General features: G+C 49.6%; 1 protein-coding gene and 1 long non-coding RNA gene across 3 annotated transcripts; both read right to left on the bottom strand.

Moving 5' to 3' along the window:
* Positions 1–29,803: 29,803 nt before the first annotated feature.
* Positions 29,804–104,643, bottom strand: ACTL8 (actin like 8). 2 transcript variants are annotated; one of them, XM_032760983.2, is made up of 3 exons: positions 104,472–104,643; positions 33,524–33,895; positions 29,804–31,102 (listed from the first exon to the last, which is right to left on the bottom strand). In XM_032760983.2, the coding sequence occupies exons 2-3, from the start codon at positions 33,869–33,871 to the stop codon at positions 30,350–30,352; spliced, it is 1,101 nt and encodes a 366-aa protein (XP_032616874.1). In that variant the 5' UTR covers positions 33,872–33,895; positions 104,472–104,643; the 3' UTR covers positions 29,804–30,349. The 2 variants fall into 2 exon arrangements, with proteins under 2 accessions (XP_032616874.1, XP_058300510.1); XM_058444527.1 differs by lacking the exon at positions 104,472–104,643 and adding an exon at positions 100,482–100,512 and having other exon boundaries at positions 30,275–31,102.
* Positions 104,644–138,168: 33,525 nt separating this feature from the next.
* Positions 138,169–141,796, bottom strand: LOC131384155 (uncharacterized). Its single transcript, XR_009214729.1, has 3 exons — positions 141,434–141,796; positions 141,266–141,324; positions 138,169–138,259 (listed from the first exon to the last, which is right to left on the bottom strand). It is a non-coding gene; the product is annotated as an uncharacterized LOC131384155 (long non-coding RNA).
* Between the last annotated feature and the right edge of the window lie 2,383 nt (positions 141,797–144,179).

Genomic DNA, 144,179 nt, shown 5'->3' with positions numbered 1-144,179 from the left:
GCAGACAAGACAGCAGCACCCCACATTTTTCCCAGTGCCCCCAAATACGTGTGTATATGTTTGTATATATTTATAGGTGTGGATGGAGATTGTTGACATCTGGGAAGAGGCACTGGCAGAACAGGAAATGGAAGAAAGGTAATAAAGGTTATTAATATTTTATATACTTCGGAATTATTTAAATCACTTTAATGAGCATATGTTTTAAAAATAAAGAAATGGTTGGCGGGGCATAGTGGTTCACACCTGTAATCTCAGCACTTTGGGAGGCTGAGGCAGATGGATCACCTGAGGTCAGGAGTTCAAGACCAGCCTGGCCAACATAGTGAAACCCCGTTTCTACTAAAAATACAAAAATTAGCCAGGCATGGTAGCAAGTGCCTGTAGTCCCAGCTACTCAGGAGGCTGAGGCAGGAGAATTGACTGAACCCGGGAGGCAGAGGTTGCAATGAGCCGAGATCACACCACTGCACTCCAGCCTGGGCAACAGGGTGAGACTCTGTCTCAAAAAAATAAAATAAAGAAATGGCAATTTTTAAAACTTCCATCTCTGTCACTGATTTACAATGGGATTTGGGCATGTCACTGCATGTGCCTCAGTCTTCCCACCTGTAAAATGGGAATAGCAATGTCTGTCTCGTAGATGCACTGTGAGGATTAAGAGATTATGGCATCCAGTACATAGGAGGGCAGAGGGCAGAAGGGGAGGCTACACCGCTGCAGCCAGAGGCCCATCTCTTTTGGGGCATTCGCTTGGACTGACATGGGGAAGATACCGCTTTCATTCCCCTCCACAAATGCCACCCCACCCTCCCTGCCTTCCCTAGCCACTGAGAATGCTAAGCCAGCCTTGTCACTTTGCTGCCAAATGACCTTGACAAATGTCCATCCCTCTCTGAGTCCCAGTCTCCCCTCCTGGAGAAAGGCAGGTGTCCCCTCCCGGCCTCCTGTGTGTGTCCAGGGTACCCGGCTTCCTCATGCAGCTCAGCACAATTCCAGGCCTGGGCAGCCTCTCCAGCAGAGCCTCTAGATGGTGGATGAGTAGAGAGGCAGAGCTCTTGGGTAAACACGGCTTCTTATGCAAAAGCTCAGAGCTCTGCCCCCGAAAAGCTCACCTGAGATGTCTGAAACCAGCCAATGAATCCCGAAGCGCTTTGCAAACACAACTTGAGCAGGCTGCTGCCCCTCGGGCATGGGGCTTAAATTCTAGGCTTCTGCACTGAAGAGCAGAGAGATTTGCTACATTCTACCAGGGAGGGGAAGGAGGCGCAGGGAGGGAAGGAGGAAGAGGGGGAAGGGGAAAGGGATTGGGGAAAAGAAAGAAGAGGAAGGAGGAGGAAGAGGAGGAGAGCACCCTCTTCCCTGTCTTACTCCTCAAGAGACAGAAATGAGGCACAAACCTAATTCCTGGAGACCAGCTAGGAAGGTAGATGGCTCCAGGAAGGAGTGACCCCACTGAGGGGCCAGGCTGGGCACGGCCCACCCAGCAGAAGCTCTCGTGGACAGAAGCTGAGGACGAGGCACCGGGCACTGCCTGCAGATGCCACCAGAGCCCTGGAACTCAGATGGCATCCCGAGCAGCAGGAATGGAGGGAAGTCCCAGATCAACTGAGCTTAAACCTGAAATGACTGAGTTTACCTGGAATTGTCTGAGATTACATTTTCTGCCCTCGGGCAGAAAGGTAACTTGGACGTAAATTCAGTTCCGTGATAGAAAAATAAAGTTACAGTTTTTGCACACCAGAGTACGTGGCTTGAAAATTCATACTCACTCTCTAGATAGCCCTTAAATTTAAAAATAATAAAAAGAGTAGCTAGGGAGCGGAGGACCCCAGACCCCACCCACTCAGCTCCCGCTCTTGGCTCATAGGGAGGCTCTGGAAACATAGTTTGAAAAGTTCTGCCCCAGGCCAAAGGTGGATGGGGTAGGAGAAGGGATGGCTGCAGGCGGCCTGCCCCTATAGCACTGGGGCTGTCTGTCTTCTCTGAAGCTGAGCTGTTACCTCAGATTAGAGCAGATTTGGGATCCCGGGTCCTGTCCCAGGAGCAGGGCTGGGCAAATGCACATCCACATAGAGCCTCATGACATCCCCTGGACTTGCAGAGCAGCGCTACCCACCCCTGCAGCTTTGGGCCCCCAGAGTAGGGCTTCTCAACCTCTGCATTATTGAAAGTGGGGCTGTTGGCAGGTGCGGTAGCTCACGCTTGTAATCCCAGCACTTTGGGAGGCCGAGGAGAAGGATCACTTGAACTCAGGAGTTTGAGACCAGCCTGGGAAACCTAGCGAGACCTTGTCTTTACTAAAATTCAAAAAACAATTAGTCAGGTGTGGTGGCACACGCCTGTAGTCCCAGCTGCTTGGGGTGGGGGAGGCCAAGGTGGGAGGATCGCTTGAGCCTGGGAGGTGGGGCTACAGTGAGCCCTGATCGTGCCACTGCACTCCAGCCTGGGTGACAGAGCAAGACTCTGCCTCAAAAAAAATAAAAATAGAGACAGAAAAAAAAAAGTGGGGCCATCTTGTGTACTTTACGGTGTTTAGCAGCATCCCTGGCCTCTACCCACCAGATTTCAGTAGCACTCCCACCCCTAACTGTAACAACCAAAAATGGTTCCAGGCATTGCCAACTGTCCCCTAGGGAGCAAAATCTACTCTCCCGCCCTTCCCCACTCTCTTATTTGGAATCTCTGCTCTGAAGAGTTTTCTAGGCCTCTTGTTGTGTTTTGAAGTTTCTCCAGGCCCTGGGCTGCCAATGGGGCTCCCTTGAGCTCCGCTCAAAGATTTGGTGCCAGCCACTTGAGGGGCCTTTCAGCAGGTGCTAGGCCTGGGTCTTTGCCAGCTCCTGTGAATGGGAAGGGAACCTGTCCATCTGAGCCTGGCTGTCAGTCCTGGCAAGTTGCTCCATGAAACTGTAGTATCAAACGCAGCATGGGCAGGAGCAACAGAGCAGCTCTGGACTCACACAGGACACAGATGCAAAAGCAGCGCTCTGACCCTGGAGGGCGGGGGTGATGGAAAGAGCCTCAAGATCTCTTGGGGAAGGTCTTCTCCTAACACCCTCTGACCCAGCCCCTGGGCCCAGGGTGACTATGCATCTCAGCCTCAGCCAGGAACCAGGCCCTGCTCTATGAGCTCAGGCCCTGGGCAGCCACTCCATGAGACACACTGAGCTGCTCCAGGGGCCAGGCCTGGTGTCCCTGGGCTGGGAAAGGAGCAGGCAGCTGTCAGTTTGGGAAGAACAGCATATGGGGTGAAGACGCTGGTCCCAGCCACACTCCTGGGCACACCATCAGGATATGCTCTACAGCTCCAAGCTCCCCTCTGCGTGCTGCATTTCCCATTGCACCCACCTCAGAGCAGCCTGCAGCACCAGACCCAAGACCCGGAGCTCAGTGGACCCCTCCGTGTACATCCCCAGGGCACCGCCATGGGCCAAGCTGCATGCTCAGCATTGGGTGACTGGAGGTGGCACAGACACAAGGCATGGGAATGACACGAGGTGTCGGGGAGACAGGCACATGTGGTCTGATAAGAGCTAACAGGGGGCCGTGGGGCATGAGGGCTCTCCAGCCCTAGCATCTCCTTCAGCTACCTACATGCCCTTCAGCATCTCAAGCTCAACACATCCCAAAACACCTCCTTGCTCTGCCTCAAACCTGCCCCTGCTATGGTTTCCCCATCTCAGGTTCTGGGCCCACCCTGGGTCATCCACCCTGGGCCCAAGACAGGAACACAGGCGAAGACAGGAATCTGCATGCAGGTGGCTTCCTTTTCTCTCACTGTCCATCCAAGCAGGTGCCAAGTCCAATTCTCAAGCACCCCTCATGTCTCATTCTGTCCTGCATCCATTCCTGCCCTTCTCTTCTCTGGGCCCCTGGCCTCCACAGAGATTAAGAAACTGCATGTGTGCAAAATCCAGCATCATTGTGACCTATTAGTTGTGTGATATGGAGTGAGTTTTCCAACCTTTCTCAATTTTATCTTCAAAATTAGCATAATAATAGTATGTACCTGATAGGGTTGTTGTGAGGATTAAATAAGCTAACACGTGTGCTGTATTGGAGCTGTGCCCAGAACATAATAAATGAGCAATAACTAACAGCTATTTTTAATTCCCCAACGCGTCCTCTATGCTGTAAAGAGTGATCTTCCTAACCCACAAATCTGACCTTCAGCTCACACTTAAAGGGCTCCCATGAGACCCTTCACAGGTTAGTAGCTCTGCTAACTACTTGTATTAGTTATCAACTGCTGTGTGACAAATTGCCCCAAAATGTAGTGGCTTAAAACAACAAGAAACAGTGTCTCCCCCCGGTTCTGTGGGTTAAGACATCAAAGCAGCTGGCTGGGTGGTGCTGGCTCTGGCCCTCATGCGGTTGTAGTCAGTGCGTCACCTGGGCTACAGCCATCCACACACGATTGACTGGGGCTGGAGGACCCACTCCTTAGATGGCTGACTCTCACAGCCACTGGCTGAGACTTATTCCCTGCTGGTGGTTGTCAGAAGGCCTCTGTCTCTTGCTACAAGGGCCTCGCCATAGGGTTGCTTGACATGACAGCTGGCTTCCCCCAGAGCAACTGATCCCAAAGTAAGACAGCAAGGAGGACGCCAGAGTGCCTTTGAGGAATGAGGCTTGAGAGTGACATTCCATTCCCTCTACTAGGTCTCAACACAGACCAGCCCCAGTACAGCATGGGAGGGGATGACACGAGGCAGGACACCACTGGGAGGCTGCTTCCACACCTCCCCAAGCTGCATCTTTCCCCGCTCCACAATGTTCAGGCGACACTCCTGGAACCCAGAACTACTGCAGTTCACATCATGAGCAGTGCCTCTGGGCCGTGGCACATGCTGTTCCCTCTGCCTGAGATGCTCTTCCTTTGCATCTCAACCTAGCCAAGGTCTACCCATGTTTAAAGACTCAGCTAAGAATCTCTTCTCCAGAAAAGCTTCTCTGACCCTAATAGGCCAGGTTAGGTATCTTCCCCTTGCTTATGGCTGTCACAGCAATTATTAATAAATGGCCACAATGATAATGATATAAACGAACATTTATTGAGCACTTACTATGTTGCAGGCACTACACTATTAATAAATGCTTGACATATGTATTAGTCCATTATCACACTGCTGAAGACATACCTGAGACAGGGTAATTTATAAAGAAAGAGAGGTTTAATGAACTCACAGTTCCATGTGGCAGGGGAGGCCTCACAATCATGGCAGAAGGTGAAAGGCAAGTCTTACATGGCGGCAAGCAAGAGACAATGAGAGAACCAAGCAAAGGGGGTCTCCCCTTATAAAACCATCGGATCTCATGAGACTTATTTACTACCACAAGAACAGTATGGGAGAAACCAGCCCCATGATTCAATTATCTCCCACAGAGTCCCTCCCACAACACATGGGACTTATGGGAGCTACAATTCAAGATGAGATTTGGGTGGGGACACAGCCAAATCGTATTAACACGTAATAACTCATTTTTCCCTCAACAGCCCCATGAGGGAGGTACCACGTTACAGATGGGGGAACTGAGGCTCCGAGGAAGCAAGCAGTTTTCTGAAGGTCACACACTTGGTAAGAAGTAGAGTCCAAAGCTGAAACTCAGCCCTCTGACTCTTATGCATCAAGACGGTGCTAGGTCTCTCTCCTTGACCTTGAACTCTACAAAAGGACAGAATTTTGACTGATTTATCCCTGCACTTCCAGTGCCTAGGGCACGCCTAGCCTGCACCAAAGAAAGAAGGATAAAAGATTAAGAGACAGGAAGAAATAAAGAGAGGAAAGGAGGGTAGAGAGGAGGAGATAAGCCAAGAGCTGGGCCTGGACAGATGAGGCTCCAGGCAGAATTCTGAGCAGGCAGTCTGGGTCCAGCCTTCCAGTTCATCCTTCCTTCCGGAGAACTGCGAGATTCCCAAGGTCCCAGCCTGTGCATGGAGCCCCTCCCCACAGCTGGAGAGGGAAAGGCACCCAGCCGCACCACACCCCACTCCTGCAGACTTTTGGAGTACTAGTTCTTAATTTTTACGTCTGCTTAGCCACTTGTCCTGTCAAAAGAATAATTTCATTAATTCCAAGAAATGTAATTAATTTTAATTGTTCATAATTCATTGTTTAACACTCTATTAATAATTATAAAAAATCCTAGTGCCCAGTTACTGTCCTATAATAGGATAATTAAACACTTGTACAGGAGACACTTCATTTTCAAGTGCCTCCACATCACTTCGGTCTGCAGAGCAGAGCTTCCTCAGCTTAACCTTCGACGCACTCACAGGGAGGCTCCCAAAGATTGTGATTTCATTTGATCCTTTTTTTTTTTTTTTTGAGACAGAGTCTCACTCTGTCACCCAGGCTGGAGTGCAGTGGCGAGATCTTGGCTCACTGCAAGCTCCACCTCCTGGGTTCACACCATTCTCCTGCCTCGGCCTCCCGAGTGGCTGGGACTACAGGCACCCACCACTGCGCCCAGCTAATGTTTGGTATTTTTAGTAGAGACGGGGTTTCACCATGTTAGCCAGGATGGTCTCGATCTCCTGACCTTGTAATCCGTCTGCCTCAGCCTTCCAAAGTGCTGGGATTACAGACGTGAGCCACCATGCCTGGCCCATTTGATTCTTTAAATTTATTTTGCTTTGGAGAAGGAAGCAGAGGGGTAGGGGGTGGGAGGGGGCAGAAGCTGGCAAAGAGCTCTAGAGTGGGCAGAAGAGACAGGGTGCTGCTGCATCAGAGGTGGGAGAAGTCGCCGGGGAGGTGCCCCGTGCACTCACCTAAGCCAGGCTGGTACCTTGGACAAGCAGGTTAACTAGGCAGTTGGTTCACACACATTATTGACTATTTATCATATCCAGTGCCTACCATGATTCTTGATGCAGGGACTATGTTAGTGATCAAGACAAAGTAATGTCCTCATGGAGCCTAAATTCCAGAAGGGAGAGTTAGACCATGGATGGATGGATGGATGGATGGATGGATGGATGGATGGATGGATGATGGATGGATGGATGGATGGATGGATGGATGGATGGATGGATGGATGGATAGGTAGATGGATGGTGCCATGGACTGAATAATTGTGTACCTCCCAGAATTCTTATGTTGAAACCTAATCCCCAGCTTGACAGTGTGTGGAGGTGGGGCCTTTGGGAGGTCATTAGGTCACGAGGGTGGAGCCCTCATGAATGGGATTAGTGCCCCTATAAAAGAGACCCCAGGAGCTCCCTCATCCCTTTGCCACATGAGGAGGACAGACAGAAGGTGCCATCTATGAATTAGAAAGTGGGCCCTCACCAGACACTGAACCAGCCAACACTTGGATCTTGAACTTCCCAGCTTCCAGAATTGTAAAAAATAAATTTTTGTTGTTTATAAGCCACCTAGTCTAGGGTACTTTCTTAGAGCAGCCCAAACAGACTGAGACAGAGGGACAGATGGATAGATAGATGCATGAATAGATGGATGAGTAGATGTACAGATGGATGGATGGATGGACAGATGGATGAGTGGTTGGACAGTTGGATGGATGGACAGATGGATGAGTGCATGGATGAACAGATGGATGAACAGATGGATGGAAGGATGGATAGAGAGATGAATGGACAGATGGATGATAGATTCACAAACAAACAAATGAGTAAGTAAATTCAAAGAATGATAGTGCTCTGAAGAAAATAAAACAGGATCCAGCAAAGCAAGACTTGGGAAGGTGCTTTTTAGACAGACTGGTCAGAAAAGCCTTTTCAAGAAGATAACATCTGCCCTGAGATGTGCAGAATGACAGAGTCAGTCTTTTGAGGATCCAGGGGGACCGTATTCAAGGTAGAGGGAACAGCACATGCAATGTCCTGAGATAAGGCTGCACCTGGCATGTTCAGGAGACCTAAAGAAGGCCTGAGTAGCCCAGGCAGAGGCAGCAAGGAGGAGGGAGCGGGGTGGTGAGGTGTGGGGAAGGGGAGCAGGGATGGCTTACGCAGGAACCTGTAGATTAGGGGGCAGTAAACCACAGGCTGCAGTCCAAGTCTGGCCCACCACTTGTAAATCAAGTTTTATTGGAACACGGCCATGCCCACTCCCTTACAAATTGTCTGTGGCTGCTTTTGGGCTACAACAGCAGAACCAAATAATTGCAACAGAGACCATATGGCCCACTAAGTTGAAAGTATTTACTATCCGGTCCTTTACAGAAGAGGTTGCCAAGTCCTGATACAGGGCACTGAGTTTTATTCTAACTGTAATGGGAGCCCCTGGAGGGTTTGGAGCAGGGGGATGTCCTAATCTAATTTATATTTTTTTAATTATACTTTAGGTTTTAGGGTACATGTGCACAATGTGCAGGTTTGTTACATATGTATCCATGTGCCATGTTGTTTTGCTGCACCCATTAACTCGTCGTTTAGCATTAGGTATATCTCCTAATGCTGTCCCTCCCCCCTCCCCCCACCCCACAACAGTCCCCGGAGTGTGATGTTCCCCTTCCTGTGTCCATGTGTTCTCATTGTTCAATTCCCACCTGTGAGTGAGAACATGCAGTGTTTGGTTTTTTGTCTTTGCGATAGTTTACTGAGAATGATGGTTTCCAGTTTCATCCATGTCCCTACAAAGGACATGAACTCATCATTTTTTATGGCTGCATAGTATTCCATGGTGTATATGTGCCACATTTTCTTAATCCAGTCTATCGTTGTTGGACATGTGGGTTGGTTCCAACTCTTTGCTATTGTGAATAGTGCCGCAATAAACACACGTGTGCATGTGTCTTTATAGCAGCATGATTTATAGTCCTTTGGGTATATACCCAGTAATGGGATGGCTGGGTCAAATGGTATTTCTAGTTCTAGATCCCTGAGGAATCGCCCCACTGACTTCCACAATGGTTGAACTAGTTTACAGTCCCACCAACAGTGTAAAAGTGTTCCTATTTCTCCACATCCTCTCCAGCACCTGTTGTTTCCTGACTCTAATTTATATTTTTAAAATATCTCCCTGGTGGAGGAAAGACTGGGAGGTAGCAGGCAAGGCAAGGAGAGCAGTGACGAGGCAGGAGTCGACGCTGCTGCAGGGAGATACGGTGCTGCGGGAGAGGTGGTGAGAAGTGGGCAGAAGTGTGCAGGAGGCAGCGGACCTGGCGGGACAGACCTGAGGATGACTCGGACGTCACCTCCCTCCTCTGAGCCGCAGTTGCCTCCTTCCTAAGGCAAAGATGAGGATCAACTCCACTCCCTAAATTGAGGAAAGTTATGAAGTGGAGAAGTGGGGAACGCAGCGAACCAGAGAGGGAAGGCACCTCCGCCTGGGCAGCCCAGCAAGTGCTGGAGTTGAGGAGGGAACAAACTCGTCAAAGGCAGGGCCAGCTTTCCAAACATCCCTGAACTTAGTGAGTATTGAGTTGGGGGCAGAGCCCAGTGGGAGAGGCATCAAGTACATTCCACATCCTTGAGGAAATGAGAAATTCATGGAACCTGGCTAGTTTATTCACTCACTCACTCCTCAAACATGGACAGCACATGCAGCCACTTCCCAGGCACTGGGGAGAGAGTGGAGAACAAAAGCAGGGGAGGTTCGTGCTGTCAGAGTCCACAGGCTGGCAGGAAACCAGACATAAATCTCGTAGTCACACACATTAATGCAAAAGTGCACCCATGGCAATTGCCATAGGGTATGTGGGTTTTGAGAACCTCATATGGAGAAATCAGACCCTGTCAGGGAGGCTGGGTGGCTCAGATGATGCTGAAGCTGAGACTGGAAGGGATTTTTCTGAAGAAGAGAAAGAAGAGTGCTGCAGGTTGAGGACACAGCACATGGAAGGTCCCTGGGGTAGACGGAGTGTGGCAGCTATGGAAGGCTGAAAGCTGGCCAGTAAATATAGTGGAACATGGGGCCGGGCACGGTGGCTCACACCTGTAATCCCAGCACTTTGGAAGCCCAAGGCAGGTGGATCACCTGAGGTCAGGAGTTCGAGGTTTACAGAAGCAGCAGCAATTCTGCCTCAAGACTGCAACACAGAAATCCTGCCTGAGTTTCCAGCCTCCTGGCCTGCACTGTAACATCAGCTCTTACTTGAATTTCCAGCTTGCCAGCCTGCTCTCCAGACTTCAGCCAACTCTTTAAAATTTCTTTCTCTCTCTCTCCCTGTCTCCCCACTGCCTCCTTCCCCTTCTCTTCTTCTCCCTCCCTCCTTCTCCTCCTTATAGACCATCTTCGCCTAGCTGAAAAGCCCTCAGAAAGCATCTTGTCCAAACCTTCCCACTCCCAGTGTTCAGCTTGAAAAACCGAGGCCCAGACCCACCAATAAGGAAGTTTATCAGGATCCCAGGGGCAGAGCCAAAACTTGAACGTCAACCTCCTGTTGCCATAAATGTTCCTACACCTTCAGTCCGTGCCATCCAACATTTCCTCTGAGAGCCCGCAGTTCCCCAGTAGAGGGAAATCTGTGATCCTGGAACATTCCATGAGGAGGCAGTGAGTGCAGCCCCCAACCCCAAGCCTACCCGCCCCACCAAGGCTGCTGCCTCAGCCACAGAGAAGCAGCTCATCATTTATTCATGGGCAGTTAGCGCCTGCGCCAGGGCCCTGGCTGTGTAGAAATTACTCTATTTCCCAAGACCCTTCAGGGAGACCTCTTGGCACTGGAGACCACAGTGGGTAGAAGAGCCTCCTGATAAGCTGGTGCCCAGGCCTCCTGGTGCCCCCCAACCTCCCAGAAACACCACCCCACCCCATCGCTCCTGACCCAGCCTTCACAGGAGAGGGCAGGGATTTGGTGAGGGGACAGTGGGTGACCTGGATCTACCCAGCTCAGGTATGCCTGATCTCAAGGAGGCCAACCAAAGTTGTGCTTCTAGGGGGCTGGCCTGGCTGGAGCTCGGAGAGAAGAAGGCAGACAGGGACCCAGCTGAGGGCTTGTTTCTGAGGCAGCCAACTGCCCTGCAGTGTGTGCACACACACATACACACACACAACCAGGCACATAGGTCGGCACCTGGGGGGCACACAGTTCGAGAAGGACAGTGTCCTTAGAAACCCAGAGAGAGACCCAGAAACAGACGCCACCTGGACAAGGGCACTATAAGACAGACACACACACATACACACACACACACAGATACACACACCGACGTAGACACACAGAGGGATACACACAGTGACAGCAGCCAGCCGACGAGCTTCCCTGGAATTATCCTCTTCCCTATCTGTCCCTCCCAGGCTCTGGAAGAGAATGACATGTTTGCACCCTTGCAAGGGGACAAGAGTGGGTGGGTCTACAGAGCTCATCCCCACCCCTGAACCTGCCCTTTTTATAGCAGGCAGCAGGTTGGAGAAGGTGAGGCCACAGCTCCTCCCTCTGCACATGGGCTCCCACCTCTGCCACGTGCAGGTGGAGTGTAAACTGGGGGTGGGAGTTAGGGGGGTATAGATAGGGTGCAGAGACCAGAACCAGCTCCTAGAGGGACTAATCACTACTCCCTATGGTCCCCAAGGAACAAAATGTGGCCCACCCCCACCCTGACTCAGAGGCCACATGGAGGAAGCAGGACTGACAGAACCAAGGGGACAGAGGCCCTACCATCTGGTAGAAAGGTGGTCGGGAGAATGGGTGTGTTGTTTCTTTCATGGAGAAACACAAGTTCAGAGAGGTTAAGCAGCTTCTCCCAAATCACTCAGCCAGGAAGTGAGGAGCCTGGCTCAGAACCTGGGTCTGTGGGGTCCATGGGGACAAGAGAGGTCACACGGGGAGGGGGAAAGGTGCCAAGGGCCTGTCCCAGCAGTCTACAAGCACCACCTCCAGGAAACCTCCTCAAAGCCCCAAGGTAAGCACCATTCTCTCTACTCCACATACAAAGAGCTGGGGATAGCATGCCCCAAAAAGGCAGAGGCACTCGAACGGCAACCCGAGTCAAGGAGTCCTCACTATGCCCCTTCACCTATTGGATTTGGTCAGCTCATTTATTAAGCACCTGCTGTATACCTCACGAACAAACCAGATGGGGCCCCTGCCCTCTTGGGGTTCCACAAATGCCTAAAGATCCCACTGTTCCCTGCAGACTCAAGGCAGTGAGGGAGACCTGGCCCCGGAGGGAACTCAGGGAGGAGTTAGAGCACAAGCCCTTGAACCCACCACCCCAGCCTGGTCTTCTGGTATCAGGCGCCACCATCTCAAAGGAGGGTAAAGGGCAGACCCCGTCTTGCCTCAAAAGACAATATGGCAGGGAGGGGGGGGTGCCATCTGCCTGTCCTGCCTTTCCAAGCCTCTGGAGGGAGGAATGGGGGCCCCCGGCACATGGTTCTGTGCTCTTCCTCCCTCCTCCCTCCTCCTCCCAGCAGGAGCTCCAGATCCAACGGCCCAGCATCGTCCTAATTTCCACACAGAATCAAGTACCGCGGCTGCACCCCCATCCTAAGCACTCAAATATACAATTTACTCGCAGGAATTATACGCTGCCGGCTGCTTTTAAAATAGAGAAGACCCCCCGCAGAACTGGCTCCTTTCCTCCAGTGGCATCATCTTCTACAGAGAATCTGCCCAAGCCTCTAATTGCACCATCTGTGCCCGGCAGGGCTGGGGCTTGGGGTTGGATGACAGTCTCTTCCCCTCTGATTTTGTTGTTAATTTCATACCCCCACCCGCAGGGCCCCTGCTGAGCGGCCCTCCCACTCTGACCCCACCCACTGCCCTTGGACACAGCTGGACCAACCCCATCCCTTGAACTCTCCGGCCCCGCCCGTCACTATGCATGATGTTAACCCCTCAGCCCCTGCCCTGTGGGGTCCCCAAGCCCCAGACTCGAGTCAGCAGTCTCTTCTAAATTTTATCCCTTACAGAATCTTCTGGAAGCCAAGCTGAATGTGACCCCAAGATTGACCGTCCTTGGGGAGCACAAACTCTCACCTTTTGCTGCCCTATAAACAAGACCCCAGGAAGGCAACAACTCCAGAAATCCAGCTTCTCTTTCCCCCTCCCCACGTGACCTCTCTTGTCCCCATGGACCCAGGTTCTGAGCCAGGCTCCTCGCTTCCTGGCCGAGTGATTTGGGGGAAGCTGCGTAACCTCTCTGAACTTGTGTTTCTCCATGAAAGAAACAACACACCCATCTCCAGGCCACCTTTCTTATTTGGGTTCCCTCCAAAGCAGACAAGGATTGGAGTACAAGTCCGTTATTAAGGAGGTGACTGCAGGAAGCACGGCAAGGTGGGAAGTGAAAGGAGGAGGAAGGTGGCCAGTAAAGGGGAGCTCATGGGCAGTTACCGCCGCAGGCACTCAAGAGACCCTGTGAGCACGGCTCAGAACTGTCCCTCAAGGGATCGAGGATGAGGAACAGGCAAGGAAGCTGGGCTTCTGTCCACCAGCACCCCCACCTCTCCCCCAACCAATTCCACACTGAAGCACTGACTCCCAGGCATATCTGGTCTGTCCCAAGTGTGGCTGATCCTGAGCTCAGGCAGAGCTGTGCACAGTGAACACCTGCAGCCCACCCCAAGGAGGCACCTATTCCCACATCTGCTGCCCCTCCCTGCAAAGTGGTGGCCAGAACAGCACCTAGAACTTGGCAGGTGCTCAGTGAATATTTACAGAGCTTTCCTCTTTCCCAGCAGGTAAATGATCCCATTTAAACTCCTGATCTCATTATGATTAGGACGAAGAAAAGTGTCTGTGAGCTTCAGGTTGGGTATTAAGTGTAGCCCAGGCCACTGGGCCACTGTCCTCAGCATGGATTGAAGCCAAGTCAGCCAAAGAAAGCTGGGACCAGAACCCTGGCCCCAGAGAAACTGACTCTCAGGCCCCTTCTCCCCTGGCTAGACTGACTCTCTCTGCCTGACCTCCCTCCTGCCCCATGGGTCTGCCTATACCCAGTCCCTGCCATCCCCCACTCCCTGGTCTGATTAGCCCCTCCCACAGGCCAGCCTGCTTCAGGAAGCCTGCTTCTCCCTGGGGGGAAGCTCTGCTCCTTCCCACTCACAGCATGCCCTGCTCACAGCCGAGCCTCCTCTCACTTCTGGGCAATCTCAGGGACCTAGCATGGACCCCCTCTGGGCAAGGAGGCATTCAGCTTCCCATGGGCACCACCCACCAAGACATCTCCCTGCTTCTTCCTGTTTCGATATTCATACCCACCTCCCCTGGCCCTTGACTTCCACTTGGGGTCTGCACATCTGAGATCCAGCTCCTGACCCATCAGTGTAGGAGAGGACCCAGGGAAAGCTGGACAACGTGGCTCATGCCGTTGTGACCAGAGACACACATTTGCCACCTGCAGCAAACGGATGGGCAGAGAACTACTGTCCCTATTACCTCGGCCCCTTGAGATATCCTAATGGCTTGATCAAATCCCACATGCCAGGCTGTGGACTCCTTGCATGGACTGATTGGGGGATTGAGAAGATCACCCAAGGCATTCTAAGTGTCATCTTTGCACCAGGAACTTCCATCAACCCCGGGGCTACGGTGGTGAACAAAACAAATGAAGTCTTGCGGAGCTGATGGACTAGAAGCAACAGAGGAAGTAGTGGGGGCAGGGGGAGTGGGGACACACAATAAACAAGCTAACAAACAAATCATTCCAGGTCTCTACAATCGCTCTGCAGAAGAAAAGAGAGAAGGATGATTTGACAGCATGACTAGCTGGGGAGGGGTAAGTGCATGACAAGATGAAGTATCTGAGGTCATAGAATGAGGTCCCAGCCATGCAGGGAACTGGGGACAAGGCACTCAGGCAGAAGCAGCAGCCACAGCACATGCAAAGGTACTGAGGTGGAAATGCCTGAGCATGCCTGAGGGTAACTAGGTGTTGAAATGGAACCATTTTGGCCTCTGTTTTAGATGAGGCCCTAAGACAACAGATGTCAACCACATCCTCATTCCAAGGTGAGGTGTGAGACCACCCAAGCAGGATCTCAAAGGAGGTGGCCAAGAACTGGCCTTGCTGATCCTTCCTCTAGTTAAAAGAGGTTGGAGGACGGGTACGGTGGCTCACGCCTATAATCCCAACACTTTGGGAGGCTGAGATGGAGGGATCACTTGAGGCCAGGAGTTCGAGACCAGCCTGGCTAACAGGGTGAAACCCCATCTCTACTAAAAATACAAAAGTTAGCTGGGCATGGTGGTGGGCCCCTGTAATCCCAGCTACTCGGGAGGTTGAGGCAGGGGAATCGCTTGAACCTGGAGGTTGCAATGAGCCAAGATCATGCCACTGCACTCCAGCCTGGGCGACCGAGTGAGACACTGTCTCAAAAAAAAAAAAAAAAAAGAGGTTGGAGAGGCCAAGAAGGGGCTGGAGGAGATGAGGAGGGTTCTGGGGAGAGTGATGAGGGAGTGTCCCTCCAAAGAGAGAACGGTGGGTGCTCATCCTGACCCTGAGCCCAAGCAGATAGTCTTCAGCAAGGCTACTTGGACAGCTACATACGCCTCCCTTGGGTGCTTGAGTGGGGACACAACCATATGTGCCTCACCCAGGAAAAGTTAAGTTGATGTGGGGGAGGGGAGGAGGCACCTAAAACCTGGTGTTCGTCCAGGCAAAGCATCTCTCAGGGACAAGAGAAGGGCACAGGAGTGATCAGGAGGATCTCCAGGGAGCAAAGACACCTCAGCACCAGGCAGCTGGAGAGCCAGGACAGACGGCCAGCCAGAGGAGCTGCAGGTGAGGGGGCCCCGGAAAGGGGGCAGGGCTCCAAGGAACCCACCAAAGTCCCACATGAAGAAGCGTGGGATTTAAACATGAGCCAAGCCCAGAGTGCACTTGCCCTGGCTCACAAGTGCCACTCTGGTCCGCTTCTGCCTGTTTCCCCTCCTTGTCTCTTCCCACCTCTCCTAAACCTCTGACCCCAGAGAGCAGGACCCTCAGGAAACACAGCCATTGGGAGGAGGCAGGAAAAGCAAGGTGGGAAATCAAGACCCTACCACACCCCTGCTTCTTGCCCCCAGCTGACCTGGGCCCAGGGACTGGAAAGGCCTTGAGTTTAAATGAATGAATTTGCACGTTTTCACTATTCCATGAGACTGGACATTACAGAAGTAATCAGGGGAACTTTCACTGCCTAAGTGACCAGGAAAGCTGTGGGACTCGCTCTCAGTTTCATCTAGTAGCAAAGGATGACATCGCCCCACAGAGCAAGTTGGATCAGAACACAGAGGAGAAAGCACCACTGCGTTCCCTTCACCCTACAAGTCCCATCTGCCCAATGTGACAGTGAGCCTGGATCAGAAATCAGACCAGAACAAATGGAGAGGCGCGGAACATTCAGCCTCTGTACCCAAGTTATCCTCTCCCACAATGATCACAATCAGCCCTCAGGGTGGGCACCGCTGTCTGCACGTTACAGACAAGAAACCCACTTGGAGAAGTTACTCAGCGTTCATGGAATCACCCTGCTAGGAAGTGGTTGGTGGAGGTGGGATAGGGAGGCCAAGGCGGGCGGATCACGAGGTCAGGAGATCGAGACCATCCTGGCTAACACGGTGAAACCCTGTCTCTACTAAAAATACAAAAAAAAAAATTAGCCGGGCGTGGTGGCGGGCGCCTGTAGTCCAAGCTACTCAGGAGGCTAAGGCAGAAGAATGACATGAACCCGGGAGGCGGAGCTTGCAGTGAGCCGAGATTGCGCCACTGCACTCCAGCCTGGGCAACAGAGTGAGACTCTGTCTCAAAAAAAAAGAAAGAAAGAAAGAAAACATGCCTGATTCCTTCCATCCTCTCTAGTATAACTTCTGCAGGAGAGAAAGGAGGCTGAGAAATGGTGAGGGGATGACAAAAAGAGAATAAAAAGCAAAAGAATCTGAAGGTGTGGGGAGAGCACCGGGCAAGGGCCCTAAAGTCAACTGTCCGGAACCAGCTTGCCCTTCCCTGGGGCAGCCCTGCACCCCACCCCCATGGCAGGACCCCAGCCTGACCCGGGCCTGTCCTGAAGCCACCCATTCCCAAAACTGCAGCCAGGGACTCCAACAGGGGACCTGGACAACCCCAGTGGGGAGCTGAGACTGCCCTTTTAAGAGCTGTGCCCAGCTGGCACCTGCTGTATCTGCTGCTACAACCACCAACCAGCTACCACCAAGCCAAGCCTGCTGGCTGTTAATGGGCTGAAACGGGTCAGGCTTGTCCTGTAATGTGAAAGAGGCAGTGCAAATAAATAGACACACACACCCCTCCTCTTACACCTTCGTGGCCAGCCCAGGGAGACAGAAGCAGGAGTGGGGTCTCCAAAGCCAGGACCCTTATACCAGGCTGTCTTAGTCTGTTTAGGCTGTTGTAATGAAATAGCATGAACTGGGGAGATTATAAATAACAGAAATGTATTTCTCAGTCTGGATGTTGGGAAGTCTAAGATCAAGGAGCCTGCGGATTTGGCATCTGATGAGGGTGCTCTTTCTGGTTCACAGATGGCACCTTCTCACTGTGTCCTCACTTGGTAGCCAGGGAGAACTCCAGTCTCTTCAGTCCTTTTTGGGGCCCTGATCTCATTCGTGAGGGCTCTGCCTTCATGACCTTATAGCCTCCTGAAGGCCCCACCTCCTAATATCCCACTGGGGATTAGGTCTCAACATATGAATTTTGCAGAGGACAAACATTCAGTCCATTGCACCAGGGTATGTGACTTTTGGCCATCTGGCCATCTCTGGGCCTCCCTTCCACCAGAGTGCATTAATATATTCATAACAAGAACACACAGTCCATATAGTAATTCCAGGAGCTAAGCCAGGGAATACTAGCCCCATTCCACAGAGGAGCAGACCAAGGTCCTCAGAGAGGCAAAGTGACTTTACCCTGGACAACCAGCTGGTAAGAGGGGTTGCCAGAATTCTTGTTCAGTAAAGGGGACCAAGGCACGAAAGGACAACGTTCGCACAGGCTTCACTCCTTGCAAGGCGGAGTGTGGGGGGTCCAGTGCGCTGAGTCCTGATCCTGCTGGGCCACCCATTTGCTGTGTCCTTAGGCAAGCTGAAACTCCTCTGAGCTTTGCTTTTTCCATCTGCTAAGCTGGGAGGCGGGACTGGGAGAGGCAGGAATGGCTGCCCCATCTGGCCAGAACATTCTATGAATCTTCCCATCATAGAAGTCTCCCCAGGAGCTCAAGGGACAACCCCCTTCCTCCACCAATAATGTGTGAAGACCCATGTTATGGACTGATTTGTGTCCCCCCAAAATTCCGGAAGCCCTAAGCCCCAGGACCTCAGAATGTGACTGTATGTAGAGACAAGGCCTTTCAAGAGGTGATTAAGTTAAAATGAGGCCATTAGGGTGGACGGTAATCCAATCTAACTGGTATTCTTATATAAACACACAAAGAGATCCCAGGGATGTGTGTACACGGAGGATACAGCAGGAAGGCAGCCATCCAAAAACCAAGGACAGACTCCTCAGAGGAAACCAACTTGCTGACGCCATGACCTTGGACTTCTAGCCTCTAGAACTGTGAAAAAACACATTTATGCTGTATAAGCCACCCAACCTGTGGTGTTTGTTATGGAAGCCAGAGCAGACTAATGCACTCCACCAATCCTACCTAATCCAAGGAAGAAATAGGGGCAGAGTGGGGTTGGGCAGGGACAAACCTACTTAAACTCCACCCTGGCTTTGGTAAGGTTGTATGTCACAGGATAAGGCACAGAACTATGGAAGCTCCACCAGCTTCCAGATAAAGCCATGCTCCTCAACCAGGCATTCAAGGCCCCTGGCTCCAGCCCTGTCACTCACCCAGCCTCCCAGGTCACCTTTGCTCTTGATGGAAGCACCAGCCAGTCTTCTAACTGCTGGGCCCTCCTCTGCACCTTTGCACAGGCTATTCTGTCTTGAATGTCGTTCCTTGATTAACTTCTACCCATTCTCCAAATTTGGCTCAATGGCACCTCCTCCAGGAAGCCCTCCCAGGCTGGGTAGCTGCTGCCCCTCTCCTGCACATCCACGGGACTCTGGGCTGCTCTGATGTTGTGATCCGTTTCCTGGATGGTTTTCTACACTGAATTGAGAGATTCTAAAGAGCTGAGGTTGCCTGTGTCATAACCACCTCTTCTTTCCCAGCGTCTGACAAAGCACTTGGAACTTGGGTAAATGGAAGGATGACTAGAAGGAAGATTGGGAAACCCGGAGTTGTTTCCCCAAAATGCACACTCACTGCAGCTGAGCATTGTTGACCATCAGTGCTAGCCGGGACTCAGGAGACCACCTGCTCCAACCTCCTCATTCTACACAGGGGGAAGCCAGAGCCAGGAGAGGTGAAATTGCCCGCGCCCCCCCCCCCGCCGCCCCGCAAGGGCACAGAGATCAGAGACAGGCTAGAGTCCCAGGACACCTGATTCCCAGCCCAGTGTTCCTCACACATGCCATGTTTCACCACCCTTTCCCAGCCCCCTTGACAAGTGGAGTTTAATTATTTACGACGGCGCTTTATAGCTGCGGGTGAACCCACCGGAACATATTTTGTAAAAGTAATGAAGGCTCAGTAATGCGAGACCTCACTACAGCTCCCGTCTCTAAATCTTGGCCTATGAGTCGGCCAGACTGTGTAGGCATTTTTTTTCTCCTTTCCCTTCCCTCTTTTGGAGAATTACAGGGTTTACAGATTAGGGGTGATGGCAGCACAAGGCATATCTAAGACATTTTTTCTCATTTAGGGGGAAAAGCAGCAGCCTTCATGGAACCAGCATCTGCATCTCCCAAATGGGGATTTGAATGGCATGTCAGCTACAGTTCCCCCACAGATGCTCCCTTGGAGGTGCCACATTTGCAGCAGGCAGGACACTGTCACCAAACCCCCACTGTCTCCATCCTTGGGGGCGGGAGCGGGGACAGACCGCAATCAGTAACAGTGAAACTGAGGAGAGAGGGCAGTCCTAAAAGTCAGGGACCTGTTTCTCTGCTCTGCCTCTCTGGGCCTCAGTTTCCCCATCTGTAAATTAAGGAGCTGGAAGAGACCCTGCCTCTCCTAGTTCTACAACATTCCACCATTTTCCTAGCAATGACGCCAAGATAAAGGCTTTATTCTAAGAAGGCATGTGTGTTGTGGGCTTCCTGCAGGCTCTTGCTGAATCCTCCCTCCCCACAACCCCATCAGGCAGATATTAACTGCATCACACAGAAAAGCCAAGTCACAGTGCTGGAGAGTGACATTCCGGGTTGGCACCCAGGCCTTCTGGCTCCAGAGAGAACACCTTCAACCACAGCTCTGCAAACTTCTCGATGAATGGTTACAACAGGCCGGGCACTGCGATGGGCATCTCACATGCTAGGACTCTTCACATCCTCCCAATAATGACAAGGAATGTTTTCTCATCTTCATTTATAAATGAGAAAACTGAGGCTCACAGGGAACCAAGATTTTCAACTATATCTCCCATCTAAAAACAGAGGCTGAGGTTTCTCCACTCCAATTTACTGTTGCCCAAGGACTCTGAGATGAAGTTCCCTGGACTCCAGTAGCTGCGGTTGAGTTGAGAGAGATAAGGCTCAGCCTCCCCGAAATATCCAAGAAATAGAAATGATGCTCCAATTCATTATATGCAAGAGCCAGGACACAGGCTGAGCTGAGTACATCACAGCCTGTTGCATATCACAGCCTAGGGCACAGAACTCTGGAAGCTCCACCAGCTTCCAGATAAAGCCTTGCTCCTCAACCAGGCATTCAAGGCCCCCAGTTCCAGCCCTATCCCTTACCCACCCTCCCAGGTCACCTGTGCTCTTAATGGAAGCACCAAGACACCACAGTGTCTTGAGCCAGATGATGGTGTCTTGAGCCATGGTGTCTTCGAGTCAAGCTAAGGCCTTGGTCTGCTCATCTGTAAAATGGGGCTAATATTCCCTGGCTTAGATGATGAGCCAGATTCCTTAGCCAGATGATGGTGTTTTAAGCCAGATTGAAGAGAAAGGGAAAGAGGCAAGCCAGCAAAAAGTGCCAAGGTAGCAAGATAGTCAGGGAAGGAGGTGGGGAGTGTGCCCGGAACATTCCAGCATGAGGGAGAACAGGTGACAGAGCCTTAAATGATGGATGGATGGGAAGATCAGGTGGTGGGATCAAGGGTCTAGACCGAGAGCCCCTCAAGGGTAGGAGCCATTCATCTGTGTAGCTCCAGTACCTATGCCATAGTAGGTGCCTGATAAATGGAAGCGAGCACTGTTAAATAACATGACCTGACTTGGACCTTGATTCTGCTACTAAGCAGCCAACTTTGACTGCATCCTATCACCTCTCTCAGCTTCTTTTTCACTCTAATCAGACCCACCTTCCCACAACAGAAAGTTCTACCAGGCAGCTAACTAAACATACATCCCTGCAGATGAGAGGCTTTCGAACCTCCTAGAAAGTCATCTCCATCAATGTACTGACAAGACTATACCAATCTTTAGCTCAACGCCAGAAACTTTTACAAGCGGATCACCTCAATACCTCCTGCTGGATGCTGGAGCCACACGCCTTTGTTTGGTTCTCAGAAGAGAAGGAAGAGTTGGCTGCCCATCCTGTGTGTAGATTATAGACACACCCTCAGGGAAGGAAGATTCCATCACTAATTCATTCGATAAACATTTATTGAGCAACTACTATGTGTTGTCACTGTTCTAGGCACTGGTGATACAGCAGTGAATGAAACAAAGTCCCGCCTTCGTGGAGCTTACATTCTAATGGAGAGACAAATTAGAAAAAAAATTGAATAAATCAGGAAGAGGGAAGAGAGGAGCTGTGGGGACTTTTAATTTTTAATGGGAATGGGGGCAGTCAGGGATGTCCTCTCTAGTAAAGTGGCATTTGACCAAAGACTTGAAGAAGCAAGAGAATGCTGCTGTCTGGGGAAGGTGCTGCAGGCAGAAGGAACAGCAAGGGGAAAGGTCTGGTCAGAGCACACTTGGCAGGACCAGGGAGCAGTGGGGAGGCCGGTCTAGTTCCTGGGGGGCCTGAAGACTGAGGGAGGGAGAGGAGAGGCGGTCAGAGTGGACCAGAAGCCAGACCGAGCAGGCCCTTACAGGATGCAGTGGGGACTTGGGCTTTTTACTGTACATGACATGGGAGGCCTTTTAAGCAAAGGGGCTGAATGGCCTGACACGGCCTTTCACAGGTTCCCTGCAGAATGAGGGTGGAGACAAAGCTGAAGGCAGGGCAGGCTGGTAAGAGTTCCTTGCAGGAACCCAGGTGAGAGATGGTGGCCTGTGGAGTAGGCGAAGAGTGGCAGTTTATGGAGAGAGTCTGAAGTCAGAGACAACAGGGAAAGTATTTATTGTTACTCCGGCTTATCCAAGGTGAATCTGACTTTCAAGGTCATGGCCACCAGGTCAACAGTTTAGCCTAAAGGAGTCCTTGGCTGACACTGACATTCTCTTTTCTGACTCCAGTCCTCCAGAAGCTGGAGGAGAGGCAGCTTTTCACATTAAAACTCTTACCCAGCGCTTAGAAGACAGGCCGAGTCTGAGCCTGCTCTGACACGTGCCATGCGGCTCTCAGGGGTGTCAGGATGAGGGCGTCCATCTACATCTGGCAAGCTGCCGCTCCCTGCAGCAGAGTCACCAACTCACAACCTCCAGCCACAACTGATAACCCCAGACCAACTGTGTCTGTTAATGCCAAGGACCCCCTATGAAAGCAGCTGAAAAGATGAGTAAACATGATTGCAATCACGATAATAACAGCAGCAGCAGCCAACACTCTGCACATTCACTAAGTGCCAGGCCCCGCGCTAAGCTTTCTGCTTAAGGTAAGCTCAGATAATGCTTTATGAGTCATAGGGTAGATACTATGATTATCCCCATTTTAGAGATGAGGGGTTTGGAGCTCAGAGACACTAGGTAATCAGCCGAAGGTCACACAGCTAGACAGTGAAAGAGCCAGGGTGGAAATTCGGGCCTCTCCTCCTTTATCCTTCCAGACTGAGTGGCTCTTGGCTGAACGGACCCTCTCGAACGGACCCTCTCAAGGGCTCACCAGGCAGATCCACCTTGTTTCACCACCTCATCGCCTTGGCCCCAGCTCCACCATCCCCACCCTTCTCTTCCGAGACAGGGCCAGCCCTCGACATGTACCCCCTTTCCCTCCCCATGCACAGATGGTTCCACTGACTCACCAAGTCAAAGGCTCCATTTCCTACCTGGAGTGAGACCACATGAACTCCAGGTAGAGAGCCAGGTGGTTGGAACCAGGTGCTGCTTTTAGAGAGATGAAAGCCAAGTTGGTCTCTGCTTATTGCAGAGACAACAAACTCATACCTTAGCCAGGCCCTCAGGGACCATCTCTAATGACTATGTAATGACTATGGTGTTTGATAAAATAACACGACCACAGCAAGATTGTTTCCGCCACCTCCATGGCCTCCTGATGGGCCAGGCCATGTGCTAAGTACACAGCCACACATAACCCTCCTGCACAGTTGGGGCTGATGGCCAGTCTGTACCATTTTGCAGATGTGGAAACTGAGGCTCAGAAAAGCTATGTAACCTGCTCAGGGTTTTGCAGCTAGTGAGGGGTAGGGGACAGGGGGTGGGGGTGAAACAACAATTTGCAGTTTCACTGTCTACACGGCCCACTGTCTACTCGGCCCACTACACGGCTGGTCTACACGGCCAGCTAGGCGAGGGAATGCGTCCTGAATCATGTTCTCTTCAGCAGGTTAAACATCACACCTGCAATTTTGTTCTATTTACTTTCAACCAACCCATTCTTTGCTCCATAAATCAAGCAGCATCCTACCCTTGTCAAAATCATCAAAGGCCCAATTAACCCTGAATGCCATGGCCCCTTCTCTGCAAACTGCCCCCAAAACCATGGCATTTCAGGCTGGGAATATTACAAAGCTGGTGGAAAACCAGCCCAGCAGGCAAGCAAGCATTCACTCTATAGTGACCCTGTAGGGGGAAGGGAAAGCCCACATGCGTAAGAAAACCACCCACAGCAGCTAAATTCCGACCGCCAAGCCTTTACTAGTGGTGATAAAAGGCAGCAAAAACAGCACAGAGCTTTCCACTCCCAGGTGGGGGTGCAGTCCCAGGAATTAGTCATGTTTTGACTGGTAGAGTTATGGAATTTATAATGGAGGCCCTGGAGAAATTAAATCCGGATTACGGCCAACCCCTTCCCCCTGCCGAATGTCTCCAGCGGGAGCAACATGGCAAGGCCCTCAGTCCCTCCAGGAGACTGATGTGCTGGCTGGAAGAGCTGGGCGAAGATCATGACCCCACAAGCACAGGGTTACAGAGGAGATGGCTCTGGCCTGCCCCCCACCTCCCTGGGGGTACGTCCACTCCCATCAAACCCTAAGGAGTGGGAGTCAGGTCTGTCCTCTATGTCCCCAGCAGCCCCAGCCGGTGTTCGGCAAGGCTTGCCAAGATGAATCTGTGTCTTCAGTTCAGCAGTGTTGTCCTTCCTAGGTGAAAGCAATGTCCTCTCCCTGGAGGGAGGTAATTGTAGAGGGGACAACCACAGATCTAGGTAATCAGGAGAATGGCCTGAATTTGGGCGAGTGTCATTAACTCTGTATTAATTACAGAAGAAGAGTAGTCCCACCTCTCACACTCTGATTTTTAGTGCCTCTTAAAACTCTAAAGATTCCTAAGATGGTGGTATATCAAGATCCTAACACTTTAGTGGAAAAGTTAATCAAAAGGACAGGATGAAAAGGAACCTTTCCTAGTAGCATGAATGTGTGCTGGGGCCTGTGCATCATCGTGGAGTCTCCTGGTGTCCTTAGTCCTGGATTCTTGTTGCAGTGATTCAGGGAGAAAAATTACCTTTATTGAGCACCTACTACATGCCAGGCTCTGCTAAGCCACTTTATAAACATGCTTCAATTTAACAGAGCCTAGCAAAGGGCTTAGGGCACAGACAAAGTGCTTACTGAATTTCATTAAATGGATAAATGGCTTTAATTCCCATATCAGCCTTATGAGTTAGGTATTATTATCACCACTTTACAGATGAGGCCATGGAACCAGAGACAGGCAGTGCTTTGCCCAAAGCAACACAGCTTATAAGTGAGGAACAGAGATTCCGGCCTGCATCTGCCTGACTTTGACAACAGAGCTTGTCCTCTCTGCCAGGGTTCCTGCTTTCTCAGTAGGGACTGGCTTCTTGGAACCAGAGATCATGAATGAGAGGGGAGAGGCGGTGAGAAGCCCAGGGGAGCTGTCCAAGACTTGTAGTGCTGAAGGGAAGAGCTAATGGAACAAGCACAGATGTACGCAACTGACAAAGAGCTGGTCTTGCCCTCAATGCGAATTCATCTCATTCTTCCACCTTGAGATTACTCTTCCGAAGTCTTTCACTCCAGGCTGCCTTTCCTGCCATAACCCAGGCACCAAAATAGCTCCAAAACGGATAACCAATGGCAACCGTTGGCTGGAGGATAGGGAAGATCTGTTAGCCCCTCAAACTCACCATGACCCCAAGTATCACTGAAGCCAAATTCCCAACCTAAGACATCAGAGGGGAACAAGGTCCCAGGCGATATAGAATTGTTAGCCTAGAGTCTAGTGAAACAGCTATTTTATGGTGTATGTTACCACTCCTGTCTGATCCCTCTCTGAGCCCCTATATTCTCCGAGCTATACCCAGAGCCCTGTGTTCTCTGGTGATGTCATAATTCTGCTTACAAGTCTGTCCTTGGTGTGACCCCGGATGTCCTTCAAGAGCTGAGCCTGTCAACAACCACCTTCATCCTTCCCTACTCCTCCTCATTCCCCAGCCATTCCAAATGTTCCATCTATTTAACCCCCCATGCCAAAGTGTCAAAGGCAACCATGGGGGTGGCAGTGGGGACAAGCATTCCAAACAAAAGGAACAGCATCTGCAAAGTCCTGTTCCTCTGGCAAGAGCCACCTCAGGCATCACTTCCTACAGAAGACACCTCTGGCTGTCTACCTCTCCCTGGCGCCATGTACCCCCGACACCTGTGATACCTCCGTGTCCAGAATGTGATTCTACCCCATCACTCCATGTCTTAGTCTGTTCCTGCTGCCATAGTAAAATACCACAGACTGCATAATTTACAAAGATTAGAAATGTTTGGCTCACAGGTCTGGAGGTCAAGATCAAGGCACCCACAGATCTGGTGTCTGGTGAGGGTCCACTCTCTGATTCCAAGACCGTGCCTTATCACTGCACCCTCCAGAAGGGAGGAATGCTGTGCTCTCACATTGTGGAAGACTGGAGGGCCAGGCAGCCAAGGCCCTCTTCTATGGGGAATTAGTCCCATTCATGAGGGCAGAACCCTCATGACAATCACTTACTTCCGAAAAGGCCCCACCTTTTTACCTCACCACCACTATGGGGATGAAGTTTCAACATGAATTTTGTAGGGACACAAACATTCAGACCACAACATTCAGACAAGAAAAGAAATTACCCTGCAATGCCTTTCCCTGGGGAAACTAAGCCAGCACTTTATGTTTTAACCATGTTGTATCACTAGCATCTATCTGCCTGTGAGCAAGTAAATATAAAATGAGCCAGGTGTGTGCCTAGGGATTTGGCCGATAGAGGCTGGTGTGTACGAAATAATAGCTAACCTTCATGTGCCTGGCGTTCGCTTAGTGTTTTATGTATGTTAACTCATTAAAACTATATGGCAATCATCTAAGCCACCTTGAGGTGGGCAACTTTGTTATGCCCACTTTACAGAGAGGCAAAGTGAGGCATAGGGAGGTTAGCAGAGCCAGAAAGCAGCAGAGCGGGGACTGTAGTCCATGGAGTCTGGCTACAGAGCTCATGCCCTTGTCCATTTCACCATCTGTCTAAGAAAGGGCCCTGGAGGTGGGAGAGGCCACACGCTTCTCCTCTAGAGCCAGGAGGGTGTTCAGTGTCAATGTCGACTTGGTTCTCAGCATCAGCAGAACCTAAAGCTTCTGCCAGGGTTATCTTGGGGAACTCAGGCATCCAAACCCTGCCCATACCCAGATGCAAGGGTACTAAGCCCCACCCTTGGCAGCAGAAATTGGCAGGACTGTATCCTCAGAACTGGGGATGGGTCGCCTGGGGGCTCTTTCCCTTTGTCCCCTCTGCCAGCCCCACCCAGCCCCTGAACCAGCTGTCAAGACCCTGCCTCTGTCCCCTCTGCACCTGGCTGCCCCTGGCAGGCAGCCCCAGACCCCCCACAGAGGATGAGCCTCCTCGAGCTCTGAGCAGCTGCCAGGACTTGCTGGAGCCCAGCAGTCGTCTTCTGGGCACCACGTGCCACCCCGCCAGGCCAGGCATGCCAGCAGTTACACATTAGGTTGATGGCCCCGCACAGCCCATGGAGCTGCTATTTTTAATTTAATTGGAGAGTCAGAGGAGAGCGAGAGTACCCAACAAGGGAGTTTTAAAAGCTTTGGGAGTGAGGGATGGGGGAAAGTGAAGAAAAGTTCATAATTATACACTAGGCAGCCAGATTTGATGCTTGAACAGAAAGGTTAAATGTTACATTCAGAATGAAATGAGGAAAAGGGGTCTGATGACAGTTGCCCAGAGCTAAATAAGGAAAGAAAATGCCCCTTGCCCATCTCCTCTCCAGGCCTTCCTTTTCCTTGTCCTCATTTCTAAGTTTCCCCCACTTCTGCCTTTTAAGGCTCAGGTGTGTACAAATATAGGGGTTTCAAATGCAAAGATTTCTGCCCAGGGTGCCCACGCCTCGACTGCTATCCAAAAGCAGCTTTCACACAAGCCTGGAAAAAAATCACACATCTGCATCTCACGGCAAGGGAACCAAGAAGGCCCAGAAAGCTGAGAAGGCAGCCTGCCACTGTCGGTGATAACACAGGCTTCAGTATGGACAGATCTAGATTCAAAGTCCTCCTCTGCCAAGGAACAGACACTGTGGATCAGCTCGCTCAATACCTGTGTGTCACCTCTTTCAGCTACCTCCAAGTAATGAGCCAAACAGAAATCTGCTGGGTGACAACTTTCTAACAGCAAGTGACAGACCCAGATGAGACACTCCCTTCATGCTTCCTTTTCCTGCAGGAAATATGGGGGGTGATGCCCGGAGCTGCCACAGCCATTTTGTGACCACAACCCAACAAGCCTACACGCTGAAGGTGGAGAAATGGAAAGATGAAGAGAGACCTTGGTGATGTAGATTTGACACGGTTCCCCTGGAGTGTCTACTTGTTGCCTGAGACAAATCTGTTTCAGCCACTTTTGGCCTAGCGTTCTAGGAATGCTGAATCCATTCCTAACTCTGACAAATCATGATTAGCTTGAACTTGAGTGTGAACTTGAACAAGTGCTTAATGTCACTAATCTGTGGTTTTCTTATTTGTAAGTGGGGATAAACGTCACTCATTTCACAGTGTGCACATGAGGATTAAATATGATTCCATTTGTAAAGCTCTCACCACAATGCTTGGCAAGCGATGGTAGCTGCCATTGTTATTAACACTCATGTTTAATAGGCGAGTGACATCAATTTAAAAGCTTGAAAGTCATTTCTCTTACCTCAGTAGCACGTCATAGCTTCCAAGTGAGTTCTCAACCCCTATCTTAGCTCATCTTCAACTCCAAATCTCTGAGAGGAGGTGGTTATTACTTCCTATTTTATACTTGATAGACTCAAAGAGGTTAAATAACTTGCCCAAGGCAGCTCAGCTTGTGATAGGGCCAGCCTGAAACTCAATCTGACACCAAGTCTGGGGCTTGCACCAGGCTGGTTCTGAGTTGGTCTACGTAAGAATTGTTATTCCAGGCCCCCACTCCTTTCCCTGGAGACTGCTGATGCTTCAAGTGTGGGAGCAAACACATGAGAATATGGCTCTTGTGTTCAAAGACAAGGTGAGCTGGACTCTGCCCTCCAAATTCCTCTACTTACCCTGAGACATCTGGGTTCCTTGAGCTTCAGTCTTCCAAACTACACTTGTTACCTATTCCAGCTCTTAACATTAAGGAGCCAAGAATCCCTTTCAGAAACAGCTGGATAGCACTGTGGATGAGAGCCAAGGCTGGGTTCAAACCCCAGTTCTGGCACTTAACAGCAAATACATTTTATTAAATAAATAGTATATCGTGGCTCCTTTCTCTGTATTAGTCAGAGTAAGCAAAACAGTTGCTGTAACAAACATCCCCACACTCTCAGTGGCTGAACATAGATTCCTCATGCCACAGGCTAGTGTTGCTGGGGTTGGGCAGGGTTGGACAGCTCCACCTAGGCACTCAGGCTCCTTCCATCTGCAGCTCTTGCCATCCCCTAAAGCTTACACGTCCTCCCCATTGACCCATCCCACAGGCTGTGAAGGGGTACTTTTAAGGTCAGGTGCATGCCAACTGAGCCAGAACTCAGCCACCTGGCCCTATATAACTGCTGGAGACTTGGGAGCATTGCCTCACAGTGTGCCATGGAAGGAGAAGACACAGTTACTGATGGTCCCTAGCAACCTCATCGCAGCCCACTCCATTGAAAGTGGCCATCCTTCCACCTCTAGATCACATGACCATGTCACATTTGATTCATTTCATTCTTCATCATCAGAAAATATGTTTACTTATATACTGTCTACAATAGATCCCACAGGAGGCTGTAAGCTTGAAACCAGAAACCTTGTACATCTTTCTCAAGTCCCCAGGGTCCAGCACAGCTCCTAAAACATGCTAGGTACTTGAATATTCATCAGATATATACCAAACAAATACGAGTAAGAAGGGAAACTTTAAACAGAATATTGGGGCATCTGGGATGGATGGATAGAATGTGGCGGTGAAAGAACACGGGGTCCAGACCCTTGCCTATTCTGCTCGGTGGCAGCCACTGTTCATAGGCCCCAGACACCTCAGAGCCCGCCCTGGCCCCCACCTGGCTCTCTCACACTGACACTCCCTAAGTCTCCCCAAGAGGCTGCACACCCTACCCCCATCCATCACAGGAGCCAGCGTTGCTTCCAAACAAGCTATTTATTTGCAGATATAAAACAAGATCCAAACACGGGTGGCAAGGGCATCCCAGGCTCACCTGCAGCAATGCCTCCCTGGCCAGAAAGGGCCTGTAGGACCAGAAATGTCAACTGTCCCCCCATCCCCTAGTCAAAAACTAATTGAGACTCCTAGCAGGAGTGTTACCCCAGTTAAAACCTACTCAACCAAGAAGAATGAGACAAACCAGGGGAAATGCCGGTGAAAAACCAGTGGCTCTCAGGCATGGAGATGGCAGTCAGCCACTCATACCCCAATGATAGGCCACCCTGGAAAAACTGTCCCCTGCAGGGTTTCCAAGGATGACATCTTGTCTTCTCCCTTGGGTAGGTCCCATTCTTGCAACAAGATAAAACCTTAGAACCTAAAAAATACCCTCATTCCCCCAGAATTCCAAAGCCAGCTCACCCCACCCCACCTCATTCTACCCCCACCCAGAACATTTTGCTAAAATTAATCCACCCATGCCCATCTAACAGGAGCCCGTTCTCAGGAGTGAGCCAGTAGGGTCACATCCTCATATGCTCACCATACTCCTCTCGGGACATCCACTCAGACTGGTAGGTAGAAAGGTGAGCCACCACGGACGCTCCTAGCCAGACACTGAAGTTTCTATTGGAACCCCCCCAGACCGTGGCCTTGGTGGAGGAGACATGATCCCCCACCAGCTCCCTGAACAGGCGCTTTGTGAACCCGGGATAGAGGGTGTTGCCCCCGCAGGCCATCACGTGGGAGACCAGCAAGGGGCGCAGGGAGATCTCGCAGGACTCCACGGATTCCACGATGGCCCGTGGGATGCTGGGCCCTGGCTGCTCAAACACCTGCGGGCTAAAGAACATCTCAGGAGCCACCCGCTGCATGGGGGTCAGCTCCACGCGGGAGCCGTCTGGGAGCTGATAGGTGTTGCTCTCATCCAAGCCACTCTGCTGCCTCTCACGAAAGTCCAGGGCCTCCCCCAGATTCTGCGGCACGTAGCATTTGTTCATCTGAGTCACGGCGACTGTCTCCAGCTGAAACAGGCTGCGTCTATCGCAATCTTCCTTAAAGAGACTCTTGAGGAGATAGGCGGAGAGATCCTGGCCGGCGAACTCCAGCGTCTTGCCACTGGCGGGCAAAGGGCGGCCCTGGTGGAAAGGCTGCACGCGGGTCAGGCCATAGCCAGAATCAACCACCACTCCGGTCAGGAGGCCAGAGGCATACAGGGACATCTGCAGCTGGTCGGCCAGGAGGACCGATGGGACATGCAGCAACTCAAACAGGATCTGCAACAAGGGAGAATTCACTCAGTGCATTTCCCCCAGCCTGCTCAGCAGTCAAAGCTGAAGTCAGCACAGAGCCACGTCCTCGGGGGACTCTCAGGCTGCCCCAGGATGCTGCACCCAGGGCCCCTGGAGCTCATGCACTGAGGATAATGCAGCAGCTCTGGAGGATGAGAAGTGGAGCTGGGTTTGCCCTCAGGAGCTTGTCTGGTCGTGGCCATTCAGAAGACCACTTCGGTGAAGAGGTGAGAAGAGCTCTGTGGCTGCAAGAAATGGTTCTGGGACACTGGCTGCAGGAGCAACATGGCCACGGGTCACATGTGCAGCCTGAACCGCCTCTTTAGAAGAAGGAAGAACAGATTAGAAAAGAAACAAGTGTTGTATATTCACCACTGCCTCCAAACAGTGGAGGAAGACTAGAAAAGACAGACAGACAAGAAAGATAAGACAGGTAAGAAAAAAGACCCCAGAACAAAGGAAAAAGGAAAGGAAGGAAGAAGAGAAAAGAAAAAAGAAAAAAAGGGAAAAGATGCTCACGGCCTGGCAGGAAAAGCCTTATTTTTTCTTTTTTTTTAAATAAAAACCTTACAAACGTCAAGACAAACCTGGAATTCTGGTATTTAGGGTTTGCCAGAGTCCCTGGGCCGGTTTTCTTCCCCTGCCCCTCACCCCCTGAATCTTTACAAAGCCCCCCTGCCCCCCATTCCTCAGCTCTGGCAGCCTCCCCAAGGTTCTAATCCCATTGAAGCAGAAAGATCCTAACAGTCAATGCTTCAGGATGAAGTAAGTGGCCCCAGCCACTTACTCACCTCTTCAAGCCCCCACAAGCCCATCATCTCCCCTCAGCGGGAGGGAGCTCCCTGCATTACTACTCTCAGAAAATTGTCCCCCCACCAGCCATTTCTCAAAATAGCAGCCAAGGTCCTCTTTTTCAAATAGAAAATCAGATACGATTCCCTCATTTAAAACTCTCCATTTAAAACTCCCCAGGAACTTCCTATTCACTTAGAGCAGTGGCTGGCAAGCATTTTCTGTAAAGGGATAGACAGTAAGGGTTGCCAAATGCAGCAAATAAAACTACAGGATGCCCAGTTACATGTGAATGTCAGATCAATAATAAATAGTGTTGTAGTGTAAGTATGCCCCATGCAATATGAAACATACTTAAATACTAAGACATTATTTGTCATTTATCTGAAACTCAAGTCTAACTAGGCATCACGTATTTTATCTAGCAAACCTACAACAGTAAATATTTTAGCCTTTAACTTGATGTATGGTCTCAAACAGTCTCTGCTGCAACGACTTAACTCAGATGCTGTCGTATGAAAGCACACTCTGCCAAACCCTAAATATCAGAATTCCTGTTTTGTCTTCATGTTTGGGAAGTTTTTATTTAAAAAATAATAGTAGGGCTTTACCTACCAGGCAATGAACATATTTTCTTTTTTCTTTCCTCTCTCTTTCTGTCTCACATGACATAAAAATGAATGTGTGTGGCTATGTTCCAACAAAACTTTATTTACAAAATAGGTGGTGGGCCGGATTTGGCTCACTGGGTTGCCAATCCTTGATTTAAAGTAGAATCCAAGCACTCCCCACAGCCTACCAGGCCTACGAGGACCAGCCTCCGCCAACCTCACCATCCTACTTGCCTCTTGCCACTCTTGCTGCTGAAATCACCTCCGTCAGAGAAGCCCTTGCTGAGCACTCTCTTCAAACAGGTTCCCCACCCCCAACAGTCCACCATGATCCCATTTCATTATGGTTCTAGAACTCATCACTACCTGGAACTATTTGTTAACCCCTTCATGGAAGCTCTCTGAGGGCCAGAACATGGCCTATATCAGCAATTATGGAATCTATAAGCAAATATCCCATGTCTCCCTGGTAACCCCCTTTCCACCAAGCACGTTGATTGCTGCATGTCCGTCTGCAGGTGGGGCCTCCATGAGCTCCCTTGCTTAGCGGCACACCAGGCACTCACTGGGCTCTTGGGAAATGTTTATGGGGCAATTTGTTGCCTTCTTTTTTTTTTTTTTTTTTTTTTTTGAGACAGGGCCTTGCTCTGTCGCCCAGGCTAGCATGCAGTGGCGTGATTTCAGCTCACTCTATTCTCGACCTCCTGGGCTCAAGTGATCCTCCCACCTCAGCCTCCCAGGTAGCTGGGACCACGCCTGGCTAATTTTTGTATTTTTTTGTAGAGACAGGGGTCTCACTATATTGCCCAGGCTGGTCCTGAACTCCTGGGCTCAAGCAATCTGCCTGCCTGGGACTCCCAAAGTGTTGGGATTACAGGCATAAGCCACCACACCCGGCTGGCAATTTATCTTAAAAAGCAGAATTCCTGGTGCCCAATCAGTCCAGACATAGTGTCAGTCTGTTTCCCGCTCCCTAGTGGGAGCAGGCCCCGGCAGGCCTCACCTCCAGCATCTTCTTTCGGTCCGCAGGCTCCCTCAAGGGGGTCTCCGTGATGATCACAGGGGGGACCTCGTGCTCCCGTCTGTGGTTCTCCAACACAAATGACCAGAGGTACTGCACGCCCTCCCAGTTGAGGATGCGGCCCCGCTCGATAGGGTAGCTAAAGGTGTCAGGATGGCAAATGTCGATGCCCAGGCTCACACGCCTCCGGGCATAGCTGGGGCCAGGGTTCTCCCTGCACGGTAGGTAGTTCACGATGTTCGGGAAGACCATCTGAGGCTCATTCCAGCCGGCCGTGCCAGCCTTCAAAAAGCCAGATCCGTGGTCAATGATAACGGTTCTTGCAGCCATGGTGGAGGCAGAGGTGGGTGGGACCTGTGGACGCAAAGGATGGGGTTAGTTGTGCAGGCAGCCTAGGCCACCATAAGCAGCTTCCCCCTCCACCCAACAGTCAAACCTCAGAGCCCCCTGAAGCTTGTCCACTGCCCCTTCCAAGCCTTTACACAAGCCACTACCAGTGCCTGGAACACTCTCCCCATCCCAAATTCCCAACCATCCTACCAGGCTCCCTTAATGGGCCACATCCAGGAAGTGGCCCCCACCCCTCTTGCCCACTCAGCTTCTCCCGCTGCACTTTGCACACACATGTATCCTGCTAGGTGAGCACTTCTGCCCCACGATCCAACTCTGCAAAGGGTTGGATTACTCTTTGCAGACTCAGCAAGAAGCTTGCCACTTGGGAAGTCCTTGTAGACACTGGCTGCCTGATTAGAGGGCACAAGGAACATGAAACATCAGCCTCAGAGCCACCACCTTCAGTAATAACAATGTCAGAGCAACAGCAGCAGCAGGAGACATTGTATTAGTGAGCATGGCAGCAGCTACAGAGACCATTTCTGGAGAACATAGCCTTTCTCCAGTACTACAAGGAACACTTTGCGTGTTAGGTTGGACTAGGTAAAACTGCCATTTGTGTCTGTGAAAATGGTCAGAGATCAGCAATTTCACATGGTTTCACCTGATACATGGACTCATTTAATATTTGCCATGATGTATAAGGCAGGTGATGTCCACTTTACAGATGAAGAAACTGAGGCACAGAGGGGTAAGATTACTTTCCTAGGGGTATACAACTAACAAAAACAGAACTAAGAGTCAAACCCAAACCAGACTGCAAAGGCGATGTCCTGAGCATCAAGCATGCGAGGCATCAGGCATTAGGTGTTAAATATGAGCTAAGCATCTAACACTTGATGATAAGGGAGACTATCAGGAAGATTCCATGATTGTGGTTAGTTTCTTCATCTGTAAAGTGGGGAGAACAGCAGCCCCCCTGCTGAAAAGGTAGGTATGGTCACTACCTGATGTTCAGACTTACTAAAAAGCTACAGTAGCAAGACAATGTAGGCGGGTACTGGTAAAAGAATAGTCAAGGCCAGGCACGGTGGTTCACGCATGTAATCTCAGCACTTTGGGAGGCCGAGGCGGGCAGATCACCTGAGGTCAGGAGTTCAAGACCAGCCTGGCCAACATGATGAAACCCCACCTCTACTAAAAGTACAAAAATTAGCCGGCGTGGTGGTGCGCCTGTAATCCCAGCTACTCGGGAGGCTGAGGCACAAGAATCGCTTGAAACTGGGAGGTGGATGTTGCAGTGAGCCAAGATTGTGCCATTGCACTCCAGACTAGGCGACAGAGTGAGACTCCATCTCAAAAAAAAGGAATAGTCACAAACATAGATCCATGGAACAGAAAGTCCAGAAATAGACCCATACACACAAAAAAGTGTCATTTGCTCTTTGACAAGGTCCAAAAATAATTAAATGGAGAAAGGATAGTCTTTACAACAAATAGCAAAGAACAATTGGATGTCCATATACCAAAAAAAGAACCTTACTTAGCCCATACCTCACACCTTACAAAAAATTAACTTAAAATGGATCATAGAAATAAATGTAAAACCTGAAACTGTAACGCTTCTAAAAGAACACCTAGGAGAAACCACGAAGGCAAAGTTTCCTTAGAACATTAGAAGCCTGACCCACAAAACAACAAATTGATAAACTGGACTTCATCACATTTAGGAACTTTTGTCCTTTCAAAGACGCTATTTACTATAAAGAGAATGAAAAGACAAGCCATAGACTGGGAGAAAATACTTACAAATCATATATTTAATACAGAACTTTCAAAACCCAGTAATAGGAGAAACAAGCCATGGGCAAAAGCTTTGAAGAATCACTTCACCAAAGAAGATAGATGTATGGCAAACAAACACATGAAAAGGTATTCAGCATCATTACTCATTAGGAAAATGCCAGTTAAAATCACAAGATATTTCTATACACCTACCTATTAGAATGACTGAAATTAAGGACCAGCCTTACCAAGTGCTGACAAGGAAGTGGAGAAATTGGAAATCCCGTGCACAGCTGGTGGGAATGGCAAATGACACCAGCACTCTGGAAAATGGTGTGGCAGTTTCTTAAAAAGTTCAACATACTTTGGGAGGCCAAGACGGGCAGATCACCTGAGGTCGGGAGTTCAAGACCAGCCTGACCAACATGGAGAAACCCTGTCTCTACTAAAAATACAAAAACAAAAAAAATTAGCTGGGCGTGGTGACGCATGCCTGTAATCCCAGCTACTGGGGAGGCTGAGGCAGGAGATTCGCTTGAACCCAGGAGGTGGAGGTTGCAGTGAGCCAAGATCGCACCATTGCACTCCAGCCTGAGTGACAAGAGCAAAACTCCATTAAAAAAAAAAGTTCAACACACACCTACCATATGACCTGCGTTTCCACTCTTACGTATTTACTCAACGGAAATGAAAACGTACGTTCACACAAAAACCTTTATGCACATATGTATAGTAGCCAGACAGCCTTATTCCTAACTGCCAAAAACTAGAAACCAACCCAAAGTACTTCAGCTAGGGAATGAATACACAAATCTCCATTCAGTGGAATACTACCTGGCAATAAAACAGAATGAACAACCGATACACCCCATAACATGAATATGTGCATAAATCTCAAATGCCCGAGGCCGAAAGAAGCCAGACCCCAAAGACGACAAACCGTATGACTCAATTCCCATGACATTCTGGAAACGGTAAAACTGTAAGGACCAAAATCAGATCAGTGGCAACTGGCAGCCAGGTGGTGAGAGGGGATGACCAGAGGGGTCACGGCAGAATCTGGGGCCATGACAGAACTATGTTGTTTGTGGAGCTGGGCACACTTCTGTATGCATTTGTTAAATTCCCACGATTATATTATTTTTAGAGTAAACTTTTAGTAAAAACAAAGGTTTTTTTTTTGAGACAGGATCTCGCTCTTGCGCAGGCTGGAGGGCAGTGGCACGATCGCGTCTCACTTCAGCCTCAGTCTCCTGGGCTCAAGCAACCCTCCCACCTCAGCCTCCTGGGTAGCTGGGACTACAGGTGCAAGTCATGCACACCCAGCTAATTTTCCTAGGCAACAGCCTAGGCTGGTCTCAAACTCCCGGGCTCAAGCAATCTGCCCACCTAGGCCTCCCAAAGTGCTGGGATTACAGGTGTAAGCCACCACACCTGGCCCTAGTAAAAAAAAAAAAAAAAAAAAAAAAATTTAAGGGAAAAATCCAGCAGGTGTGGGAATATTCAATGAAAGGTGTATGAACTCATCTTGCAGAATACAAATTGTCAGACAGACAGCAGACTGGGTGCCTAGACTGTACGTGGGTGTTTCCTGTAAGACAGGCCTCCGGAAAGGCAGCTCAGCCCGAAGGCAGCATTCTGGGGCTGTCGCTCCCCCAGCTATCTGCTCGGCTTCCGTTTCTGGACAGCAGTTGCATCTACCCATCACTATTGAGCATGACAGCAGTGGCCTGGCCCTGGCCAGCGGCTCCCTGCTGTCACCGGCTGCGGGGCAGAGAACAGGCTTTTCTGCCTTTAATCAGTTCTGACATAGACCTGGGGAGAGCCAAGAAGGAGCGCGGAGATGGAGCTGTGGTGACCGGCCCTCCTGCCTCGCCTCCTGGCAGGCTGAGTGATAGATTCCTCACACTCAATCACCCAGAGTGACAGAGAACTGGCCGCCTGCGTGACATTCCGGGAAGCAGGCTCTGCTGCCGACAACGCCCTCCGCACCATGAGAGCAGGTGACTGATAAATGCTTCTCGGCCCTGGCATGTGGTGTCATAGGAGACACTGGCAGAGCGATCTCCACTGTGGCTGTGAAACAAGGTGCGCATGGCAAGGGTAGGGGATGGGAGAGGACTCCAGGTTGGTGGCCCAAGTGACCTGACCTGGGAGGAGGAGGGTGGGAGGCAGGGGCCATCCTTCCCCTGGCACATGACTGTAAAAGAAAGTTTGGATGGCTTCAAGGAGCCAGCTTTGAGGACAGAGATAAAATCTGTATATTCAGAAGCATTTTTACTGAGCCACCAATTCTACAAATCCACATAAGCATCTACCTAGGTATAAAACCTGTTCTAGGCTGGCATGATTTCTCCCCTTCTGGAGTTTACATTCTACTAAGAAAGAACGTCCATAAGCACGAAATCAAACACAGCATGTCAGTGAAGATCAGTACAGCAGAGAAAAAGAAAACCCGGTAAGGACAGAGAACTCAAGAGGCACAGAGGCACAATGTCATTTTAAGCAGCGCAGTCATCAAAGGCCTCTTTCTAGGGTGACATCTGAGCAGAAAACTGAATGAAGTGAGGGAATAAGGCACGTGAATACCTGGAAAAGCATTCCACCCCAAAGGAACAGCAAGTGCAAAGGCCCTGAGGAAAACAAGGTCAGATGAGTTCTAGGATCAGCCAGCAGGCCTGTGTAGCAGGGACACGGTGAGTGGAGGGAGGATACTGGAGGTCTGAGAAGGGCTTTGCAGGCCTCTGTATCATGCTTGCAGATGGGGGAGGCCGCTGGGGGCTTGGCCAGAGGAATGGCATGATCTGACTTCCCTTGTGAAAGGATCATTTCGGCCAATAGAAAGGATAGACTGCAGAGAGCAGAAGAAAGATTACAGGAGGTGAAAGGTGTGGGTAGCCTGCGCTAAAGTGGTGGCCAGGAAGAGGGTGCAAGGTGATCAGATTCTGGATATACCTAAGTAAGGCTGATAGATTGAAATATGAGACCAGGAGAAGAATGAAGGAAGACACCACAATTTTAGCCTGAAAAGCTAGAAGAATAAAGTATCCATTTACTATGATGGAAAAGACCATGGGGGAACAGTTTGGCATTTGGGAGGAAATTAGGAAATTTATTTGGGACATGTTAAGTTGGAGGTACCTATTAAATGTATGTAAAAATCTCTGACCTAGTGGTGTAATTGGGAGTTTCTGAATGGATGGAATTGAACATGGTTGAGGCCAGGCACGGTGGCTCACACCTGTAATCCCAGCACTTTGGAAGGCCAAGGCAGGTGGATCACCTGAGATCAGAAGTTTGAGACCAGCCTGGCCAACATGGCAAAACCCCGTCTCTACTGAAAAATACAAAAATTAGCTAGGAGTGGTCGCACGCACCTATAATCCCAGCTACTCAGGAGGCTGAGGCAGGAGAATTGCTTGAACCCAGGAGATGGAGGGTGCAGTGAGCCAAGATCATGCCACTGCACCCCAGCCTGGGTGACAGAGTGACTCCATCTCAAAAAGAAAGAAAGAAAAAAGAAAAGTGGTTGGGATGGAAGTGATCATGAAGAGATGTAGTGTAGACAAAGATTTGTGCCTGACGGCCTCTAAGGTCTAGTGGCCAGGCCTTGGCAAGGCACCAATAAAGGGGACTGAATGAGAATAGCCAGGGAGGAGGGCGAGAAACCCAGAGGGAACAGTGTCCCGGGGCCAAGCAGAGAAAGTATTTCAAGAAGGGAAGAATCGAATGGGGTGAGAAATTAGGAGGAAAACAAAGGACTATCCATTGGATTTAGCAACATGGAAGTTACCAGCAGCCTTGGCTCAAACATGTCCATTGAAGAGGTGAGAAAAAGCTTGAAAAGGTTGATTCAAGAAAGGGTGAGAGATTGAGAACAATTCTACCAAACTGGCCCAGGCTCTGCAAAAATATCACAGCATACACAACAATGAAACATTAAAGAAGTGTTCAAAATTGAAGGATATGGCAGCCAACATCATGCACATTTTCTGATCCCAGATCAGAAAAAAAAAAAAAAAATGGCATTAAGGTACATTACCACAGGCTTCTGATGCCCACCAGGATGGAGTAAGCCTCCTCCTTCAGCCCTCCTTCCTACTGAGTAGGACTAAAAACTGGACAAAATGAAAAAACAAACAAAAAATGAAAAACAAAACAAAAAACCCAACTACCTAAGGACAATGAGTGAAAAAAATAACAGGCAGACTGAAGAGAATCAAAACTCAGAGAAGCAACCTTCAGAGGGTGAGGTTCCTATTTGTTTTATTTTCCTGTTTTCTCTCAAACTTTGACCTGAGACAAGTTTCCAGCACAGCCAAGACTGAGCGAAATCCTGTCTCTCTGGACATAAGACCAAGAAAAGGAACATATGCAACTCAAAGAGTTGGGGAAGAATACTGAAGAAATGGGAGCCAGTCAGAGAAAGGATTCCCCAGATTCTATATATGAACGGGCACAGGTCCCAGCTCACCTGTGCATGGCTGGGACACACCCATGGCAGTAGAGCACAGGCCTTTGTACTGAACTCACAGCAGAATCACCACCCACAAAGGGCAAGACGGAAAACACAACCAAATAAACGTTCTCCATAGGATGTTAAAAGAACACAGAGTCTCACAGCATAATGCTCAAATATTTTTAGCCTGAAAAGCTATTAATATTTTAGGCTGGGCACAGAGGCTCACACCTGTAATACTAGCACTTTGGGAGGCCAAGGCGGGTGGATCGCTTGAGCTTGGGAGTTTGAGACCAGCCTGGGCAACATGGTAAAACCCCATCTCTCCCAAAAATACAAAAAAATTAGCCAGACGTGGTGGTGTGTGCCTGTGGTCCCAGCTACTCAGGAGGCGGAGGTGGGAAGATTGCTTGAGCCCAAGAGGCGGAGTTTGCAGACAGCTGAGATTGCACCACTGCACTTCAGCCTAGAGACAATGGGAGTAAAACCTTGTCTTAAAAAAAAAAAAAAAGCTATTAATATTTTGAGTTCTATTGTATAGCATGGTGAATATAGTTCATAACAGAGTATTGTACATTTCAAATTCACTGACAGTAAATTTTGAAAGCTCTCATCACAAATAATGTTAAGGATTAGAGGTAATGGATGTGTTAACCAGCTTGATTTACTTATTCCACCTTGTATTCATAAATTATAACATGTTGTACCCCATACATTTATACAACTGTAAATTTTCAATTTACAATAAAAAATAAAATAAAAACAAAGAAAATTTCTGCTCCATAGAATGTAGAGGACAGAGGAATGAGTAAGGGGATTTTCAAATATCAATAGAAATTATTCAATCTAAAAAACAGAGAGAAAAAAATTTACTAAGCAAAGCTTCAGAGACCTGTGGGGCAATATAAAGAGATCTAACATTCATGTCATTGAAGTTTCAAAGTGAAAGGAAAAAGATTGGCTCAGAAAAAGTTTTGAAGACATAATGGCTAAAAATTTCCCAAATTTGGTCAAAGACAAATCTACAAAGCCAAGAAGCTCAGCACACCCCATAGAAAATAAATTCAAAGAAAACCATGCAAACCATCCAGAAAACCACATTATAACCCAACTGCTGAATACCAAATATTTTTTTAAATCTTCAAAGAATCCAGAGAAAAATAAAACACTAAATATAAGTGAATATCACTTTGAATGACTGCAGACTTCCCACCAGGGAAAAAAAAATGGAGTCCAGAAGACAGTCAGGCATCTTTAAAGAACTGAAAGAAAAGAGGTATCAACTCAGAATTCTATACCCAGAAAAAAATCTTTCAGGAGTGAAGATAAGACATTCTTAGATGAAGGAAAACTAAGAAAATTACTAGCAGAACCGCTTTAAAAAGAAATGCTAATTAAAGCTCTTCAGGCTGAAGGAAAATAATGCTGAATCTAGCACTCAGGAATGAAGAAAGAGAAACAGAAACGGTAAATACTTAAAAAATTATAAAGTCTATTTTTCTCCTCTCAAAATATGTATGGCCATTGAAAGCAAAGGTATGGTATCGCCTACTACTTACCTAGGTTGTATGGTATAGCCATTTGCTCCTAAGCTACGAACTGGTACGGCTTGTTATTATACTGAATACCGTAGGCGACTGTAACATAATGGTATGTATTGTCTTGTTTTGTTGGTAGACATGGAGTCTTGCTATGCTACAAACAGGTACAGCATGTTATTGTACTGAATACTGTAGGCGATTGTAACATAATGGTACGTATTGCTGGTAGATATGGAGTCTTGCTGTGGTACAAACTGGTGCTGCATGTTATTGTACTAAATACTGTAGGCAGTTGTAACATAATGGTATGTATTGTCTTGTTTTGTTGGTAGATATGGAGTCTTGCTATGCTACAAGCCGGTACAGCATGTTATTGTACCGAATACTGTAGGCAATTGTAAAATAATTGTATGTATTGTTTTGTTGGAAGATATGGAGTCTTGCTATGCTACAAATGGGTATGGCGTGTTATTGTACTGAATACTGTAGGCAATTGTAACATAATGGTATGTATTGTCTTGTTTTGTTGGTAGATATGGAGTCTTGCTATGCTACAAACTGGTACAGCATGTTATTGTACTGAATACTGTAGGCAACTGTAACATAATTGTATGTATTGTTTTGTTTTGTTGGTAGATATGGAGTCTGCTATGTTGTCCGGGCTGGTTTTGAATGCCTGTCCTCAAGGGTTCTTCCTGCCTTGGCTTCTCAAAGGGTCAGGAATACAGGCATGAGCCACCATATCCAGCCAGTAAGTATTGGTGTATCTTAACATAGAAAAGGTAGAGTAGAACTACAGTATTATAATCTTATGGGACCACCATCATATATGCCATCTGTGGTTGATCAAAATGTCATGTGGTGAATGACTGTAATTGAAATTGAAAATGGAAAACAAATAGTGAAAAGTCAATAAAGCCAAAAGCTAAAAGCTAGTTCTTTGAAAAGATCAAAGACTAAGAAAAAAGAGAAAAGACACAAAAGACTGTGATCAGGAATGAGGTGGCATCACTTCAGACTCTACAGACATGAAAAGGATAACAAGAGAATATTAGGAACAACTTTCTACCTGACACTTTGACAATTTAGGTAAAATAGATAAATCCTTTAAAGACATAAAGTACCAAAGCTCAATCAAGAAGAAATATATATTTAAATAGCCATATAACTATTAGAAATAGACTTTTTAGTTATAAACCTTCAACAAAGAATACTCTAGGTCTAAATGGTTTCACTGGAGAATTTACCCAACATTTAAGGAAGAAATAATACTAACGGTACACAATCTCTCCCAGAAAGCAAAAAAAGAGGAGGCAACACACCCCAACTCAGTTTGTGGGGCCAGTATTACCTTGAACCAAAAGCAAAGATATTACAAAATAAAACAAAACTCAAACCAAAATCTTTCATGAAGATATATTATTCTTTAATAAGATTTTGGCAAGCCCAGTAATATATAAAAAGAATAACACACAATGACTAAATGGGGCTTCTCCCAGGAATGCAACACTGGTTCAATATTTTTAAATCAGTATGATTCAAACGAGTAACAGACCGAAAAAGAAAAACCACATGACCATCTCATCAGATGCAAAAAAATCAATGGATAGAATTCAACATGCATTTATCATAAAAATTTTTAACAACTAGGAACAGAGAGACTTTCCTTATCCTGAAAAAGAGAATATCCAAACACCTACAACTCACATAGGTAATAGTGAGAAACGGGGTGCTTTCTCCCTAAGACTGGGAACCAGGTAGAGATGTCAGTTCTCACCACGCATATTCAACATTGAACTGGAAGTCCTAAACCAGTGCAATATGGCAAGACTAAAGAAATAAGACACATGAATTGGAAAGAAATAAACTATCCCTATTTGCAGAAGACATAATTGTCTAAGTAGAAAATGCCAAAGAATCTACAAAAAAGATCCTAGAACTAATAAGTGAGTTTGACTAAGTCACAAGATACAAGTTAAATGTTTTAAAAACCAATCGTATTTTATATACTATCAACAAATAGCTGAAAAGTGTTTCTTTAAAAAAGTATCATTTACAATAACATCAAAAATTATGAGAAAGATACTTCGGTATAAATGTAACAAAACATTAAATATGCTTAAAACTACAAAAATACTGATGAAATAAATCAAAGAAAACCTAAATAGAGAGATGGCCAGGTGTGGTGGCTCAGGCCTGTAATCCCAGCCATTTGGGAGGCTGAGGCGGGTGGGTGGCCTGAGCTCAGGAGTTCATGACCAGTCCAGGCAACACAGTGAAACCCCATCTCTACTAAAATACAAAAAAAAAAAAATTGACAGGGCGTGGCAGCATACACCTGTAGTCCCAGCTTCTTGGGAGGCTGAGGCAGGAGAATTGCTTGAGCCCGGGAGGCGGAGGTTTCAGTGAGCTGAGATCGCGCCATTGCACTCCACCCTGGGCGACAGAGTAAGACTCAGTCTCAAAAAAAAAAAAAAAGGAAAAAAAATAGATATGTTATGTTCACAGATTAGACAATTCAATATCATTAAAATGTCATTTCTATCTAAGCTGCTTTATAGATTCAATCCTAATCAAAATTTCAGAAACCCAGCAGGATTACTGTTAGATATCAACAAGTTGATTCTAAAGTATATATAGTAAGGCAAAGGAATCAGAATAGCCAAAACAATTTTTAAAAGAACAAAGTTGGAAGACTCACACGATCTGATTTCAAGGCCCACTATAAGTTTATAGTAATCAAGATAGAGCTGGGTGTGGTAGCTCACACCTATAATCCCAGCACTTTGGGAGGCCAAGGCAGGCAGATTACTTGAGTTCAGGAGTTCGAGACCAGCCTGGGCAACATGATGAAACCCCATCTCTACTAAAAATACAAAAAAAAAAGAAAAGAATTAGCCAGGTTCAGTGGCATGCGCCTGTAGTCCCAGCTACTTGGGAGGCCAAGCCAGGAGGCAGAGGCTGCAGTGAGCTGGGATCAGATCATTGCACTCCACCTGGGCCACACAGCTAGACCCTATCTCAAAAAAAAAAAAAAAAAAAAAAAAAAAAAAAGAGAGAAAACCCAGTCATCAAGACAATGTGATATTGGTAAAAGCACAGTCACATGGATCAGTAGAAAAGAATACAGTGTCCAAGAATAGACTCATAGAAATCTAATCAACTGATTTTGACAAAGGTACAAGGACAATTCAGTGATGAAAAGATAGTCTTTTCAACAAATGGTGCTGGAAAAACTGTACCTCTCCATGTAAAAATAATAACCTCGACTCATTCCTCACTTATTTAAAAAAAAACATAATTAACTCAAAATGGATCTGTAAAATATAGATACAAAACAGAAAATTATAAAACTTCTGCAAAAAACATGAGAACATCTTTGTGACCTTAGATCTAAGAACATCTAAGTGTTCTTAGGTACAACATCAAAAGTACCACTCATAAAAGAAAAAGTTAATATTCTGGACTTCACCAAAATTTTAAAATTCTGCTCTTTGAAAGACACTATCAAGAGAATGAAAATGAAAAGCCAAAGACTGGGAGAAACTATTTGCAAGTCACGCATCACATGTCTGCTAAAGGACTTGTATCCAGAATATATAAAGACCTACTAATAATCAATAATAAGAAAGCAAACAACTCACTTCCAAAGATGGGCCAAAAATTTTCACACTTCATCAAATAAGCTACACAGATGGTAAATAAGCACACGGAAAGATGCTAAATGTCATTAGTCACTAGAGAAAAACAAATTAAAACCATAAAATTTTAAGGACAATACCAAGAGCTAACAAGGATATGGAGAAATTGGAACTCTCATACACTGCTAGTGGGAATATAAAAATGTACACTCTGGAAAACAGTTTAGGAGTTTCTTTTAAAGTTAAACATATACCTACCATACAAACCAGTAATCCTATTCCTATGTACTCCAGAGAAATAAGAACTTATGTTCACACAAAAACCCTTATACCAATGTTTACAGAGGCTTGATTCATAATCACTAAAAACTAGAAACAACCCAAATGTTCTTCAGCTGGTAAATGAATAAACTGTGGTACATCCATACAATGGAATACTACTTAGCAATGAAAAGGAACAAACTACTGATACACATGACAACATCCATGATTGTCAAAATCACTATGCTACATGAAAGAAACCAGACTTAACATACTGTATATTCCCAATTATATGATATTCTGGAAAAGGCAAAACTATAGTAACAAAACAGATCAGTCGTTTCTGGGGCGGTGAGAAGAGTTAACTACACAGGCCCAGAGGAATTTTTGGAGGTGATGGAACTGTCTCATATCTTGATTGCCAGAGTGGTTACGTGCCTGCATGCATTTATCAGAACTAAGAACTATACATTAAAAAAAGCGAGTCTCACCGCATGAAATTTTAAGGTGAAATTTTCTAAAGAACATTTTGGGGACAGATGGTAAAATTTGAATATGGGTTATATTTTCAATGTTAAATTTCCTGTGTTTGATCATTATGTTGTGGTTTTCAAAGAGAATATTCTTATTTTTAAGCAGATCCATAAAAAAGTATTTACAGGTAAAATATCATGAGGTTTACTTTCAAATAGATCAAGAAAATCCCAGCATGTGTCGATAGAAAAGGTGTCAAAGGAAATGGGGTCAAAAGATAGTAACTAGTGAATATATATGATGGATATTGGAGAGCGTATTGAACTATTCTTGGACCTTCTCTAAATGAAAAGCTTTTAGGAAAAGAAAGGATGGGGGGAGAGATATGGGAGACAGCGAGACAACTTTGAAGAGCTCTGCTCTGAAAGGAAGCAAAGAAAGACAACAGTAGATTGTGAAGAGAATTGGGGCCCCAGGAGGTTTTGGTTGTTTTGTTCAAGAGGAGAAATAATGTATTAAGGTTTTATGTTGATGGGAATAATCCAGTGGAAGAAAAAGTTGAATAAAATCAGAACAAACTACAATTAAATCTAGACACTGTATCAGCGGTCCCCAACCTTTTTGGCACCAGGGACTGGTTTTGTGGAAGATAATTTTTCCACAGACCTGGAGTAGGGGTTGCTTTACGGGATGATTCAAGCACATTACATTTCTTGTGTACTTTATTTCTATTACTATATTGCAATATATAATGAAATAATTATACAAATCACCATCATGTAGAATCAGTGGGAACCCCGAGCTTGTTTTCCTGCAACTAGATGGTCCCATCTGGGAGTGATGGGAGACACTGACAGATCATCGGGCATTAGATTCTCATAAGGAGCACGCAACCTAGATCCCTCACACGCGCAGTTCACAATAGGGTTCACGTTCCTATGAGAATCTAATGCCACCATTGATCTGACAGGAGGTGGAGCTCAGGCAGTAATGTGAGCAATGCGGAGCGGCTGTAAACACAGATGAAGCTTCACTGGCTCACCTGCCTGCTGCTCACCTCCTGTTGCCTAGTTCCTAACAGGCCACGGCCTTTCCTTTCTCTCTGGCCCTGGACCACAGCCTGCTTCTTCCTTTCTCAGCCCCTGTGTTTGCCTTACCATCTGTCTGGAACCCCTGGCTAGCCCTTCCAAAAACCAGCTCTCATCACTCTTGTTTAGCTGGAGCCTTTCCTGACCACTCAACTCCAAGCCAACATTGCATTGACTAGTTTTATTATTGTCATAGCACTTATTACCATACATAATTATGCTGTGTGTTTGCTGGCTGTTGTCTACCTCTCCCAAGCACCACCAGAACGTAGGCTCCAGGAAGACAAGTTCATATTTGTATTTTACTTCCCCATCTCTACCACGTAACTGGCATATTTTTGTTAAATCGGTTTGTGTTGAATGAATAAATTTTTAAAAATACATTGGTTTGCTGGCGGCATGATAGCTCCATATGGGCTGCACTCCCGTGTCCCTAAAACATGGGTTTCTTCTATAGGCTTCTGGTTACTTTCCTTCTCCAAACTCTTCAACAGCTCCCACTGCCAACAAGATGAAGCCTAAACTTAGCTTGACACACAAAGCCCGCCAGACTCTGGCCAACTTTCCCCATCTTCTCCATGCACCTGAAGCTAAAGCCACGCTGGAATGTTTGCTGCTGGAGAATCCTGTCCTTTCTACATCTCTTCTCTGCCTAAAATTCACTTCCATCACGCCTCTCAGTCCTTCAAGATCCACACCAAACCTCCACTCCATAAAGCTTCTAACATCAGACAACTTGCAAACAGGAATTCATTCCTCCACGGACCACCAGGAATGCAGAACCCTTGCTGAGCACACTTACTAAGAACCAGACACTGGGTATAGTACTTCTCACACAGTATCTCTCTTATTTACTCTGCACAAAAACCCAATGATGAGGGCATAATATCATTGCCAGTTTATAGATGAAGAAATGAGGCTTAGAGAAGTGACAGAGTTGTCCCCACGCCACCCACCTTTGAGTGTAGTCAAGATTCAAATCCGTACCTGTGGGTTCACAGCCCAAGCTCTTAACCACTGCCATGATTAATTATGTGGCCTGAGGTTAAGCAACTCTCTAAACCGTAGTCTTCAGATGAGAATAACTATCTTTCACAGATGAAAGGATTAACAATAACATTTGAAGGAAAAAGGGTACACGCCTTAGTATGTTCACTCACATTGGTCTGTTGAGCTCTTATTGCCATCTGCCTCCTGTTCACATGTATCTGGGGTCTTGTGTCCCTCAAGTCTGTGCAATGTTTGCACACACAAGCTCTCCAGAGTTTGTTCATCAAGACTCCACTGGCGACCCTTATGAATTGCTTTGTGATTGTAAACATCTTGCAAAGAACTTTCCATGTAGCACTTCTATCCACATTCTCAGTGAATCCTAGACAACCTCTTGAAGTAGGCAACATCATTCCAGTTTCCATCTCATTTTATGGGTATCAGCATTGCTACTGCTGCTAACACGGCATACTTTTATTATTATACTTTAGGTTCTGGGGTACATGTGCAGAACGTGCAATTTTGTTACACAGGTATACACATACCATGGTGGTTTGCTGCACCCATCAACCCGTCACCTACATTAGGTAATTCTCCTAATGTTATCCCTCCCCTAGCTCCCCACCCCCCACAGGCCCCGGTGTGTGATGTTCTCCTCCCTGTGTCCATGTGTTCTCATTCTTCAACTCCCACTTATGAGTAAGAACATGCGGTGTTTGGTTTTCTATTCTTGTGATAGTTTGCTGAGAATGACGGTTTCCAGCTTCATCCATGTCCCTGCAAAGGACATGAACTCATTCTTTTTTATGGCTGCATAGTATTCCATGGTGTAAATGTGCCACATTTTCTTAATCCAGTCTATCACTGATGGCTATTTGGGTTGGTTCCAAGTCTTTGCTATTGTGAATAGTGCTGCAATAAACATACATAACACGGCGTACTTGCTATGATCCAAACACCAGGCCAACTACTTCACTCCTCGTTTCCCCAGCACAACTCTAGGAGATCACTACTATCATCTGCCTCAGTTTCATAGATAAGGAAACTGAGGCACAGTTGGGAAACTTACCCATGTCCCTACAGCTATTGAGGAGCTGAGCAAGGACTGAACCCAGGGTATCAGGCTCCAGGGTCTGTGCCCCCAACCTGTCAGCCATCCTGTTTCTCATCCTGTCAATGCTGCAGTCTCCAAAGCACAAAGATTCTGATGCCCTAATCCATGGAAACCGTGACTATGTCAGATTACAAGACTAAGGGGAATGAAGGCTGCAGATGGAATTAAGATTACTGGTCATCTGACTTTGAGAAGGCAAAGATTATCCTGGATTATCCATGTGAGCCCACAGAAATCACAAAGGTCCTTTAAATGTGGAAGAGTATGGCCAGAGTCAGAGAAAGATGTGCAGATGCAGCAACGCTGCCAGCTCTGAAGATGGAAGAAGGGGCCATGAGCCAAGCAATGCAGGTGGCCTCCACAAACTGGAAATGGCAAAGACATGGATATTTCCCTAGAACCCCCAAAAGGAGGCAGCCCTGACAACACCTTGACTGTAGCCCGGTGGGACGCATCCCGTGCTTCTGACCTCCAGAACTTCAGGATAATGAATCTGTGCTGTGTTGGGCCACTGCATTTGGTAATTTGCTACAGTAATAACAGGAGATTCATGCAGATGCAAAAGCAGCTCCCACTTCTCTCCTGCTCAAAGTGCAGCAGGCCGCAGGGCTCTGCGGAAGAATCCAAAGGCAAAACCCCATCCCAAAACCTTCCCCTGCTCCCTGTGCGGACATCCTCCTGAGGCCCACCTGGGTTTTGTCTAGCTACAAGGTGTGACCCGACATTGTATCCTGAGGATGTGGCCCAACTTCCCTGCAAATCAGGAACCTCCACTACAGGCCCCTTCTGCTCCAAAGTCCCCTCCCTGGGGACCAAGTGCTAAGCAAGTCCCACTCCCAGCAGCAGCTGGACTGGGCCTCATTACCACAGAAGTCAGAGCCTCCAGGGACAGAGGGAGACTCATGCCTCTTAAAGAGCAACCGGGTTCAGGGAGGGCTGTACTGAGAAACAGGGGGAGTACCAGAAGAAAGAGGAGAAACAGAGAGAAAGACATCAAATTTGCATGAGGGGAGGACAGGGTTTTAATTATGCCTTTTCTTAACCTCATTGTACCTTGAGGTATCTTAACATTACTCTCCCTGGCAGGAAGGATTGATTGATCGTCTCTTGGCATTCAGAAACCCCCATTAATGTAAAACTAACCGGTCGTTCTGAACTCTGGAGAATTAATCACTTAAATGTGAGAATTACTCAATAAACCATTCAAACATGCAATAAACCAAGCCATTAAAAATTAATCGCTCGACATCCCGGCCGTGTAAACAGGGCTAATAAGATCCTGGCAGCCTAGAAAGAGGAGGAAAAGGAGGAAGCAGGAAGATGGTGCCTTTAATCAGCCACTCCCAAGGACCGGAGTAGATACACCAATGTCCAGGACACATATCACAAATCATCAGGGTAGGTGACATCTTGTCCCTACGGCCTCCCAGCCTGTCCCTAGGACAAGAGTGGACAGGTAGGTGAGAGAGAGGAGACCCTCAGTGCGCTGTTAGGAAGAGGCAGTGGGGTTAGAGTTACAGCTCTCGGCAAATACTTACTGAGCACCTTCTATGTATCAGACACTGCACAGGGCTCTGCAGATACAGCCATGAACAAGACAAGTGGCTGCCCTAAGGAAGCTGACATTGGAGTGGAGGGTGTGTATGCATGTCTGTATATCTGTTAGAAAATACATCTATTTTGGCCGGGCGCAGTGGCTCACGCCTGTAATCCCAGCACTTTGGGAGGCTGAGGCGGGCAGATCACGAGGTCAGGAGTTTGAGACCAGCCTGGCCAGTATGGTGAAACCCTGTCTCTACTAAAAATACAAAAATTAGCTGGGCGTGGTGGCGCACACCTGTAGTCCCAGCTACTCGGGAGGCTGAGGCAGAAGAATTGCTTGAACCTGGCAGAGGTTGCAGTGACCCGAGACCACACCCTTGCACTCCAGCCTCGGCAACAGAGGGAGACTCAATCTCAAAAAAAAAAAAAGAAAAAAGAAAATATATCTATTTTATAAAGCACTGGCTATAAAGAAAAATAAAGCTAAGACTTGTGAGAGGCAGAAGATGACAGAAGATGAAAGAGTTCCTGTTTTAGATTGAGGAGGTCCAGTTGGCCAAGACCCCAAAGTAGTGAGGGCAGGAAGCACACAGACATCTGGGGAAGAGAATTCCAGGCAGAGGTCTGGGCAAATGCAAAGGCCCTGAAGTGGGCGCATCCCCGTGTGGCTGGAAGGGAGCTGGTGGGAGAGGAAGTGAGGTCCTGGAGGCGTGAGGCACACAGAGCATCTAGGGCCTTGTTAGGAAATTGTAAAGAATATGGCTTTGGTCCCTAGGGAGATGGAAAGCCACTGAAGGTTTCTAAGGAGAGAGGAGGCAGGTCCCGTCTGTCCCATGTGTGGTCCCGTCTGTCCCATGTGTTAGGAGAATGACACTGCTGGGTTGAGGATAGAAGATGGGGACTGCCGGGCGCAGTGGCTCACACCTGTAATCCCAGCCCTTTGGGAGCCCAAGGTGGGTGGATCACCTGAAGTCAGGAGTTCGAGACCAGCCTGGCCAACATGGTGAAACCCCGTTTCTACTAAAAATACAAAAATTAGCTGGGCTTGGTGGTGTGTACCTATATCCCAGCTACTCAGGAGGCCGAGGCAGAAGAATCGCTTGAACCCAGGAGGCAGAGGCTGCAGTGAGCCGAGATCGCACCATTGCACTCCAGCCTGGGCAATAAAAGCAAAACTCCGTTTCAAAAAAAAACAAACAAAAAAAAAACGGGGACAAAGATGGAAGCAGGACGACCAGCTGAGAGGTGGCTGCAATGGTCAGGGGCAGCCATTTGCTGGGTCCCTGTGTCCTCGTTGCCTCCCCAGTCAACATCACCCAGGTCTTGCTTTGGACCTGCCCTTTCCCCATGTCAGCCTGTGGCCTAGATGGGATGTATTCACCCCACTCTCAGCTCAGGGGTGCAGACGAACCTTTTGACAAAGTGAAGGTTCAGGGAGGACCATGTGACCCAACTCAAGCCAATGAGAGGAGGAGACACTAACTAAGGGCTTCTGGGAAAGAGGCTTTCTCACTCCTCATCACACGAGGCCCCCAAAGACCCATTTGCTCGTGTTCAGCTGGTGGGTGTCAGCTCTGAGACCACCACAGCCTTTACTGTTTCCCACTATAGTCTGAGGAAGAGGCAGGCCTGTGGAGAAGGGCAGGGCCAAGAATGTCACAGAGAAATACGGCCAGGGCACATCACCGTGAACTTCTGGATCAAACTGCTCCTGAAGCATGAACTACCTTTGGGGCTTTAAATTCATTGAATCGATCAGTTTCCTTGTTTTCTTTGAGCCAGTTTGGGTAGGTTAGATTCCTGACAGAATTCTTAGGGTTCTTATGTGATGTCACTTAGGCCATATGAGGACCCTAGGAAGTAAGTGTATACCCAATTTTCCAACTTACAGATACAAAAACTGAGAATTAGAAAAATAAACTGTCCAGACGCATAGTGATGGAAATTGGCAAAGTTGACATATGAACTGAGTCCTGCTGGCTCAAAAGTCCTGCTCTGTTCTTAGACTCCCTATCACTCTCCCTCGCTCACTCAGTCTGCCTTTACAATCATAGGGACCTTCTGCTGAATTTGATGATTTAAGTTAGGAATGACCTATGCGGCACACACTCTCACTCCCCACTTATACCCTTGGCAGGTGTATTAGTCCGTTCTCATGCTGCTAAATAAGGACATACCCACGGGCCAGGCACGGTGGCTCACGCCCATAATCCTAGCACTTTAAGAGGCCGAGGTACATGGATCACCTGAGGTCAGTTGTTCGAGACAGGCCTAGCCAACATGGCGAAACCCCGTCTCTACTGAAAATACAAAAATTAGCCAGGCAAGGTGGCAGGCATCTGTAATCTCAGCTACTCGGGAAACTGAGGCAGGAGAATCACTTGAACCCAGGAGGTGGAGGTTGCAGTGAGCCGAGACTGTACTACTAATGCACTCCAGTCTGGGCAACATACCCAAGACTGGGTAATTTATAAAGGAAAGAGGTTTAATTGACTCACAGTTCCGCATGGCTGGGGAGGCCTCAGGAACCTACAATCATGGTGGAAGGGGAAGCGAACACATCCTTCTTCACATGGCAGCAGCAAGGAGAAGTGCCGAGCAAAAGGGGGGAAGGCCCCTTATAAAACCATCAGATCTTGTGAGAACTCACTCACTATTACAAGAATAGCATGGGGGTAACCACCTCCGTGATTCAATTACCTCCCACCAAGTCCCTCCCACAACATATGGGGATTATGGGAACTACAATTCAAGATGAGATTTGGATGGCCACACAGCTAAACCATAGCAGTAGATATCACTGTTTGTTATTTTATTTTTATTTTTATTTTTGAAACAATCTCACTCTATCACTCAGGCTGGAGTGCAATGGCACGATCTCGGCTCACTGCAACCTCTGCCTTCTGGGTTCAAGCGATTCTTCTGCCTCAGCCTCCTGAGTAGCTGGGATTACAGGTGCCCAACACCACGCCCAGCTAACTTTTCTGTATTTTTAGTAGAGATGGGGTTTCGCCATGTTGACCAGGCCAGTCTCACACTCCTGACCTCAAGTGATCTGCCTGCCTTGGCCTCCCAAAGTGCTGGGATTACAGGTATGAGCCACCATGCCCAGCCATCACTAACTGTTTGAAGATATCTTTTCTGCAAAATAAAGTATCAGCTAGCTAAGTCTAAGAGTTAAAGACAATATGATAGAGAAAGTTACATGATGTTATGATCGGGGATATGACTCGAATCAGGCAGCCTGAGGTCACACTCCAGCTCCGTTCCTTACCTGCGGTAGTAACTCCTTTCAGCCCAGGTAAGAGGGGATCCTGCCCTAAGCCCCATCATCTGATAAATATGTGCACCACTGCCCTCCAACACACACACACACACACACACACACACACACACACACTCATCCAGGGTCTGCTGTTCAGCGCCGGCACATTGCAACTCCTGACTCCACGTCCACCCTCATGACTAATAGCATTCAGGGCCCAGGGAAACACTGCCCAGCAGCCCCGGCTCAACTTCACAGAAACAAACAGCAGCCTGAATCCACACACCATGAAAGCTGGTTGTATGTAGTGCTGCCGACAGAAGGAGAGCACAGCTCTGAGGTGCAGGGAGGATTTGAGCTGCAAAAGCACTTCGGTAAGAGAAAAGACAAATTAACCAACTTATCAAATCTTCCCGTTAGCACTCCTACAATAGATTCCCACGAAATGAAGAATCATTTCCTAGAAACGCAGGGCATCCATTTTCTTGTTTCTCCTCATGCTCCGCATTGGGGTAGTAGAGGTATGCGAATTAGCTAAATTAGAACAGCGTTCACAACAGCTCTACACTGCAGCTTGGGAACATTTTGAAACCCTGAACAATTCACATGACCCTTCATATACCCATCTGTAGATATTATAAGGGTAAAAGCATGAGACCAATGATTTATGCTGGCAACTAGATGGACACCGAATGCTAACATTGTATTTTCAAAGCATGAATAAATTTCAGTTTTAAATACATTTAATTTTAAAATTCATACTGATTTGTATTTTGCTTCTTAATGTTTACAGATAATTCTCAATTTTAGATGAAAAACTTTTTGAAAGCTTCAGGAATTTTTTTTACACTTACTTTCACTTCTAGGTGGTAAAAGTTTAATTCTGTATGCTTTGAGCATAATTATGTTTTATTTTTAATCTTTTATATCACTACTATAATAGAACACAAACTACATGAAAATCTTGATTACATCAGAATTTATTTTATTGAAGGCAAGAAAAATTTTATGGAATACATAATTTATGAGTTATGTATGACTATTACTCATCCAACTATTTCAGACTTACAATGGAATGCCAAAATGTGCAATAATCATTAAATTTGGCCATCTTGGTATCTTATAGATTTTATCTTTATCAACATATATTTCTCAGATAAGAGGATAGATGTTTTATTTAACAGTTTGTTATATTGTTTTACAGCTTTAAATATCTAGAATTGGTATCTGTGTGTCCATTTATACTCTTCCCCAGTACTGCAAATGCTAGAGATGGGCCTGACCAGCTGTGTGACTTTTAGTAAATTAATTAACTTCTCTGTGTCTTGTCTCATCTGCAAGGAGGAGATAATAAATAGTGTCTAACTCTATAGAGCTGTCATAAGGATTAAGAAAGTAAATATTTACAAAGCACCTACAACACAGTCTGGCACACAGAGCTTTACAAGTACTTTTAGGCAGAACAGAGTTTAGCACAGAAGTGCAAGAATTATTTTAATAGATTGGCAAAAGCGTTTGACCAAATTTAACATGTATTTACTTTTAAAAACTCAAGGAATTGAAGAGAATTTCCTTGACTGGATGAACACAACATAGTAAAACCCACAGCAAATGCCGCCCTTAGCTGGGAATTTTCACCTTATTTCCCTTAAGATTGACACCAAGGTGGCCGGGCACAGTGGCTCATGCCTGTAATCCCAGTGCTTTGGGAGGCTGAGGCGGGTGGATCACGAGGTCAGGAGTTCGAGACCAGCCCGGCCAACATATCGAAACCCAGTCTCTACTAAAAATACAAAAATTAGCCAGGCATGGTGGCACACGCCTTTAGTCTTAGCTACTCGGGAGGCTGAAGCAGGAGAACTGATTGAACCCGGGGGTAGAGGGTGTGGTGAGCCAAGATCGCGTCACTGCACTCCAGCCCTGGCAACAACAGTGTGAGACTCGGTCTCAAAAAAAAAAAAAAAACCAAGATTGACACCAAGGCAAGGAAGTTTGCCCCTACTACAACAACTCAACATCAAACGAAGTCCCGGCAAGGGCCATAGGGCAAAGGAGAAACATCACGTAAGATAACTGGAAGAAGAGACAGAGAGACCACCATTGTTCAAGTTTAACATATCATTTATAGAAAAAAATCCAACAGAATCTGAACATGTTCAAAGTTACCAACTTAAAAATTAATAGCATTCTTTTGCCCTAGCAATAACCAACTAGAAGAAAACACAACAGAAAATGACACCCCACTCATATTATCAATGAAAACATATAAACTATTTTAGAATTGACTCAGATGCTCAAGACTTGTATGGAGAAAAGTTTTACATTATTAAAATGACCCAAAAAGGCAACCGTCAACATTGGTCACATGTTAACTCCCCAAAGTAGTGTAGACATTTTCATGTAATTTCAATAATAATTACAGAAGGGTTTTTAGAGAATATGGTCAATAAGTTCTAAAATTGTCTAGAAGAAGAAAAGGGTCTGCCAATTGCTTAATCATGAAAAAGAAGAGCAAAACTTCTGGCCTCTGAGGCATTAAGAGATGTCCCAGAGGTACAGCAATAGAAACGGCTAAGGCAGTCGTATGAAAACAGACAGACCAATGGAACAGGAGAGAGAGCTCAGAAATAGAACCTCCTGTGTGTGAAGAGCTGAATTCAGCACCATAAAGGTGGTTCCTGAAATCAGAGGAGAAAGGATGGATGTGGGTGGTGGGGGCGGGGGCAGAGCTCATTTACAGTACAGAGAAAAACGAGGTTGTGTGCTTATCAGACAGAGAACACAGGACAGAACCCAGATGGATTAAAGACCTAAATTTAAAAAGTAAAACTATAAAGCTAAGGGAAGAGATTGTGGGAGAATTTTTTTGGTCTTGGTAAAGGGAAAGACTTCTAAAAACAAGACAGAAGGCACACACACAATTTCTAAGGCCAGAGAAAAAGAGAGAGGAAGCAACAAAGAAATAGATTTCTGTTCAGTGAAAACACAGACACCTTTAAAAGAAACATATCAAAATGGGAGATGATACTAGCAACATCTAAAAATGACACGGAACGAACTTAGAAACCAACAAGAAAAAAAAAGGACAAAAAGATGAGGAAATGGACAAAGTGTATAAACGCATCCATTCAGAGACCAGCAATCCAAACAGCAAGCATATAAGGAGATGATGTTCAACCATACATTGATCAGCAACACACACAGTAAAGGGATGAGATGTTTTTACACATATCAGATTAGCAAAACTAGACGATCACCAAGAGGTGCTGGCGCAGACGTGGGGAAAAGGAAGCTCCCAACCCCGCTGGTGGGAGTGAGCCCAGTGGGACTGGCTGGAAAGGCATCTGGGAACACGGTGAATTTGATGTGCGTGTCCTGCTGACTCATCATTTCCCACACCTTGGCACACCCCCCAGAGAAACCACGTCCTCCAAGCTTGTGATAGGACTCTACAAGGACGTTCTCTACAGCATCATTAGTGAAGTGGAAAACCAGAGAGGGGACCAAAGTGGACATCGCTTAGGGAGAGGCTGAGCCAGGAATGCATCCATGGAGAGCTCGCTTGTAAGTGGACTTCACAGCAGCGCAGACACAGCTTTCAAACAGCGCGTGGGGTGGATATGGTAAAGATGTAAAACAAGGACTTAAATAGCACGAGACTAGTGATGTCGGTTAAGGCAAACGCCTGCTTATTTTACACGGATGCACACATATCTGAGGACAACACACACGTGGCTTCCCACCGGGAGGGTCCAGGAGCTGGAATGGAGAAGGAAAGACTTAAAAAGTGAAAACTAGAGAGGGTCCTTGGCCAGACAAATGGTAGAATGACATGAACTTGTTTTACCTGGGGGAACAAAAATAGATTTTTTTAAAAAGCAGTTTTGCTTTTGAAAAGCATGTTTGGAACAAATGCAAGTCAATCTCATGCATCTCAATCATCCTGGTAGAAATTAGGATGTGACTCAGACTAAAATCTTAAAACAGAGCTCCCAAGAAAACTCTTTGGTCCTTTTGAATGCCCCCCTCCACCAACTCCCTCTCCCAAAATGTCCTTCCCCAAGCCCAGTATCTGCCAGGCGAGCTGTTGTGGCTGCCTTTAAGAGCCAGTACCTCTGCCATCACCTACTCTTACTCCCGCCTGGGTCCTCCCTCCCAGCATCAGTGGGTCCTCTGCCCTCCCGGCCCCACCCCAGTCACCTATTTTAATTCTGCATTTGCTGGTCTAGCTCCCCCCTAGACCATGAGCTCCTTAGGGCACTTCGGGCGAATATCCTGGGGTAGATATTTGTGGCATGAAGTGACGACATGTGCCACACCCTGCAGCACTTCCACCGCGTATTTCAGGAGAAGGGAAGGCAGAGCCGGGACCGATAACTGCGCTTAGTTTCACTGCACATTTCACAGCTTCGCAGACCCATATGACCTCTGCCTTCTAGGCAGACCAGCCTAATCAGCTAATTCCTTGAGATCCTAGGAGAGAACCCAGGTGCCCCCAAAGTGAAGATGTGGTAGAGGTAACACAGATTGTGAATTTACTCCAGGACAAAACGCCTTTATGGAGGGAGACTCAGTTCCGTCCTCTGCCCCACTCGGATTCGACAGCATTTCAGTTTCTCGATGAGCCTGCTCCCACCTCCTCGCCTCCTACAGCCAAGTCAGATTTCCTGCTGCCCTGCCCTGTACCCAGCCCCTGCCGGGAACATTGGCTCCCATTTGCTCGAAGGCCACTGACGGCCAGGCCCTGTGCAAACTGCTTTACTTCCATCCCACAATTTAATTATCAGCCACCTGGAAGGCTGGGGATTCATCTCCCTACTCCTCAGAGGAAGAAATGAGGTTCAGGGTTCAGAGAGGAAACAGGCAGCAAGTACAGGAAGCTGCCAAAGCCACACCCAGGCCTTCAGGCTTCCAGAATATTCTCTCAACTGCACACTACACTGCGTTCTGAAGGCAGAAGGACAGGAAGGTCTGATTATTGGTCAAGCTTGAGAAATGCTGGATACCTGGCCCTGTCCGCCTGCAGAGTCACAATGCTTTCTGCTGTATTGAAGACCCCGAGAAGGCTACTGAGCACAATGCCTCCGATGCATGGTGGTTACAGAACACTCCTTTCGGGAACACTCTTGTCTGCAGAATACAGCCTGGGAAGTGCCGATATGGCATGAAGTAAGCTCCAGGCACTTCAAAGAGGTGGGGTCCTTAGCTCCAAAGCACATGTGGTCTCAAAGGAGGGACAGAGAGGTCCTAAATTATGACTAATAGCTACCATGCATCAAGTGCCCTCATGGCAGGGCTTGGGCACAACATCAGCATCACCTCGAACTGCCACAGTAGCCCTAGCAGGTAGCAGCTGCTGTCCTGCCTGGAGAGGTGCAGAAACTGAAGCTCTCAGGCAGCAGGGACCACAGAGAGGTGGGAGAGATTTGGGTCCCAACCCCGGTAGGTTTGGAAGTCTGAGCTCTTTCTGCTTAACCAAGAGCTTCTAAGTAGCAGGTGCCCCAGATCTCAGCTATTGGCCTGAAACCCAGGAAGCACCATGCTAGGAGTGTGGATACCACTCCTAGGGAAGGGCCTGCACGAGCCATACTTAAGCAGTGTGTCCCTAGAACGGGCCAGAGCAGAGAACAGACTTCTGCTGCCTTCCAAGGCCCTCAGGGCTGGCCCACTTGCCATTGGCAGTGCCGGTGCTGTGCAAACTCTATCATTCTAGAAATTCCCAGCTTAGAAGTTAACACTCCAACAAGTAGCCACCTAAACCTCCCTACTCGTTGCAATCTAAGTCTAGAGCATCCCCTCAGCTGCTGAAGAAGCTTGAAGAGGTCGGAAGACTAGATCAAGAAGCACACGGCTGGCTTTTGAAACCGGGTGGACCTGGGATTTGAATCCGGTATGAGCTACAGGGTAGCTGTGAGAGCTGGGGGTTGGAGAGTTTCAGCATCCCCTGTAGGGATTATGCCCATTTACCCCAGAGGGGGTGGAGGGCAAAACTGAGTGCTTAACAAGGCTGGATTTGTATCTCTCCAAATATACCACTGGCTGCCACTGACCTTGGACAAGTTGTTCTCCCATGTGAGCCTCAGTTTCCCCTTCTGGTAAGTGGGGACGTGATGCCGACCTCTTGGGATGGTGAGGATTAAATGAGATACTGAAGACACCTGCATGTATGAGCTAACTCACCTCCAGCTGCCCATCACTCCAGCAGTGCTAGAGAATGTTTAAAACAGTGGGAGTGCCTACCTACACACACACACACACACACAGGTGCACCCATGCACAGAGCCATCCTCCTCCCTCCATCAAGTTAAAGCCCGCCCCACCCAAAACCACCTCTTCCTCCTCTTCTTCCTTCTCCTCCAGGGAACCAAACCATCCCCAGCAGAGTCCATCTGAGCATGCTCAGTAGCCAGAGCAGCTGGGGTCCCCAGGACCTGCTGCCCCATTGCTGACTTCAACATCTCCACCCTGGTGAGACACCCAGGGAAGAGCAGCATTTCCCAGCAGCCCTCACTGAGCAGAGCGAGCCACCAGCTGGGCTCCTTCCCTCCCTAGCTCAGCTTTTAAAGGCCCCAGAGGACTTCCTGAGGGTTCAGCCCTGGCAGAAAGGGGCATCAGGGGAATGAGATGCTGAGCAATGCTGTACCCCATGCCAGTGTGCTTGGTGTGCAGACAGTCTTGGAATTGCCCGAGCTCATCTTGAGGATGAAAACAGCTGCACATTCAAACCCAACCCGCCTTGCACATGTATTGCACGCACCACCTTGAACTCGGGGAAGGTGATCACAACAAGATTTTGGAATCAAACGGCACGGGAGGTCCTTCTGAGGGTCTGTACCCCATTTCTACACCTATCTAACCTCTAGTGATTGACGCGGGACCCCCACCCTTCTGTTTAATTTCAGTTTTACTGCCTCCCTGATTGGAGCCAAAGGGAATCTGTTATCCCAGCTTCCTGGTGTGTGCTGCAACGTTTCCTCTCAAAGAGTTTTCTTTTTTTATTGCTCCTAAACCTTTCTTCGCGTAGCTAAAGCTTCTCTCTTAGTCCCAAGTAATGGAGGGAAGGAAAAACTAAAAATAGAAGCAAATTTACTTTGCAGAACACCTGTTATATTTTACTACATTCTTATTTAATCCTCACAAGAACCCTGCAAGGCAGTCAGACTGTTTATAGTGGAGGAAATAGGCTCAAAGAAGCCCAAGTTTGCACAGAATGAGACTCCTTTCCCAGGCCTCCCTAGAAGCTAGGCTGGTCCTGAAACTAGTCAATGAGGACAAAGTAGGGTGGGGAGGGGCTGTCTCTGCAACTTCTAGGAAGTACCCTTCTTTGCTTTGCCCTCCCTTCTGAAATGCAGGGTGTGAGGGCAAATGACAGTGACTCTGGACAAGGAACATGAGTGACTTTGAGAATGGAAGCTATTACACAGCAGTGCGAGTGAGAATGCTATTAACGTACCTGGACTCTGGGGCCCCGTGCCACCCCAGGAATGACCCTCTTATAAACTATTTGAACATGAAAGTGAAATCAACTATTGGATTGTTTAAGCCTCTTATTTGGGGATTTTCTGCATCAATCTTAAACTGATACAGTGAGCTGCTAAGCATTCCTCCTTCTGCAGACGTCATCAGCAGATTCCCCTACCACAAACCTCAGTATCCAAAGGGTTAGAAGGAAAGTCCAGTCTCACTAACCAGCCCCCTCTCCCACTCCCACAATGGCAATTCTGTTTTCAAAGGTGCTTTTCTTTAAGGAATAAGAACTGGACACGATCTGGGACAGCAAATCTCTGTGGGATCTCTACATTGCCCTCAACTTCCCCTCTGATGGCAACATTGGCTTATGACAACAAGAGCTTGATATAGAAATTTAAAACGTTAATACAACTTCACACAGTAGGAAATAAGACACAAATAAAAATTATGCAAAGAGAAAAGTAGAAAAAAATAATATGAGACCAGGGAGGCCTATATACTTTGAGCAATTTCACTGAGCTTCCTAGCAGCCAAAGCAAAGAGGAAAATACAATCAATTTACGGTGACTGTTGCTTGCTCAAAATCTGTTTTCCAGACATCATGGCCTGAAAGCCATTTCTCCTGTGGAGCCCAGAGGGGATGGTGCAATTGATGGACAATGCCACCAACAGTCCTGGTGGCCAATGCAGTCATGAGTCTTATGGTATATAATGTATTGAATCCTCCCAGAAATCCAGGGTATTGTTGCTAGTCATCCTCCTCATTTTACAGATGACGAAAAGGAAGTTAAGTAACTATGTCCAAGGTCACACAGCTAGGAAATGGCAGAACTGTGATTCCACTCCACCGGGCTCTTAACCACGGGCTTTAAGGTTACCCAGACCTAGGTTCAGATATTACCCACTCTCCACTGCTGAGCAGCCTTGGCCAAGCGACTGCATCTCTCTGAGCTTCTATTTCCCCATCTGTCAATAGGAATAATCCCATAAACTAAGCAGGGTGATTGTGAGGCGCCAGCAAGAGAGATTGCCACATAACAGAATGTGAGGGGGACTTTTCCTGGTGCCCTGGAATGACAGCCGAAGCCAAAATGAAGGACAAGGAGGGCCAAGTATCCCGAGATTCTAAAGAGAGCTGACAAGAAGCTACTCACAACTGGGGCCAGACCTGCCCCCTTCCCATCCTCTGCCAGGCAGCACTGACCACAAGCCAACAGAATCACCCCCAATACTAATTCTCCCCACATATATTCTACACAAAGAATGCCAACCTTGCAGAGAGCAGAGCATGGGCCATGAGAGGTGACACAGGCCGGGAGGTGGAGGTTGTCAGGGAACAGGAGCCAGGAGGTGCCACCACAGCAGAAGACCACCAGAGTAGGCAGAGCTAACCCAGACCAGGGTAGGTGGCCACTCACCCTCTGCAACCTGCCTGTCCAATAGAGAGTGAGATTCCTTCCTTCTCCCCACTCCTGGAGCAGCCTGGAAAAGCTGTAGGGGAAGGGTTTAGAGTGCTTTAGATGAGATGTGAGATCCCAGGTTCTAAAATGAATTGGATTATATTTTAACTGGAAATGGCCAGAAAATAATGAAATCTGCTCGAGGACCTTAAAGGCTCAAAAAAAGGAGAACTTGAAGGAATTCCATTAAAAGCAACAAGTGGAAAAATGAAAACCGTATCCGGTTTTTACCCATAAAGCATTGACTCCTCAGTTAACTAGCTGCACAGATAAAGCCCTTTGCAGAGGCTGTGCGCACAGTAGGTGCTCACAGTGCATCAGCTCCACATATGCAAGAGTAAGAGGGCCCCAGGTGGCCACTCCAGACTCCTCCACGGAGCCCCAGGATTTGAACATTTCAGACCAAGAGCACCCAACGCAGTCCAACCTGGAGACACTAGATCTGGCACAAAAGGGAGAGAAGTCCAGCCCTTGGCTTAGGAAATGCTGTTCCATTCCCAGGCCAGCATCTGTTGTCATTTGTGTGGTTATCATCCCCTTGACAGTGCAAGAAAGTCAGAAGATGCCACTCAGGACAAGCTTGGGCAGGGTGGAGGGGAGGGGAGCTGGTAGATTACCAACTGTCCCGCCCCTGCTTTATCTCTCCCAGGGCAAGAAGGCTTTGGTCCCCAAAAAATGCAGGTGTGAACCTGATGGTGGTCCTGTCCCTTCCCACACTCCAGAGGGAGAGCCCGTGTCCTCCTATCTCCACTCTCCACTGACCCCTGTCTAGTTCTCTGGGATCTTCAGTCTGCCACCTCCCTGGATGATAACAGGGTCTTCTGTCCTTGTCTTCTCTCTGATCTCCCATATATTACTCTGCTGGGGAAGGTTCTTAGTGAGCCCTAAAGTCATGTCAAGAAAAGCCATCACGATGAGCAGGATGGCAGACACTCTGCTCAGGAAAGAACCTCACGATCTCCAAGAGGAAACAAGGAGCCACTGTCCCAGTGTCAACACAAAGGTAATGGCAGGATGAGCAAGGGCCCCAAGGGAGTGCGGGGGTCAAACGGCAGAGTTAGGAGAAAGATGGAGATGAGCAGAAGGGGCTTCAAGCTCCCTATCTGAGGCCTGAAGACAGCAGAACATGAATGTTGTACACGAATCTCTGGTCTATATGCATGGTGATGTTTGATTATCAGAAAGACGGGTGCTTGCCTGTATTGGATGTGGCCTGAAGACCCTTCCAGATATCTGAAGGCAAAACCACAGGGTTACACAACGTTCACATGGTACTTTATAAATGGAGGGGGGTGATTATACACATTTGATCAAACCAGCCATGGGCCTATGAAAGCTAACTCCAAGCCTCAGTTTCCCCATTTGTCAAGAAGGGTTAAAAACACATCCGCTAGGAAGGTGAGAGTTGGGACAACTGGGATAAGGCAGGTAAGGTACTGAGCAGTGAGACCTGCCTACTGCAAGAGCCTAATAAGCACCTGGTTCACCCTTTCTTGAGCTCCACCAGCTGCCCTGACCTGGCTGAGCCACACAGTGCTTTGATGCAAAGAAGAGGGGCTCCTCTTCTTTGAACTGAGAGGGGCCCATTGGGGTAAGAGGCCCTGGCTCCAGCCCCAAAGATAGGGACTGCTGATGGGGTTGATGAGAGGCAGGATCCCAAGCCAAGGATGCCACAAGTCACAAACTCTGCAGATGGCAGAGAGATGGTGGCAGGAATGGGAGTCCCGGATTCAGTTGGAAGAAATCAATTTGGGGGTGAAGCTCTTATTTTTTCCCTCTCTCTTCCTCATAAAATGTGTTTCTGACACTAATCAGGGATCCATCCCCCTGGGAGCCAACAATAATGATTAATGGTGTTAAATATAGCCAGAGACTGCCGGGGCAAAATTAGGCACCATGCATAAAACATCACCCTCCTCGTTCCACAGGCAAATCAGGCTGGCTCCGGGGCCTGGTGCCCATGGCCCGGTGCCCACTCACAGGGCGGCTTGATCTAGCCAGCCTCCTCACCATGCTGACGGCCCCTCAGGGAGGCATCTGCCAGGGGAACCCACATTCACTCTGTACCCCAATGTGCCCCATGCAGACCTCAGAGCCACCACCAAGCATTTGAGCTGACTCAAAATAAAGGAAATTGCTGCTGGGGTGGTGGCAAGAGAATGTGCCTAGGACTCACACAGACCTGGGTTCAAATCCCGGCTCTCCCACTCCCTAATTGTGTGGCCCTGGGAAAGTTGCTTCTCATCTCGAGTCTCAGTTTACTATTCAGTGAATAGGGTTTCCTCTTAGTAGCCGATGAGGTGGTATCAAGGTGATGGCAGCAGTGAGCCATCAGGAACAGCTGCTGCCATCACGCCAGCTGCAGCAGGGAGGCATGGCCAGGGCTGTACACTCCATGGAGCTGGCGGGAGCTGGGGACAAGCAGGAGGCCTGCCCCTTCCGAGTTGGGGCAGGAGCTCCCTGGGTGCCACTGCAGCTGCCCGAACCATGGCAGCAGACCCAGGCCTCCTGCTCCATGGAGTAAGGAGGAGCCCTGCCCCACCCCCCGCCAGGCACAGCTGCAGCCACCCAGTCATCTCTGCACTCTTAGGGGCCCAGGAAGGTCCCCTCCCCCCAACCCTCATAGGCTCAAAAAAGCCTGCTCCCACTGCCTGGCTTCTCCCTGCTGTTGGCATCTGCTCCAGTCTCAGAGCAAAGTCAAGGCCAAGCCCAGGCACTGTCACAGCCCAGCCGGATGTTCACACGCTCAGGGCAGTGCTGACACACCAGCCTCCTGCTGCCTCAGCCCCCTCTGAATTTTGGGTGCTGGTGAGCACAGGAGGGAAGCCAAGGGAGGGCTAAGGGCAACTTGGCACTGGCCTACAGATGCCCCTTAGCACCTACAGCCTGGGCACCATGAACAGCAGCAGGAGGCAGACAGTTTCCTGGGTAGAAGGGGGCAGGTCCCTGGTGAGGCCCCCAGCCTTCAGGTCCTCCCTGGCCAGTCTCAGAGTGGGAATTTGTGGTGCCTTTTCTGGGCCCGCCCATGGGTGCCCATGGAGCAATCAGCATGCACTTTGTGAGGCCCATAAAAGCCCCGGGATCAGCCAGAGCTGAGCAGACATCGGGATGACAGGCTGCAGAGAGGAGCTACCCACTCCAGGGCTCCCCTTGAGAGGCGACAGCGTGCTGGCAGCCCTCGCTCGCTCTTGGCGCCTCCTCAGCCTCGGTGTCTGCTCTGGCCATGCTCTGGGAGCCCTTCAGCCCACCACTGCGCTGTGGGGGCCCCTCTCTGGGCTGGTTGAGGCCGGAGCTGGCTCCCTCAGCTTGCCGGGAGGTGTGGAGGGAGAGGCCTGGGCGGGAACCGGGGCTGTGCGTGACGCTTGTGGGCCAGCTAGAGTTCCAGATGGGCGTGGGCTTGGCGGGCCCCGCACTCAGAGTGGCTGGCCAGCCCTGCCAGCCCCGGGCAGTGAGGGGCTTAGCACCCAGGCCAGCAGCTGCAGACGGTGCACCAGGTCCCCCAGCAGTGCCAGCCCACCGGTGCTGCACTCGATTTCTCACCAGGCCTTAGCTGCCTCCCCACAGGGCAGGGCTCAGGACCTGCAGCCCACCATGCCTCAGCCTCCCCCGCCCCACGCCATGGGCTCCTGTGCAGCCCGAGCCTCCCTGAGGAGCACCGCCCCCTGCTCTACAGCACCCGGTCCCATCGACCGCCCAAGGGCTGAGGAGTGTGGGCGCACTGCGCGGGACTGGCAGGCAGCTCCACCTGCAGCCCCGGTGCAGGATCCACTGGCTGAAGCCAGCTGGGCTCCTGAGTCTAGTGGGGACTTGGAGAAACTTTAGGTCTAACTAAGGGATTGTAAACACACCAATCAGCACCCTGCATCTAGCTCAGGGTTTTTGGATGCACCAACTGGCACTCTGTATCTAGCTAATCTGGTAGGGACTTGGAGAATCTTTATGTCTAGCTAAGGGATTGTGAATACACCAATCGGCACTCTATCTAGCTCAAGGTTTGTAAATGTACCAATCAGCACTCTGTGTCTAGCTAATCTAGTGCGGCCATGGAGAACTTTTGTGTCTAGCTCAGGGATTGTAAACACACCAATCAGCACCCTGTCAAAATGGACCAACCAGCTCTCTGTAAAACAGACCAATCGGCTCTCTGTAAAATGGACCAATCAGCAGGATGTGAGTGGGGCCAGATAAGAGAAGAAAGGCAGGCTGCCTGGGCCAGCAGTGGCAACCCGCTCGGGTCCCCTTCCACACTGTGGAATCTTTGTTCTTTCGCTCTTTGCAATAAATCTTGCTGCTGCTCACTCTTTGGGTCCACACTGCCTTTATGAGCTGTAACACTCATCGTGAAGGTCTGCAGCTTCACTCCTGAAGCTATCGAGACCACAAACCCACCAGGAGGAACGAACAACTCTAGACGTGCCACCTTAAGAGCTGTAACACTCACCGCGAAGGTCTACAGCTTCACTCCTGAGCCAGCGAGACCACGAACCCACCAGAAGGAAGAAACTCCAAACACATCCAAACATCAGAAGGAACAAACTCCGGACACACCGCCTTTAAGAACTGTAACACTCACCGTGAGAGTCTGTGGCTTCATTCTTGAAGTCAGTGAGACCAAGAACCCACCAATTCCAGACACACTCTCAGCTGAGAGTTGCAGACATTGAGACAACCAGCTGCAGAGAGGAGCTACCCCAGGGCCTCCGCTGAGCTATATTTGCTCAGTAAAGCTCCTCTTCGTCTTGTTCACCTTCTGTTTGTCTGCCTGTCTCATTCTTCCAGGGCAGGGGACAAGAACTTGGGACCCACTGAATGAGGCTAAAAGAGCTGTAACACAAACAGGGCTGAAACATGCCCCTTGCTCACTACATTGCAGGTGAAAAGAAGGAGAGAAGAGCTGTGGCCCTTCAGGGAGCCCAGACCTGGGAGCTCCCCACGCCAGGGCTGTGACTCCCTCACTGGGGCCCTGTGGTTCCTGACATCTCCAAGCTCCCGGGTGCCTTTGTGTTCCCCGGTGCCAGCCGTGGAAGCTGCTTGTGGTACACCTGGTCCAGCTGCAGCCTCACAGGGAGCCAGCACCTTTGCCGGCACCTGGAGCTGCCTGCCCCACTGCAGCAGCTGGCATGTCTTGACTGTGTGCAGTGGCCACACGCCACGCTTGCTCACACACCCCTTGCCATTCCACACTTGACTCTCCCTTGGCAGGCGTGGGACCCAGGCCAGTGGCATGAGCCAAGTGCAGCCTTCCAGGCTGAGTGTGTGAAATGAGCCCAGCAGGCCTAAGCAAAACTCAGGCAAAGGTGCCACCAGCCACAGAGGTTTCCAGCCAGAAAAATGACACCCCAAAGGTCCTATAACAACGGTATGGTCAGAGTCAGGCATTTATCAGGTACTTGGAAAATGTTAGCTCTCTTTCTCCCACCTCTAGGCACAAACAGCTGTGTGACCTAGAGCAAATTACTCAACCTCTCTGAACCCAAGTTTCTTACCTACAAAATGGAGATGATGATGTCTACCTTCAAGGACACGGAAATAAATAAGGTATGGAAAACACTAACATGTGCTTGGAACATCAACTCATTACACCCCCAACTCTGTATTGAGGGCCAATTTTGTTGCCCGGCACTGTGCTAAGTGCTGGGGACACCACCAAGACTGCAACGTCCCATCTCTGCTCTCACAGAGCTTACAGTCTAGTGGGGAAATAGGAAAAAGGTAAACAGGCAAAATCACTACAAATTAGAAGATATCTTGGAAAGAAAAAAGGGGGCTAGAATAACATGCAAGGGGCACTGAGAGGGGCTGCTTTAAGGGGTGATATGTGAGAAGGAGATGGCCCCTCTGGGAGCACGGGAGAAGTTATTCCCTTCCCAGCAATCACTTTCCCAGTCCTCCCCTGCCCACACGAGCATCCCTCCCTTCTATGTCAGGGGATCCCCTCGCTCTTGGGGGTCGCTGAAGGTAAAAGGACCAAGGGCTGCCATACATCATGCCACTAAGAGCAGTTGTCGCCAAACTCTGATTATGTATATGTCCTGATACATATTTGTTTATAATTAAGAACATGCACTGCCTTCCTAATATTATGTACATCATTAAACACACACAAAAATACACCTTTAGAGGAAGAAATGAGAACATAAATAGAAATGCAGTTCTAATTCTGTCTCCTGCACTCTGCAGGTCTTCTCAAACTCTCCTGCAAATTCGTGTATACCTCTTTGACGACCAGTGATCAAGAGCAGCCAGCAGAGATGACCTGAGCCACGCCAGGAGGTCAGCTGGCACACAGGGGCCCTGCCCCTCCGACCTCAGATGTACTAAAAAGGAGGCAAAGTGCCCAAGTCCAACTCTCCTCTCCCCAACGTCCCCGCTATATGGTGGGCACCCACTCTGGGTCCCTTTCTGGTTTGCACTGGGCCCTCTGCAGCCTGGTGGTACACCTCCCCACGTGCCCATTGCTCCCCTGTGCCCACCTCTTCCTATGGCCCAGGGTGGGACTCCTCAGGTAGGACAAGACCCCCCACCCCACTCCTCTTGCTGTTTCTTCCTCCAGGAATCCTCTCACACCACCCTCCTCCTCTGCACCGGGCTGACTCAGCCGTCATCCTTGAAGCATGCAAACTTGGAAAACAGGAAATATTTGTACGGGGTAAAGGGATGAGGCTGTCCACAGCAGGCAGTGATCTTCCTGGGGGCTTTGGCCACCCCAGGCCCTGCCTGGCTGCTCTGAGGGCTGAGGGCATCAGAGCTGGGCACACTTGTATCCTGACTGGGAAGCTCTGAGCTGAGGCAGCAGCCCACCTTGACTCCTGGCCCCAGTCCGGAGCTGTGGATGTGAAAGGAAGGTAGGCATGTGGCAGGAGCAGGGGGTGGAAAGGAGACTTCTTAACCAACCCTGGGGACCCAGAGACTGTAGAAGACGACACAGATTTTTTTAACTAACAATAAGAACTTCTGCATGGCAAAGGATATCATAAACAAAATGAACACATAACATCTCTGGCAAAATAACTGCTACACAGAAGGCAAAAAGAGGGTTAATATCTATGCTATACACAGGGCTGACGGTGGACAAGAAGGGGCAGAGGACCCAATGGGGAAATGAGCAAAGGATCCACAGACGCAACTCACAAGAGCACAGCCAAAGGGCCAAACAGATGAAAGGCTGCTCAGCTCCCCCGCTTGTCAGAGAAATGAAAATGGAAAGCAACAATGAGATATCACTTTATACCTCTCAGCCCCCACAAAACTAACAAGGCCAATAACATCTCTTGCTGGCAAGATACAGGAAAACGACCTCTCTCAAATTACCGGGGTAAATGTGAAGTATTACAGCCTCTGGGGAAATCCAGTTGGCAACAGCTATTAAAATTAACAGCATACAAACCCCTTTTGACCCAGCAATCCAACGCCTGGGATTATACCCCAGAGAAATAAAACTAGCTCTGTAGGATGTATGTGCATGCAAGGAGGTTTATCTTGGTGCTATTTATTATGGCAAAAAAATGAGAAACACATACCCATCAATAGGGGAATGGTCAGTTGAATTATAGCACACCCACGCACGGAATCTTATGTAGCTGTTAAAAGAATGCGCTAGAGGCTTGGCGCAGTGGCTCACGCCTGTAATCCCAGCACTTTGGGAGGCCAAGGCAGGAAGATCATTGAGGCCGGGAGTTAGAGACCAGCCTGGCCAACATGGTGAAACCCTGTCTCTACTAAAAATACAGAAAAAATTTTAGCTGGGTGTGGTGGCACACACCTGTAATCTCAGCTACTTCGGAGGCTAAACATGAGAATTGCTTAAGCCTGGGAGGAAGAAGCTGCAGTGAACCAAGATAACTCCACTGCACTCCAGCCCCAGTGACAGAATGAGACTGTCTCAAAAAAAAAAAAAAAAAAAAAAAAATGCACTAGAACTACAGCTATTGAGGTGGGAGGATTTCTATAGGACATGGTTGAATGAGAAAAGATCCAGGAAAGCATTCATATATGTTTGTAACTGACTATAAGAGCACGGAAAAATATGAAAAAGATCTATATGAGATCATTAGCATGGGTTCCAGGGTGGGAGTAAGGGGGGATGTCACTGAAGGAGGGTTAGGATATAAGCAAAACAAGGGAAAAAATATACTTAACTTTACAAATGTAACATTTATGCACTTATCTAAAACTGTCAGGGCCAGGTGTGATGGCTCACACCTGTCATCCCAGGGTTTTGGGAGGCCAAGGTGGGAGGATTGCTTGAGGCCAGGAGTTCAAGACCAGCCTGCGCAACAAAGCAAGATCCCATCTCTCCAAAAAGCATTTTAAAAAATAGGCCAGCATGGTGGTGCACACCTGTAGTCCCAGTTACTTGGGAGGCTGAGGCAGGAGGATTGCTTGAGGAGCTCGAGGCTGTGCTGAGCTATCATCATGCCACTGCACTCCAACCTGGGCAACAGAGTGAGACCACATCTCTAAAAAACATAATTAAAAATAAAATTGTCTATCAAAAGGCATCTGCATATGTATGTAAAGAAGGTCCATGTATATGTCCCTCTCTCCTCTATCCTTTTTGAAGTCCTGCTCACTTTCCTCCCCTGTTCTCCATTCTTCCTCTCACTTCAGGCCATTTAGACACAAAAAACAAACAGATGCTAAGTAACAGGCTAAATAACTTATTTATCTGGCACCCTTCACTCTCCAGAACACAGCCTAGAACCACAAGGCAAACAGACATCTGATAGTCAAAATGCATTGTATCTGCTTTAAACTAATAACTGTTATTTTGTATTTTAATAAGCTGTCAGCTTACTAACGCACTGAGGCAGACACACCTGAAGGCGAACCCAGTGATCCACATACTTGTATAATTCCCTCCCCTTGAGGGTGGGCGGGATCTGTGGCTTCCTTCTAACCAACAGGGTAAGGCAAAGGTGATAAATCATTTCTCCCGTGATGGCGTTTCATTCTATTTCCTGTTCCTATTAGACTCTGTCTGAACAGGCTGGACAGAGACACCCTGTCCGCCTTGAAGAAGCAAAGCACCATGCTCGGCTCTGCCTATGGAGAGGACCACGTGGCAGAGGCCTGCGGGAGCCTCTTAGGGGCTCAGGGTGACCTGCAGCACCCAAGGACAGGCCCAGCCAAGAGCCAGAAATAAGCTGGAGCCCTCAGTCATACAGCCACAGGGAATGAATCCTGCCAGCAGTCCAGATGAGTGTGGAAGCACTTCTCCCCCAAGTCCAGCCTCTAGATGAGAACACAGCCCAGTCACCACCTTGACTGTGGCCTTGTGAGATCCAAGCAGGAGCCCCAGCTAAGCTTTGCCTGGGCTCCTGACCCAAGGCAATGGTGAGATAATAAATTAGTGCTGTTTTCAGCCTCTAAATCTGTAGTCATTTGTTATGCAACAAGGAAAAAACTAACACACCCATCAAATTAAGAAATAAAAGAGTGGAGTGAAAAAAAGATACTAAGAACTGTAAGAAGTGAGGATTGGGATGAAGAATAGCAGATATAAACTGGCTAACAACTATCTGGAGCCATAGTGAGTTAGGGCAAAGGACGCTACAAGCATCCCTGTCACAGTGGGATGGGAGGATTGAAATCTAAGACCCTGAAGGACCAGCAAGGCAGTGGACATCTGTGCTGTCAACTGCTCCAGGAAATTTACCTGCATTTGCTCATTTCATTGTCACAGCAACCTATTGGGTGCATCCTCTTATCTCCCAGGACAAAAGGGGATAGTCCAAATGTTCCTATCAAGAATCAGAGGCACGTTTCAGAATGGCACCTTTCCAGTCAACATGGCTCACCATGTGTTTGCCAGCACACGCCCTGTATGCCAGGCCAGCTGCTGATTGGGCACATGGGGCCAGACACTGAAGTGGGCCCCGACACTGAAGTGGGCCCCATAGGCCCACCAAGAATAGGTGTTGCTTCCAGTCTATGGATGAGGGAACAGAGATTTAAAGGTCATACAACTAGTAAGTAGCCCAACAATCATTCAGACTGGCTCTTCTGGGTACCTGAAATGGTTTGGCTGTGTCCCCATCCAAATCTCATCTTGAATTCCCACATGCTGTGGGAGGGATCCAGTGGGAGGTAATTGAATCATGGGGGCAAATCTTTCCCATGCTGTTCCTGTGATAGTGAATAATTCTCATGAGATCTGACAGCTTTAGAAAGAGGAGTTCTACTGCACAAGCTCACTCTCTCTTTGCCTGCTGCCATCCATGTAAAACGGGACTTGCTCCTCCTTGCCTCCTGCCATGATTGTGAGGCTTCCCCAGCCACATGGAACTGTAAGTCCAATTCAACTTCTTTCTTTTGTAACTTGCCGAGTCTCGGGTATGTCTTCATCAGCAGTGTGAAAATGGACTAATACAGTACACAAGCCCACGTTGTGTCTCATCTGACTCCACAACCTGTGCTTTGAACACACCATGCTATCTCTTGAGCCTCAGTCTGCTCTACCTGTAAAACGGGAAGAAGCATGGTGCTTATCCCATGAGGAATAAATGGGTATAGCATTGTATTGAGAAGAGCACCTCATGGTACCCAGCATAGGAAGATGCAGAATCTCTTTCCTAACATTCTATACTGCTCTCAAAAAATATGAGGACAAAAAGAACAACAGTTCAATTTCAGAACAGTAACAACTTCTGGGAAAGTGGGTTATGACAAATCATTCTTCCAAATATATGGTACTTGTTCTTCACCCACAGAGGACAATGGAACTCGCTTTCTAATGTTCCTATGAGGCATGGAAGGTGGAAGTTCAATACCTGATATGGTTTGGCTCTGTGTCCCACTCAAATCTCCTGTTGAATTGTAATCCCCAATGTTGGAGGAGGGACCTGGTGGGAGGTGACTGGATCATGGGGGCGGACTTCCCCCTTGCGGTTCTCAAGATAGTGAGTTCTCATAAGATCTGGTTGTTTAAAAGCGTGTAGCAATTCCCCCTTCACTCTTTCTCTCTCCTCCACTCCACTATGTGAAGAAGGTGCTTGCTTCCCCTTCACCTTCTGCCATGATTGTAAGTTTCCTGAGGCCTCCCCAACCATGCTTCCTGTACAGCCTCTAGAACCGTGAGTCAATTAAACCCCTTTTCTTCATAAATTACCCAGTCTCAGGTAGTTCTTTATAGCAGTATGAAAATGGACTAATACGATTCCCATATCACAGACTAGACAACTAAGGCTCGAAATGGTTAAGCAGCTTGGCCAAGTCTGCAATTTGAGAGGCAGAATGGAAGGTGGATATCCATTTAGATCTAGAGGGTGATGATGCCAAACCTACCCTAGAGACTCTTAAGCTCCAAGCTACTAACAACTCAAAGGCTTTCAGCCAATGGCCCAAGATATCCCCTTTACACCAACTCAAGGCAAGAGCTATTTCTCATTTCAGAATTGTAGGCCAGTGGAGCTTAAGAGAAGCTTTCCCCAGAAAACGGAGCCTTTCCTTAGAATGAAAGTGAACATAGGAGCAGCTCGTCTGCAGAAGAGGCCTGGAGGTGACATCTCCAGCCCGACGACCATGCAGTTCTAGATCCCTTTAACATCACGAGAAATAAACTCACCTCGGGGACACACAAGGAGGCCAGAGTTGCAGAAGCTAGAGAGCCAAACGGCAACAGGAATGGAACTCCTTTTCCTCTATTCTAGGTTCAGCACAGAACACAAGTATTAAGTAATCAATGTTTTCGTATATGTGGTGCTGCCAAAGCGAGCACAAGTGATGAATGCTTTAAATACGGACCACCACCTTCACAGACAGCCTCCAGGCATTATCCGACACATGGGACCAGTTAGGGTCACAGGCCCTGGAGTTAAAAAAAAAAAAAAAAAAAAAACAAAAAAAACTTCTTTTTAAAACTGTCAGGTCTCGTGAGAATTATTCACTATCACGGGAACAGCATGGGAAAGATTTGCCCCCATGATTCAATTACCTCCCACTGGGTCCCTCCCAAAACATGTGGGAATTCAAGATGAGATCTGGGTGGGGACACAGCCAAACCATATCAGGTACCCAGAAGAGCTGGTCTGAATGATTGTTGGGCTACTTACTAGTTGTATGACTTTTAAATCTCTGTTCCCTCATCCATAGACTGGAAGCAACACCTGTTCTCGGTGGGCCTATGGGGCCCACTTCAGTGTCTGGCCCCACGTGCCCAATCAGCAGCTGGCCTGGCACATTGGGTGTGTGCTGGCAAACACATGGTGAGCCATGTTGACTGGAAAGGTTCCATTCTGCAATGTGCCATTGATTGAGTGGGGAATTAACTTGCCTAAAGCCAGTTCCCAGATGTGGGATGGGATAGCTGAGGACTAGCTTCACACAGATTCAGCATCAAATAAAACGCGTTTGAGATGTGTACATCAGTAAAGTGCTTTATGGTTTAGAGTCTATGGCATACTTTCCCCTACAGAAGCAGATGCACAAAAGAGACTCCAAGGATGTTCACTACAGAATTGTTTACCAAGAAGGAAATGATGCAAAATAATTTGTTCAGAAGCAGAAGACTGGTTAAGGTGCAATACAACCAGACAACAGAACTCTATGTGGCTGGTAAAGACGTTTCATGAGCACTTCTTCACGTGAAAATGCGAGTTACACCGTTACGTATATTATGGTCCCATTCATGTCAAATAAAATACAGAGAAGAAGGTTCAGAAGGTCATATACCCAGGCGGCCACCGTGGTGATCTATGCGTAATACGATTAAAGGGATTTTCCTCCTTTGGCTTATCTGCATATTTCCTTCATTTTTTCCTACCATGGACAGATACTGCTTTATAGCATTTAACAAAAAAAAAAAAAAAAAAAATGATAAGATAAGTCATTTAACTTTTAAAACCACACAGCACTTTTGCCCGTATTCTCTCTTGTAATCCTCAATGCCAGAAGCGAAAGCTAATGGCGCTTGTCTTCCTAATTGTCAATCTGCCTCTAGCTGTCTGCAGCATTTAGTGCTGTTTCCTCCCCCTGTCCTCAAACTCTTCTCCTCTAGCAAGGTATCCTAACTGGAGTCTGAATCAGGGTCCCCAGAGGTCCAGGGATGGGCTTTGGGGTGCGGGAGGCTCGTGTACCAGAGCTGTATACCAAAGGTGTGTGTTCATTATGCACATTCTTGTGGGAATAGATCCAAAAAAATCAGGTTCTTAAAGATGCCTGTAACACCTAGGAGGTATGGCCAGTCTCCCAAACCCTCCAAAACATCTTTCTGCCATATCTTCTTGGCTCCATCTGGCTCCTTCATGGATGGCCCATTCTCCACATTCCCCTTCTTTCTGTGTTTGTGGCCTGTCCCCTGTCCCAATAGCCCTATCTGCCAGAGATGGGTCCTGGAGAAGCATGGGTCCCCGCATCTGTGGGGGCTCTAACAATCAAAGAGAGCTGTGTGTCTTTCCAGGGGAAATGTATGCATGGGATTTTATGTATGGATCTAGGTGGTGTGCAGCCCTCCTGAAGCCCACCCATAAATGGCCCTTGTAGTGGGTTGAATCATGTCCCCCAAAATTCATGTCTACCCCAGGACCTCAGAATGTAACCTTATCTGGAAATAAGGATCTTTATCGGTGTAACTAGTTAGGGATCTCAAGATGAAATCCTCCTGGATTTAGGCTGGGCCCTAAGCCCAATGACTTAGAAGTTCCTGGTATCCTGGTTGGGTGCAGTGGTTCACATCTGTAATCCGAGCACTTTGGGAGGTCGAGGCAGGCGGATCACCTGAGGTCAGGAGTTCGAGACCAGCCTGGCCAACATGGCAAAACCCCATCTCTACTAAAAATACAAAAATTAGCAGGCATGGTGGCGGGCACCTATAATCCCAGCTACTCGGGAGGCTGTGGAAGAAGAATCGCTTGAACCCGGAAGGCAGAGGTTGCAGCAAGCTGAGATCGCACCAGTGTACTCCAGCCTGGGTGACAGGGTGAGACTCTGTCTCAAAAAAAAAAAGAAAATGTTCCTGATATCCTTCTAAGAAGGGGAAAGAACACAGACACACAGAGAGGAAGGCCATGTAAGGACAGAGCCGGAGATGGCAGTGATGCAGCCACATGCCAAGAACAGGATTCCCCAGAAGCTGGAAGAGGAAGGAAGGATCCTCTGCCAGAGCCTTCGGAGGTTACTGGGGATCTGCTGATACCTTGATCTCAGTCTGCTGACCGAACTCAGATTTCTGATCTCCAGAACTATGAAAGAATACATTTCTCTTAAGCCATTCAGATTGTGGTCATTTGTTATGGCAACCAAAGGAAATTAACGCAGCCCCCCAGTCCCAGAGAGACCACAGACTCCAGTTTAGAACTTCCTGGATACAGACCAGCAGTTGCCAAATCTGTATGTCCAGGCCAGGGCTCCCTGGACACTCCCTGGAACTATCTCAAGGCCCTTCAGCCTCAGTGTGTCCCAAATTGGGTTTATCCTCCCCACCCCCACCCCCAAACACACACCCACCCCTACTCTTCCTCCAATGTTCCCGATTCAGGACTGGCACTGTCAACGAAGGCACTGAAGCCAGCATCCTCAGTCACCATCGGCTCACACCCTCCCCTCACCTCCCACATCGTATTAATAAAACAAAGCAAAAATTAAATTACTTCGAACACACCCCCAGTCTGCTTTCAAGAGGGCTGGATGGTTTGAAATTCTAATTTGTTTTCCATGGTCTTAAAATAATTTCACAAGAGCCCTAGAGATGACGCCCCCATCCCTGCCTGCATCCCACAGCAGGAGGCCAGGCTACAGTGAGCAGAACAAGGAAGGAAGAATATGGCCTGGACTGTGGGAGAACTAGGATCTACAGCCCCTCCGCAGACTCCACGTGCCATCTCAGGCAATGCCCCAGCCCTCTCTGAGCCTCAGTTCTCCCACCTGTTCTTTAGATAAGAGCATCCTAAGGTCTTCCCAGGCTAATGCCACTTCTTTGCTACAAGCCAGTCACTAAACCAGAGGGGTTTTTGCTTTTTGGGTTTTTTTTTTTTCAAGACAAGGTCTCAACTCTGTCGCCCAGGCTGGAGTGCAGTGGCACAATCACAGCTCACTGCAGCTTCAACCTCCTGGGCTCAAGCAATCCTCCCACCTCAGCCTCCCAGGAGGCTGAGACTGCAGGTGCACACCACTACAACCAGCTAATTTTGTTATTTTTTGTAGAGAAAGGGTCTCCCTATGTTGCCCACGCTGGTCTCAAACTCCTGTATTCAAGCAATCCTCCCGTCTCAGCCTCCCAAAGCTCTGGGATTACATGTATGAGCCACTGCACCCAGCCAAAAGGTTCTTAAGCTTTATGGATTCTTGGACTGTAGTAGATTCCCTAGTGCTTACCCCTAGCCAGGTCTCCCTCCCCAGGAACACGGAAGACCCACTCCAGGTAGGGCCATGAGACACTTTAGCCTATAAAGTACGAGCAGAAGTGATCACCTCCACGCTAAGACTGTTAAAAAGCAGCGGGCTGTCTGTGTGCTTGTGCTCTGTCCCCCTTAGCAGTAAACACGGAGGCCCCATGTTGAGAGGGTGGAGCCATAGATCAAAGCAACCCTGGATCTCTGAGTTACTGCATGGAAGAGAGCCACTCCAGAGAGCCACCCAGCTCATCTTAGCGCTTTGCAGGGGGAAGAACCAGACTTAGGTATTTTAAGCCACCAAGATTTCAGGACATATTTATTAGTGCAACACAGCCTGGCCTATCATGACTAACACAAGTACTGTCTCCTTTTGAGGATCTGATGATGAAGGATCTAGGCAGAAAGATAAAAGGATTTTCCCAAATTCACACAGCTATAATGTGGGGAAGCGGCAGTCAAACCCAGACAGGGTGTCAAAGGAATTTAATGGGGAGGGAGGCAATCTTGGATGGCCTCTGACTCAAGCCAGGTGCAAGGTACAAGGCAGAGGTCAGAGAAGGCTTCTGTGGCGGTTCGCCCCAGCTGAATGTTGAAGGAGGTGAGAAGGGGCTGTGGGAGGGAGAGGGGTCCAGGAGGGAGAGGGGTCCGTGGGTACAAATGCCCAGGGGAGAAATCAAACACTGAGCTGTGAGCCTGTGAGTTGTTTAGCACATCTGGAATCTCGGGTATGTATAGGAAGAACAGGGCTGGAGAGGCAGAGAAAGAATATAAGGTAAGTGGGGAGGCCAGGGAAGGGGATATTTCTAGAATGGGTGCCTATCCCACCTCCAGGCAAAAACAGTCCTGGGGAGAGGCAGGCAGGGCCTGGCTTCTCATGACCCGGGTCGGCCCTGTGTCATCAGCCCCTCTATCATTCCCACACTGGCCACTCAACTCCGGCATCTCTTCTTCAACTCATCACCCAACACACGAGCACCAAATCCATGTCTGGGAGAGCAGCCTCCAGGACTCACCATCCCTGGGCTCAGATTCTCAAACAAGCCCCACCGAAATCTAATCAGATACATTGTGCCCAAGACAGCCCATCTCACCAGTTAGGGCAGAAAGGGCCCTTAGATCTCTAGTCAGTCCTCTTCCTTGTACAGAGAAGAAAGATAGGCCCAGAGTAGGGAATTAACTTCCTAAAGCCACACAGCAAATCCAAGGTACAGCTGTGCGACTAGAATGCCGATTCATCCCCGAGAATACTATTCTTTCTTTTACTACTGCTTCTTGGGATCCCAGGGTCCTTGGGATTTCTGCTTCACCAAAAGTGGCCCTTCTGTGAATCAGGAGCCACCCCCGACAACATGCTTTCAGCCGACCAGACATCAGTTCTACAGTCTTGAGACAGAAGGGAATGAAATGATGATTCAGGGTCTCAGTGGGAGCAGCTAAGCTTGGGCCCCTTCGTACCCTCCCCCACCCAGGATCCTGAAAGACACCCTGGGGTACAGCTTAGGAAATGCTTCAGCCTTACAGCCCCTCGGGGCCAGTGAGGTGCCACCAGGAAAAGAGCAGGCCCTGCACCAAGGCTGGAGGAATCCCAAGGCTCCATGCCTGGATAAAGCCTTTCTGTTTACCAAAGCTGCCCCAGCCTACCCCAATGCAGGGGACAACCCACAGCTTTTTGCTGCTAAGCACAGAGCAATTCCCAACTGTTCCCCAAACTGGTTAAGACCAGCAGAGCTTGTCTCCCATCCAGCCCTCAAAGCAACCAACATGCGCCACCATCCAGCAATGTCACCTTCCACAGCACACGGCGTGACAAGGAACCCAAGAGAAAAAGGCGGCGGGGCCAGAAATGGTGGCTCACGCCTGTAATTCCAGCACCTTGGGAGGCTAAAGCGGGTGGATCACCAGAAATCAGGAGTTCAAGACAAGCCTGGCCACCATGGCGAAACCTCATCTCTACTAAAAACACAAAAATTAGCTGGGCATGGTGGCACACACCTGTAGTTCCAGCTACTCGGGAGGCTGAGGCAGAAGAATCGCTTGAACTCAGGACGCAGAGGTTGCAGTGAGCTGAGATTGCACCACTGCACTCCAGCCTGGGTGACAGAGTGAGACTGTTTCAAAACAAAAAAGGCAGCAGGCCTCAGATGGCACTTTCTAGCATACATACCACCAGTCTTTTCCATCACAGTGGTGGCAGACATCACGAATCAATCAGCAGATGGATTCTTTCCCACGAGCCCAGGCACAGCCTGGAATGGCTCCACATCACACTCTGGTGAGCAACGGCCCATCTATCAGAGTTGGCACAGGAGATGAGCACCACGTCTCACACCTGCTCTCACCGGCCAAGGATCTCAGACACCTTCCACCACCAGGCACGGTGTTTATCTGGTGGAATGTGCGAGAGAATGGGGACACACTTCAAAGTGGGAACAGCACGAGCCTGGGGCTGAGGGATGAAGGATTTCAGGGGGCGCTGTGCCACACAAGAACTGCTGGCCAGGAGAAGTTGCTGGTGGAGGAAGTAGCATTACTACGATGTAAACAACCAGGTAGTGCTCCGGGGAGGCTAAAATGTTCCTGGAGAATCAGGACGTGGGACCTTGGACTTTCTCAAAGTTCTGACCCACGACAACAGGCACATGATTGGCATTTTTTAAAGAGAGGCGCTTGTTCTGCCACAGGTAGGTTATTGCCTTAGAAAGAGGAAATAGCCAGGTTCTGTGGCTCACACCTGTAATCTCAGCACTTTGGGAGGCTAAGGCAGGAGGATCACTTGGGCCCAGGCCCAGAATTCAAGACCAGCCTGGGCAACATGGCAAGACCCCCATCTCTAAAAAAAAAAAAAAAATCATTAGCCAGGAACGGTGGTGGATGCCTATAGTCCCAGCTACTCAGGAGGCTGAGATGGGAGGATTGCATGAGCCCAGGAGGTCGAGGCTGCAGTAAGCCATGATCTTACCACTGCACTCCTGCCTGGGAGCTAGAGCAAGACCCTGTCCAAAGAAAAAGGAAAGAGGAAACAAACAATGGGATCAAATAAGGCCCTCTGGAAGGAACGCATAAAACAGGAGGTAACCCTAGGGACCGGTGCTAGAATCAGCCTTATTTAAAACCCTTCTGAGCAAGCTGGGTACAGGAACGTATGTGACACTGCCAAGTTTGCAGATGGCCACTGACTCTGCCTGGGAGGAAAAATGAGGCCATTAGGAACATATGGCAGGAAGAAGGGATGATGGCAGAGTGGAACGGAAGCAGACTCAGCTCCACAGAGAGGGGGTCTGCAAGGAAGCAGCCATCCAAGCTCCTGGGAGGCTGCAGGGGAGCCGAAGCAAGTGGGCCTCACCCTGCAACTCCTGGAACTAGCTGTACACCAGGGGCACAGTGGGAGGGCCAAAACAGGAGGAAGGCAAGTTCAGGACGAACCCAGCAGTCCTCACCATCAGCTCCAGGCACCGAGCAACCAAACTCATCGGCCCTGGAGTGGCTGTACACAGGATCTGGTTTGAACCCATGATCTGACTGTCTTCTAGGTCCTCTCAGAGAGGGCAGCTGTCACCAAAGCCTGGTGGAAGGGGCAGGGTGAAGGCTCCTTGGGCGAGTCCCATCCTGCCTAGGACCTTTGTGCTGCCTTCATCCTGAGCTGCTTTCTGGCCACCGCTCTAAAGCTTCCCATAGCTCCCTGTGCCCCTCAGAGGCAGGTCACAAGTTTTGGTTGGGGAGGAAAAGCTAAGGGGGACAAATCCTGTCCCCGTCATTTACAGGCTATGTGACCTGGGTGAGAGACTTCACTTCCCTGAACCTCAGCATCTTGATAGCACAAACAGTGACAGATCTGGTCTGAGGCCTCCTCCAGGAAGCCCTCCCTGAGTCTTCCAGGTAGAACAGATGCTTCCCTATACTGTCCCAGGAATCTTCTGTCCTAGCTCTAAGAACCCCCCCGCCTCATGCTAGGTTCATTAGCCTTGGTCTGTCCACTCTACCAGACTGAGAGCACCTAGGGCGCATGAGTGTTAGGAGGGAAGGAGGATGGGGGAGGAGAGGAGAGGCCTCAAGGAGCCCCAAAAGGGACATTCTCAAAGTTAAGCAGGTGCCTGGAGTGGAGTCAAGCCAAAAGCTCAAGAGCGTTTCAAGACAGAGTATCTTTAACTCTGCTGAGATCAGAACGAGTACTGACGTGGCTGTTAGATTTAGCTATCATGGGACACAGGTGACCTTGGCAGGAAATGATAGCCTTTTGGTGGTATATCTGGTCCAGGCCTGTGATGGTTTCCTTGTGATGTCACCCCTGGATCTGCCTGAGCTTCTAATGCTGACAGTACAGCCCTAGCTGGACCTCCTGGCCTCTGGTACCTCCCTCTTCACTTCCCTCCAGAATCTTCCACCTCCCCAGCCCGGTGCTTGGTTAATGAGCTTCCTGGCCATTCCCATCCTAAGAGCCAACCCTCCTCCTTCTCCAGTTCCAGGCAGTGAGGACTCAGGCCCCAGGAGTCAATCAGCTGAGTGGGGAGGGAGGGGGTGGCCTCTGCACGCTATTCCTGGGACCCTGCCTAGCTGGACCCCTGGGCTCCAAACGTACTGCCTGATATCGGCCCTCAGTCTCTAATTTGCTGGGTGAACTCAGGCCAACCCCTGCACCATCTGGCCTCAGTCTACCCACCTGTATTTAGAGAGCATCAGGCTAAATTTTGCTCTGATGTAAGGAGTCCTCTCAGAGTACAGACAGGGCAGCTACAGAAGGCTGAGCCAGCAGAGGTATCATCCTAGAACTTTTGGGAAGGAGCAAGGAGCACCTCCCAGGAACCTCCAGGCCTCTCTCTCCTCACCCAGACTCCAGGGCCCATGCCTCCTGTCTAGGAATCAGGTAAATGAAGAGGACTGGAGAGATGAAAGGGGAGCCTGGCAGGGCAGATGCATCCACCCAGCTGAGAGAGAAGCATCATCTCCTGCGAGATGTAGGCAAAGATGCTGGAGTCAAACCTTCAAAAGAGGCGGCCCTCAGCCCTCTTCCAGCCGCTCCAGGGGTCAGGTGCCTCTGTCAACACCTCGACCGCAGCTCAGAGCCCGGCCCAACAAGCTGCTGTGGTCCCAGAGTTGGCTGTGGCCTTGTCCACAAGCCCCCCTTGCGCGCTGCACTCCAGCCTCCCTGGCTCCCTTCTGCTCTTCAAACACTCCAGGCATGTGCCTACCCCAGGACCTTTGCACCTGCTCTTCCTGTTGCCTGAACATCCTTCCCCTTGACAGTGGCACACCCTGCTCCTTCATAACCTTGGATTTCTCTACTCAGATGGCACCTTCTCAGTGGGCCTTCCCTGGCCCCTGGGGAGTTGAATTTTCAAGGCTCCCTAAACACCCCCTACCCCCAGTCCCCCAGCATCCTGTCCCCATTCCACTCTGACATACTGTAAGCTCCCCGTGGGGCTGACATTTATGGAGCACCTCCTATGTGCCTGGTGCTGGGTCTGGCCCTGGGACTCAGCAGCCTATACCCTATCCCCCCCACCCCCCACCCCCAGCGTGGGCAAGGGCGCCTAGCTGTTCAGCTGGTGGAAGAGCTTTCCTCATTAGCAAAATGAGAGAAAGGCAGGAAGCGATTATTCGTCAGGCTGCCGAGTCCTCAGTCACAGAAGGCACCCCCCAAGCCCCTGCTGGAGCTAAACGAGCCCAGATTTTGGCCTCAGAGGACCCCAGGCTTTAGTTCCAACTCTGCAGTCCTCATGCGTGAGAGGGAAGGTGGCGCTACCTCTAGGCCATGACAGCGATGTCCATGGGTGGGCATCTAATTTGCTGAGGTGAACTCAGGCCAACCCTTGCACCATCTGGCCTCAGTCTACCCACCTGTATGCCCACCCCACCGCCTCTGGCTACCCTCTTGTGCCAGGCATTGCATAAACATCACTCTAGTGCACCCTCTGTGGCCCTGTACAGACAGCCTCTTCTCCCTCCTTTCACAAAGTAGAAGACGGAAGCTCAGAAATCCTGTTAATCTCACAATAACCAGCATCTGTTTGGCACTGGCCAAGTGCTGTTCTATGGACTCTGCGTGAATTGCCTGTCCTAATCCTCTCATTAGGCCTGTGAGAGCGACCCTTTGATGATCCTTTTTTGGACACAGAGAGGTCAAGAATGTTGCCCAAAGTCACACAGCTAAGGGGAGAACAGCAATGTGAGCCTTGCAGCCCCGCCTCTTCTTCATCTGGCTAAATTGCTCCCCAGCTTGTGTCAAGTAACTAGGACAGAACCGGGCACTCTGGAAATGCTCAATCCTGATACAAAGCTGCTCCACTTTATGGCACCATGAATATACGCATAAGGGTAGAGCTAAGCCAGCACCTACCACTGTATCTGGCTCTTTTGGAATAGCCTGCATTTGTTAGTGCTTGCTGTGTGCTAGGAAAGGCTTCCCCTGCATTCTTGCTAATTGTTATTACTTGTGTCTTCTTGTTTCACATAGGAGGGACCAGAGAGGTGAGACAGCTTGGCTAAGATCACAGAGCAAGACACAGCGATCGGTGAGCCAGGAGCTGGAGCTATGGCCTCAGGGCCCTGACTCTCAGCCTGGTGCTCTCTAGACTTCAGAGGGGCCACCGGTAGGCACACAGCCGGCAGCCAGGAGCTACTCGAACAAAGAAAAGCTCCGCTTCTCTTAAACACATAAAACAAGCCTCTAATCCTTGTTATTAATGTAAATAATATTCCAGCAAAGAAAGCAAACTCCCTGTCTTCCCGAGGGGCTTCGGAGGATTACGTCGACAGTGTCTGACGCAGCGAGGACAATAACCAATTGACTCTTATTAAAACTCCAATAATGCTGGTATGATTGCTGCTTTGATAAGCTCGCTGCTGTGAGCGAGGGTCAACCACATTAGGAAAATGTAATTAGACTAATAAATTCCAGGCAATCCTTTTTTTTTCCTTTCCTCTTTGCTCTAAGGAAGACGTACTCACAAGACCTCATTACCCACACAGAGGCCCCATGGTGGGCTTTGATGCAAAGGAAAGCGGTTCTTAGCCTGCCTGGGTCTGGCCCCAGAAAGATCCCTCTGGGTCTCTGCAGCTCCATCCAGAGCACGTGGGACTTACTGGCCAAATGGCAGAGGCTCCAGGGAGCCAGGAGCTAGGGATGCATGGCCAATTCCTGCTAAACGTCATTGCTCCCCCTCGTTCAAAAGGGAGCCCCCAACCTCCTCCAACCACTGTTGGGCTCCCTCTCTCCGGTCCAGCATGATCCTGTATCAACTACATCTTTGCTGAGTTTGTGTGGTCAGGGTTGTGGAGCTGCCCCAACATCCCTGGTGTTGGCTTTCCCCCAAATAATGGGCGGGATCCGAATTTATGAGAGGATCCAGTATGGTGCCTTGAGATCCCAGAAGACAAGCTGCTGGGGCCTGGGGGAGAAGCCGACTTTAGGAGAGGATCAACCTCACTGAAAGCCCAGAAACCTTCACAGGCCCTGAAGTGCCGAGTAACAGCCCACCTTCTGGGGTGAGGTCAGCCTTACCAAGAAGTCCCTATCTAGAAAAGACCCTCCCACCGCTTATAACTCCTGATCCAAAGTGCAGTCCATGCTGCTGTAACATTCATTTTGAAAACGCGTATTTGTTCCAATGCAATCGATATATTAGGGAATAATCTGAGCATTATGCAAACTTCTCATGTGTTGATGCAGGACTTTTCCCCTAGAAAAGTGAACACGGAAAACTACAGCCAGCAGAGCTGAGCCTCACAGGGATGCACGAAGCACATGCACTGCACGAGGTCCACAGCAAAGGTTAGCTCTGCATCCTGTCTCCCACCACCTCCCTGTTCTGCTTTCTTTCTGTCTCTCCTGTTCTCTTTGCCTTGCACACAGGGTGGCAGGTGTGGGAATCAAGTGGGCGGCCAGCAAGTAGAGTGAGTACACACGTCCACAAGCAAACTTCAGATCTTTTTCAAGATAATATATGGTATGTATGGTCATATTTATGTATTTCTTAACCATGAAACATGGATAAGACTCTGCTACCACTTTATTAGATTCCCATCTTTTTTGTGTGTATCACTGAGAAAATGTTTTAGTGTTTTTCCCATAAACCCTGTGGCTTTTATTGTGCAATTCGGCATAGCGCAGTGGTTTTAAGGAATGCATGTGCCGTTCTTCACGTGCACAAGCCACACTGCGAGGCAAGGGCAGTGGGGTGGGGGACCACCATCCCCAACACACAGAAGAAGAACGTGAAGTCCAGAGCAGGTCGAGACTCACCAACATCCCAGTATGTGCGCGCGCCAGCCCTCTGGTCTTGGATTTTGATGTTCATGGCTCACCTATTCTGTACCCAGAGCTATGCTGAGCACTTAATAGCCAAGTTCAAAGGAAGAGAGCTGAGTGGTTAAGAGAACAGGCTTCTGAGTTAGAATTCCTGGGCTCAAATCCCAGCTTTATGGCTTAGCCTTATGACCTCAAGCACATTATGCAACCTCTCTGTGCCTTGGTTTTCTCATCTGTAAAACGGGAATGGCTCCTAGAGAGGCTGTGAGAATTACAAAATTATCCAGTGTAAGAGGGCTTATTGAGAACAGTAACTGGTGCCCCGTAATCGCCCCAAAAATAATGGCTACCCGCATCATCATGGCTTACCCGACCCATTGTGGACTCCGATGCCAGCCAAAATGTGACAAGAGATGGGGACTGTGTTGGGGATAGGGGATGGAGTCTTTTGTTTTCAGACTCAGGTTCAAATCTCAACTCCCCTGCTTTCTCCTTTGCAGTCCTGGACAGGTGACGGGCTCTCAGCCTCAGTTTGGTCACCCACAAGTGGGGGTAAAAATTGCATGCTCATCACGGGGTGGTCATGAAGACGAATGGAATCCCCTGTGTAAGTCACTCAGGCAGAGGGCCCAGCATAGGAAGTGCAGAACAGGGGAGTTGGGGTGTAACCCCAGACTGTGTCTGCTGAACCCCACCCACTCTCCCAGTTCTTCTCCCCAAGAGTACTCAGAGGTATCAGAGGGCAGAGCCTGCATGTGGAGGAAGACAGTCCACTTCTAGCTTGCTGGACCCATCCAAAAGCCACCACCAGGGCCACAGACTTCCCTGCCTGGTGTGCACGTCTCTGTGTCTCAGAAGAGAAGGTCCCTGCCCACGCACTGGGCCTATGTGCAGCCTAGACTCCGCCTCCCATCCCCGCTAGGCCCAGAGATGTTTGGGTTGGGCTGGGGTTACTGCTCTACAACACCTGACCTTCCCCCAGTGATGCTGGCACCACAGGGTCAGGGGAAGACTATGCCACCGCAAATTACTAGTGGACAGGCCACATCTCAAAGGAGAAGCTCTTCCCTGACCCTCCCAGGACATGTCAGCAGCCCCTGGGATCAAAGGCTAGGACCAGAATGGATGTGCATGAGCGCTACTCAGACACCTACTGTCTGCCTGATACCAAGCTAGGCATTCTGTGTACAATAACTCATTTCATCCTCACAGCTGCTTGGCCAAGGAGATAATATACCTCCACTTTACAGATGCAAAAACTGAGGCTGCAGCAAGGTTAAGTGACTTTTCTACCTAGAGTCACAAACGTAGCAAGCAGCAGGGAAGGGATTTGAACCAGGGCCAGGACCACAGCCCACGTGTTTCCACCACGCCATACCTCTCTGCCTAAGCCAGCAGGTCTGGCCAAGTATCCAACTCATCCTCTATCCCCAGGCCTTGGCTTTCCCACCTGTCAAGCGGAGAGAATGTGGCCTGTGCACATCGCTGGATTATTTGAGAAGCCAGGAAGAGGACAAGATATTTCACGAATTAAGAAAAGGACCGTGGAATAGGAAAACACCCCCTCTTCTGTTAGCCTTGACGGTGCTGCAAGAAACAGTGGGGACCCCAGCACCTCAGTGTCCATTTGTCCAGCTGGTGAGCAAGCCCCCTCCACTGCAGCGTGTCAGGGGCATCTGTTCTCTGCTTGACACCCCCAGTGACAGGCACTCAACTATGCCCAAGGCAGTCTATAGCAACTTTCAGTACCTCTAGCTGCCAGAGGCCTCGAAGCCAAAAATCTACCTCCTTATTTGACAGTTAAGGAATTGTCAATTCTGCCAATCAGGCCTGGAGGACACACCTCTGGGACAGTGCAGGACAAATCCCATCTTCCCTTCCTGGTGGTAACGGTTTATATGCTCCTTCCCCCAAACCAAGTCATCTCTTTCTGGGCCAAATATCTGACTGTCTTCAACCCGCCCTCCTGAGATAAAAAGAATGATGATAAAGATCAAGGTAATATCAGTGACCGACATTTAATAAACACATAATAGGCATTATTCTATACTAGGAGTCAGCAACCTATGGCCCATGGGCCAAATCCGGCTCACTGCCTATTTTTATATGGCCCGAGAGCTAAGAATGGTTTTTGTATTTTTAAATGTTGAAAAAAAAAATCAGAAAAAGAAGACTATTTTGTGACATATGAAAAGTATCTGAAATTCAAATTTCAGTGTCTATAAATAAAGTTTTATTGGAACACAGCCACGCCCATCATTTACATATTATCTATCTATGGCTGCTTTCAAGTTACAACAGCTGAGTTGCAGCGTCCGACAGAGACCATATGGCCCACAAAGCCCAAAATGTTTACAATCTGGTCCTTTACAGAAAAAGTTTGCCACCCCTATTCTATATGCTTTATAAGTATCATCTCAATTCTCATGATAACCTATGAGGAGGTAACTGCTGTCATCTTCCCATTACAGGTGAGTTCTTAGAAGCTCAGAGATGTTAAGTAAATTGCCCGCGCCCCCAGCCTCACAATGGTGAAGCCAGGATCCAAACCCAGGCATTTGACTCCAATGTCTGTATCCTACCCACTCCCCTATTCTTCCTGGTCAGAGCCCAGGACTGACAACTGCTATCACCACCACAACCCCAGTGGAGCCACTTCCCTTTCCTGACTATACAGTCCATCTTGGTTTCACTGTGCATGGTGAGAATGACCAGCTCATTGGCCACTATGACCTCTAGATCCTCTTCTGCCATTACTGTCTCTCTGAGGTCTTTCCCAAGCTCTGCACTGTGCATGGTAGAAATGACCAGCACGTTGGCCAGTATGACCCCTAGATCCTCTTTTAAGCCTTTGGTTCCCATAGGTCTTTCCCAAGCCCACCCTTAAAAGGGCCTATAAACTCACTGCTCTCTGGATACTAAGGAAACTAATCCACAAACACCCTCCAGACTAGGGACTAAGGTAGCAGCTAATGTGATAAAGTCGGTAGCTCTTAGCCAGAGGTCTCTAAAAATTTATGAGAGACAATAAGTCTTGCTCTCGGGCTGCCCACTGGTTTCAAATAAACCTGTCCTGCCCCTGATTTTGCAGGTGTAGAAAGTAGAGGTCCCTGGAACTGCTGTCTGAGTTATGAAAATCTCAAGGCCACCCTCCCTGCTTCCTTCTCTCTGAATCTACGAGGAGAGAAAAGGTAGCATACTCTGTTGCCATAGAAACTAGGCTAGACTAAGTCTGCAGCAGGAAGGATTAAAGATAGACATTAGGAGGAGGAAGTAATCCGAAGGGAGAGGTATAAGCACACCGATTCTAAATCTCTGATTAAAGTTTCTCAAAGAGGCTTCTACCCCATTATTAACTCTGAGCTCAGATGCCAATTATAAACCACAGACCTCATCAATAAATACAAATCAACATATCTAGAAGGCAAATATTTGATTTTTATTTATATACCTATTAAATGTAGCCATAGCTCATCTGGCTGGAGGAGACCCAAATATTCCAGACACTGCAAGCTGGTGACCCCACAGGCCAGTTTCAGCCCATGGAGCTACTATTATTGGCCTATACTATCTTTCAAAAATTTCAAATAAGTTGCTAACATTTAAAATTTCAATTATTTTGGAGCATAGTTCGGATTTCTGGATTTTCTTGAAAATAATCCAAAGATGTGGCCGAAGAAGCCCTACACAGCAACAGCTGGTTAGCCCTGAGCTGGGGTTGACTCTATGAGCTGAGCACGTGCCCACCAGGCCCCTGTGTTCCCACGCCCTCTTCTGCCCTGCGCCTGGTTTATTGCATGCCTCTGTCTCTCCTGGAGGGCCCCTGCAGACATGTGGGCTTGTAACACCCCGCCACGATCACCACCACCCCCTTTTTACTGGTGGACAAACTGAGGCTTACAGAGGAGAACTGTCTTGCCTAACAAGAGGCAGGGAATTCGTGACAGAGCGGGTCTCCCAATGTCCAGGGCAGGACTCAGCTCAGCCCTGTCTGGAAGGAAAGTCTAGAAGGTGGGTTACTATCTGCCAGCTACAAACGTGTCTAAGGTGAAAATTAGGTTTTTCTGCTGACTCTGATTTTGCTAGCTTTGTTCCAGCTCTTTACAGAGGGAACAGAGAGAAGAGAAACAGCTCTGCAGAGACAAGGAGGAAGTCTCCCCAGACCCTCTCCCTACACTCTGCCATCCCTGCCAGCCCACGGCCATGCCCAGTGTGCTCTAGGGATACCGGGGAAGGGAAGGCTGAAGGAAAAGAATCAAGGCACTCGACAGGACAGATCAGCAGGCTGCCTAACTTCACAGCTGGCGATTCTGCAACACAGACCAGTGGAGAATACTGGCCAGGCCTGGGCCACGTAGCAAGAAGCAGGACCTTCTCTGCGACTGACTCACTATGTGACTTTGTCCAAGTCACTTAAGCTCTCTGACCCCCCGTCTCTTCATCTGTATAATATGGGAAATATCAGCATCGGTAGGTGAAACAGGCTACAACAAAGCACTTAGTATAGTGTCAGGCACATAGTAGGGATGTCATGAAGCAGTGGACCACTCCTCCCGCTCTGCTTCCTGACACAGTCACCCTCCCAAGACTACACTCCTCAGCCTGGTGTCCAAAGACATCTTCAGCCTGCAGCTCCAGCCTCACTCCCTACTCCCTAGCAGTGAATCAGCAACTCTGCCCCTCACCTCCACCAAACCCAGCCTCCAGGCCTTTGCCCCTGCAGTGAGCCTGACTCGGAGCTCCATTCCCCAAACCCCCCTCCTATTCCAGGCAACCCAGCCCTAGAGGCCCAGCTGGATCAGCATGTCCAAAACCTCCCCAGACCCGGAAACCTCTCTGCACTCTGAGCCCAGCCCCTTCATTGGCTCAGAGGAACTCGGTCCTATACTTTAACATTCCATTTGATGATATCCTCTATCCTTAGCATCTTAAAAGACCAAGACACAGCTCACACGTGTGGCTCTTTTAGGGTACAGGAGGTACTTGTAGCAGCCAAGTGCCCAGTCTCTCTTCTTCTGACACCAGCACCCCAAAATTCCTTTCCAGGAGTGATCCTCTCCACAAACTGCGGTCTTGACAAGACTTTTGAACGTGAGCCCTGCACACTGCCAGGCCAGGTCTGGCCACAGGGTCAAATCCCCACCAGTTAGGTCCCCTCTCTCTGGGTACATGGATTTCCAGTCTTGCAAAATTCTCAAGCTGGCTGGAGCCACCCGTCCTGGTGGGGTCCCCAGAGGGCCTTGAGCAGATCTCGCTAGAAACACCACCCACCCACCCCCACCCTCCTGCCACCCCATTCCTGACCAGAGCTAGGTGGGTTCCCACCTTTTCCCAGCCAGTCCTTTGGCCCAACTTCAGATACAAGAGTTTCCTTCTGATGACTCCTTTTCCGCTGAAGTTGGCCAGATGCAATTTCTATTGCTTACGCACATGGAGCCCTGACTGATTCTCTAAAACCCCACATCACATACACTGTCACCCCTGCCCCCCCCAGGACTGAACCCACAGATACCCAGTCCCACCAGAGGGATTCACGAGCACCCATTCTGCACACCCAGAGAGGCCGGGGCCTCACGCTTTCGAGAAAAGCCACACTGCCACCTGCTTGAGTAACGCAGCATCATTCCTCCCGTGTCAGCAGTCACGGCACCCGAGTGAGCCGAGAAGCCAAGCAGGGGCATTGTCTCGTTTGAAATAAATAAATAAAGGCAACAATGAGACATAACTGAGCAGGCAACACATAAAGCAGGTTATTTCTGCAGATGCCAAAAATAACAATAAAGCAGCTATGGAGGATAAACGTGGTGAGCACTGATCTACAGTCAATACCCAAAAAGCAAAGGGCTTACTGCGCACCAAGAAACCACTGGACAAGGCAACCACAAAAGAGCAGTGCCCGGGAGCCCCGCGCCCAGCCACAGGCCTAGATGAGGCCAAACTCAACCTCCAGGAGTGCAGGGAAGGTCTTAGCCGGGAGAGAAGGACGTGCAGACGTCAGTCCGGGAGGAAAGGGAAGAGAGCAATGTCTAAGAAGAGACTTTTTAGAAGCACCCTGAGGCTAAGTTGCCAGCATCGTCTCTCCCCCGTACCACAGGGACGGCCCTCACACCGGCCCCCCTGCCTCCGCCTCATCCCCTGGCTCTGTCCCCAGCAGCGAAGTCGGATCCTGTCATCCGATGCAACCCCAGCAGCTCCTCACTCTTACCATTCTGACCTCACTTCCTGATGCCCTCCTCACTGTTTCCAGAGCAGGCCCTGACAGTCCCACCACAGGGCCTTTGCACACACTGCTCTCTGCCTGGAACCTCTTCCTCATGATGCTCACCCGTCTTGCTTCCTTCAAGTGTCTGTTTCCCCTGTCCCTGACCACTGTGGCCAAAGTCACCTTCTTCATCACTCTCTGTTCCATTTCCATTCATTGTTCTCCATAGTTCTCCCAACCTGAAACTGCATTCATCATCTGCTTACTGTGTCTCCCCCAACTAGAATGGAACTGCACGGGGGCAGGAACTTTGTCTGTTTTGCCCAGGACTGAATCCTCAGCACCTAGAACAATGGTCAGTACATAAAAGATTCATTCGTTCATTCAACCATAGCTTAGGAATGAATGAACAAACGAACACCCCTGAGAAAAAAATGCAGTGCGTTCCAGGAATCATGGCTTTCTGGATGATTCATGTGGCAGGATGGTTAAAGCTTGGCCTCTGAAGACTGCGTGGGTTCCAATCCCAGCTCCATCACATTGTGGCTCCCAGGCCTGGGCTAAGTATACCTTCTCTGGGAATCAGTTTCCTCATCTGTAAAGTGGGGATAATCACAGCCCCCACCACAGTGGGCTTCAGGGAGGAATAAATGCATTAACACCTGGCAAGTCAATTAGGACGGTGCCTGACAGGCTGTCAGCGCCCAAGGTTATGACTTTTGCTTTTGCTATTGCTACTCTGCAACCAACTTTAGATAGTGGTAGAATAATCAGGAGGCCCTCTTGAATGGGATATTTGCACAGAAGAGGTCCCAGACAGTGTGTGACATGGGAACAGAAGACCCGGGTTTGAGCCAGGCTCTGCCACTCATATGCTGTACAATTTCAAGGAATGCACAACTTCTCTGCCGATTAAGTCAGGGCCAAAGTACCAGTCCCAGCCTCACAAGGCTGCTACAAGGCTCCAGATTGGATTAGGGATGTGAACGCAATTTTGAGAAGACAGGGGAGTGAATCAACACATCACATCTATTAGTCACTACATTTGCAAAGCAGCCAAAGTCAAAAAGCCAGGGTTCAGAGGTGCCATCTCCATCACAGCCGCGGAGCACCCAGATGCCTTTGGAGATGTCAGCAGTGCTTTCAAAGCCTCAATTACAAGGGCTGGGAGTGTCACGGAGTGTCACTGCTTCTCACATTTCGGTCACAATATCATCCAAAGGCTGAGGGTGACACTGGGGAAATTACAGTAATTACTCTGCAGGAGGGCAGGCCACGGGAAGTTGGCTGCTCTAAAACCTGGGGTGAGATTTAACTCCCTGGGAGTTGAGAGAGGTCTCAAGGGAACCTCTGCCTCACATCCTAGGACCCGGGAAACGGTGCCCATGCCAGATGCAATGAAACCACGGCTCATCAAACCAGGCAGGCAGGAAAGCCCGGTGGGTAAGAGCACAGATGTCAGGTCAGACCAGTCAGCTCTGCCCTGCAAGGGGCCAGACATTGTCCTGAGAGACTTCACATTCCAGGGAGTGGAGACAGATCATGAATAAGTGAGTGAATCAGACATTTATAGAGAGCCGGGTGACATGTGCTACGAGGGAGCAACAATGACACTGTGTGTGGAACGGAGCCAGGGCTCTGGTCAGACCTCTTAGGACGAGAACCCTGAGCTGAGACCTAAGAGATGCTACATAGCCTACCATGGAGAGGGGCTTGGGCACGTGACCTCACTTCCCTGGGCCTTGGTTTCCTCACCTGTCAAATGGGTATGTTATCACACCAACTCCATACGGTTATTGCAAGTGTCTGATGAGTTAATGTGTAAAAAGCACAGGGTCCTGTCTGTAGGTAGAGCTCAAGCAGGGGTGGTTTGGAGGCAAGGAGTGGGGGACAGTGCGGCCTCCGTGCCAGGCACTCTCCTAGGCACCAGGACACCACAGTGAACTAAGGCAGATAAAAATCCCTGCCCGCGTGGAGGATACTCTTTAGTACACTTGGCCTGGACAGCCAAGTTGATATGTTTCTCTTCCTCCAGGCTCACCACACTCAGGGACCCAGAGGAGGAAGGCCAGCCCCAACCTGCTACACGCAGCCCCAGGCCCGGTGATCCCTGCCTGCTCATCTCAGGGAAGGAAGCATCCAGCACCTCCAGTTGGTACCATCTCCCCACAAGCTGGATTCCAGTAGCATCCCTTCCAACTCCGCTCTGGCTGGAGCCCCCAACCGCTGCACAGTTGGCACCTGGGACTTGTGCATCATGGTGGCTTTACCTGGGTGGATTCTGACATCTGGTGTCTATACAGCCCCCCTACCCAGATCTGGGGGCCCCAAGTCATGTGCCATCTTGGGCCACTGGGCAGGGGCACAGAGAGCCAGCGACCAGGCCATCTCCAAGGGAGGCTAAATGGAGAGATGGAAAGGGAGACACTGTAGCCTGCTAACACATAAGTTTCTGCATGAACTCCCCCTGGGGAGCCAGGCCGGCAAAGCTGGAGGAATGAGGGCCTCGAGACAAGTGGAATTTCTTTTAAAGAAATATTCAGCTATTAAAACCCAGGCTCTCAGGCCACATCAGGCATGCCAAGTGGGGCTGGCAGATCATCAACAGCGTGGGGGCGAGACAAGGAGGACGAGGCTGAACCCAATAGGCATTAGGATGAGAGATGCCGTGGAGGGGCCCCCGGGAGCTTAGGCTGCTGAAGTCATAGTATCACCAACCCCACCTCCAAGGGTACCCAGGACTGGAAGCTGCCTGTCAGAACCTCGTAGCATTCCTGACCATGCCTAACAGAGCAATAGGAAGAAACACTGGACTGGAAGTGAACCCCCAGTTTTCAGGCTGACTTTATGACCAGTGCCCCCTGGCTTGCCCATTGGTATTCATCCAAGCTTTATGGAGAGCCAACTATGTGCCAGGCATGGAGCTTGAGGGTGTCTCAGCCTGAGCACTGTTGACATTTGAGGCAGGATGACTGTCTGCAGCAGGCGCCGGCCTGTGCACTGTAGGGATACAGAGCAGCTTCCCTGGCCTCTACCCACCCCTTGGGTCACACCTAAGGCCAGCCCCACCGTCAGCCGGGAACTGGACCATAGCTGCCCACCAAGGGAAGGGACCAGCCAGAGGCTTCTGCCTCCATGAAAGCACCAGCACCCCACAGCCCCCCTCACCCCACCCCCACCGGGGCTTCCCGAGCCCCACTCAGCTCAACACAGAGCTGCTTTCCAACCTTTGCTATTCTTGTCTGGGACATATTATCAAAAATAATGATTATCATGATAGAAGGCACTAGATCAATCATTGTCCCAGTTAGCCCATTTAGTAAACAGGAAGCTGAGGCTCAGACCTGCTGAGTCATCAGCCGGTAAAGCACGGAGCTCCATCACAACCCGTTTCCAAAGGGCCAACCCCTGTTTTCCGAGGGCAGAAGCCCCCACTGCACACTCACAAAACCTGTCAGCCCCAAGGCTCCCAACCGCTCATCCTTTTTTGCAGGGGGAGGGAATGGGGGAGAAAAGACTAAGGAACATTTTGCCATAAGCCTTCCCCTGCCCCAGGTGCCAGCAAAAACTCAGAAATCCTGGGAACCCTCTCATGGCGAGGGCCTGCAGCTAAGGAGGAACAGGGTGGGGAAAACGTAAAGAGGTGCTTACAAAGGCTGTCGAGCCAGCAGGGGGATCTGCAGCCCTCCAGTTCGTCAGAACCTCCTCCCAGGCTGGAGGCAGGGGACACAGGGAGGGGCCGAGGGTCCCACAGAAGTGGGGAAGGGGGTTGAGGGACCCACTCCACCCTGAGTTTGAGATGGGAAAGCCATGGAGGTCACATATTATGACTAAGAGGGAACCAGGGATGCCAGCACCTCCGGGGAGCCTTTCTAAAGACCACACTACCCCGTCACTTGACTGTACAGTCTGAAAGCGAGGTCACAGGAGCAGTGGGCCAGCTCGGGGCCAACACAGGAGTGCATCAACACAGCCCCCACACACTCCCACTCCCCAGCCCACCTGGTTTTAAACAACATGAAACCCAGATAGAATGAACCCCTCAGCACGACAGAAGCCATCCAAAGACAGAAATTCCATAGCTGTCCCAGAGCCCACAGTGTCTGGGGACCCACAGGCCAGGCTCTTTCATTGCAGGATGAAATGAAAATTCCCAGAGACCTAGACCACTCTGGCCCAAAGGTCTCAGTCCAAGAGACATCAACTTGCCGTGGCGAGGCAAGCGCTTCCCCACCGCTTTTCCTAGCCTGGCCCCAAAAGGCGAACAAGGAATCAGAGGCCTGGGGTCCCCCTCTCTCACACACACTCATTCTATTATTGCCCAGGCCCCACCAGGCAGCCCTACCACCCCCACGGACGCAGAGGAAAACTGAGTCCCCGGGAGGCCACGCAGAAAGCGCCAGAGCTGGGAGCCCCTCCACTGCCACCTGGGGCCCACAGCTCGGGAGTCACCGGGGAACAAGGCCTGGGGGGGCGGGGGCACCAAGGAGAAGGCCACCCACACAGGCCACCTGACCAGAGAAGCTCGGTTTTTCCTGCAGCCCCACCACAAACGCCGGCCCCTGGGCTCCTGCCTGCAGCCCAACCCCCTGGGGTTTGATATTGGGGACCAGGGGCTCCAGACACAGTGCACAACCACTGCCAAACAGTCACACTCAAGCTGCCTGGCCGAGAGAAAGGGACCCACGGTGAGACCTACCTGCCCGGAGGTGAGCCAGGGCCTCAGGAAGACTGAATTCCGATGGCTCCCGGCCCAGGTGTGAGCCTTTTAACAGCTAACTCCACGGTCTGAAAGCGTGGCCACAGCACCTGGGCCTCTGGTTTTAAATGGCCCAGAGGGTGGGGCCTGGTCTGTGCTTGATGGGGCGGTGGTCAGGGGAGGAACGGAAAGTAGCCATCCTTCCTTTCGGCATGGACCAGCGACAAGACCCCTGGCCTAGCAGTCAGTGGACCTGCCACAAATGTGCTGCAGGACCTCAGAGTCTCAGGCCCCGGAGCCCTACATTTGAAGGCTCGGACTCCCTGGGATGGGGTTATTCGTCTCCACCCTGGGTCCCGGGAACTCAGTTATGCCGGACTCCAGGCAGAATTTCCAGCACCAACCATCTCGCGGCTCTCCCCAGCCACCAGGAGGCCACACTTTCTCCCAAGTGGTCTTGTTCTCAGTATCTTGAGTAAGGTGAAGATTAGGGGTTGGCCTTTTAAAGCCACATTCCTCCAAGAAAGCAGGAGCATCTGGGATCCAGGTGACCTCAGGTGAGCACATGGACCCCCGAGACCTTCCCACCTGAGATGAGGAGAAACCCACGATGTGATCTCCTTCCCTAGATGCTGGACGCATTAGAGCTAAGTCATGCGTTAAGAACAGGGCCGGGCGCGACGGCTCACGCCTGTAATCCCAGCACTTTGGAAGGTTGAGGAGGGTGGACCACCTGAGGTAAGGAGTTCGAGACAACCCTGGCCAACATGGCGAAACCCCGTCTCTACTAAAAATAGAAAAATTAGCTGGGCATGGTGATGGGCGCCTGTAATCCCAGCTACTTGGGAGGCTGAGGCAGAAGAATCACTTGAACCCAAGAGGCAGAGGTTGCAGTGGGCTAAGATCGCACTACTGCACTCCAGCCTAGGTGAAACAGCGAGACTTCCAAAAAAAAAACAAAACAAGGTTGGGCCCACATACCCAAAAGCCTGCCTTCCCCGTGTTCCTTTGGTAATTAATTGTCCCACTTTAAAGTCGAAGCTATGGAGGCCCAGCAAGGTTACCTGGGCGGATCACACAAAGTCTGTGCCAACAAGAGCCTGGCCCAGGGAGACCACTGCCTGCATCCAGTAAGCAGCCCAGCTCAGTCCCCAGAGGTAGAAGGAAGGGAAGCAGGTAAAGCAGAAACATGCATTTATTAAGTCACTGCTGCATGCCAGGCACTGCGCTAGGCCCTTTTGCATCTAAATTCTTTCTAAATGTAACAATGGCCAAGCACAATGGCTCACACCTGTAATCCCAGCACTTTGGGAGGCCAGGAGGGCTGCTTGAGCCCAGGAGTTTGAGACCAGCCTGGGCAACATAGCAAGACCTTGTCTTTACCAAAAAAAAAAAAAAAAAAGCCACAATGACCCCTGTCCCCGAGTTTGCATAGGGTAGCTCCTCTTTCCTCCCTCTGCAGTGAAGCACCCACCCCCACCAGCCTGGCCACATTCTGGGCCCAGACAGGGATAGGGACCTGGCTCCCTCCAATAAGAACTTGTGCTACCTTATTTAAAAGTCACCGCTGCACATAATTAGAGGCACTTACCCCCTCGGATCCATCTTTCTCCTCAGATCGGTTTTATGGCCGGTAATAACTCTCGTAAATTCTTCAACAGATGGAAATTTCATTTGACTAATCATGGCCGCTTGACTTGCTGGGGCACAGCAGCTCAGGGCTTGGACAGGCAAGATGCCAGCTGGGGTGACTGTCAGGGGGCTGGGCAAAGTGCCCAGAACCCAAGGCCACCTTGTCCACCCACTCCTCTGAGGGATGCCACAAGGCATCAGAAAGTGTCCGGCACTGCACAGCAACGGGCAGCTGTGCCCCACCTTCTGGGTCCAGAGATGTCTCTGAGCAGGGCACCAAGACCCTTTGCCACCCCCCTTGGCTCTTGGACTGTGAACACATAATGGTTAGCACCAGGGGAAGCTAGGACATCCTGCCTGAAACACCTAAAAATGGCAGTCCTGTTGGCTGCCACCACTGTGCATCTGCTCCATGCCAGCCCCATGCCAAGTGCCCCTCATGCATCATCCCACTCAGTCCTGCCAACGATCCTATGCACGTCTGTGAAAAACCCATTTCACAGATTAGGAAAAAGACAATGGAGCAAAGTCCCACGCCAAGTCACCAGTTTGAGCTGCCACCCTCATCTGGGGAATTGAAGACTGGCATCTCCCCTCCCATTCACTCCTTCTAAGATCCACATCGAATCCATCAGTGTTACTGAAAACAGACCCACAAAACTTCCAGCAGCTCCTCAGCACCCTCTAGACAAATTGAAAGCCCTGTGGTCCGGCCTTCCCAAAGGAACCTCATTCGAGGTATTTATCCAAGAGATGAAAACGTATCACACAAAAAAGCCCATCCACTCAAGAATACACGTCATAGATTATTCCTAATAGCCCCAAATTGGAAACGTCCACAGGAAAACTGTGGACAAACTGGCCAGTATGCACAATGGGCATCACTCTGCATCCTATTAGGAGGGGGAAGCTGTGCAGTCATTTGAATAGGTAAGTTTCATATAAAGGATTATTAACCATAATGGGAGGTGGAATTAACAAGAAACTGGCTAGAAAGAAGGAAAGGGAACTCTGAAGAATACAGGTTTAGGAGACAAAAGGAGCAGCTGCTGCCCCCCAGGGCTGAAGGAGACCCTCAGAAGCAAGAGTCCCCCACCCCACCCAGTGCTGAGCTAGAGTATCAAGCAAACGCACCTTCTCTAGGGCTGATATCCAGCCCTCAGGGAAGAGGCTTCTACTCCAGTGCTATGGCAAAGCCCCTAAAGAACAGCTCTTCAACCTGAGCTGAGAGAGTGCCCAAGGAGGAGCCTCCACCCAGAAACAAGCATCCTCCCACAAACACCCCTGAGGGCTGATATCCAGGCCTTGCTGAAGAGGGTATGGCTGTGCCTCACTACATGGGGGGAAAAAAAGTTGGTCTGGTGCACACCAGCAGAACTCGCAAGAAAGCCAACCTGTAGAACTTACCAGAAGTCTGCTCTGCAGGGTGCCACAAAAGCTGCTTACAGGAGGTGTCTCACCAGAGGCACCCACTACAAAACTGCCTAAAATAAGGTGCTGCTGGCCTCTGCTGAGCACGGCAGCCGCCAGCACTGAGTGGCTGCACGTGCTGCAGGAGCAGGCCCTGTGAGCACGTGGCAACCAGGAAGCAGAAGGTCCCTGCTGCAGAGGCTCCCCAGCGCCCTCTACTGGCAAAGCCCAGCTTGCTGCCTGGACAGGGAGAAAATTTAAAGGGCCCAGATCCATTTTCACCAGGCAGGCAAGAAGGGTGATTGGACATAGAAAAACAATAATTGATAACAGAAAACCCCATCTCTTTGACTACTTAGCTTCCATATGAATCCTCCTGCACACCACTGAAGTCCTGTACAACAACACAACTGCATATTTCTATCTAAGAAGACGCAGCTATCATTCTTACAAGTTCTCACTCACTCCCCAAAACAAGGAGACTAATAGGCCCAGGAGTCGTCGTGGACTATATTTATTATGACCTAAACACCAATCACAGTTCCATGGAACATTCTGTCACCTAAAGACTATAAAGTCGACTCCCAAAAACTTGCTTATAAAACAAAAATGGGAAGAAGAGAGAAGAAAATGGATAATTACCAAGTGTGCTCACTCTAATTGTTTATTCAGGAGCTCAGAAAATAACTTCCGGGTGGGCATGGACCAAGCAAATCTACTGTGAGTCAGACTACAGCTAAGACTCTATCCCTGATCATCACAAGCCCCACTTTGACTTATGAGCCAGAGTGGCATTTTAGATCCCCAGGAACCAGCATCAGTTCAGAGTGAGTGCCAAGCAACTCCAGAACTGTCTGGGTATGTCCATTTCCCCATTATTTTGGTAAATGGTCACAGGTCCCTTTGGAGGAAGGTTTGGAGGAAGATTTACAATAAGTATTTATGGAAATGATGCAGGCTCCTTCCTCAAGGGAACCCGGCCACCCAGGGATTCTGGGTCTGTGAATTGACTTAGGGTCTGGAAACTGGATGAGAAGCCATGACTATCAATTGCCAGGTTTTGGCTACCGGGCCTAGAACTTTCTATCACATATAAAAATACATGAAATAATACTCTAGTAGGCTGCCCGCTTATTTCATTCCCAAAGACACTCTGATCAATTCACCACCACTAGAAATCCCTACGGGCAAAGGCATTCTACCTGCCCATACATTCCTGCTACCCTTTCCAGTGTGTGGCCACCTTGTCCTTGACAGTGAAGTGCTGCCCCTGGGTCTCTGCTACTCCAGGACCCCCTTATCCCCACTGAAATCAGGGAGCCCATCTCAATGGAGGCAGCCTCTATATTCACAGTGGCCTACAAAAGAGAGCAGCCACCATGCATTTCAAGGACAAAGGGGCTCCCTCACTAATGGATCTCTCTATGTCTCTGTCTTTGGGTCCTTCTTGTGGAACACAGGTGGTGGCAGCAGGGGAGTGCAGATTAGACATGATACATGCAGTCCAACATTGCGGTCTCCCCAAGCCTTTGGATTCCCTCTTCCACATCATGACATCACAACCCTCATTAACTGCAGGTTACTGTCAAGTCCAAGTTTCAGTCAACCAACCAAGCTGTTAGAGCCACCTCCAGCTGCAGAAGCTGACAGCCAAATTCAGAACCTCTAATGAGTGTGCCCCTATCAATGCATCCAGCCCGGTCTAGTGTTACATTCTGCCTTCCTGGATCTAAAACCCTTAGAATCCACTCCCATACACGTCACCAGTCCTGTCGTTCTTTTTCTGTTTCCTCCTAGGTCCGTGTATACCCGTCACCGTGGAACATGCTGAGATCTGACTACAGCTAGGGGCTACTGACAACAGCAGGTGGCTGTGACGAGTCTTGAGAACGGCATCTGCTCCAGCCGAGATTATCACAGGGTTTCTTAACAGAGGAAGAGCAGTCTCCTCCGGCACTGTGGAGGGCAAGGTATTTCCACTTGATGGGGGGTGGCGGGGGGGGGGGGGGGCTCAGAGTGACTTGCAGTTTAGATTGTCAGTTTCGTCAGAGTCCAACAACTGTCCCTACTCCATGTTTCAGGACCCCATTCTTTCACGATTCATGCCCTAATTTGTCCAGATGTGATTCCAACTGTTGTCATAATTCAGCAACCAGCACAATTAAATTTTTTGTTTGATTTTCAGCAGTCTCAGCCTTGTGGCTGCAAGAAATAAGAACTTCCTTAAGGGCTGCCATGGAAGCTGTCTGATTCTCAGACTGTGGCTCCAGGGAAGAGTTAATGGACCTGGGCTTGTCATTTTCTATGTCATCATCTACACATTTTTCAAATTCTTATTATATTATTATTTTTTAGAGCTAGGGTCTTGCTCTGTCACCTGGCTAGAGTGCGACGGTGCAATCATAGCTTACTGCAGCCTCAAACCCCTGGGCTCAAGCAATCCGCCTGCCGCAGCCTCCCAAAGTGTTGGGATTAAAGGCCTGAGCCACCATGCCTGTGCCCGGCCTGCCTATATATGTTTTAAATAGAGCATAGTATCTGGTTCCTTGAAGACAGGAGCCCTCAAAAGGATCCATCCCACCCCACAGTTCTCACAGTCCTCATTATGGCCACACAGTTAAGTGCAGCATCACTCTGGCTCCCAACACACGTGCCTCAGGTGGCATTTTGTCTTAACCACAAATGATAGACTGATTAATTTTAATGTCACCACATGCCTTGGGTAACTAGCACCCCATTTCCCATTGGCAAGGAACTTGACACTATACTCAAGCCCAAAATCACCAGAAAACCACTCCCAAAATGGTACCTCTGTGGTTCCATCTCCTGATACCTATTCCTGACACCAATTCTGTATCAGTTTGGGTCCAGTCAAGAAAAGAAAACCATACAGTGATTTTTACAGGGAAAGTTTCATATGAAGAATTATTAACTTATAATAGAGAACTGAATTAACAAGAAATTGACTGATAAGGAGTAAAGAGAATGATAATTAATACAGAAACAGCAGACGCAAGGAGCGACCACAACCCACAGAGCTGAGATGGAGTCTCCAAGGACCAGACCCCATCCAGAGCTGTGAAAAACAACCCCCTGCTAAGAATCCCCCACACCAGAGCTGGATAAAGCCCTCAAGGAAGAACCCCTCTAGGCCAAGGTAGAGTCCCCAAGAAAGAGACCCTGGGGGCTTTCAGAGGATCCCCAAAGATAAGTCCCCCACCAGAGATTTAAAAAAAAGTTCCCAAGAAGAGGCCCCCAGGGCTGAGGCACAGCTCCTGGGAAAAGCCCCTATTCAAGGGATAAGATAGAGCCCCACAGAAGAGCTCCCAGAGCTACCAAGGAAGGGCCCCCCCTACCCAGGGCTGTGATTGATCTCCCAAGGAAGAGTCCCCTCCTAGGGCTGAAATAAAGTCCACAAAGAAAAAGCCCCTGAGGGCTGTGGTAGAGTCCCAAAGAGACACCCTCCTGCCACCTGTGACAGAGAAAATGTCCTCAAAAAAAGAGCCCTCCCAGGGCTGAGGTGGAGCCCCCAAGGAACAGCCCCCCACCCCAGGACTGAAATAGAGCCCCAAAAAGAGACCCCCACATCAGGCAGAGATAGACACCTCAAGAAAGAGCCCCTCACCCCAGGGAAGGGACCCTCCACCAGGCTGAGATAACCCCCCTGCAGGCAGTGCCCCCACAAGGGGCTAAGCTAGGGCCCCCAAGGAAGGGCCCCCAGCCCCACACATGTGGCTGAGATACAGCCGCTATGGAAGAGTCTCCTCCGAAAGCTGAAATCAAGTCCCTAAGGAAAAGCCCTTGGGCTGAGGTAGAGCCTGTCACTCCCCACCCCCACAAAGAAGTGCCCCACACACACACACCCTTGGGGACTGACAGCCAGGCCTTGCTTAAGAGGGCATGGCTGTGCCACAGGAAGGGAAAAAAAAAAAAAACCGTCAGGGGCCACAACCAGCCAAGGTTAGAAATTCAACTTTTAGAACGTACCAGAAATCTGCCCTGTAAGATGCCACAAAAGCTGCTCTCAGAAGCAGTGTCTCACAAGAGGCACCCACTGCAAAACAACTTGAAAGGGGTGCTGTGGGAGCTGCCGACCTCAGCTGCACACTGCAAGCGCCTGCACGAGAGCGGCTGCACGTGGTGCTGCAGCCTACGCTGTGAGCACGTGGCAAGCAGGAAGCGGAACCTCCCCGCTGCTGGGGCTCCCCAGCGCCCTCTACTGGCAAAGCCCAGCATGCCTGCTGGCCAGGGAGAAAATTTAAAGGGCCCAGATCCATTTTTACCAAGCAGGCAAGACGGGTGAATGTGGAGCGGAAAGGCAATAATTTGACAACCAGCAACAATGAAATATCAGCAGTGAAAAAGAAAATAACTACCAATACATAAAACAACATGCGTTAATCATATACATATTATACTGAGTAAAAGAAACCAGACACAAAGCAGCACAATCTGTAAGTTTCCATTTATATTATGCACAAAAGTTCTCTGAAAAGAAATTTGGAGGAAAGAGACTTTACTACAGAAAACAGTTTGCAAACTTGGAGATGCACCCTCCACTGGAAAATGAAGGAGAGTTCCCAAGAATGAGGGGAAGGATCAGGTTTTTCGGCAAAATTTCCTGCCCAGGTTCCCAATCAGATCAAGTTGTGCAAATGAAGGATTGAAATTTGCTTAGTTCTGATTGGTCAATACAGCTGAGCTCTCATTGGTTGATATAGCCAAGCCCTGATTGGTTTATACACTTGAGCCCTGATTGGTTGGTTCAGGTAAGCTGAGAGAGTACCAAAGATAAAAAGGTGCAGGTTTTTGGGGGAAGTTAGGGTACTTGTGTGAACCATAGTCAGCAAGTGGCTGCTTCATTCTATTTTAAATTTAGGCCCACTTAGCCATTCTTATTTGGGGGGGGGGGTTAGTATATATTTATTTTGTAGAGAACAGGGCCTTGGTATGTTGCCCAGTCTGGTCTTAAACTCAGGGGCTCAAGTGATCCGCCCACCTTGGTCTACCAAAGTGATGGGATTACAGGCAAGAACAATGGAGCCTAGCCCACTTAGCCACTCAGGATCCATCTTGAAGGTCTGGCTCTTTCAGGTTCACATTTGTTCACAATATGAAGTTCAAGAACAGGCAAAGCAACCTACAGTGACAGAAATTTAAAAAAAAAACAGGTGGAAATGGGTGTATTTTGCTGGAAGTGGGCACAGTGGAATTTTCTAGGGCAATGGAAATACTCTCTATTGCAATTGGGGTGCTATATACATTTGTAAAAATTCATCATACTGAACACTAAGATCTGTGTGTTGCATTGTAGATAAATTATACCTCAAGTTTTAAAACTTAGCCCCCAAACTTGGTTTCAAATCTAGTCACTGTGTACTACCTGTACACAGTGGGTGATATGGTTTGGCTTTGTGTCCCCACCCAAATCTCACCTTGAATTTTAATAATCCCCACATGTTGAGGGTGGGGCCAGGTGGAGATCATTGAATCATGGGGGCTGTTTGCCCCATGCTCTTCTCATGATAGTAAATAAGTCTCATGAGATCTGATGGTTTTATAAATGGGAGTTCCCCTACACAAGCTTTTTGCCTGCCACCATGTAAGACGTGACTTTGCCCCTACTTTGCCTTCCACCTTGATTGTGAGGCCTCCCCAGCCATGTGGAACTGTGAGTCCATTAAATCTCTTTCCTTTATAAATTACCTTGCTTTGAGTATGTCTTTATTAGCAGCATGAGAACAGACTAATACAGTGGGTAAACAAATATTATTGAATAAATAAATGGACACGTGAATCACACATTCTTTTTGCTCTCCTCACATCAAATTTCTGATGGTTCTCCCAAATTACTAAGCTATTGGCCTGCTTTTCTGGGCTCCCGTAGTCCTCTCCTCTTAGTCCGGTTGCAGCTTTTATTACACTAATGTTAGCTTCAGAGAGGCAAAAATCTCTGGTTCTACCAGAAAACCCAGCATGTCTTGAGTGCTCTGTGCCTGACACTCTTTTCAGAACTCTCATAGGACAATAATCTGTGTAGTAGTTACTCCTATCATCCCCATTTTACAGATGAAGAAGCTGAAGTATAGTTTGCCCTAGGGCCCACACTCTTCATCACTTTGGAAGTCAGACCATCCTAGGTTCAAATCTCAGCTCTTCCACTTACTAACCATGAGTCTTGGGCAGGACAACTGATTGATGCAGGGCAGGCAAGCCCCAAAACAGAGCTTAGCCCATGAGGGTTCTTGGCTTCCTCCAGGAAAAAATTCAAGGGTGAGAAGAAAGTGTAGAAGAAAGCAGAGCTTTATTGAAGGGCCAGTGATAAAGCTCTAGTCTTTGACTGCTCCTGCAGAGCAGGGCTACCCCATAGGCAGAGCAGCAGCTCAAGGCAGCCTCACAGTCATATTTATACCCATGTTTAATTACATGGAGATTAAGCGGTGGTTCATACAGCAATTGCTAGGGAAAGGGTGGTAACTTTTGGGTTGTCAGGTCATTGCCATGGAAAGGGGTGGTAACTCCTGCATGTTGCCATGGCAATGGTAAACTGACATGGCCTACTGGTGCATGTGTCTTATAGAAAGCTGCTTTGCCGCCTCTATTTTAGCTAGTCCTCCATTTGGTCCGGTGTCCAAGCCCCACATCGGGAGTCAAGTCCTGCCTCCCACCTCATGATCACTCTGAATCTTGCTCTACTCATCTTTGAAATGGGGATAATGATATTTTCCTCTTGGGTTGTCTTGGGTTGCCTATGTCTTATCCACATAGAAATTTTCGCACAGTGTCCACCCTAGAACAACCACTTACTCTCAGTAAATGACAAATTTCATCTGTTCTAAGACACACATTTTCACATCCTTGAAATCAAAATGTGTTTTACCATCGGTGGCATCTCATAATCTCCTTGGACAGTGACAGTCGTGACAGTCGTCATTGTCTCTGCAAGAGCAAACCTGGTTCCAACTGTTCCCATTGTTGACACTTCCATGCCTCAGCATCAAATAGCTCTTTCAGTAAGAATCAAATAAAAATATGATGGGCTAAGAAAGCCTCATGCCATACTTTAGTTCACAGCCACTTTTCTTTCTTAGTGGTACATAAATTAATGGTGTGCCTTGCAGCTTAGGTTTGATAGAATGCAGTACAATATTATTATCCTAAGTCTGTAGTCCACACTGTGGGTGACTGGATTATTGTGGCCTATTCTTCCTGCCTTCCTGTTAGAGAATTAGGCATCCCTGCCTTTGCTATGTGATTTTGCAGTCCCTCACATCAGAGGAGGCAAAGTGTACTTCCCCACCCCACTGATGATGTAGGCCTTGCCCACGTAACCTGCCTCCATATGTGAGCAGCATGACAGTACCCCAGTTCTAAGATGAACCCTTAGGAGACATTGCATGTTCCTTCCCAGTCGTGAAAACAGGCCCTGAGTATTTTTCTTTTTCACTGGTGCAAGGAGAATGAGAGGTGAAGCCAACCTGACCAACCTGCAGCCTGAAGCAGAACCACCCCAGCTGACCCAGCCAGCTGGGAACAAGAAGGATAATGGCTTGTGGTTGCAAGCAACTGAGATTTGGGAGCTGGGGGCTGCTTGTTATGGGGCATTAGCATAGCAGCAATAGCTAATACACTCACTAAACTACAGCTGCTTTAAGGGCAAGGCTCACAGCTCGTTTATCTCCATATCCCCAGCATCTAAACTGGTACCTGGACATAGTGGGTGTAGAGGGCACAGGGAGAGGCCATGGAAAAAGGCAGGCTTTGGAGTCACACAGATTGGGTTCAAGTCTTAGCACTGCCACTGAAAAGCTAGGTGAACTTGGGCAGTCCTCTGGAGTTCCCAAGCCTCAGTTTCTTCATCTGTAAAATGGGGAACCCCATATCACGGGAGTGATTCGAAGGGAAATGAAGGATGTGCAGGGGCCTCGCTCAGTCCCTTGCAGCAGGCACCGCAGACGCACACTGGTTCACTTACCGTGGTAGATGTTTGTGATATGATAGATGACCAAGTCCCCTGTAACCCATTTCTGTACCCCAGACCTGCCAGAAAACTCTCTTCCAGATGTTCCTGGCACATGCCAGCAGGTTCTAGCGGGGAGGGAATATTCCCGGTATAGAACGTCTGGCAGGTGCCAGGAGAGGCAGTTGCCAAGCTGCTCCCAGCAGCCCAGTCCCCCAGGGACCCGTTTACCAGTTCTATTTCCAAGTGCCTGGCAGCCAGGTGCCTGGGTTGGTGCCAGGTTCACACTTGGCAGACTTTGTGCTCCCCCAGAATTTTCCACCCCAGTCACTCCCTGTGAAAAGGCAAAGGTGGAGAAAATAGCAGAAGAGAGGGCTGCCCATCTGGCCCAGGGAGGGGGCAGGAGTGACCCAGCCAGAGGGGCCCACATGCACAGCACATTCCGGTCCACCCACCGTGGGCCCCACCCTGGGACAGTGTTCAGCAAGGAGGCCTGGATTCCAGGCCTGACTTTGCCACAGCCTGCTGTGTGGCCTGGGCAGGTCTCTTAACCTCTCTGCGCCTCCATTTCCTTGTCTTTACAATGGATAATATCTAGACAGTCTCCATGGTTTGGGTCCCAGACCCATCTGAGAACCTGGTGGAAGCCATGGACGGCCTCCTGAAAACAATGCGTTAATTTCAGCACTCCAGGGCCTGGGAACCAACGACCCCAAAGGAGCCATCTGCTGGGCCCAGAGAGGCCTGTGCTTCCTGGACTGTTAGGGCTACAGGCCCAGGGGCTTATCTCCCACCTGGACCCTCTCTGATATCTCTCTTCCAAGGAAGCCCACATGGCCACGGAGAGAAAGCCCAGTGGACTTTCCTCCCGAGCTGCTCTCCACATGGCCTTGGGGACATGAGGTTCCTGGACTCCTCCATCCCTGATCATTAATTATCCCGTGGTTGCCATGGTTTTTCTGAGTCTTCCACACAGAGCAGGGCCAGAAACAAGCTGCAAATCAGATCATCAGCCAGTCTTAGGCTGGAAGGGTCTCCAGAGGTGACCTACACACACACACACACACACACACACACACACACACACACACACACACTCGCTCCAGTCCTGTGCCTCAGTCTTCCACCCCCAGTACCCTGGGGCTGCTCCCCACCCCAGGGGCCCACTGACTGGCACTATCACTTCCTCCTCTGTTCCCCACCCTCTGACGCTATTGTTCCATTTCTGGCAAAGCCTGTGGTGTCCACCACAATCAGTAAGGATTAGGAGGCACAAATGGTTAAAACCAGGCAGCTAGGAACCGCAGCATCATCAACCCTGTCACACCCTGGCTACATGACCCTGGGGTTCATCGACGATATTTTCTATGCCGCCATTGTTTTCTCACATTTCACACAGCCTTCAACATGCATCATGTACTATACAAAGCGCTTACGTGAATTTAATCCTCACAACAAACCTACAAGATAGTTATCCCCACGTTATTTATCCATCACTGTGTAGTCAATTACTCCAAAACTTAGCAGCTTAAAACAACAAACAGTTATTATCTCACGCAGCTTCTGGGGATCAGCAATCTGAGAGTGGCTTAGCTGAATGGCTCTGGGTTTCCCGTGATGTTGTAGTCACCTGTTGGCCAGGACTGTGGTCTCACCTCAAGACTGGACTGGGGCTGGGGGACGGGCTTCCAAGCTCATCCAAGTGGTCACTGCAGGCCTCAGTTCCTCACTGGCTGTTGGCCATGTGGGCCTCTTCACAAGCTGCGTGAATGGACTCAGGGCATGGAACTGACCACCCCCACAGGGAATGGCCAGAGAGAGAGAGAGAACCTAAAACAGAACCCACAGCATCTCTCATAACCTCACCTCCAAAGATACTAACATCAGTTCTGCTATATTCTATGGGTCACACAGAACAACCCTGGGACAGTGTGGAAGGAGATTGACCAAGGCTATAAATACCAGGGAATGGCACTCTTTGGAGGCCATCTTGGAAGCTGGGTAGCACATCCCATTTCACTGATGAAGACGCTGAGACTCAGGGAGATGAAGGGACTTGCCTAAGGTTATGTAACCAGCAAGTGATGGAGTAGAAATTTGAATGCAGACTGTCTAGCTCCTAAATCTATACCTTTGATTGTATATTGTCTCCCTATCCCCAATCTGGCCCCAGGTTCCTCAAATGCTAGTGGAGAGAGTTAGACTGGATAATCTTTAACGGCCTTTCCATTTAGAAAGTTCAAAGGCTGAATGAGCCACGTACAGCACTAGGACCTGAATCTCAGTCTCCTGACTTCCAGCCACCAGGCTCTTGTCTGCTTCAGTCCTCAATCCTAGGCAACTTCTCTTCTGTATAAAATTGCCTGGTGCAAGTCTCAAACATCTCTGGGTCTTGGTTACCTCTTCTGGAGAATGGGAGGAAAGGAAAGAAAAGACAAGAGCTGATGGCGATGCCAATCACAAGGAAGCCAGTGATGATGATGGTGGTGATGATGATAAAGAAGACGATACCAGTGATGGAGATGAGGATGAAATAACGATGATGATGATGCCAACCACAAGGAAGCCATTGATGATGGCAGTAATGATGATAAAGATGATGATGCCAGTGATGGAGATGAAGATGAAATGGTGACGATGATGATGATGATGACAGATGTGGTGATGATGATAAGCAGTGTGTACTTTGAGCACTTCCTACAAGCTAAGAACTTACCTTGCATTTTGTCTTCACAACCTTTGCCTTTCAAAATGTGGCCCATGGATCGGCAGCATGGCTATCACCTGAGCACTTGTTAGAAATTCAGAGTCCAGGCCGGGCGCGGTGGCTCACGCCTGTAATCCCAGCACTTTGGGAGACTGAGGCGGACGGATCATGAGGTCAGGAGATCAAGACCATCCTGGCTAACACGGTGAAACCCCGTCTCTACTAAAAAATACAAAAAAAATAGCCGGGCGTGGTGGCGGGCACCTGTAGTCCCAGCTACTCAGGAGACTGAGGCAGGAGAGAATGGTGTGAACCTGGGAGGCGGAGTTTGCAGTGAGTCAAGATCACACCACTGCACTCCAGTCTGGGCAACAGAGTGAGACTCCATCTCAAAAAAAAAAAAAAAAAAGAAAGAAATTCAGAGTCCAGAGTCCATCTTACCCCCACCTCCCCACCCACCCTGGTGATTGGTGTGCACAGTGCCATTCACGTCATCCAGAAGGGGAAGCATTATTCTTGCCACCCTTTTGCAGATGAAAAAACTGAGGCTTGGAGAAGTTCCCCAGCCGACAAGGGGTAGAGCCAAAATAAGAGTCTGGGTCCTCACCCCAGACTCCTCACACCCCACTCCGTTGGGCTGAGCCTCTGTCTGCCCCTGGGTGAGGTGAGGCTGCAGCCATCCTGGGCCCAGCCCTGAACACATCAAGACTGGCCCCGTGTGGCTCCTCCACCATGCAACCTCCTGCTGTCATAGCACCTCAGCCTTGCAGGCCTGTCAGCAAGTAGACTGGGGGTGAGGAGGCGCGCCTGGTGAACAGTGACCTTGTCCCAAATTACTCTGGGGGAAGGACACGCAGAATCAAGAGATAGCACTCGGTGCAACTGCAGACAAACATTCCTGCAAGAGGGGGAAAAAATTAAGCCTTTGAAATAACATTAATCATGATAATGCTTTTGCTGGTTCCCTCCCTTGGTGGTAGCTAGATGTTCCTTCCCGAGGTAGATTTAATCCTCAGTAGCCTGGCCTCCTGCAGGGTTCCCAGGGCTGTGTACTCTCCCTCCCTTGGCCGAGTCACTTGCCAGTTCCTGGAGGCACTGGGAGCACATCTGTTCTCATCTCCACCAGCCTTCCTGGGTCTAGTTGTCACTCCGAGGCAGAGGCAAAACTCAGGAGCCAGGCAGGTAAAATAAATGATGGAAGTGGGTTGAGGTTAGGATGAAAGTGACCAGTTCAGGCCAGGTATGGTGACTCATGCCCGTAATTCCAGCACTTTGGGAGGCCAAGGCAGGTAGATCACCTGAGGTCAAGAGTTTGAGACCAGCCTGGCCAACATGGCAAAAGCCTGTCTACTAAAAATACAAAACTTAGTCAGGCATGGTGGCACGTGCCTGTAATCCCAGTTACTTGGGAAGCTGAGGCAAGAGAAACGCTTGAACCCGGGAGGCAGAGGTTGAAGTGAGCCAAGATCACGCAGCTGCACTCCAGCCTGGGCGACAGAGTAAAACTCGGTCTCAACAAAAAAAGAAAAAAAAAAGTAACCAATTTATCTTGGTTTGCCTGGTTTTAAAACAGAGAGTTCCATCCCAGGCATCCCCTCAGTCCCAGGCAAACCCTGAAGGTTGGTCAACCTAAGTGAACAGAAAAAATATATACATATCCTGTCCTGCTGGGGGCAACAGCTACTCAGTCTTGGGCTGATCGCTACCATGTGGTGTTATGGGCTGAACCCCATCCCCCTCCAAATCCATATGTTGAAGCCTTAATCCCCAATGTGACTGCATTGGCAGAGAGAGCCTCATAGGGGGTGATTAAGGTTAAATGAGGTCCTAAGGGTGGGACCCTAATCCAGTGTGGCTGGTGTCCTTGTGAGAAGAGGGAGAGACACCAGGAGGACCCACACACAGAGAAAATGCCATGTGAGGGCACAGCAAGAAGGTGGCCGTCTGCAAGCCAAGGAGAGAGGCCTCAAAAGAAACCAACCAACCCTGCCTGCACCTTGATCTTGCACTTCCAGCCTCCAGAACAGTTATGGCAGCCCCAGCTGCCGTAGTATCTGTTGGGGGGAAATAATAGTAACAAAAGTTAACACGTACACAGCCCTCACTGTGTTCTAGGCTCTAGGTGGATTAATTTACTCAACAACCCTATGAGGCAGGTAATTTTTGTGTGTATGGGAAACCGGAGTTTTATTATTACTCAAATCAGTCTCCCCAAGCATTCAGGGAGCAAAGTTTTTAAGGATAACTTGTTGGGTTGGGGAAAGCCAGTGAGCCACGAGTGTTGATTGGTCAGAGATGAAATCATAGGAAGTCAGAGCTGTCTTCTTGTGCTCAGTCATTTCCTGGGTGGGGGCCACAAGATCAGATGAGCCAGTTTATTGATAGGGGGCCAGCTGATCCATCAAGTGCAGGTTCTGCAAAATATCTCAAGCCCTGATCTGAGGAGCAGTTTAGGGAGGGTCAGAATCTTGTAACCTCCAGCTGCATGACTCCTAAACCATAATTTCTAATCTTGTGGCTAATGTGAGTCCTACAAAGGCAATCTAGTCTCCAGGCAAGAAGGAAATCTGCTTTGGGAAAGGGCTGTTACCATCTTTGTTTAAACTATGAACTAAGTTTCTCCCAAAGTTAGTTCAGTGAGGCAAGTAATGTTATCATCTCCATTTCACAGATAAGAAAACTGAGGTACAAAGGGTTTGAGTCACTTCCCCGAAAGACTAACAGCTAGAAACGGCAACACTGGGATTGGAACCTATCAAGCTCGATGCAAAACTTGGGCTCTCTGCCACTGTGCTGGGAGCGGGATCCCATGTTGCCTAACCTTTCAGTTTTCCAAAGAAAGTTGAAAAATCACCTGATTTTGAATGCTGGCTGCTAATTAAGAAAAAATAAATACTATTTGTGGATGTACACAAAAGATACCTGTGTCTCATTCTCAGCTGCCAGCTTATAATTTCTGCTCTTAGAGAATTTCAGCAAGTCAGAATTAAAATGTCATCCACCCCTGCCCACACCACTACCTTGGATTTACAGGATGAATGTGGATCTTACAACTGTGGAGTTTGGAGATTTAGAAGATTAGTGAACACTGAGGCCCAATGGGATTTTAGGAGCTGTGGTATCTAAGCCCTCATTTCACAGATGGCACCATTACCATGGTTCAGAGAGGTTCAGCAGATGGCCAAGGTCACACAGCAATCTAGCATCAGGGCCAGTGAGACTTGCTCACTCATCGCCCATGAAATTGAGAACAAAGAGATCCACTGTGCAGCCTGGCTTCATTACCTGTTTTTCTCTGTGCCTCCAAATCTGGCTTTCTGTCTGTCTGTCCATCCAGCTAGCCAGCCAGCCTGGTTCAAGGTCTGTGAACTGCTTGACATCAACAGCTTGACTTGCCTGGTTTTGTGTCCTAAACTGGCCGCGGGGTGGCGTCCAGCACAGTCTTCCCCAACTTAGCCCCTTGCTAGCTATTAACCTCAGACAAGACACTTCACCTCTCTAAGCCTCAGTTATTTTATCTATAAAAGGGGGACATCACCTACCTCATGTCATGAGGAGGAGGAGGAGGTGCAGGCACATAGTAGGTGTGCATTCACAGCTAGCTGTGAGCATTGGCTGTCATGATGGGTAGGAGCCCAGGCTCCAAGGCCCCTCCCAGCTCCACACAGCTGTGACATGACAGGGCAGCTGGGCAGCCTTCCTGCAGGAGAAGAGACTGCGGTGGGTAGCAGTTTGAGGAGTGCAGGCCAAGACTGCAGAAAGCTGACCAGAGACTCAGCCTTGCAGAAGACAAACAGGGACAAAGAGGGAGGTTAGCCTGGCTGTGAGGCCAGTGAGGTCTGCCCCGCAGTCCAGTCGGGGGAAAGAAATGCCCAGCCTCAGTGTCCCTCCTGGGACTGCACATGCTCAAGGAGGCAGGGACACCCACCTGCTCCCCGCCTGGCACAACTACCAGAACACACAGGGCTGCACCAGCTTCCCCATCACCAGCCTCTGTGAAAAATCAATGGTGATAGCTGAACTTCTGTTCCATTGTTGTTATTGTTTTTTAATTACACCTCTTTAAAGAGAAAAAAAAAAAACACCTCAGGAACCAAATTGGATCTGGCCGACCTGAAATTAATTTGTAGCGTAACACAGTGGCATGGAAAACTGGGCCATCGGCTCTCGGGTTGCCATGGGGTGGGGGGTGGGAAGGTCACTGCTCAGCCTTTCTGCCTCTTCCACTCTCTGCAGGGGGATGCCCTTCTTTCTGCAGCTTTTGATACCTTCATTCTCCCACAACTGCTTATGAGCACCTACTGGGCACCAGGCCTTGGCTGGGCATTAGAGAGGGATACAGCGTGAACGTGCTGGTCAGGGTTCCTGCCCAAAGAGCTTGCAGCCCAGCTTTGTCATTGAGAATCTTAAGATTCTAAAGAACAAAAACAACAGAAAACAGTTTTCTCCAGAGCCTCCTATCAGTCTGAGATTTAGTACAAGATTTTGTCGATGTCCCCAGTTAGATTTTATCAAAGAAGTGCAGGAAGGAATGAAAAATCACTCTCGGATCTTTCACTGGGGTAGACACTTTACACAATGAAGCATCTCATGTCATCCTTAGGGTGCTAACTTTATACCCATTTTACAGATGAGAAAACTGAGGTTCAAATGGGGCCACACTGGCCCATGGTGAGGAAGTGACAAAGCTGGAACTTGAACTCAGGCCTGAGTGATCCCCAAACCTGTTCCTAGAACCATCAGGCTGTTCGGCCTCTGACAGAAAACCACCGTCTCTTGGGCCCTTCCCTGTCCCCAGGAGCCGAGGGTCAGACCTGAGTGTGATCCTGTGATCCTAGAACGCCAAGTGCCGGAAATGAGTGAGGGCCCAGGTGTGTGATGGCCACAGTGGGGACTGTGGGCAAAAGTCTCGCCTTGGCAGGGGGCGATGCTCCCCACTCCTGCCCCCCAAACCTCCTCCCCGCCTTGAAGTGGAGATGGACAGCTGGTCCACATGGCCTTTTTGTCCTCTTCCTTTCTCCTTGATCCTGTCACCATTAGGAAAAAAAACATATGTCCTCCTCTGTGGATCTGAGACTGAAGATGAGCCAGTGCGTGGGGATGTGGGCCCCTGTTTCAGGGCTCGGGTGCTTCAATGTCTTTTTGCTCAAGGTAGAGGGTGCGGGAGAAGGAGCAGCCTCCCACAGTGTTCAAGGGGTCCTCTTGGAAACAGCCTCTCCTCCCCTCCAGAAGTGCACAGATCAGCCCAGAGGCCCAAGCTGAGAGCTCCTCAGGGCAGCCAAAAACCGGGCCTGTGCGGCTCAGGATTCATCTTCCAGCTGTTCGGGACCCACTGGAATGTGCATCTTGGGGTCTCACGGTCCGTGCCCCATGGCTGGGTTCTGCAAGTTGTTCCCAGCAGCTTCTGAGCTCCCAGCAGGAGCAGGAGCAGGCCCTGGCCCCCTCCCCTCCCCGCCTCTCCTCCACCCATCCCTCCTCCACCCATCCCTCCTCCACCCATCCTTCCTCCACCCTCAGAAGCATCAGGCAGCTCCCCTGGAGGGAATACCCCCAGGAAAGAGAAGTCTACTTTGTCCATTTCCTATCACCCTGGACTTGATTTCCCAATAGCCATCTCCAGATTTCCTTTTTAAACCAGAGTCCACTGGGGACTCAAAATACAACAGCCTCTGTAAATATGGTCTGTATAAGATGGCCTTTAAATAGAACATAATATTAGGGCACAAATACATACAGACATTAAACTGTGAACTTTGAGCAGGGGAGGATTACCAACGACTTCCCCCTTCTACCTTTCTGTATTATTTTAATGTTTTGCTATAAGCAAATGTTACTTTTTCATCAGGAAAGCGAAAGAGAGTTGTTTCAAAAACAGACAAGAGCCAGAAACATTGATTTCTCTAAGAAATCCCCAAAGAGTTTTCAGTCTCTAGAATAAAGCCAGCAAACTATGGCAGGCAGGCCAAGTCCAGGCCACTCACTGCTGGTTTCATTGGAACACAGCCACTTCCACTCATTCACACGCTGGCTACGGCTCCTTCGGCACTACAGCAGTGGAGTTGAGTTGTGGAGTTGTAACAGAAATTGTGTGGCCTCCAAAGCCAAAACAATTTACTATTTGGTCCCTTACAGAAAAAGTTTGCAGAACCCTGGTCTAGGAAAACATCACATTGTGAAGATTAGTTGGACATCAGAGAATCCTGGGTCATTCAGGATGCAGAGGCCATTCAGTCCACCCCCTGCCTCCATGCCCCATAGAAGAGGGTCTCTGCTCTGACCACTCACCCAGGGAGAGCAATACCACAGCCATCTACTGCAGGTGAAGTTCTTTTTTATTTATTTATTTATTTTTTTGTGTGTGTGACAGAGTTTTGCTCTGCTTGCCCGGGCTGGAGTGCAGTGGTGCAATCTTCATTCACTGCAACCTCTGCCTTTCAGGTTCAAGCGATTCTCCTGCCTCAGCCTCCCAAGTAGCTGGGATTACATGTGTGCACCACCATGCCCAGCTAATTTTTTGTATTTTTAGTAGAGACTGGGTTTCACCATGTTGATCAGGCTAGTCTCAAACTCCTGACCTCAGGTGATCCACTTGCTTCCCAAAGTGCTGAGATTACAGACTTGAGCCACCAAGCCGGGCTGAGGAAGTTCTTTCTTAAATCTAACTTAAATCCTGCACCCCCTAATCCTCCTATTCCCAGCTCAGACCCTTAGCCAACTTTGGTAGGTCTCCAGCTGTTATTGCCTAAGGCTTGGAGCTTGCTCAGTGCCCTGTCAAGCCTGCAAGACCTCAACCATCCGGAGGGAAATGGCACTACGGACAAACCTATGAACAGCCAGCCCTGCTCCTCCCCTTCCTGTGCACAGGCAGGGGCTGACCAAGCGGGTCACCACACCAGCATTAAGAGAAAGTCGATGGCTTTGGAAGCAATCGCTACCACTTCTGGAAGAATGATTACTTGAGCGCTGCATAAACACCCATCCAGACCCGTTCTGCGGGGGTAAATGAAAGTACAAGAGCATCCGGGCTGATTTATCTTGGCCAGAGGAAACCGGAGAAATTCATTTCCCCTCTAAATGATCTGCTCGGCTCCTAAATATTCAATAATTTCCGAGCTGGGAAATGGATTTCCTCCCCTTCCCCCGGCAGCCGGTTTGCATTCTCATGCAAGACATCCTTGAGGTTGTAAGGGGCGCACTCTATAGCAGGCTCTGGTCTGTGGCCCCTAATCCCCTTCTAGCTCAGGGAGGCTTAGTAGCATCCCAGGACCACCCTTCTGAGCTGGGTCCGATCAGCCCCACCTGTCCCTGAGCCAGGCCAGAGCCAAGGGCTGCAGTGATTGTCCGAGCCTAGCCCGCTGCTGGGTCAGCTCAAAAAGAGGTCTGGCCACCCAGACCTGGAATCTGCTGAGACCTCTGCGCTCAGAGCCCCCCAGTTGTCTGGCTGCTTGTCTATTTTCCCCACTAGGGGGTGACTTTGAGAGCAGAGATTGTCTCGGGTTTACTCCTATACAGTAGTAGGTGCTTGCTATATACCAAATAAATGAATGGATACATGAATGAATGAATGACAAATGGACAGAAGGGTGGGTGAGTGGCATCTTAAACATTATTCATTTAACTCACCAGGGTAAGGACTGTAACAATTTCTCTCTCCCTGTGCCTGAAGCACCACAGGCAGTCAATACCTGTCACCAAATTAATATTGATCAGAGAATGAACTACAGCCACCACCCTGACCAGGCTTGAGGACCTCGCTTCCTGACCCAACCAAGATTGAAACCTGCCCATTGGGGCCTCTGCCCCTTGAGTAGCCCCCTGGTGCACAAGCCTGGGGAGAGGGGAAAGGCTGGATGCTCCGTATGCCCTCGCCAGGGAGGGAATCTTAAATCCACAGGCAGTGGGAGGGAAACAGGTCAAGCAGTTGCCAAAGGGGTCTTGGAGCTTCAGGTTTGGAAAGTGTTTATCAAGAGGAAGGGGGTGTGGGCAGGGAAGAGAGAGCCAACCAGGAAAGGTGCTGTCCAAGGAGACAGAGCTAGAAAAAATCCAACCGTCCTAAGGTGTCAGTGGTCCGACTGGGTGCTGGAGGGGTGGAGATAGGCAAACAAAGGAGAAACAGAGATAGAAGGGGTCAAAAACTGGAGACAAAAAAAAAAAAAGACACTCGCCTGCCGTGGTGGCTCACGCCTATAATCCCAGAACTTTGGGAAGCTGAGGTGGGAGAACTGCTTGAGCCCAGGAGCTCAAGACCAGCCTGGGCAGCATAGGGAGACCTCATCTCTATTAAATTTTTTTAAAAATTAGCCTGGCATGGCGGTATGCACCTGTAGTCCCAGCTACTTGGGGGGCTGAGGCAAGAGGATCCCTTGAGCCAGGGAGGTTGAGGCTGCAGTGAGTCAGGATCATGCCACTGCATTCCAGCCTAGGTGACAAAGCAAGACCCTGTCTCTAAAAAAAGAGAGAGGCCGGGCGCGGTGGCTCACGCTTGTAATCCCAGCACTTTGGGAGGCCGAGGCGGGCGGATCACGAGGTCAGGAGATCGAGACCACGGTGAAACCCCGTCTCTACTAAAAATACAAAAAAATTAGCCGGGCGTGGTGGCGGGCGCCTGTAGTCCCAGCTACTCGGAGAGGCTGAGGCAGGAGAATGGCGTGAACCCGGGAGGCGGAGCTTGCAGTGAGCCGAACCTGGGTGACAGAGCCAGATTCATTCAAAAAAAAAAAAAAACCAAAGAAGGAACAAAATGGGGCAGAGATCTAAGAGAGAAGGGGCTCCTAGACCACCACCAGGAGACAAGCCCATGGGTGGGGGAGGCCGCTGCCATCTTTGCTGCAGGCAGGGGTTGGAAAGGGTGACCGTGAGGTGCCTAGAAGCTGACCAACGTCTGCCAACAAGAAACAGTCAACCCCCTTCGTGGCTGGTTTTGGAGAATCTCCCCAGAGGGTATACAGAGAGCCCACCCGCTGTCCCCTGCCCAGCCCTGACTCCACTACCTATCCCAGTATCTAGCTTCCATCACTTTGACAGTCATGAGTATGAACAAAGGGAGCCTTGGGTGCCAGGACACCTTTGGACCATGAGTGTGGTCCAACGTGGTTCATAGCGACATTGATGCTATGAACTGCATGATGGTTGGGAGCTCTGTCTGCCTCATTCATCCCCATGATCTAGAACAGTGCCATGTCTACTGAATACAGGCAGGTAGATGAATGAATGGACCCCCTAGCAGTGCCAGATTCCAGGCGAAGCCACCTCAGTAGCTCCAAGGGGAGGCCCCTGAGCTGCCTGGCCCTGAGTCTGGGGGTTCCCCACTGGGAGCTAAGCCCAAGGTGTGCCCTTTGCCTCCCCCATCTCAGAACCTTTAGCAGGGTACAGTTGCTCACTCACCTTGCCCCAAACTTGGCTGATTCCCAGTTCATGACCACATCAGAATCACCCAGAAAACCTTTTAAATGTCCTGCTCCATCCCAGACCAATTAAGTCAACCTCTAGGAGTGAGGTCTGGGGCCCTGACAGAGTTTTCAAAGCTTCATGGAGGATGCCCAGGTGCAGCTGGGGCTGAGAACCCATCATCTAACCTCTAGAGCAGTGGTCTTCACAGTGTGGCCTCACAGACCTTGGAACTTGTTACAAGTGTAAATTCTTGGCCTCTACTCCAGACCTGCTAGATCTGAAACTCTGGGAGTGGGCCCAGTAGGCTGTGTTTTACAAAGCCCCCTAGGTGATTGTGATGCAGCTCCAGTGTGAGAGCCAAGCTCTGGAATATTCCTCCAAATTCCCTCCTGGAAGAAATCACTCACAGGGACCCCTGCTGCCCCTAAATGAACTCGGAGAAAGTCAGGTTGCTGAGGGCCTGGAGATTAGAAAGCAAAGCTCCTGGGGGATCAACAGCACAGTAGAATCAATACTCTCAGGGGATCAATTTCCTGAGATGGGAACTCAGTACTTCTTAAATAACAGAGTTCTTGGGCAATTAATACTCCTACAATCACAATTTCCAGAGCTTGAGGTCCCAATAATACTTAAAGATCTGTATTCCTGGGGCATTCGCTTTCTGGGGTATCAATAATCCAATGGGAACATTACAAGACCAACAGGGTTGGGGCATCAATCTCCCAAGATGGGATCCAATCCCCCTTCAATATTGGGTCTGGCAGGGCATTGTTTAGTTCAAGGCTGTTTCTCTCCACTTCCTGGGGGATCCCTTCCTGTCTTCCCCACTCATTTGCCAAATGGGGCCAGTTTCCACAGGTTTTTTTTGTTTCTTGTTTTTTGACAGAGTCTCGCTCTGTCATCAGGTTGGAGTACAGTGGTGAGATCTCGGCTCACTGCAACCTCAGCCTCCTGGGTTCAAGCGATTCTCCTGCCTCAGCGTCCCAAGTACCTGGGACTATAGGCATGCACCACCACGCCCAGGTAATTTTTGTATTTTTAGCAGAGATGTGGTTTCATCATGTTGGCCAGGATGGTCTCGATCTCTTGACCTCATGATCCACCTGCCTCTGCCTTCCAAAGTGCTGGGATTACAGGCATGAGCTACCGTGCTCGGCCTCCACGGGTTTTTTCTGAAGGTCCTGACGCTTGGAGAAGAGGCCAGTGGGGGATCTGACAGACGGGCACAGTTTGTAACTGGCCAGACCCATCAGAAGAGGCATAAGAGGGCTGGGCCAAGAAGCCACAGAACCTGCAGCTGGGATGTGGGTGACACCTGGAAACTTCTGGCCCTGGCTGCATCCTAAACGCTGTGTAATTCTGGAAGGTCTCTCCTTTTCTCTACGCTTTAGTGACCATAGCATTAAAAGGACAGAATGAGCCTGGATGGATTCTGAGGCCCCTTCTAGTCTATTCCATTCCATCTAATCAATCCTCTGCCTTCTTTCAGCAAAGGGGATATCACCATCTTAAAGGTGCAGCAACAGAGGCCTAAAGAGGTGAAGTAACTTGCCCGAGGTCACATGATGAGTCAGGGACAGAGGGGAGACCCAGAGCCCTGGGTCCCTGTCCGCAAAATAAGGTGGAAGGATTTAGAGATGTAAATCCCAGCTCTCTAAGGTCAGATGCGGTGCTCACGCCTGTAATCCCAACACTTTGAGAGGCCGAGGAGGGAAGGATTGCTTGAGGCCAGGAGTCCAAGACCAGCCTGGGCAACATAGCAAGACCCTGTCTCTAGAATAAATAAATAAATCCCAGCTCTCCCTTCAAAGCTATGTGGCCCTGGACAAGTTCCTCCCCTCTCTAATCCTCAGTTTTCTGATGACCTCTCAGAGGGTTCTCACATGAAGATCAAATAGAAGAATGACCACAAATGCTTACACAGCCCTGACTCTGGGCCAGGCATGGTTCTAGGCACTCACACAAATTGACTCGTTTGCCTCTCAAAATCGCCTGGTAGTCCTTACTGCCAGTGTCCCCAGCTCACAGAGGAGGAACCTGAGGCTGAGAACAGTCAGATTCCTCAGCCAAAGACCCTGGCTTTCGAGTAGCAGAGCCAGGATACCACGAGGTCTGACCAAGCCTCCACGTTCTTTGAGCTGTGTTGAGCCACCTCTGTGGTGAGCATCTGAAATGTGGGCCCATGTCACAGGGGTCAGCTGTTTCTCTCTCCCTCCAGCATCACAGCCAAATCTGGGTCCCTTCACCATGACAAGGGTCTCCCAGCAGAGCAAGTGAACCAGCTAGAGTCAGCCAAGGAGGCAGAGACTTTAGGTTGGGCAACAGCAGTGCCACCTCTCTACTGCCTATGAGGCAAGAGCCCTCAGGGTCCCCCCGAGAAACAGAGCCTCCCTCTCCACCACGGCTAGGAGGAAAATGAGCCAACGGCCAAAGATTATCCAGGGGAGCGCCATCTTTTCTTTCTCGAATTAGGTACTGAGACCCTTCCCTGCCAGGCCAACACCAGTCCTTGTCCTTGCAGGTGGGAGCTCATAGCCTAAAAGCAGCCCTTGCCATGACATAGCCTCCACCCCGAACTAGACAAAGTGCCATCATTTCCAGGGGAACACCGTCACTCCCTGCTCGGTGACAGAGGCAGGCACCAATGCATTGCATGGAACCAATCCAGCCCTGAGACTTCAGACAAGCAGCTCGGGGTGCATTTCCCAACAAAAGCCCCGGGCTTTAAGGAATTTCCAGGCAGTGGCTGGGCACTCGAAGCAGCAGCTGGGGGTGGGGAGGGGAAGCAGCCAGCAGACGAGATAATTGTTTCATCTTGTCTAAGAAGGAAAATCTGAGCGCTGCCTGCAGCCTGATAAAGAAGCCCTCCCCACCCTGGGCCAGAGGTGTGCAATGGCCCCAGATTTGGCTGGGACAAGATAAGGTTATTAATTCACCATTCGAGCCCTATTCAATAGTTCTCATCCTTAATTGCAATCAAGCAGGCAAGAGGCTGAGGGAGGGATGGGAAAGGAGGGACCTACTCCCAGGACCAGGGACTGGGGCTGGGGCAGCCCCAGCACAGCAGGCGGCAGGGTGCGGGGGATTTCAGGGATATCCCCAGATCCCTGGTGGGGGCGGAGGGCCTACTGTCAGGGTTTCACCCAAGCTGGGTTCATTCCCCATTATGCACATGGATCCCAGCATCAGATAAATGGGTTCCAGTCCCAGCTGTGCCCCTCAGGGGCTGTGCAGGCTTGGAGAAGTTACCATGCCAACCTGAGCCTGGCGTCTCCACCTGAAAAGGGAATCCTAATACCCCCATTTCAGATGGTTACCTAGAGATTAAACTAGATAATCCATAACGAGCCCCAAGCCCAGCACCTGCCCCCTGTCCACAGTCAGTGAATGAGAACTGGCACCATCCGAGTCAAGAATAAAACAAAAGATTTTTTTTGTAAATAAATTTCTCTGCAGAATGCCCACTGATGGCTGTAAAGGGAGGCCTGTGCCTTTAAGACAGGAATTGATCCATCCCTGAGCCAGGCCAAGGAAGAATAGCAATCCCAGGGCACATTAGGAGCAGGGATTGATTGGGAGCTCGGAGGGTGTGAACGGCGCTGACTCTGGCCAGCCCTCATGGGCTACCCCTTGCAGTGGGGCTCAGGGAAGCTGGGGCCTGTGGGACCCGTCGGGGTGAGAAAGCCACTCCAAACCACTACTCCGAGGCCTTTTCCCACGGGAGCAGCTGGCATCTGAGACCCCTGCGCAGACACACACCAAGCCATGCCCACACCCCACGGATGGCTGCAGGACAGCTGTTTACAGAACACCTACTATGTGCCAGACCCTGGAGCACCGACCAGAATGGGGGACAGGCCCTGCCCTCAAGAGGCTCACAGCCCTGTTTGGAAAATAGATGAAATAGGGAGTTACTGCCTGGGTGATTACTACACTGAGAGAAGCAAGCCCAGGGGCTGCAGGAACCCAGGGGAGGGACACAAGCCCAGGCTAAAGGCAAGGAGGGCTTCCTGGAGGAGGCAACCACTGTGCTAAGCTCAAAAGAGAAGGAAGGGCGTTGTTAGGCAGGGAAGGGAGAGGGAAAGGTTCCAGCTGGGGGAACAACATGAAAAAGGGCCAGAGGCAGAAAAGAGGGTGGGTGTGTCCAGGTCTTAGCAGCCATTCTGCAGTGGGACAAGGGCCAGGGGGAGAGTAGGGGTCCTGGTGTTATGTTATGTACTTTTGAAGAATCAGTTCTAGGCTGTCTCCCTGGAGTGGGGCCTGGGTGGGAGAGCAGGTGACATGGAAGAGAAGGGTGTTATCCAGGGCTCCAGGGAGGCCCCAGGCAACCCCAGATTCTCCAGGATCCCAGTCTATCCTTCTGGAAGCTTTGTGACCTCTGCTGGGAGTCCAATAGAGCAGGAAGCCATCCTTGACTCACAAAGCGAACTCCACAGCTGATACTTGGGCCACAGGCCTTTCGGTGAGAGTTGAAGGCAATCCTGGATACAGAACGGAGGTTTATCACCACCTGATTCCAGTCTAGGCTCACTGTGTGACCCAGGCCATTCACTCCAACCCCTGGGTTTTCTAGTTCTATTCACTGTAATACCCCCTTCCTTCCCTTGGTGGGAGGGAGGGAGAGGGGGAAGGAAACAAACTTAAACCTAGTAAGTGCCAACTATGGGTCAAAGGCTGCCCTTTGTTTCTCTGTTGACCACTAGAAAATTTCTCTTTGCTGAATTTGCTGCCTGATCTTGAGCAGGTCACATCCCCTCTCTGGGCTTCAGTTTTCCAACTGTAAAATGCCATGGTTGGTTCTTGTCTTTAGGGGTTCAATCGGTGCTAACATTCTGGGTAGGACAAAGAAAATTCTTTTTCTGTTGTTTTTTGTTTTGTTTTTGAGACTGAGTCTCACTCCGTCGCCCTGGCTGGAGGGCAGTGGCGCGATCTCAGCTCAGTGCAACCTCCACCTCCCGGGTTCAAACGATTCTCCCGCCTCAGCCTCTCCAGTAGCTATGATTACAGTCGCGCATCACCATGCCCGGCTAATTTTTTTGTATTTTTAGTAGAGATGAGGTTTCACTATGTTGGCCAGGCTGGTCTAGAGCTCCTGACCTCAGGCGATCTACCTGCCTCGGTCTCCCAAAGTGCTGGCATTTACAGGCAGGCGCAAGCCAAGAAAATTCTTTAGGAGTCAAATTCCTGGCTCCCTGATTATTAGGTTGTGTGACCTTAGGCAAGTTCCCCAAACCCTCTGGGCCTCACCTTCTTCTGGAGAATGGAAATAATAACTCTCGCCTGGCCAAAAAGAGCGGGCATGCAGTGAGACAGCTTATGCAAAGCACGCAGCACATCTTGGGCATACAGAGGCCCCTTAGTACAGAGCTTCTGATTCCTGGTGAGGAGCTGACCTTCTCCGAGCCCAAATCAGCTCCGGCCAGGCCAAGAAACTAGCTGCAGCAAAGGACAGGGGCAGCCGAAATACACACAGGCGCCGACTGTTTGTTCAGGCGCTCAGCTTGGAATGAATCTCCTTTTATCCCAGCGAGTGAAGTCGCCCGCGCTGGGCCACTCGCGTCCAAAGTGAGTGTCTACAACCACGCAGGTCCCCATTTATCACGCGGTGTTTGATGGAATATTCCTCCTTGAGGAATCGTGCTCCCAGACACTCCTTGTGCTCCACAAGGGTCTTTGAAACTTAACAGCGGGCTCTTTAAAGGGACAGGAGAGGCGTGCTGCATCCCAATATGAAGATTTGAACACGTCAACATTAATAGAGGTCACCGTTCCAGGGGACGCCGGGCCCTTCCCAGAAATAAATCAACAGCTGCTCCTGCCGGCCAACCGATTCATTTTGCTTGAGTTTCCTTCTCAATTGTGTGCTGGTGTCGGGGCCAGGGGGTGGAGGGTTAGAGGGGTGGAGGAGGCAGACATATCTGCACCCACATTACTGGGCCTTGAGGGGAAGAATCCTGTCTGAAAAGGGCCTAGAGAGGTCATCTATCATCCTATCCCTTCCACTACTGCTACAGAGGATGGCGGTGTTTGGGGCTGGGACACCAGGGAGCATTATGAAGGGTTTACTGGGTGCCAGGCCCCTGACTAAAGGTTCAGGGTACACCCTCTCTTTTCATCCTTATAACTATCTGGGAAAACTGAGGCCCAGAGAGGTTAAGATCCTTGCCCAAAGTCACACAGCAAGGAAGAGACTTATCTGAACCTCAAACTCCAATTTCCCCAATCCAAAGTCTGACCTTAACCATGCAGCAAGCTGCCTGTCAGAAAGGCTTTCGGATCAAGAATGTGTGGAAGTGGGATTTCCTGACCTGTAGGCCCACTGGTCCGAGGGCCATCTATCTACCCTGACCCAGCATCCTGGAGCAGGGCTACTGATTTAGGAAGACTGGAGCCAGTACAACCTGAAAAATATGCCTGGGAGTTTGCAACCAGATACACCTGGTTTGAATGCCAGCTCTACCATGTCCTAGCTGTGTAGCCTTGGGCAAGTGGCTTGAGCTCTCTGAGCCTCAATTTGTACGCATTCTTTCACTCTTGGTTTGAAATCACGTCCCCTCTGGCAAGGCCTTTGCACAGTAGGATCTGTGTGCATCACCCTCATGGCCCCAGGTCCCTCTGACTCTTTTCCTAGCCCATCACTGTCTGCAATGATGCAGGCAGAGACCAGCTTGCCCCTGCGATTGTCCTGCCACATTTAAAACTCCTAACAAACAGCTAGATATAGAATGTTTTATGTTTCTGTCGTTTCTCGGTTACTGATTGTTTTATCAATAGTGCTGTTTATGTGAATTCCGCAATTTATCTGGTTCTTCTTTCACCTCCCTATGTGGCCCTGGGTGAGTCAGTCATCCTCCTGAATCACAGAATACAGGCACTGGAAGGGAGCGACTTCAGAGATCATCAATCCAGGCCTTTCATTATAGGGATAATAACCACAGTAACAACTCAAACTACCTATGGATCTGCGGCAGACCAGCACATCTGCTGGTGGTCCCAGTGAACCATGCCTCTCGGTATTTCTGCCCTCCTGAGGTCCCCTCTCACATTGACTCTGGGGGAGGCCATGCCCCTTGCTTTGGTCATTGGGGCATTAGCTAGCAGAAGCAAGTGGGTGCTCTATGGGTGCTCACTCCTTGGGTTTTGTTTTGGTTTTGTTTTTTGTTTTTTGTTTTTGTTTTTTTTCTTTTGAGACGAAGTCTCACTCTGTTGCCCAGGCTAGAGAGCAGTGGTGCGATCTTGGCTCACTGCAACCTCCACCTACCGGGTTCAATAGATTCTCTTGCCTCAGCCTCTCGAGTAGCTGGGATTACAGGCGTGCACCATCACGCCCTGCTAACTTTTGTATTTTTGTATTTTTAGTAGAGATGGAGTAGCTGGGACTACAGGTGTGTGCCACCACATCTGGCTAATTTTTTGTATTCTTAGTAGAGGCAGGGTTTCACCGTGTTAGCCAGGATGGTCTTTATCTCCTGACCTCATGATCCACACGCCTCAGCCTCCCAAAGTGCTGGGATTACAGGCGCGAGCCACTGCACCCGGCCTCGTGTGTGTGTGTGTGTGTGTGTGTGTGTAAGTGACAGGGTCTCTCTCTGTCACCCAGTCTGGAGTGCAGTGGCACAATCTTGGCTCACTGCAACCTCCGCCTCCCAGGTTCAAGTGATTCTCCTGCCTCAGCCTCCTGAGTAGCTGGGATTACAGGCATGCACCATCATGCCTGGCTAACTTTTGTATTTTTAGTAGAGACGGTTTTGCCATGTTGGCCAGGCTGGTCTCAAACTCTGATCTCAAGTGATCTGCCTGCCTTGGCCTCCCAAAGTGCTGGGATCACAGGCGTGAGCCACTGTGCCCAGCTGGGCTTTCGCTGTTGGGACACTCCCTCTTGGAATGCTGCCTTGAGAACTGCATGCTGTAAGGAAGTCCAAGCTATGAAGAAAAACCTAGAAGCCCTGGCAGAGAGCACTAGCTGAGCTCCCAGTCCACAGCTAGCACCAACTGCCAACCACATGACTGAAGCCTTCCTGGACCCCCAGCCCAGCAAGCCTACAGTGGCTGCAGCTACATGAATGATCCAGGCAATAACAAGGTGACCAACTCATCTCAGGTGGCCTAGGACACTCCCAGTTTTCAATTCCCAGGAACACTCCCCCCTGCCCCTACCCCACCACCCTACAGAACACAGATGGAGCAGAAAACTCAACCCATTAGCCCATAGAATTGAGAAAACAATCAATAGCTGTTGTTTTAAACCTCAAAGTGTTGGGGTGTGTTGTGATGCAGCAATAGATAACTGGAACAAGTCCCTAATATGTGCCAAGCACTGGACTCAGCCCTTCCTGTAAGAATTTGTAATCTGTACGACAGTCCTGTAAGATAGTTTGATTACCCAGCAAGGGAAGGAAATGAGGCTCAGACAGGCCAAGTGATAAGTCAAGTTCAGGCATGAAGAAAGGGGTGAAGCTAAGGTTCAAACCCCAGTCTAACTCTAGCATCGAAGCTTGGCGAGAACTGTCACCACGAAAGCCCTGGGTGTTAAGACTGCCACTTAGCAAATAGGAACTCACAGTTCAGAAAGATGTGACTTCCCCAAGGCCACACAGCAAGTTAGTACACAGGGCTACCTCTGTCATTCTAAGGTAAATCATACAAGTATCTATATCAGTTATCTAGTGCCATAACAATGCTGCACAACAAACCCGCCCAAAACTCAGTGGCTTGAAACAACTGGCATCTTAAGCATCTTAAGCATCATAAGCATCTTAAGCTTATGAGTCTATGGGTCAGTTGGATGGCTCTGGTTTGTGTCTTGGGGTTGGTTGACTGATCTGGGCTGGCTTCAATTAGGGCAACTCAGCTCCTCCCCATGTCTCCTCTCCACTAGGTAGCCAGGAATGTTCTCCTGACAACAACGGAAGTGCAAGAGCATGCCTTGAATGCTGGAAATGTACAAGGTCTAGACTCTGAACTGGCCCATCATTGCTTCTACCACATTCTATGGCCATGGCACATCATAAAGCCAGACCAGGTACAGAGGATGGGAGATCACCTCTGCCTCTTGAGTGAAAGCAACTTCAAAGTCTCATTGCAAAGCCTCTGGGTATAGGAAAGACTGAAAACTTGAGGTCATTAATGCAATCAGTTTATCACAATAGAGTCTCTACCAGGCACCAGGCACCAGGCAGGGTGCTGGGTGTTTTACACTTATCATTTATTTATTGAGTAATTCCTATAATTTAATTACATATTGTTATTAGTCTCCATATCCCAGTTAGGGACACGGAGTCAAGTGAAGATTAAGCAACTAGCTCAAGGTCAGACAGAATAAGTGGCAAAGCCAGAATTCAAGGCCAGGGTCGCTTTACTCCAAAGTTTGTGCCCTTAACAACTGAGCCACCCCCTAGTTCCTGCACTAAGCAGCCAGAAGTTTCTGCTGATGCGGCGGGAAGTCCTATGCACAGAGATGAAAGCCTCTTTGCCCGGCAAGGCAGCTCTGCTGACAAAGGACAGGCTTCCTTTGGAGTCAGCCCTCTGGGAGGGGAGCAGGCGGGAGCCATTGTCAGGGAGGGAAGGCGGCAGTGGAGAGCCTTCCCTGAGCATGCAGGGAGGGAAGGCGGCAGTGGAGAGCCTTCCCTGAGCATGCAGGCAGGGGCGGGAACCCCCAAACCTCACCTGCATCCATGGATCCCAAGGCAGCATGGGGTTGAGAAGACAAAGGCTGCCTGAACTACTAAGGAACCAGGGATTATCCAGGCCAAGGGCTTCCGGGACAGATAGAGAAACTGAGGCTGGAGGGGTGCAGAGACTTAATGGAGCCACACAGCCAGATGGAGGCCAACGGGACCCTGGGTACTCGTCTTGCCAGCTGGTAGCCCAGCTCATCCCTGAATCATATTAGGGGCCTCTCTGGGTGCTCCCCCTGAGAAAAGGGCCCTATAAAAGCAGGGGTCTTCCAAGGTCTCACATTGCCTGGTCCTTGCGTCTTCTGGGGAAGTCAGGCCTTGGGGAATGTGGAGCCCGCAGAGCTATTTCTGGGTCTTTTTTCAAGGAGATTCTTCTGAACACAGCGCCCATTGGCAAACACCATTTATTACGTCCACTCCTGGAGCTCCGCTCCCTGAGACAGATAACGCTCCTTATCTCCACCTGGAGAGCAGGGTGCAGGAGGCCCGGAATGAGATGCCTGCTTTAGTGATAAGGCTTTGGAAGCACCAGCCTCTGAAGCTGTGAGCAAACGCAGCACGCGGGCAGGCGTGGCATTTGCATAGGGGATTTCACAAAGTGCAGCTCTGGAAGGCTCCATGGAGACCCCCTGGCAATGCAGAGGACTCTGGGGACACGTGCCTGAGACGCCATGCAACTCAGGCTTTGCCTCTGCCCCTGACTCCTCAGATGACTTTGAACAAGTCATCTGGGTCCCCTTCCCCCACCCGCTCAAGGACGGGTATGGACCAGACTAGGGGTTTTCAAAGTGCATTCCTTGGGACCCCAGGGTTCTCCACAGTGGCCTCAGGGCATCTTAAATAGGAGGAAGAGAAAGTGGCACCCTGTCCCTGACTGCCACCAGACCAGACCCGCTCTAATCTGTGTGGTGTGCCGGGAGTCCATGGAAGATGTCATTTCAACAAAGGATTTCTCTACTTTAAGGGAAGTCCAGACTAGATGGGCCATGAGGATCCTCTGGGGGTCTAGGGCGGGAACGAAGAGATGGTGGAGAGACAAGACTGAGGGCTGCAGGATGGTTTGAGGTGGGGGGCGGTCAGGACTAAGAGTGGGCACAGCCCCTACCTGGCAGAGCTATGGCCACCTACTTCATCTCCTCCCACTCGGCGCCTCCCCAAGGCTCCCTGTCTTGGAAAATATAGTGCCTGCCTTTCACCTGGGTGCTCTGGTCTGGAAGGCCGAGCTGCAGAGGCAGGGGATGGAAGTAGGGATGCAGGGGACGTGATGGTGGGGGTTGGGGGGCAGGAAGGACATCTGGTTGCTAATCCTGACCCAACTCCTGCCCAGCCAAGTAACCTGGGGCTTGTTTCTTTACTTCTTTGAGTCTGGTTTCTTCCCCTGTAAAATGCAGAGGAAAGTAACAACTGCCTTGTAGAATTGAGAGGATCAAATAAGATGTTAAAGTGGCCAGGTGTGGTGGCTCACGCCTGTAATCTCAGCATTTTGGGAGGGATGTGGGAAGACTGCTTGAGGCCAGGAGTTCGAGACCAGTCTTGGCAAAGCAGCAAGCGCTCCCCCTTCTCAAAAAAAAAAAAAAAAAAAAAAATAGCCAGACATGGTGGCTCAAGCCTGTAGTCCCACTGCTTGGAGGGGAGAGGGCGACATGAGCCCAGGAGTTCAAGGATGCAGTGAGCTGTGATTGTGCCACTGCACTTCAGCCTGGTGATATGGCTGTGATATGGTGATTGACTGTGTCCCCACCCAAATCTCCACTTGAATTGTATCTCCTAGAATTCTCATGTGTTTTGGGAGGGATCCAGCGGGAGGTAACTGAATCATGGGGGCCAGTCTTTCCCATGCTATTCTTGTGATACTGAATAAGTCTCACGAGATCTGATGGGTTTATCAGAGGTTTCTGCTTTTGCTTCTTCCTCATTTTATTTTGCCACCACCATGTAAGAAGTGCCTTTCACCTCCTGCCGTGATTCTGAGGCCTCCCCAGCCACGTGGAACTGTAAGTCCAATTAAATCTCTTTTTCTTCCCAGTTTCAGGTATGTGTTTATCAGCAGTGTGACAACAGACTAATATACTGGGTAACAGAGCAAGACACAGTGGAAAGAAAGAAAGAAAGAAAGAAAGAAAGAAAGAAAGAAAGAAAGAAAGAAAGAAAGAAAGAAAGAAAGAAAGAAAGAAAGAAAGAAAGAAGTGAATATGCCCAGCACAGGACTGGAACAGAGCAGGCGCTCATCAAGAAAGACACAAAAATGCCCAGCCATGGTAACTCATGCCTATAATCCCAGCATTTTGGGAGGCTGAGGTGGGTGGATGACTTGAGTTCAGGAGTTCAAGACCAGCCTGGCCAACACAGCAAAACCCCAACTCTACTAAAAATACAAAAATTAACCGGGCCTGTTGGCACACACCTGTAATCTCAGCTACTCTGGAGGCTGAGTCATGAGAATCACTTGAACCCAGGAGGTGGAGGTTGCAGTGAGCCAAGATCGTGCCACTGCACTCCAGCCTGGGTGACAGAGCGAGACTCCATCCCCAAAAAACATGGAAGACACAAAAAACATGGTAGTCCAGCTGTGGTCTTGGAGTCTAGGGACTGAGAGGGACTATTACTGCAGGGTACCCCTCAGCACTCCCGGGCCAGGGGTGGGGGACTGAGTGACCCAGCAAGGCAGAGATGCAGGTGTGCACCCTCCTTCACGCCTATTGTTTCGTCCCTGCAAATCCACAGCTGGGATCACCCCAAAAAACAATGGCAGGGAAGTTCCTGCAAAGGAGCGCCCCAAGCTGTACTAAGACAGGGCCAGAGATTCAAAAAAAAGAAGCCCTAAACACCAGGGTGGTCCATGCAAAACACTCATTAGGGAACTTACAGAGTGCTATGACAATCCTCTGAGGGACCGTGAGAGAAAAGGGGCATCTACTGAGGTTATGTCAGCAGCGAGGGGGTGAGGTACGGAATTTACATGAGGGCTTAAGGAATTTGGCTAAGAGTTGGGACAATTTCTTTCTAGTAACCCTAGATATCTTTGTCAGTGCCTAGGAATGTTCAAGGCACTGAACCTGCTGTGCTTTGGGTTCAAACCTGCTGTGAAAAAACTTGAAGCTGGCTGGGTCACAGGCCCTGGGTCAAGGCACTCTGATTTTTGGTCAGCACACAGAAAAAAAGCCGGGGACACTGGCGGATTCTACCCCTCTGCAAATCCTCTCACTGCCCCTGCCATGCCTTCTCCAGCCGCTGCTGCAGGGCCCAATTCTACAAAGACCCCCAACAACATCTTGCAAGGGTCACCTCACAGCACTTGGAACTCCTTCTCTGAAGCAGCGGAGGGACTCACAGATGCACAGTCCAGACGCAGGGGAGTTAACACCCCTGGGGCCACCTCTACTGGCAGGGACACAGGCTAATGGGTAAATGTTCCATCCCCCTGGTGGACAGTTCAGAGATGCATTTCCTAAGGCGTCTCAGAATGTTCCAGCAAGAGGGACCACTGTCCCCCACAGCAAAGGCTAACTTGTAGCACTTGAATCCTCTCTTCTCTTCCCCTGGTTCCCAGAATCAAGCCCTACATAAACTACCTGTACCAAGCACTGTCTTGGGGTCTGCCTTTGGGATGGGGGACCCCAAAATGAGAGAGAGACGCTCCAGGAAACGAGTCTCTAGGGCGATGTGCCTTTGGTGCTGCCTGCCAGGCAGGTTTGCAGGGATTCTTCTGGGGATACCCCAGGGCCCACCAACAGCCACCAACTGGCCATCTCAGGGTCAGGCCACACCACCAGCCACCAGGTGGAGAGGGGGCTGGGAGCACCAGCCAAATGTCTCCTGAAGCCCAGCTCCCTGGCAAGCTCCAGGAGAGTATCATTGCCCCAGCAGAGAAGATTCTACAAGCTTGAGGGATTAAAAAAACTTTGAGGGGCCAGGCGTAGTGGCTCACGCCTATAATCCCGACACTTTGGGAGGCTGAGGTGGGTGGATCACTTGAGGCCAGGAGATCAAAACCAGCCTGGCCAACATGGTGAGGATGACATCTCTACTAAAAATAAAAAAATTAGCCAGGCATGGTGGCACAGGCCTGTAGGCCCAGCTACTTGAGAGGCTAAGGTAGGAGAATTTCTTGATCCCAGGAGGCAGAGGCTGCAGTGAGCTGAGATTGCATCTCTGCACTCCAGCCTGTGCAACTGAATGAGACTCTGTCTCAAAAAAAAAAAAGGGTTTGAGACAAAGGGTTATTTATGCCTCAGGGAGAGAGTCAAGAGGACCCACACCCTGAGCCCCCAGCTGCCCGCACTCCCCTGGGAATAATGGAGGCTGCTAGAGAATCCCTGCAGAATCCTGAATCCAGCTTCACCTTGAAGCTCTTTGCAAGATCAGAACTACTGCAGCCACAGCCAAGCACGAGCAGGACTGAGAAAGAGAAGGGCAAGGGGAGCTCAGGCAGGCCACGGAACCCCAGCTCTGCCACCTCCACGCTGCATGACCTCAGGCAGGTGACTCAACTCTGAGTATCCACCCCATGGGGTGTGATGAGGAGCAAATGAAGTTAGAGGTGGGAGGGGTTAGGTTGGGGCCTAGTGGATAGTGAGAGCTCAATGAATTCAGCTAAGTCTGTATGTGGACATTGTATACTGTTACTTCTCTAGTGTCAGAGGAGGCATTATTATACCCGTTGTTCAGATACAAAGCCCAAACCAGAGAAGATAAGGAACTTGTTCAAAACCACAAACTTGGAAGTGAGTAGAGCTGGGATTCAAACCCAGGTCTGTGTGACGCCAAAGTTTATCATGGGACCACGATGGGAGACCTTCCCTTCTCACTCAAACAGGTCCTTTTTTTTTTTTTTTTTTTTTTTGAGACAGAGTTTTGCTCTTGTCGGCCAGGCTGAAGTGCAATGGCACGATCTCAGCTCACTGCATCCTCCACCTCCTGGGTTCAAGCAATTCTCTTGCCTCAGTCTCCTGAGTAGTTAGGATTACAGGCACCCGCTACCAGGCCCAGCCAATTTTTGTATTTTTAGTAGAGACGGGGTTTCACCATGTTGGCCAGGCTGGTCTCGAACTCCTGGCCTCAGGTGATCCACCCACCTCAGCCTCCCAAAGTGCTGGGATTACAGGTGTGAGCCACCTTGCCCGGCCTCAAACAGGTCCTTTAAAAAGAATCCCTATAGAAAGCTTTCCTGGATTCATTAGCAAACAGCTAAACCCTTGCCCCTTTTTCACCTCCAACCTCATAACCCAAACTCTGGCGTCATTCCCCAAAGGACCCTGTCAGTGCTAGAAGTCTAAGAGCAGGGACCACACCTCCTATTCGGGCCCCTTAATGGAGTGAGATGAGCATGAGTCGGGGAGGTTCAACCCCATGCTGCCCCTCTCACTGGCTGTGTGACAGGGGTAAGTGACTTCACCTCTCTGAGGCTGTTTTCTCGACTGTTTAAGGTGAATCATCACATACGGCTGGTGGGAAGATCCAATGAGACAGCATATAGAGAGAGAACACAACAGTAGGTGCTCAGGATTCCACCCCGCACCTCAGACAGGAGTGGGGCTGGCTGTAGGGGTGGAATGAGGCTGGATTTCCCAGCCCCACCATGGAAGGAGCTAGCTAGCCTCCAAGGCCCCCATGCAAAATGCATCTGCTGCAAGAAGCCTCAAGGTGGATCATTCAGCAACTCCATAGGCAGAGCCAAGGTCAAGGCCAGTGGGCTCGAGATTTAGTTGCTGCAGCAGAACATTGGCCCATGCGCTTCTCAGAGAGTGACTCAGCCCTTTCCAGGCGCAGACAGTTCACAGCAGCAGGGAGCAGGAAAGGGGGCTGACCCTGAACTTCTTTCCTTCTCTAGACCAGCTCTGAACCCCCAAACCTCTTCAGCCCCGCTCTCAGCACCAACACCCCTCACAGCCCCTGCTGGCCACGGGAGGGAATGGTTGGGAGCAGACAGTGTGGAACAGGACTACCTAGGTTCAAAGCCCCGTCCTACCTTTCCCAGCTGTGTGGCCTTGGATGAGTGACTTTCCCTATCTGTGCTTTAGTTTCTTCTATCAAAGAAGGTTTCACAACAAATAACTGAGCAAATCCATGTAAATCAGTTAGAATAGGGTCTGGCACCTAGCAAATGCTCAATAAATACTAGCTGTTCTTATTCGGGGTTCTAACCAAGGTTCCTCCACAGTCTTCTTCGTGTACCACCCCAACCCGAAAAAGTCCAGGCAGCTGGGGCATTCAGTGCCTAGCTTCTGACATAGGCAGAAAATGTGGAAAAAATCAGGAGGTTCGTGTGAAAGCAATGGTTGTTACCACAAGCCAGCTAAGGAATCCCCAGACCTCCATGAAAGCATGGGCATCTGAGACAGAGGGAATCTATGCTGCCATTCCCAAAGGAAGCAAGGAGACCCCAAAGTCCCTGCATCCGCACAGCATGAGAGCAGAAGAAATGACTGCCTGACCGCCTGCTACATTCTCACATCCCAGACGGAGAATGTTTTCTATACACAGAGAGCCGTGGGACCAGAAGAGCCTGTAGGATCAGGAATGGAAAGGCACAGGCAGTGGCCAAACAGATCAAAGACTGACAACCACATCACACCGAGAACCTCATAGGTGCCAGTGCAAGATGCAATCCAAAGGGGGAAACGTGGTGGGGGTCCCTGAGCTGACAGAGACTAGGTTTTTGCCACTTGGTCATCTCAGAGTCTTGAAATGAAAACTAAACTCAGTTCTAGAACAATAAAGAGGGTTGCATTTTTCTTACATATGGCAGTTGGCGGACTGAGATGGATACTAATGACATGTAAGCATAAAAAATCAAGATCACGGTGGTGCCAGGTTTTCCCTGCTACGAGTAACACAGCCATGGATGGCTTTATATATCATTCAATGTCCATCTCTCTCATTATCTGAACATGAATTCCTGGAAATAAAATTTCTGGAAGTCAAAGGGTACAAAATGCTCAAGACTCTTAAAACAATGTAGAAGCTCTCGCTTCCAGAAAGGTCATATTAATTTCTACGTTACCAGGCAGGAATAAACAAACTGCATCACTCCACACTCCCCAGCATCAAGAAACATGGTTTTTTGTTTGTTTGTTTGTTTGTTTGTTTTTGAGATGGAGTTTCACTCTTGTTGCCCAGGCTGGAGTGCAATGGCGTGATCACAGCTCACCGCAACCTCCGCCTCCCAGGTTCAAGTGATTCTTGTGCCTCAGCCTCCCAAGTAGCTGGGATTACAGGCATGCACCACCACACCCGGCTAATTTTTGTATTATTAGTACAGACAGGGTTTCTCCATGTTGGTCAGGCTGGTCTCGAACTCCCAACCTCAGGTAATCTACCCACCTCAGCCTCCCAAAGTGCTGGAATTACAGGCGTGAGCCACCACGCCCAGCCCAAGAAACATGGTTTTATTCACCTTTGCCAATTTGAGGGGCAAAAATTAGCCTCATCTCCATTTGTATTCTTTGGTTTCCAGAGTGAGGTACAACAATGGATTTGGGGAAAGAAGTATTAAGACTGTGTGTGCCTCGTTCGGCATGTGTGTACACACAGGATTTTTGCTGTAAGAAACTCACAATGGCAAGACGGATCTCCTCTCCAGGGAACACTCCCTCCCCCAGCAGAGAACGCCATCCTGTCTCCTGGCTGCTCTGATTGTCAGTTTCCTCCTCCATGAAATGGGGGGAATAATATCTCTCTCGTAGGAAGAAAGGAGTGGGTATTTATTTGTCATTTGCCTCCTTGATATTCTCTTTTCTCTTCCTTCTTCCTCCCCTTGTTCTAAATTTCTTGCCCATGCAGTTTGGCCTTGAAAGGGCTTGACTGGCTTAGACCAATCAGTGTCTCCCACCTCTCCAGCCACAGTGATTGGCTCAGGAATGGGCCTGTGTCCCTAGTCTGACCCACCATAGGTCAAATCCTGAAACTGGGATTTGAGCTATTGGGTGGAATAGACCCTCTCATTTACTCACAGATGTGGAGGAAGAAGCTGCTGGTGACTCTCTTGGAGGCAAGAGGGACATGCCTGCTGTGAATGATGCTGACACTGAGGAAGCAGAGCCTAGAAATGGAGAAAAAGAAAACTCACTGGTCCTATTCATACCAATCAATGCATTCGCAGCTGGATCAATCCTTGCCTGAAGCAGACACTACCTCTTTTTCAGTTATGTAAGCCAGTGGATTCTCTTTATTATTTAAGTCTTTTGAATTGGATTTTCTGACATTTGCAACTAAAACTGCAGTAATCGGGATGGGTATTAATGCAGAAAGCAGGGCCCGGTTTGGCACAGAAATGACATTTGGAAGATCACAGACTTGTGCACAGAGGGATAGAGCAGGCAAACTAAGAGCATGGGCCTCCATATCAGGCAGATCTGGGTTCAAAGCTCAGTTCCATCTGCTCTGTGCTCTGCTGTGTGAACCTGGGCAAGGGACTTTACCTCTCTGAGGCTCAGTTTGCCTAGCTGTAACTTAAGGATAATAACATCTGTCTTCTCATGGTTTGTAAGAATTAAAATAAAATCCATGTAAAGCGCTTTAAATTTCCTAGCCTGTAATAAATACTCAATAGATAATCCTTAGTATTTATTAAAGATGTTGTGACCGTAATTTTATTAAAGATGTTGTTTCCTATCTCCCATGCTTGGCTATGAGCTCCTTGGGGGTAGGGGAGAGTGTGAGTTGCCTTCTGTGTCTACGACACCGATCTGAATTATCACTTATTTGTCAACTGCGTTTTGTATTTTGCCTCCTTGAACCCAGGAGCAAGTTCTCTAAAGGCAGGAGCAAGGACGCATGGCTGAGCTCTGCAGTGGGCAGATGGGTCACGTGCCCCACGCTCTCCTAGATGCGTGAATCATAAGCGCTGCTGCGCCTAAGAAGCACAACACCCAGCAGGAGGCCATCACTGTGCTCCAGTTTTGACCAATGAAGAAACTAAGGCCTGGTATGGGGAGGTCAAAGGCCCCAGGGCCACCGTGGCAGGCGCCAGGACCCACATCGGAGCCCAAGTCTGTCTGACACCAGGGTCCAGGCTCTCTACACAGGTCTGAGCTGGCATTCAAGACGGTGAGGGGCATCGGTGAGCTGGTGATTCACCCAACGGGAGAAGTGACAAAGGCAACCCCCGAGCAGACAGGACTGCGGGTTCAGGGGCAAACATCAGCTTCATTATTGTGATTGTTGGCGTGATTGATGTACAGTTAGACCTCAGTTCTGGTTGCTGCAGCTTGAGAGAGAGAAATGGTGGAGCTGATAGAGTAAATGGTCAAGAGGATTGGTGAGGAGGAGGCCTAGGCAGGTAGGTGGGGGAGAAGAGGCTGAGGAGTCGAGGCCTCTCAGTCCGGGGCTCCGGCCTCTGGCTCCTGGGAAGCTGGACAGGAGGGTGAGGAGCCTCTGCCCCTGACTTCACATCCTCCCCTCGAGCCAGTTCCTTTAGGTCCAGTAGGAGCCCCCTCCCGACTCCCACACAGGCTGTGAGCACACAGCGGGGGCAGTGGCTAAGAACCTAAAGAGGCCTAGAAAGACCTAGAATATTCCAGAAATTGATCCAAAAAGAGATACTGGGGGGATTCCCTCACCTGGGACACCAGAAAACAGGCTTCCTGGTGACTCAGCAGGACCACTGCAGAAACTGGGGCTCCGAGAATTGTGTGGCTCACCCAAGGCCCCACAGCTGGGCAGAGAAAGCCGATTAGACTTAGAGTCCATGTTGTTTCCTGGCACGATAAGCCTCCTTCTCAGAGGACATAGGCAGCTGGGCACCCCTCCGCCCGCCCTCCCTCAAAGGCCCTACCCAGCGGGGACCAGGGCTGCCTGCACTGAGTCAGGCAGTGTTTGGCACCCACATTTGTCTCTGAGGCCTCAGATGGGAAATCCTGGTCTCCTACCCCCTCTGCAAGGCCAGGGCAGGCCTGAGAGGCTTAGCATACCCACTGGACAAATGAGGAAACTGAGGCTCATAGAGGATCATGACATGTTCCTGTTCCCCGGCCAGCAGGAGGCGCTACAGAAGTTAGATCCCAGGTCTGTTTCCACCTTCTGGTCCCCCCTGGGCAGCTCTGAGCTTCTGCTGCAAAGTCGGAGGCTGGAGGCCCCTCCCAACAGAGCCTGTGTCTGACAAGGTGGGGAGGGTCTGGAGCTTCCAGGCAGTGAGTTTCTCATGATGCGGAAACACCAACTTGGGGAAGCCAGACACTCTCTCTCCTCCGAGGAGGCTATCGGAGGCAGAGGTGACAATTTACAAGCACCTTGGGATGATAGGGGAACCATCTCTGCAGACACCCAGTGCCTCTAAAAGCAATTTAACTTCACATCCCTTCCAGCTCAGCCACCAACCAGCCGCACCACCAGCAGCACCTTCACCTCTGCAACCCTGCCTCCTTGTCTGAAACTGAAGATGACGATGGCTGCACCCCACAGGACTGTTTTTAGGGTGGCTCCTGGCACTTCGCAAACACTTGGTAATGTGGGTTTCTTTTTTTATTATTTTTTAAAATTATTTATTTATTTGTTTATTTTGTTGTTGCTTACTCTTTTTTTTTTTTTTAATTTTTTATTTCCATAGGTTTTTGGGGGAACAGGTGGTATTTGGTTACATGAATAAGTTCTTTAAGTAATGCTGGTGTCTTTCCTGGCCAGAAGCAGCCACAGGCTCAGGCCCTGCAGCACCCCAGGCCTGTGCAACCCTCCCCTCTCCCTGTGGCTCCAGAGAGACCCTCACTGTGCCTCTGGTACTTGTCTTCCCTCCCTGCCTTCCCAGAACCCAGAGTCACACACGTCCATTTTCTCAGGAGTCATTTCGCCCAGCCTTGTTCCCTGCTGTCCAACCAGGGCCTAGAGCAGGGTCCAGCCTGTTCTCAGAGCTCCGCGAATAACTGTCTAGCGACTGACCAACCAACAGGGAACACCAAATCCAGCAAGTTGCTGCCAGGAACCCCCTCCTCCAGGAAGACCTCCCTGACCTCCACCCAGGCTGGGTTAGGGGCTCCTCACGAGATCCCCTGACGCCCAGAACTGTAAAATAGTTATCAAGTGTAGGTTCTGAGATCCAAGTCTCAGCTCTCACCAGTTAGTTGTTTGTCTTTGGGCGAGTGGCATAACCTCCCTGTGCTTCCATGTCCTCACCTGTAAAATAAGAATAACAATATCAGTGTCTGCCAGAGAGCATCCTCATGAGGCATTACGGGACATGTACAACACGCAGAATGAGACCCAACGCATTCCGAGCACTCACAGGCGTGAGCGGTGTGTGTGTGGTCGCGAGGAGGGCGCTGTATCGTCTCATTTATTTGACTGCCTTCTGCCACCTGCCTGTGAATCCGTCAGCACCTGTAGCTGAGCCTGTCAGGTGTTGCTTCCCATCCCATTGCCGTCCCTGTGAGCCTGGCTGCTGACCTCGGCCTCCCCTCCAGCGGCTGCATCTGCAACTCGTCAGCAGCCCCCACCACCACCGTGCCCACTTCTTCAGGGAGCTGAGCTGTGTGGGAGTCGACACCCCAAAGCCTGGCCCTCGGCCAATGACTGACAGGCCCCCGAGTCAGGACCAACTCCAGAGTGCCTTATGGTATGAGGCTGAGGCCACTCTCTCTGGGGCTTTTCTGGAAACCACACCCTGGCTTGGCTGCTCCCACCTCCCCGGCACCTCCCCCACTTCCCCCACTCCCTTGCTCTTTCTCCTGGGAGCACAGATTGTACCCAAATCTTCATGCCCCCTCGCAGCCACCTAAGACAGTGACTAACATCTGTTCACTTCTATCCCAGGCCTAACAGTGCCCAGACACCGCCCTGGACAGTGTGAACAGAGCAATGTCATCAGGAATAAGACTGAGGGAGTCAGCCTCAGCCAAGGGAGGAATCCTAAGAGGAAGAAGTGGAGGCTGAGAGCTGGTGGCCTCCCCGTTCCAGCCGCCTCGCCCTAAGCATGCGCAGCCCCTCCCTTGCCCGCACGGAGGAGCCATTTGCAGCCATAAATGTTCAATGGAGCGTCTTTAGTGCAGGGGCCTCAAGCTGCATAAGCAAGGTTGTAAAATTTAAAGGCAAACCAGGCTGGGATCCCATGGGCAGCCACGCTGACATCACAGACGGAGGTGGGGCTTGGGTGGAGGAGCAGGAGGCAGCCATGGCAGCACTAAGGCTGGGACAGAAAGAAGGGGCATCTGGCCCCACCTGATGGCGGCTCACGTTTATTTGTTTTTTCGCCGTTGACCCGAAGGGAAGCAGGCCCTCCGTGAGACTGTGCCACAGTTCCAGGGGTGTAGATAGATCATCTTTTCCAAAGAGAATCAATGCTCCTCTCTGCTGGTGAACCAGCGACCCAGCATGGAATTGTACATGCTGGGGATGAACCAGCAACCCAGCACGGGATTATACATGCTGGGGCTTCAGCGTCAAGTGAGCAAGATGAAGTCCTTGCCCGCCTGGAGCTTACATTCTAGAAGAAGGAAAAAAAAAAAAAAACACGCAAGTAAAAAAAAAAAGTAAACCAAGAGAGTTATGATAATTTTAATACTGATCAGTGATGGAAAAATGAGATTGGGGCCAGGCATGGTGGCTCATGCCTGTAATCTCAGCACTTTGGGAGGCTGAGGCAGGAAGATCACTTGAGGCCAGGAATTAAAGAGACCAGCCTGGGCAACATGGCAAAATGCTGTCTCTACTAAAAATACAAAAATTAGCTGGGAGTGGTAGCGCACACCTGTAATCCTAGCTACTCGGGAGGCTGAGTCAGGAGAATCGCTTGAACCCGGGACATGGAGGTTGCAGGGAGCCGAAATTGTGCCACTGCACTCCAGCCTGGGCAACAGAGCGAGAATGAAAAGAAAAGAGAGAGAGAGAGGGAGGAAGGAAAGAAGGAAGGAAGGGAGGGAGGGAGAGAGGGAAAGGAAGGGAAAGAGAGAGAAGGAAAGGAAGCAAAGGAAGGAAACAAAGAAAAGAAAGAAAAGAGAAAGAAAAGAAAAGATGGGATTGCCTGCTTCAGAAGGGAGAATCACAATGGAATGAGACTCCAGTAACATTTGTGGGACTTCTGGCTTCCTGAGTCCTCAGGAGGGAGGCGTTGGCCACAGAGTTCTTTGCTGCTGAGCAGAGGCCAGCTGTTCCATCAGCAGGCTGTTACATCAGCAGGCCACTCCAGCCCTCTTCCCTGCCTCCCTTCACTGCAAATCAGGCAGCTGTTTACAGATCAGGCCCATCTTTTCTTTCTTTTTTTTTCTCTAGTGTCAGTGTCTCATTCAGTCACCCAGGCCATAGTACAGTGGCATGATCACAGCTCACTGCAGCCTCAAACTTCCTGGGCTCAAGCAATCCTCCCACCTCAGCCTCCTGAGGAGCTGGGACTAAAGGCACATGCCACCATGCCCAGCTAATTTTTTTAATTATTTCTAGAGACAGGGTCTCGATATGTTGCCCAGGCCGGTCTCAAACTCCTGGGCTCAAGTGATCCTCTTGCCTCTGCCTCCTGCCTCCTGCCTCCCAAAGTGCTGGGCTTATAGTCATGAGCCACTGTGTCTGACCTGGGCCCATCTTATGGAGCATCGCTGAGTCGGGAGTTCTCCTGGGAGAACACAAGTGGCCAGCCCAGCTTCCGGACTCCCCACATCATCACTGGTTATGCATGTGGACTCTGGAGCCACGGTCGGGGGTTCCATTCCCACCTCTGCCATTTACTATCTGTGTGCCCCTGGGCAAGACACTTCCCTTCCCTGACCCCCATTCCCTGCACTGTCGAATGGAAATAATGACAGTACTCACCTGGGAGGATTCAGTGAGGCAGGGCATGGTGCGTACTCAGCCTGCCACAAGGCTAGTGAGTATTGTTTTTGCTGTCATTATTCCCTCCTTCCTGTGACCAGGGACGGCTGTACCGCCAACATAAGCTGATCCAGCAGGCTGGGAGAAGGGGTGAAGGCAAAGAGTGGGGGACTCAGGAGTGCCGGCTGCAAGAGTCTGGCTGAGTGAGGAAGAGAAGCACCCAGTCGAGT

The sequence above is a fragment of the Hylobates moloch genome, unplaced genomic scaffold (assembly GCF_009828535.3).
Source record: "Hylobates moloch isolate HMO894 unplaced genomic scaffold, HMol_V3 SCAFFOLD_9, whole genome shotgun sequence".
Classification (NCBI taxonomy): domain Eukaryota; kingdom Metazoa; phylum Chordata; class Mammalia; order Primates; family Hylobatidae; genus Hylobates; species Hylobates moloch.
The sequence above is the reverse complement of the archived record's forward strand: the minus strand, read 5'-3'. Positions and strand labels throughout refer to the sequence as shown.

Excerpts from the sequence above, each read along its gene's own strand:
- ACTL8 (XM_032760983.2), bottom strand. The coding sequence starts at position 33,871 with ATGGCTGCAAGAACCGTTATCATTGACCACGGATCTGGCTTTTTGAAG. Across the intron at positions 31,103-33,523 it reads ACCGAAAGAAGATGCTGGAG|ATCCTGTTTGAGTTGCTGCA; the intron begins GTGAGGCCTGCC and ends CCCTTGTTGCAG.